Source organism: Amblyraja radiata, chromosome 1, assembly GCF_010909765.2.
Source record: "Amblyraja radiata isolate CabotCenter1 chromosome 1, sAmbRad1.1.pri, whole genome shotgun sequence".
Taxonomy (NCBI): Eukaryota; Metazoa; Chordata; class Chondrichthyes; order Rajiformes; family Rajidae; genus Amblyraja; species Amblyraja radiata.
The window spans coordinates 155,983,430-156,127,608 of record NC_045956.1 but is presented as its reverse complement, the minus strand read 5'-3'; the positions used below and the strand labels follow the sequence as shown (position 1 = coordinate 156,127,608).

General features: G+C 44.4%; 1 protein-coding gene across 2 annotated transcripts; it reads left to right on the top strand.

The window, feature by feature from the left end:
- The first annotated feature begins 75,539 nt into the window (after positions 1–75,539).
- Positions 75,540–139,269, top strand: rab27b (RAB27B, member RAS oncogene family). 2 transcript variants are annotated; one of them, XM_033033351.1, is made up of 6 exons: positions 75,540–75,648; positions 109,031–109,202; positions 120,108–120,193; positions 125,714–125,817; positions 134,245–134,368; positions 138,394–139,269. In XM_033033351.1, exons 2-6 carry the CDS (start codon positions 109,050–109,052, stop codon positions 138,581–138,583), a joined length of 657 nt encoding a protein of 218 aa, XP_032889242.1. In that variant the 5' UTR covers positions 75,540–75,648; positions 109,031–109,049; the 3' UTR covers positions 138,584–139,269. The 2 variants fall into 2 exon arrangements, with proteins under 2 accessions (XP_032889242.1, XP_032889251.1); XM_033033360.1 differs by having other exon boundaries at positions 75,548–75,652.
- Positions 139,270–144,179: the final 4,910 nt, after the last annotated feature.

Genomic DNA, 144,179 nt, shown 5'->3' with positions numbered 1-144,179 from the left:
CAGTGGGTGAGTCCCAACAGAGTAACGCTCTGTCCCCTGCCATAGGTAAGTCGATAGGGCACTTCTGGCGCAGTTGATGGCACTGTAACTGAGCCCCTCATCATAGTGGAGGCCTGCCAGATATTGCAGAACAGACGGGATGTTCATGTCTCTGTAGGTGATGTTGTTTTTATGGCAGTACATCTCCCACTTCCTGATATAGACCAGATACTGTTTTTTGGTTGACTGTCTTTGGGCCGCCGAGATCATGTTCACTGTTCGGTCCGTCAGTCCCAGTTGTAGTAGAGGTGTTTTTAAACTCTACAAATTAATAAGTTCAAATGTACATACGGGATGTAGCAATAAATCTGGTCTATGTGGGATGGTAATACATGGTTCTAATACCATGTTTAATACCACGGAACCATGGTTGAGTAGGCCAATCGGGTGCTACCAAAATACCAAACGCAGAGTCTTGTTGTATTTTCCTTAATACCCGACTGATGAGGCAGAAAGGAGGGAATGCGTAAATAAACAATTTCCCCCAATGCAGCGAAAATGCATCAGTCGCCGCTGCCCCAGGGTCTGGTTCCCATGAAACATAATTTGATAACTGGTGGTTAAGTCTGGATGCGAATAGATCGATATCTGGTGTTCCATATTTTGCTGTAATATCAGCAAATACTTTTTTATTCAACATCCATTCGGTGTTTTCATTAAATTTGCGTGACCTGGTGTCTGCACTAAATTTAGTCTTCCTGGTAGGTAAGTGGCTGATATCCAAATATCTCTCTGGATACACCATTGCCAAATTGTATTAGCCAGATTGTCACATGATGTCGATTTGTTTCCACCCATGTGGTTAATGTATGCTACCACGGTGGTATTGTCTATCTGTAGTCTAACATGCTGGTGATATGACCCAGTATAATATGACTTTAGGCCATGGAATGCACCCAACATTTCCAGGTAGTTTATGCCCAGTGTGAGTAATAATGATGGCTCCTGAGCAGTCCATCTACCTCCACGGCTGGTGATGGTATTGGTGGCTCCCCACCCAAGTGCGCTGGCATCAGTTTGTAGTACCATGGAAGGGTTACTGACAATGATTGGATTGGAACAAAGCCAGATGTTATCTATCCACCATTTTAGTTCCATTTTAGCTTTGATTGGTAGTTTCATAGGTCTGTCAAAGTGACCTGCATTAATTTAGAGTGCTTGTATTTTTGCTCTCTGTAAGTTTTGGTAATGTAGAGGTCCAAATTGTGGGGCTGGAAAGGCAGCCACCATTTGCCAATTACTTTTGCTACCAATCTGATGGATGGTTTGCTGATGTCAATGAGGTTATTGCAAGCCTCTATTAAATCACCAGCATGCCTTTCCCTTAGGAAGAGTCACCGACATGTGAACTGAGTCAATGGTGAACCCCAAATAGTCCATAGTAGTGGAAGGCGTTAGTTTAGATTTAACTGGATGGATAATAAATCCCAGTTTTTCAAATAACTGTTTTGTGGCTGTTACAGTTTGTTTGGCCAATTCCAAAGTTTTGCCCACAATGAGTAGGTCATCTAAATATGCCATGACCATGTGTTTACGTTTCCGTAGAAACGCTAGGGCTTGTTTCAAAATTTTTGTGAACAGCCTGGGGCTGATGATAAACCATTTGGCAGTGCTTTATACTGCCAAAGTTGCCCATCTAGTTGAATTTTAAGTAACATCTGTGGTCACCTCGTATAGGCACTGAATAGTAAGCATCTTTTAAATCGATGCTGGCCATGAAGTAACCTTTGGAAATTAATTGTTTAGCAGTAACAAAGGTTTCCATTTTGAAGTGAATATATTGTACAAATGTATTCAATTTTGTCAGATCTATGATGATGCGACAACCACCATCTTTTTTGTTTTTTTTAAAATATATTGGACACGAATTCTAATGGTTCGTGTTGAGTTGTCTCAATTACACCTTTTACGTAAAGCCGCTCCAGTTCAGCTTGCGCTTTTGATTTTTCTTTATCAGAAAGCACGAACATTCGGTTCGGTATATGTTGAACTGGAGGGCTGTTCTTGTGTATAAACTCTATTGTATATCCCTGGATACTGCTTAAGATGTAAGTATCGGTTGTTAACATGCTCCATGCATTCAGAAAAGAGTGTAATCTCCCCCCAACCTCCATGCTCCCTGTATTTTGTAGGGAACCAGACCCACCTACCTCCATAGTTACCGGTGGCAGGTTTACTTCTTTTTGTAGGTTCTTCGCTGCTGTTGTTGCGCTGGTGTCTGGATTTTTGGTTTGGTTGGTGTTGGAGGTCCCCGCATCTTCCAAGAAGGCCGGCCTGGGCCATGGCCTAAAAAAGACTCATGTTTTGAGTACCGGCCTTCGAGGTTTCACCAGTTCTGCTGGTGGGTGCGTAGGGGTGCTGTCTTTGGCTGTAGTGGGTTTTTGTTGGAGTCCCTTTTATTAGTCCAGTAGGTTCTCTCGTTCCTGCACCCCTTGCACACTTGTATTTCCTTTTGCGGACCCCTCTTCCAGGTCAGCCCAGAACTGGCCCGCAGTGCTCCCCTCTGATGAGGTAGAAGCACTGTGCAGCCCTTCAAGAGGTACTGCTGTGGATTTATCATAGGGCCCACAGCGACCCGACTCCATCTCCCGGAGTCTGTCACGTTGGAGCAAATGCTCCACACACCGCTCCATCCGGCTCCAGTGCTCTCGGTCGCTGGCCGCCCGCGGTTGTTCAAAGTCGGACTCCTCTGAGTCCATGACCTTGTTTGTTTTTGTGTCTAGCCTTACCGACCTGCCGCGTGGATCTGGCCGGTGCGGAGGCGACATCGGGCACAGCTGATCCCACTATCGGTGATCCGAGTGCCGCTGGCTGCTGCTGGCTGCCCGCTGCTCCGCGGTCCTCCCTCACCAGCTTTGTCGCAGACCTTGTCTTCTTTGTTTCCCGTTGGTTTCTCCACCTGTAATCAGCATGGGAAAACACAAAAAGACCGCAGTTCTTACCTGCAGGTCCTGGTTTAAATTGTCGCTACGGGGGAACGTCATTCCACCCCGCCTCTTGCCGTTATCGACTTGTCAAAAGTCGACGGCCCCATTCTGAATAGTCTCCCGCCCGGCCGTGGTGTTCTGGCCGGCGCGGGATCAGAAATCGGCACAGCTGATCCCTTACAGGGCTTGTGCCTTCAGCTGCTGCTGGCTCCCGCAACTTCGCGGACCTCCCCAGCCAGCTTCACTCGCAGCACTTGTGGACACTATTTTGTCCAGCTTCCCCCCCCTGTGTAAAAACTGCGCGGGGACAAAAACTACCGCAGAGTAAATCACTTACCTGCAGGTCGCGGTTTCAAACTTACCGCTGCGGGGGAACGCTCCACCCCGCCTGTCGTTTCGCAAGCGTGAAAGCGATATGACACGCATGCGTCGTGTCGGGCTTCTTCACGTAGTCACTCACGTGACTCCGAAGTAAAATCCAGGTTAGTCGGGAAGTGGTGTTGGGTAAATTGAATGGATTAAAGGCCGATAAATCCCCAGGGCCAGATAGGCTGCATCCCAGAGTATTTAAGGAAGAAGCTCCAGAAATAGTGGATGCATTAGTAATAATCTTTCAAAACTCTTTAGATTCTGGAGTAGTTCCTTAGGATTGGCGGGTAGCAAATGTAACCCCACTTTTTAAGAAGGGAGGGTGAGAGAAAACGGCGAATTACAGACCAGTTAATCTAACATCGGTAGTGGGGAAACTGCTAGAGTCAGTTATTAAAGATGGGATAGCAGCACATTTGGAAAGTGGTGAAATCATTGGACAAAGTCAGCATGGATTTACGAAAGGTAAATCATGTCTGACGAATCTTATAGAATTTTTCGAGGATGTAACTAGTAGCGTGGATAGGGGAGAACCAGTGGATGTGGTGTATCTAGACTTCCAGGTGGCTTTCGACAAGGTCCCACATAAGAGATTAGTATACAAACTTAAAGCACACGGCATTGGGGGTTCAGTATTGATGTGGATAGAGAACTGGCTGGCAAACAGGGAGCAAAGAGTAGGAGTAAACGGGTCCTTTTCACAATGGCGGGCAGTGACTAGTGGGGTACCGCAAGGCTCAGTGCTGGGACCCCAGCTATTTACAATATATATTAATGATCTGGATGAGGGAATTGAAGGCAATATCTCCAAGTTTGCGGATGACACTAAGCTGGGGGGGCAGTGTTAGCTGTGAGGAGGATGCTAGGAGACTGCAAGGTGACTTGGATAGGCTGGGTGAGTGGGCAAATGTTTGTCAGATGCAGTATAATGTGGATAAATGTGAGGTTATCCATTTTGGTGGCAAAAACAGGAAAGCAGATTATTATCTAAATGGTGGCCGATTAGGAAAAGGGGGGATGCAGCGAGACCTGGGTGTCATGGTACACCAGTCATTGAAAGTAGACATGCAGGTGCAGCAGGCAGTGAAGAAAGCGAATGGTATGTTAGCTTTCATAGCAAAAGGATTTGAGTATAGGAGCAGGGAGGTTCTACTGCAGTTGTACAGGGTCTTGGTGAGACCACACCTGGAGTATTGCGTACAGTTTTGGTCTCCAAATCTGAGGAAGGACATTATTGTCATAGAGGGAGTGCAGAGAAGGTTCACCAGACTGATTCCTGGGTTGTCAGGACTGTCTTATGAAGAAAGACTGGATAGACTTGGTTTATACTCTCTAGAATTTAGGAGATTGAGAGGGGATCTTATAGAAACTTATAAAATTCTTAAGGGGTTGGACAGGCTAGATGCAGGAAGATTGCTCCCGATGTTGGGGAAGTCCAGGACAAGGGGTCACAGCTTAAGGATAAGGGGGAAATCCTTTAAAACCGAGATGAGAATAACATTTTTCACACAAAGAGTGGTGAATCCCTGGAACTCTCTGCCACAGAGGGTAGTCGAGGCCAGTTCATTGGCTATATTTAAGAGGGAGTTAGATGTGGCCCTTGTGGCTAAGGGGATCAGAGGGTATGGAGAGAAGGCAGGTACGGGATACTGAGTTGGATGATCAGCCATGATCATATTGAATGGCGGTGCAGGCTCGAAGGACCGAATGGCCTACTCCTGCACCTAATTTCTATGTTTCTATGTTTCTATAGGAGCAGAATTAGGCCATTCGGCCCATCGTCTACTCCGCCATTCAATCATGGCTGATGTTTCTATATATTTGGCCTTTGATTCGTTACTCCGCCAAAACCACACTCAAAAACGCCGAGATTTTTACCAGTTCGCTAGCCATTTCACTTTTACATTCGCTCATCCACCCCTCATTAAATTTAGTCTTTTTTCAGTACACATTTTTAATAAAATCCTTCCCCCCCTCACTCACTCATTTTTTCGCCTCCTGCTGGCCAGCGACCATAACGGCTGCTGCTGCCCGGCTCTCCTCCAAAAACACTGGCATTTTTCCCATTTCACTAGCGATTTTACTTCCTCCACTTCCATGATGCCCTATGAATCGTATGTGCAGCTATTGTTAAGAATTATTGTGCAAAATGTATATTTCAAATAGATTATCAAAAGTTATTAATAAAACAGGTTTTCAGTTTTTGTATTAAACATTTATCTTTACAAAAACACTTAAATCTTTGCAAAAGCTAAATGCATCTGAAATTTGACTGGAGATGTCACATTAGTGAGAATCTCTGAATGTACCATTGAATCTCCAGGGAGTTCTTGATAGGAATATAAATCTGATTCTACTTTAATATTAACTCTCCAGCGTATCTGCATCCACTCCAAATACTCTTCTTTCTTTCTCTATTTTTATGATATTGGTCTATTCACTGAAGACTTCAATCTCCAGCCTCATATTTAATGAAGTGCAGTCTATGCCAGTGTGGAGTTTGCCTGCCCTTTATCTAACACTCAAAGCTATTTGTAACTACTTTTTCAGTGGGCGGCATGAAGGTACAGCAGTAGTGTTGCTGCCTTACAGCACCAAAGGTCCTGGTTCGATCCTGACCATGGGTGCTGTCTGTACAGTGTCCGTATGTTCTTCCCATGATCTGCGTGCGTTTACCCCAGGAGCTCCGGTTTCCACCCACGCTCCAACGACTTGATTTGGTATTGACTTGGTATTATTATGGATTGTTCCTAATGTGTGTCGGATAGTGTTAATGTGCGGAGATCACTGATTGGCGTGGAGCCAGTGGGCGGAAGGGCCTGTTTCCGCGCTGTATTGCAAAAACTAAACTAAACTAAAACTCAAGGCCCTATTAAACTACTTGACTCTTAATTATATTAACTGAGAGCACCAGGCTACTCTACTTAGACACAAGAAACTGCAGATTTGGGTTTTAAAAACAGACACAGAGTGCTGGAGTAATTCAGTAGGTCGGGCAGCATCTTTGGAGAGTATGCATAGGCAACGTTTTGGATCGGGATCCTTCCTTAGACTGTTTCTACTTTCTCCATGTAGGCACTTCCTCCCCTTCTGCAAATTTCTCCCTTTTAGAATTGTGGTGTTGATCACCTGACAAATACTTTATGGAAGAGCTGGCCTATGGGGAATAGTCTGACTCATAGAGAATTGTCAGACTTCCATTGACAACAGAAAAGTGCAAATTTGAAATTAATCGATTTCTGTTTAAATAATCCATGTGCAATCTGCGGCTTGCAATTGAAAAACCATTTGCAAAATCAACACTCTTCAGGTTTTATGAACCTTTTATGTATATCCTCGGAGTCATCAGGTTTCTGTTGCTGCTTTGCAATGTGCATTTAAAGATGCTGTACACGCTCAAAAGCCCGTTGTCATGGCGACGAGCTGGTTTGGGTAGTGTGCGCCTCACAAGTCAAAAAGAGCAACAGCCACTAGTGGTTTGTGAATTACTTCATCTTTTTTTAAACATCAGCATCCTGCGACGTGCGCCATAACCTTGCCTGTATTTATTTTAGTTCCCTCATGACGTTAAAAGCATTTTGCTGTATGTAATACCGGAAATACTCAGCCAGTCAGGCAGCATCTATGGAAGGCGATAGAGAGTCAACATTTTACGTTGATGATTTTTCACCAGAACTAGAAAAGGTTTTAAGTTGCAGAGGATGGGAAGAAATCCGTGATAGAGTTGGGATGAATTAACAATCGAATGCAACAGCCACATAAATACCATAGGTGCCAGCACAGCTTGGGGACTAAGTGTCCTATGCTGACACTTTTAGACTTTTAGAAACAGACACATAGTAACAAAAACCTTTGGCCCGCTGAAACTGCGCCGACCAGCCATCACTCCGTATACTAGCACTATCGTGCACACCAGCGCCAATTTACAATTTTTACTGAATTCAAATAACCTACGCACTTGTACGGCTTTAGATCATGGGAGAATACAACATGGAAACAGGCCCATCGACCCACCGAGCCCATGCCGACCATCGATCACCTGTTCACACTATTTTAAAGGTCTCGACCCGAAACGTCGCCAATTCCTTCTCTCCATCGATGCTGCCTCACCCGCTGAGCTACTCCAGCATTTTGTGTCTACCTGTTCACACTACTTCTATGTTAACCCACTTTTGCATCCACTCCTACACACTAGGGACAATTTACAATGGCCAATTGAAGCCAATTGAAGACACTGTATAAGAAGGGACAGAACCGTCAGTACTTTCAACAATGGGAGTAAGATGCTGCAGATGTTCTACTAATGCCAGTGCCACCTTCTTCGCTGTCGTGTGCTGGGGTTGCAGGGCAAAAGCCGCGGACGCCAACAGAATTAACAAGCTCATCAGAAAGGTTGGCTCCATCCTGGGGGTGGAGTTGGATTCACTCGAAATGGTCTTGGAGGGGAGGATGCTCCTCAAACTGTGGAGCTTCTTGGACAATACAGCTCTATCGTATCGTATGAATTAAATTTTATAAAACGAAAATCAGAATCAGATAACAGTCCAGGGAAAGGAATTACATACAGAGGGAATGAAGTTGCATTGTCTTATATCTTATAATTATAATGACACCATAGGGATGCAATTTGGGGTAATTTTGGCCCTTTGAGGAGCAATCCCATCAGTATTGTTTCCCCTCTCCCTCCTTGCCTGTACCCCAACATTTTATTTTTTCACCCTTGAATTTTTTTGTTGTCATTAGCTGACACAAATGGTGTAATTTCCCATAGGTAATTAACCTGCCATCCATGTTTTTGGGTTGTAGGAAGAGGTTGACCTATTAAGACAGGAAGTTTTCAAATCTTTGCTATCTTTCCATAGTTTTGTGCCACATAATAAACAAGGGACTGGGGTGGGAGATTGCAACCTTCACGGGGTCCGCCCTGTTTCAACGAATGCAATCAACCTGGCGTGCACAATCAAATAAGACCAAATAGAACAAGTTGTCCTACAACTTTAGGCTGTGCACGACATACGCCAGAAGAAGAAGAATAAGGGATTTAGGAATCAAGATAAGCTGTATGTTCCAGCCAGTAAATTGAATGGACAGAGAATCCCACAATGGCCATTAAGCTTCCTGCCAAATTCCTAAAATAAATCTCAACATGTGACACTCCAGGCTAGGATCGTGAGGTTGTGAGAAACGTGGCTGGAAATATTTGACCCAAAAAGGCAACTAACATAAATAGTGCAGTCCAAAGGTTAAAGACGTGCGAGTCTGGTGAACAGAGAGGAGAGATGGGGGTGGGTTGGCAGCAAAGCATTATTAAGAAGGAAATACATTTGTTGCTCACTTTCTAGAAACATTGGCATGTAGACTGTGGACTTTATCATTGTATGAGATGGACACATGATATAGCAATGCACACTTCAAAATTATCTTCAGGACTTGAATGCAAAGATTTCAAAAAATTCAATGGTCTTTAAGGTACAGTGATATGCGAATTAGCATGCAGCCAACATGTGGGTCTGAACATAGACTCCTGCAAATAGCAATGTGATATTAATCAAATAATTTTGGTTGCATCAATTTTATCACAAGCGATAAATATTAGCCAAAGTATCCTGCATATCTTTGAAAAGAGCCAAGTAAAGTATGGCCTTATCCAAAGGATGAGGCCTCCCTCAGGACTACTGCACATTGCAGAACTGGTTGTTTCATATTCACCTTTGCTGTTGGACTTGATCCCAAGTGCTAGCAACAGAACCACAGCTGGCACTGGCAATAAAAAAGTAAATCCAAGAAAATTATTATTAAAAGGAAGTTTGTGCAAATTCTTTGCCACAAGGAAATCGATCAGGAGCAGCCCACGAAGACTTCAGCCAGCTCCACCATTCAATATGATCATGGCTTGATCTATGCTGGCCTAAAATCTTTTGTGCCAGCTCTCCATAACCTTCAATTCCTTGTTCATTCAAATATTTAGCTATATCTACGTTAATCACATCTAATGTATCCTCATGAGAGGAATAGATAGTAAATGCACAGAGTATTTTACTTAGAGGAGGAGAATAAAAAACCCGAGGACATAGGTTTAAGATGAGGAGGGAAAAGATTGAATAGGAATGTGAGGGGCAACTTATTTTACACTAAGAGTGGTAGGTATACGGAATGAGCTGCCAGAGGAGGTAGGTACTATTACAACGTTCAAAAAACATTTGGACAGGTACAGATAGGATAGGTTCAGTGGGAAATGGGCCAAACGCAGGCAGATGGGACTAGTATAGACGGGACATGTTGGGCAGCATGGGCAGGTTGGACCGAAAGGCCTGTTACCGTGCTGTATGACTCCATGACTCTCATGATCTGCTTCTACCAACCACAGGGACAGAGAATTCTAGAGATTCGCCACGCTCTGAGAGAAGAAATGTCTATGTACTTCAGTTTTAAATGACTGACCCTTTATTTTGCTCTGGCCAACCATCGATATTTTTCCCTCCCAGGCACTTATCCAGCTCTTTTTGCATGCTGAAATTAAAGGGGCTGTCCCACTGCTGCGACCTAATTCGCGAGTTTAGAACAGTTTAGGAGAGTTTGAAAAAAATGTCATGTTGAAGACCTCCTTCGACTATGTAGAAGACCTCCTTCGACCTCATTCGACTATGTTGAAGACTTGCTTCGACTAGCTTCGGGAAAATTGGACTCCGAATAGTGGAGAGTGAAGACGACCTCCTTCGATCTCCTTCGACCTCCCTTCGACTTTATTGAAGACTATCTACGATCACCTTCGACTACCTTCGATTATCTTCGACTACCCTCGATTACTTACGAATAACATGCCGACCTACTACGACCTACTTCGACTGAACCTACGAGTAAAAAAAGAATCGATTTTTTTCCATGGCGACCTTTTTTTACTCGCGGGCATTTTTCAGCATGTTGAAACATAAGCTGCGACCTAGCTGAGGCCTCGAGTACACGGGGACAACCCTCGAGCATGAAGGAGAGTTACAAAGACCTTCTAGGACCTCGAGTCAACCATGCTGCGAGCATGAGTCGAGGGCAAACTCGCCAGAACTCGCGGATTAGGTCGCCGCAGTGGGACAGCCCCTTAAACCTGCCTCCACTACCCATGCATTTCTGACACTAACCACTCTATCCTCTTGACTCTTAAAGTTCTAGTTATGCTACAATGTTTGCAAATATGTTGCAAAATAAATGATTAATTTTATATACAGCACAGTGGCGCAGTGGTAGAGTTGCTGCCTTACAGGGCCAGAAACCCGGGTTCAATACTGACTACGGATGCTGTCTGCACGGAGTTTCTCCCCGTGACCTGCGTGGGTTTTCTCCAAGATCTTCGGTTTCCTCCCACACTCCAAAGACGTACAGGTTTGTAGGTTAATTGGCTTGGTATAAATGTAAATTGTACCTAGTCTGAAGAAGGGTTTCGATCCGAAACTTTGCCTATTTCCTCCGTTCCATAGATGTTGCCTAACCCGCTGAGTTTCTCCAGCATTTTTGTCTACCTTCGATTTTCCAGCATTTGCAGTTGCTTCTTAAACATAAATAAATTGTACCCAGTGTGTGTAGGGTGTGTTAATGTGCGGGATCGCTGGTCAGTGGGCCGAAGGGCCTGTTTCCGCACTGTATCTCTAAACTAAACCATACTAAATATACACAGTTCGTGCAAGTTAAATATCCCGCCTATATATATGGAATAGGAAAGGATAGGTATCCCATATAATAACATATATATAATGCAAGTTAATTGGGAATATATATATATATATATATATATATATATATATATATATATATATATATATATATTGGAACTTGCACCACAGAGCTATGGTGCAAGTTAAATGGGAAGATACATATAAATATATTCACATGGGATTCCTAACCTATCTCTCATATATATATATATATATATATATATATATATATATATATATATATATATATAGATATATATATATATATATATATAGATATATATATATAGAGCTAACCTATCTCTCATATATATATATATATATATATATCTCATATATATATATATATATGAGAGATAGGTTAGGAATCCCATGTGAATATAATTATATGTATCTTCCCATTTAACTTGCACCATAGCTCTATGGTTGTGGAAAGATATTGGGAGTGCAAGCTGGGAAGACTGTTTCCTTGCCGTTGCAACAGCGTGAGCGTTAGGACGAGGGGTTCGCGGGGGTGTCCAGGGTGGAGGAGCTTGTCTGAAGCGCCGGGCTCTAGGACATCACCGTGAGGAGGAGCCGTGAGGCAACCGCAACAGCAGGAAGGACGCCCTCTTCCCCCCAGTGTGCTGCGCGTTTTCTCTGTTGCTGAGCCGACTTGACCGGACGAGGAGCCTGTGAGTCTCTCTCTCTCTCTCTCTCAGATACAAAAGCTGGATGTAACCCCGTGCACTGTGTTAGTTCATATTACCGCTGAAGCACGGGAATGTGCGTTATTTGTTAATTGAGGAAGGCTGTGCTGTGCATATCGGTGGGTTTTTTTAAATTATCTTTCTTCATAGGGGTTTGTTTACGATAGTTAAAACGTTATATTGTAAGCTGTTTTCAGGATGAGGCGTTTCGCATTTCTCTGTAAATAGATAGTATAACAAGTTGTAATGTATTTGCTTACAAGGTACATTGGAATTTGTTCTAAGACCCAAGGTCTATCCAGTTAGGTTTTATAGGTTGATCTGTTGGGGGGTTTTTCTTGCACGTTCTACTGTACTGGAGGTGGTTTGCGTCCACTTGTTAGACTCCAATTCAATCCCAAAGCCAATCTATCCAAAGTTAGTGTTCCATTGCCCTGGTATCTCGCAAGCTTGCCTTGAAGCTTAAAGTCACTGCATACCACTTGTTCAACGTTGCATGTAATTTGCTCATGAACGAGGTCTTTTATCGGATTATATATAGTTTACACAGAAACATTTCACGTCCTCTGTGGCCCTCTCGGCATTTGCTATAACTGTGTAAGCGGGAACAAGTTTTGTCATAACAGGTACACAGGGTAGTCAAGAAGGCTATAGGTACATTGCCCTTGATCAGTCCGGGTATTGAGTATAGAAGTTGGGATGTTATGTTACAGCTGTACAAGACGCTGGTAAGACTGCTTTTGGAGGATTGTATTCAGCTTTTGTATCGTGGCTATAGGAAGGATGTTGTCAAGCTAGAAAGAGTACAGAGAAGATTCACAAGGATGTCGCTAGGATCAAAGGCCTGAGCTATAGGGAGAGGTTGAGCAGGCTAGAACTTTTTTTTTGGCGTGCAGGAGGCGGAGGGGTGATCTTGTAGAAGTGTATAAGATCACGAGAGGAATAGATAGGGTGAATGCAGTCTTTTACCCAGAGTAGAGAAATCGAGAACCAAAGGACATGGGTTTAAGATGAGAGGAGTAAGATTTAATAGGAACCTGAGGGACAACTGTTTCACACAGAGGGTGGTGGGTATATGGTAGTTAAGGCAGGTATTATAACAACATTTAAAAGATATTTGGATAGGAAAGGTTTGGAGGGATTGTGTAGGGAGAAACTGTAGATCCTGGTTTATACTGAAGATGGACACAAAATGCTGGAGAAACTGTGCGGATCAGGTAGCCTCTGGAGAAAAGGACTAGGTGACGTCTCAGGTCGGAGCCCTTCTTCAGTCTAAAGAAAGGTTCTGATCTCAAATGTCACCTATTTCATTTCACCAGAGATGCTGCTTGACCTGCTGAGTTACTCCAGCATTATTTGTGTCTATCTGAGGTTTGGAGGGATATGGGGCATCTTGGTTGATATGGGCAAGTTGGGCCAAAGAGCCTTTTTCCATGCTGTATGACCCTATGACTCTAATAGCCAAGGCTGGGAGATTCCTGTGGAAGGTTAATGGATGATGCCAGCAGCCATCAGCCTAAGCATTAGACAACTCCAGCTGTCCAGGCTGTTGCCATGCATGTTGAGAGTAGAATCCCAGTGGACTAAGTATTCACAAATTGAACATTGATTTCTGTCTTCCATTGGCAGATTTATCATTCAGACTCTTTTGAGTCCTTTTTAAATGGCATGTAACATGAATAATATTTCCTGTCCCCTGTCCCATCTCACCACCAGGTCAAAATATGCTTGGCTTTGGATTTGGCACCTGAATCCTTGTACATGTGGAGGGGTACAGTGGTGTTGACTTGTGTGGAATTCGCACGTTCACCCTTTGTCCATGTGGGTTTCCTCCCGCATCCCAAAGACGTACAGGTTTGTAGGTTAATTGGGTTCTGTAAGTTGCCCCTAAGGTGGGATAGCGTAGAACCTGTGTGAACGGGTGGGCCAATGGCCGGTGGGGACTCAGTGGGCCGAAGGACCTGTTTCCGTGTTGTATATCTAAACTATGATGAACAAGATATTGTGGGGTTTTTTCTTGCAAAAATATAGCGTTGTATTCACTTTACAACTTTGGAGATGCAGTTCAGCCAGCAAGTGTTTTACTGAGTTTGCATCTGCAACAGAGAAGAAGACTCAAGCAAGACATCCCCCGAGCACTGCCACTCACTTGCTCATCTGTGATTTGGCAAAAGATCATAATTTCACTCCCAACTCCTCTTATCTCCAAGCTCTTCTGAATAATATGCAATCTGCTACAACACCCTACAACAGAAACTCCACCTTTTAAAAAAAATATATCCAATTCCACAGTAAATCTTAAAACTCAACAAACAAACAAAGCATCCATGATGGATGCCAGATTCAGGTAACTCAACAGAGGGTTTGTGTGAAATCAAAAATCTATTGTTGGGTCTACAATATCCTCTCAATGTATAAAGAACTGATTGAGGTCATTATTGAAATTGACCACTGTTTATTGCAGTGCAGCAGAATTGGTCCAACAGTGCCCTTTACACATTAGCCTTCTCCCATTATAGGTCATCAGTTTGATTTGGTAGATATTCCTCTTGTTATTGACCTAGGAGGCTGTAAAATCAGATCTTATTCGATAACAGGATTTAAATTGGATTGAGTCCTTTTAATCATCGTTCTGCTCAGTGCCTTTTCTACTTACAGAGTTAAAGGATATTTTAAATAAAAAGAGAATTCCCTTATTTCCACTCTGCTCCTGCCTGTGAAGCAAGTAAGACAATGGCTGTTTTGGGACAAGAGCTAAATGTGCACACTTGGCTTCTCGTGAACCATAACACTGAACAGCATGGTGAAAAAAGAGAATGCTCATCATATGAATTCACCTGAGGGACAACTGTATGGAACAAGCTGATGGAGGAGGTAGTTGAGGCAGCAACTACAACCACATTTAAAACATTTACCCAGGTACATGGGTAGCAAAGGTTTGGAGAGATATGTAGGAAGGAACTGCAGATGCTGATTTCAACCGAAGATGGACACAAAAAGCTGGAGTAATTTTTCAGTCTGAAGAAGGATCTCAACCCGAAACATCACCCATTTCTTCTCTCCAGAGATGCTGCCTGTCCCACTGAGTAACTCCAGTTTTTTGTGTCTTTCAAAGGTTTAGAGAGATATGGGCCTAACACAAGCAGGTAGGCCAAGTGTAAATGGGGCATCTTGGTCAGCAGGGCTCGAAATTAATGCTTGCCCGGGTGCCACAGACCACTCAAAGCGCCGCCGGGCAACCTAAGCACCGAGTCATTTTGCCCGGCTTGGCAACCAGATACTGGTTTGTACCGAAGATAGACACAAAAAACTGGAGTAACTCCGCGGGTCATGCAGCATCTCTGGAGAAAAGGAACGTGACGTTTCGTGTCGGCGGTGACTGCTGTATTGCATGGGAAAGATACTAGGTTTTTTTTTTAAAGTGCCATTAGCGGGTTTGCAAGCAGCGGCCCTTATTAGGGCGGGCGGGGGGCGGCTGCTTGCAAACCCGCTAACGGCGCTTTAAAAAAAAAAAACATCCCGCACGCCGAGGCCGGGAGGAGGGAGGGAGGGGGAGGCCTCGGCGTGCGGGATCCACCTGAATCACACACACCCCCCTCCTTCCTGGAAATGTCTTCAGAGCGAACATTGACTATGTTTGATAACGGAATGCAATCAAATGTGTTTTAATTCCCAATGTTATTATTTGTTTTAATCCATAAAGATGGATTAATTAAATTGTGTACACGTGAAACATTAAAACCGCAGTGTTCGATTGTCACTGCTACCGTCACTGCAACCTAGTATCTTTCCCATGCAATACAGCAGTCACCGCCAACACGAAACGTTGACACGTTATTACAGAATTCATTTTAACGGCAAATCAATGCTCTTAATATGTAGTATCAGTACTGTAGTTATTTAATGAGCAACATTCATAACTATACGTACGCATATATGTTACCATGGTCCAGGATTTATTGACACAGGTTGATCATACGCTGAATAATCCAACCACATTTTTGTATGGAAGTGGAAAGAACTAATAGAAATTGCATTAATTGCAATGTGTAAAAATAGTTGAGATACTGTCTTATAATTTTGCTGCATGTCATTGTGGGATATATCATGTCTTGATTGGTGAATGTTTAGTTTGTGACTTTATTTGAAGCAGAAATAATATGTGAATGCTTCGTTGAATATAATTCCGACTGGTAACTACGCACTTCGTCCGAGCACATTATCGCACGCGTCATGCAAGCCATCTTAAATGACCACCTAAACTGTCATTTGGCAACCTAAAAAGCTGCCAAGGTTGCCCGGCTGGCAACAGGGAAAAAAGTTAAGCGAGAGCCCTGGTCAGCCTGTGCAAATTCATGACAATGACTATGAATCTCATATCCCACATATTTTCCTGAAACTCGTTCTCACAAATGCCCATTAAGAATTCCTGATTCTTTTCCCTGGACCAGGAGTAATTTATAGCTCATAACTAATCCAACAGCACTATATTCTATTCCTAAAGTGAAGTCCTGAAGATGCTGGAAATTTGAAATAACACTAGAAAATCCTGGAAGTACTTTTTTATTAGTGATAGTTATTATTTATTATTTATTATTTCAACATAATTGTATAAGGGGTAAGAGTGTTGTAAAAACAAGCCTGAAGGCTTTGTGTCTCAATGCAAGGAGCATTCGTAATAAGGTGGATGAGTTGAATGTGCAGATAGCTATTAATGACTATGATATAGTTGGGATCACGGAGACATGGCTCCAGGGTGACCAAGGCTGGGAGCTGAATATCCAGGGATATTCAATATTCAGGAGGGATAGAGAGAAAGGAAAAGGAGGTGGGGTAGCGTTGCTGATTAGAGAGGAGATTAACGCAATGGAAAGGAAGGACATTAGTTTGGGTAGAGCTGCGAAACATTAAGAGGCAGAAAACGCTGGTGGGTGTTGTGTACAGGCCACCAAACAGTAGTAGTGAAGTTGGAGATGGTATCAAACAGGAAATTAGAAATGCGTGCGACAAAGGCAAAACCGTTATAATGGGTGACTTCAATCTACATATAGATCGGGTGAATCAAATTGGCAGGGGTGCTGAGGAAGAGGATTTCTTGGAATGTATGCGGGATAGTTTTCTAAATCAACATGTAGAGGAACCAACGAGAGAGCAGGCTATTTTAGACTGGGTATTGAGTAATGAGGAAGGGTTAGTTAGCAGTCTTGCTGTACGTGCCCCCTTGGGCAAGAGTGACCATAATATGGTTGAGTTCTTCATTAGGATGGAGAGTGACATTGTTAATTCAGAAACAATGGTTCTGAACTTAAAGAAAGGTAACTTTGAGGGTATGAGACGTGAATTGGCCAAGATTGACTGGCAATTAATTCTAAAAGGGTTGACGGTGGATATGCAATGGAAGACATTTAAAGACTGCATGGATGAACTACAAAAATTGTTCATCCCAGTTTGGCAAAAGAATAAATCAGGGAAGGTAGTACATCCGTGGATAACAAGGGAAATCAGGGATAGTATCAAAGCGAAGGATGATGCGTACAAATTAGCCAGAAAAAGCAGCATACCGGAGGACTGGGAGAAATTCAGAGACCAGCAGAGGAGGACAAAGGGCTTAATTAGGAAAGGAAAAATAGATTATGAAAGAAAACTGGCAGGGAACATAAAAACTGACTGCAAAAGTTTTTATAGATATGTGAAAAGAAAGAGATTAGTTAAAACAAATGTAGGTCCCTTGCAGTCAGAAACAGGTGAGTTGATCATGGGGAACAAGGATATGGCGGACCAATTGAATAACTACTTTGGTTCTGTCTTCACTAAGGAAGACATAAATAATCTGCCTGAAATAGCAGGGGACCGCGGGTCAAAGGAGTTGGAGGAATTGAGTGAAATCCAGGTTAGCCGGGAAGTGGTGTTGGGTAAATTGAATGGATTAAAGGCCGATAAATCCCCAGGGCCAGATAGGCTGCATCCCAGAGTACCTAAGGAAGTAGCTCCAGAAATAGTGGATGCATTAGTAATAATCTTTCAAAACTCTTTAGTTTCTGGAGTAGTTCCTGAGGATTGGCGGGTAGCAAACGTAACCCCACTTTTTAAGAAGGGAGGGAGAGAGAAAACGGGGAATTACAGACCAGTTAGTCTAACATCGGTAGTGGGGAAACTGCTAGAGTCAGTTATTAAAGATGGGATAGCAGCACATTTGGAAAGTGGTGAAATCATTGGACAAAGTCAGCATGGATTTACAAAAGGTAAATCATGTCTGACGAATCTTATAGAATTTTTCGAGGATGTAACTAGTAGCGTGGATAGGGGAGAACCAGTGGATGTGGTGTATCTGGACTTCCAGAAGGCTTTCGACAAGGTCCCACATAAGAGATTAGTATACAAACTTAAAGCACATGGCATTGGGGGTTCAGTATTGATGTGGATAGAGAACTGGCTGGCAAACAGGAAGCAAAGAGTAGGAGTAAACGGGTCCTTTTCACAATGGCAGGCAGTGACTAGTGGGGTACCGCAAGGCTCAGTGCTGGGACCCCAGCTATTTACAATATATATTAATGATCTGGATGAGGGAATTGAAGGCAATATCTCCAAGTTTGCGGATGACACTAAGCTGGGGGGCAGTGTTAGCTGTGAGAAGGATGCTAGGAGACTGCAAGGTGACTTGGATAGGCTGGGTGAGTGGGCAAATGTTTGGCAGATGCAGTATAATGTGGATATATGTGAGGTTATCCATTTTGGTGGCAAAAACAGGAAAGCAGACTATTATCTAAATGGTGGCCGACTAGGAAAAGGGGAGATGCAGCGAGACCTGGGTGTCATGGCACACCAGTCATTGAAAGTAGGCATGCAGGTGCAGCAGGCAGTGAAGAAAGCGAATGGTATGTTAGCTTTCATAGCAAAAGGATTTGAGTATAGGAGCAGGGAGGTTCTACTGCAGTTGTACAGGGTCTTGGTCAGACCACACCTGGAGTATTGCGTACAGTTTTGGTCTCCAAATCTGAGGAAGGACATTATTGCCATAGAGGGAGTGCAGAGAAGGTTCAACAAACTGATTCCTGGGATGTCAGGACTGTCTTATGAAGAAAGACTGGATAGACTTGGTTTATACTCTCTAGAATTTAGGAGATTGAGAGGGGATCTTATAGAAACATAAAATTCTTAAGGGATTGGACAGGCTAGATGCAGGAAGATTGCTCCCGATGTTGGGGAAGTCCAGAACAAGGGGTCACAGCTTAAGGATAAGGGGGAAATCCTTTAAAACCGAGATGAGAAGAACTTTTTTCACACAAAGAATGGTGAATCTCTGGAACTCTCTGCCACAGAGGGTAGTCGAGGCCAGTTCATTGGCTATATTTAAGAGGGAGTTAGATGTGGCCCTTGTGGCTAAGGGGATCAGAGGGTATGGAGAGAAGGCAGGTACGGGATACTGAGTTGGATGATCAGCCATGATCATATTGAATGGCGGTGCAGGCTCGAAGGGCCGAATGGCCTACTCCTGCACCTAATTTCTATATTTCTATGTTTCTATAGGAGCAGAATTAGGCCATTCGGCCCATCGTCTACTCCGCCATTCAATCATGGCTGATCTGTCTCTCCCTCTTAACCCCATTCTCCTGCCTTCTTCCCATAACCCCTCACACGCGTACTAATCAAGAATCTATCTATCTATCTGTGCCTTGAAAATATGCATTGACCTGGCCTGCACAGTCTTCTGTGGCAATGAGTTCCACAGATTCACCACCCACTGACAAAAGAAATTCCTCCGCAGACTCTCCCACAAGTAGAAATATCCTCTCCACATCCACTCTATCCAGGCATTTCACTGTTTGGTAATTTTCAATGAGGTACCCTCTCATCCTTCTAAACTCCAGCGAGCAGAGGCCCAGTGCTGTCAAACGCTCAGCTGGCCTGGCAGAATCTGGGAATGAGAAATGGTATTAATGTTGGCTAAAGACCTTTCATTAGAAGTGGGCATGAGCCACTCCCTTTTCACAATAATCCTTGCATGGTCTTAGTTGTTGAAAGGATCTAGTGAAGTAGCAGAGGACAAGATAACCACCGGCATTATTGGCAAACATTGGCAGATGAATGGCAGTGATGTCTGAAAATGTGAAACACAAAAAGAAAAGGTAGGGAATATAGGTTAAAGGGCCAGTACCACGAGCACCTAACATGGTCGCTTGAGCCGCACAGCCTCATGGGGCCGGTCCCACTTCGATCGCCGGAGCCGTATGGAGTTGTGCGGAGCTGGTCCCAACATCGCGCGGGGCTCCGAAAAACTTACCGTGTTCAAAAATTCCAAGCGGCAACGGCCTACCGGCCCGCAGCCGCCTCGCGCCGTACGCACCACCTCGACGGGCATTCGCAGCGTCTCGACGCCGGACGCAGCTTCTTGATGCCGTACGTCACGAGTGAACTTCCCGCGGACTTCGCTCGAACTTCATGTTACTCACTCGACCTCCGCGCGGCCCCCGCTTCCGGTTTGGTCGCGCTCGCCGCATGCAGGCGCATGCTGTTGGGACCGGCCCTGTACGGGGATCACTCGACCTCCGCGCGGCCCCCGCTTCCGGTTTAGTCGCGCTCGTGGGACAGGCCCTTTACATTCTCAGCGAAGCCTCTCTCCTCCCACTTGTCAGGCTGCCTATTCTCCACATTAAATTTAAATGGAATGGTTTCCATTGACGTGAGAGTTTATACTTTTAATATGTACCAAGTACTCCTAAGAGTCTGTTTATGTACACCACATTGAAAAATAGTGGAATTACATGGTGCATCTTGGAATGCAAGTGTGCTGAGAGGAACAAAAATCATAGAATTTATTCTAAAGTTGGTCATAGTTATTTATATATAACAGCGTGTCTTGTCCAGGTTATTGGGGCATGGAATTAAGATGTTTACTATATTGTACATTCTGGGCTCAGTGGGGGTGAGAAGAATGAGATCTCAGTGAGATATGTAGGATCATATGGGAATTATTCGGGTCGACATTGGGAATAATAAGATTCAGGATGAACCAAGATCCTATTAAAAGGTGAATAGTTCAATGGTATTTTATTGTCACATATACCTAGGTGCAGTGAGATTATTTTTGCATACAATTCAGTAAAATCTTACTATACTAATCAGAATCACAGTTAAGTAAAAGCGTATAGGAACAGTAGATTAAATAGACAGCGCACTAAATAGTCACAGTCCTGGTGCCAACTTGTATCCTTCAAGTTTTATAGTTGTTAAAAACAAATGTGTGTTTGCATGCATGGAAGTGTGCGTATGGATATTATCCATTATCATAAGTAATTCACTCATTGATTAAATAATTTGACCAAATAAACAGTGAAATGATCCACATTAAAATAAAACTTTATATCATCATTGTTTTCCACAATTTATTTCTTTTGTGTACTTTGAACCTTTACAAATGATGCAATGCGCTGGTAGGACATGCCTATGGTCAGTGTGTTCGCCAGTTGTTGTTTGTTGACTATGACTTATCATGGATCGAAGCAGTCTCTTTGGGGCCGGCTCATCTGCTTCACCATCAGGAACTGCCTCTTGAGGTGATTCACCTGCTTCAGGCTTTTCAGCGTCTTGAACTCAATTGAAAGAGGAAAAAGAAAACAGAAAAGGAATGAAAAATAAAATAAATCAACATCCTCAAATATATCTTATCATTTTTCAAAGTAACATCATATGACCATAAGTAAAAAGATTTGTTGTTTGAGTCCTATCATTACCTTTCTTCCTTCTAGACTTTGCTATCGCTCGATTTATTGTTGTTATGTTGCAGAAGTGACGATAGCACTCTGCATGATAACGCAGGATACACTGCTGCCTCCTAATAATAGAAGATAATATGTGTCAGGGTGTCAACTTCAGACTTTAGATCTTACTTTCAGTTAGAGTTGATTCCTGGCTGTCTTCTTTGTGTCCAGCACCTCAGCAGCGACTTTGCTTTCAAGGCTTTCTTCCACTTCCATCCACTTAGCAGCACATTCTTCAGCCTTTTTAATGCTTTTCTCACTAAATTCAATTACCCTGCTGCAAGTTTCCACAACATGTATTCCACAGAACAGCAAATCGGAATCTCCAGTAAAACAGGCATCTGTAGAGGCACCCTCAGCAATTTTGTGTGCTAGCCTGAAGCAAAGCACGAAACTGTAGAATAAAGCTCCTCGGCCCACAGCCTATTCCACCCAAACTCCTCCATCTAGCTTCAAAATTCACAACTCTCTATTTATTTTGTCTCACACCCTCTGTCTTTTCTTTTCTGGCTTTTGTCCAACCATCCTTGCCTGTGTTGGCTTATTACCTGCTAGGATTTGGCCCACGCCATCTCTCTTCCAGCTTTATCTTGCCCCCCTCCCCCTTCCCCTAACCTCACCCCCACAATCTGTCTGAAGAAGTGTCCCAACTTGAAACACCGTTTATCCATGTTCTCCTGAGATGCTGCCTGACCCACTGAGCTGCTCCAGCATTCTGTGTCTTCTTATTGTTTCTAAAGTATGTGACCTTAATTGAAGCCATTGAACTTGAATTCAGTTCAAACAATGTGTCAAGACATGGATAATGGTAAAACGACCATGAAGCTGTTAGATTTTTGCAAAAGCCCAACAGCCTGATATATTTTAGGAAGAGTACATAGACTAACCTGTACGTGACCATGGTTGTTTTTCCAAAACAGTGCAATCACAATTAGCTTCTGTGGTGACCTAGCCAAACACTGACTGATCTTAAAGAATGTCAGAATCCAGAAACTCCTAGTTAGCGGTACCAAGTCAGGGCTCGAAATTAACGGTTGCCCGGGTGCCAATGGCCTCCTAAAGTCCCGCCGGGCAATCTAAAAGCCGAGTCATTTTGCCCGAAGGAAAGCTTGGCTGATGTGGACAGCGGACGGCCTGATGCAAACTGTGCCGGCTTTTCTCAGAGCGCTCCTGTCTTATCATTGTTCCCTGCCTTGCCCTGTGGAGTTGCTGCTTGTTTGTGAACCAGCAGCTCAGGCAGCGGATTGGGGCTCGACACCACTGCATATTGTTCTCTTGCTGTTGTTCCCTTAAAGGGCCTGCCCCACTTTGCAATTTTTTCCCCCGGCTACTGCGGAGCGTCAATGACGGTTTTAAAGGGCGTCAGTCACTGACGCTCCACAGTCACCGAAAAAAATCGCAAAGTGGGACAGGCCCTTTAAGGGAACAACAGCAACAGAACAATTTGCACTGTGTCGAGCACCTGAGCCGCTTCTTCCCTTCTTCATTCTTCCCTTTCCCTTTCCCCCTCTTCCTCCCTTCTCCCCGCTCCACTCTTCTTCCCCTTCTTCACTCCCCCCCCCCTCCACTCCCCTCACATCCCCTTCTCCCCGTCTCCCTCCCTTCTCCAACCCCCCCACCCCCCTTTACCGGACGACCACATTTGTGGACCCAGCCTGTGACCAGCGATTCCCCCGCCCACTATCCCCCACAGGCTAAGGACAATTTATACAAACCTTTGGAGCGCGGGAGGTAACCCTAACCCTAACTCTAGGTTGATAGGCTTGGTATTTATAAATTGTCTCCAGCGTGTGTGCGATAGTGTGCGGGGGGTCGCTGATTGGTGCGGACTCGGTGGACCGAAGGGCACTGTACCTCTGAACTAAATGTGACACGGGCCCCAGGGGTTGGACTCGAACCCCCAATATTCTGCATGGGAACTAAACTGTTGGCCACGAGTTGTCCCAGAGGCAGATCTCTCTTACAATGGTCTGTCCAAACCTCCAGAGGCAGCTGGCTTTTCAACTGGGTACAGGCAATGTTGTCAATGTAGCAGTGCCACCCACCTGCTCCAGTCACTGAGTGTAAATACCCACCTCCCATAAGTCTGCATTTATCCCATTGACTATGTTACTAAAACATATGATGTGGAGTAGACATTGTGCAGTACTATTAGTGGGATCTAGCTGTCACAGGTTGGGTCCACAAATGGGGGGCGTCAGGAAAGGTGGGGTGGGGGTGGGGGGGGGGGGGGTGGGTGGAAAATGGGAGAAAGGAGGGAGAGGGTGAGGAGGGGATGTGAGGGGATGGGGTGGGGAGGAGTGGAAAAGGGGGAGAAGAGTGGAGCGGGGAGGAGGAAGAAGGGGAAAGGAAAGAAGGGGAGAGAGGGGAAGGGGGGAGTGGAGAAGAAGGGATGGAGGCTGGTGGGGGGAAGAGGGGGGTGGAAGGGAGAGAGGAGTTCAGTCTACACTCACCGAATCCATCCCTGTGAAAAGTTGGAGACGGTTATTTGGATCTGGAACAGGGCCAATACAAAATAAAACTGAACAATTCAGACATATTTTCATTTGCACAATTGATTTTATTGTATTAATTTTAATATATTAATGTTCAAAATCCATGCATTGAAGGAAGAATAATTTCCAGCCCATCTGTGGACCTTAACCCCAACCCTAACCCTAACCGGCGTCAACCACAGGACAGCAGACGTCAGGGTGTGACAGGGCGCAGGACATGATGAGACACCCAAATGTCGCCCCTGGATTTTGAACATTCCAAAATCCTGGGGCGACAGGGAGACTCCACGCGTCACGACCCGACTACGACGCCACAACCACTTTTCAGGCTGTCGCCGAAAATGTCGCCCAAGTGGGAAAGGCCCTTAAATCTCTCACCCCACGGGAGGGGGCGAGAAACTGCAAAGCCACCTGCCTACATTTGGTCCATATCCCTCCAAACCTGATCTATCCATGTACCTGTCTCTGTCCCTGTCTTTCTATCTGTCAGAGACAGAGAGAGACAGAAAGAGCAGAGGCAGAGACAGAGATAGACAGAAATGGGGACAGAGACAGATAGAAAGAGAGACTCTCTCTCTCTCGGTTACCAGTTCTCCCCTACTTTTTCATCAGAAACCCACCCCGAAATCTGGGCATTGAAGCTCCCCCTAATGCTCCAGTGTAGTGCCAAGTAACAGCCAAGTTGCTGAAAGGGTTGTTGTGACACAGCATGGTGTTCCTGAAGTCCAACACCAGAAGAGCTACCCAACATCTGCACTCACCTTGACCTCGTCCTTACCATACCCGGTAAGATCAGCTGAGGCTGAGCGAGGCTTCAGCCGGCTGAAGCCAACCATCAGAAGTTCCCTCCAGTTCAACCAGGTGACGGACCAGCTCCTCATCATACTGCATGCCAGTAACATCAAGGACTCTGATCCCCGGCCAGCCATCAGCTTGTAGCATGCAGGAGGGATGAGGGCAAGGAGGCCTGACAGACCCAGCTACAGCATCTTCCTTGGGACCTCACCCTGACAGTGACAAGTCTGATGAGAAGGATGGTCTGCTCGAGATCAACTCAGATGACAATGAAAGTGACTTTACATGTATTTGAACAGCTCTGTCTTTACTTTGCTTTTGAGGAGATGGTTTAAATATCAAGCAGTTAAGGTGCACAAGTTCTCACAAATATAATATTTTGGTTCATTTAAAGTTGATATCCCCCCTCCGCAAATAAAAACCTCTTCGGCCATTTTTATTGCCCTTCTGGGCAATCTCACTTGCCAGGTTCGATGATTGATTCGATTCACTCCAGCATTTTGTGTCAAAATATCCGGAAGTGTCGGTGCTGCCTGGCAGCTGCGGCACGCCTGCAGTCCGTCTGATTTTTATTTTTTTTATTTGTTTTCTTTTGTCTGTTTTAGTTAAAGTTAGTTACATTTAATTTATTAGGTTGTGTATGTGTTGGGGGGTGGGAGAGACATGGTTTTAGTCTCTTCCTTCGGGGGGGGGGGGGTGACTTTTTCTTGTTGTGTCCCCCGTCTCCGTCTCCGTCTGCGCTGAGGCATAATGGCAGAGCTGGCGGCCTCGGGGCTGTGGCAGCGTTCCGTTGTTCTGGCGTTCCTGCGGCGGACCCGACTCGGAGCTGTGGCAGCGTACTGGTGTTCCGGCGGCGTGCACCGGACTTCGGAGGCTCGGCCGTGGGCCCAGTGAACGACATAGTCGGGAGCTCACAGGTCACAGGTTGGTGACCTGTTTTTCTGGAGCTCCCGCAACAACAGCTTCGTCTGCTGGACTGGAGGGTGGCAGCTTCGGCCACCCCGGGCCGCGGAGTTTGAACCGGCCCGTTCGCGGAGCTCATTTGAGCCGCGGGACTTACTTACCATCACCTGGTGGGGTCAGAACAGGCGGCCTGGATCGCCTCAGCACAGAGGGAGAACAAGGAGGGAAGAGACAGAGACTTTAAGACTTTTGCCTTCCATCACAGTGAGGAGGTGCCTGGTGAACTCACTGTGGTGGATGTTAAATTTGTGTTTATTGTGTGTTTTTGTTATTTTTATTATATGTGACTGCAAGGCAACGGAATTTCATTCAGACCGGAAGGCCTGAATGATAATAAAGGATACTTTGACTTTTGACTTTGACTTTATAGTCACCTACTTCCATGACTCGTCTTCTTAGTGGCACAGAGTAAGAGGTACTATGTACATTCAAAAGTATGGTATAGGTCTGGTCAAGTAATAATAATAATAATAATAATAATACAGTAACACGTATTTTACAAGAAAAAGGAAATCAAAGTACACTTCCATTCTCTTTATTTTTTTTAAATTTCAAAATCCTAGAGCAGTAGGGATATATCTATATTACTAAATCTCTGATCTTGACCGCTTTAGGATGACTGTGCTGCGATTTCCGAGAGAACACCGCCACCTTCGGTCGTCATTTTTGGCCACCTCGCTCAGAGCCCCCCTCCGCCATATGAGTGCGGAGGATTTTTTTCCATCTATGAAAAATGAGAGAGACATTAATGTTTTTACAAAATTCCCCATTCTCTCTGCTGCTCCCGCTGGCGGCAGGGGGAGGGACTATAAAACCAGGAAGTGTCGTGCCTCACTCAGTCTCTGCCAGACCCAGGAAGCGAGAGGGTCACGGCTCTCTGAGCTGTGAATAACACTGAACGCACGTCTACTCCACGGTGAGTCCCCTTGTTGCAGATGTAAAGTGGCTGCAGCCCTTTTTAAAAAGTTTGTGTTCACAAAATGAATTTTGGTTGTCGGGTGTCTGCAACCCAATTGTTTGCCTCGTCTTTTTTAACAAGTTTGTGTTCACAAAATGAATTTTGGTTGTCGGATGTCTGCAGCCCAATTGTTTGCCTCTCCTTTTTTTTAACAAGTTTGTGTTCACAAAATGAATTTTGGTTGTCGGGTGTCTACAGCCCAATTGTTTGCCTCGCCTTTTTTAACAAGTTTGTGTTCACCGAATGAATTTTGGTTGTCGGGTGTCTGCAGCCCAATTGTTTGCCTTGGCTTGCCTTTTAAAATCGTTGCAACAGTTGGATGCCTGCCCAAGCATCCATACGGCCTACAATGTTTATACTAGCCCTCTGGAAACCAGTACCTTCGGCCCGCAACACCCATACTAGCGCAACAGTCAGCCCCACCCCCCCCCCCCCACCCCCACTGGCGAGCAGTATTGGAATTGGTGGAGAGGTGGAATATTGCGTTGGTGACCAGCCCTCCCGTGTGATGCTGGGACCCAACGGGTCCCACTTAGTCTAGTTATGTATATATTTTCGCCTCTTGATGTTGTTACTGTGTCTACCTTCAAAGGTGTCAAACAGATCGATTCAATTCTTTATCAACTTACCTTGTTGTGACTGGGCACAACAGAGATTGATGACTGAAGTTTCAAGAGGAAAAGACCCATGCTATGGCCATGTCATGATAATTTTCGGTCCTTCACAGAAAACATGCTTGCATCAATCTGTTGTGTGCATGGCTAAGCATATATGTTACCATGGTCCAGGATTTATTGACAAAGGTTGATCATACGCTGAATAATCCAACCACATTTTTGTTTGGAAGTGGGAAGAAATAATAGAAATTGCTTCCATTTCTCTTTGACGAATTGAGTCAGGAATAAAAAATGTTTAATTGTCATTTGTACTGACGACAGAACAATGAAATTCTTAGTCGCATCAGCTGGGCAGGCCTGTAAATGCAATATGCGCAGATAAATATAACAACTTAAAAAATCAATAATTTAATAACTAATACTTGTCCAAAAACAAAAGTCCGCAGAGCAACCAAAGACATGCAGAAGTTCATAGTTGCTGAGATTCGTGTTGTGTAGTGTTCAAGAGCCTGATGGTTACTGTTGCAAAACTATGTTTGAGATTTTCCAGTATTTTTACTTCTTTCAGATATCTGGTATCTGCAATATTTTTACTAAAGAGAGAAAACTTGCTGACAATACCCATTCATGGGCGAGCGGAAGAAATATAAACTAATCTAGCTGTCTTGTCCAGTAATTAATTGACACCTTTTTTTCCACCACTGAGTATGATGGAGACTCCGATTCAGATGAGACGATTATCACATTCACCAGGGTGCAATGAAATTCCTTCTTCGCTTGAAGCTCACAGAGTAAACAATTTACAGTACATGATAATGATAGATATAATAGTAAATATAATGATAGATGCAAAACAGCAGAATGGTGCAAAGATTGTAGTGCAGCCTGAGCAACAGCGATTGATGGTGCCTTCCTGCAATTAAGTTGTGATTTAAGCCTCACTAAATCACTGGGTTTGACGGCTTTATTGGCTGCACTCTCACTCTGGAGCAGAAAGGTTCTGAGTTGAAATCCCATTTCATAAACTTGAGCACTTAATCCAGCTTGACATTAAAGTGCAGTACTTTGTGTTCTGCACTCTTGAAGATGTCGTCTGTCAAATGTGGTATTAAATTGTCTTCTCAGGTGATTATGAAAGATTTATTCTGACTGCAGCATATTTAAATAAAATGTGATGTAGATTTACATGATATGTTATTTCTACCACACTTCCAGCAGTGTGGATCAAGATGCCGGAGGGAATCCCAAGACGTACAGGTTTGTAGGTTAATTGGCTTCAGTTGAATTGTAAATTGTCCCTCATGTGATTAGGATAGTGCTTGTGTGTGGGGATCGCCAGTCGGCGTGGGCTCGGTGGGCCAAAGGGCCTGTTTCCTCACTGTATCTCTAAACTAACTAAACTAAACTAAATTCCTAACCAAAGGACTTTATGAAAGACTATTTAACTCGCCATTGAAGTCAATGAATGCAGCATTTAATTTGGTGAAAAGAGTTAGAAACTCCACAATCAAATAACAAGTTACCCTTCACTTTTCACTCTTGCTTCAGAACAACCATGTGATAAAGGAATCTGCAAGAACCAAAACAGTCCAAACCTCAGAAAACTTGAACTGACTCCTTTCTGCAATTTCAGTGATCATCAAAGCTGATATTTAAACGGTTATTATGCAATGTTCTAATTCACCCTTGGGGAGAAAAATAAAACGATCTTTCTTCAGAGTTTGACGAAAATGCTCGAGAAACTCAGCGGGTGAGGCAGCATCTATGGGGCGAAAGAATAGGTGACGTTTCGGGTCGTGACGAGTCTGAAGAAGGGTCTCGGCACGAAACGTCACCTATTCCTTCGCTCCATAGATGCTGCCTCACCCGCTGAGTTTCGCCAGCATTTTTGCCCACCTTCGATTTTTCCAGCATCTGCAGTTCTTTCTTAAACATTTCTTCAGAGTTTGGTACAGTTGGCTGGTATTGTTTTACACTTTTACCTAATGCAGCCACAAGCAATGTCACTTACTGGGAAGCAGAAGCATAAAACATGGGAGTACAAAAAGCAGATTGAGAACCTCGTAACCTGGTGCCAAGACAACAACCTCTCCGTTAATGTCAGCAAGACAAAAGAGGTAGTGATTGACTTCAGGAAGCTAAACAGTACATACACTGATGGTGCCGAAGTAGGGGTGCTCGTAAACTGCAAGTTCCAAGCCGTAAATCTCACCAGTAATTTGTCCTGAACCAACTACGTCGAAGCTATGGCCAAGAAAGCTCACCAAAGCCTCCACTTCCTTCGAAGGCTTAGGAAGTGCGGCATGTCCCCAACAACTCTCACCAATTTCTGCAGATGTGCCGTAAAAAGCATTTTATTGGGACAGCCCTGTTTGGGAATAGCTCCATCCAAGACCTCAAGAAATCGCAACAAATTGTGGACGCAGTCCAGACCATCACTCAAACCGTCCTCCCTTCCATTGACTCCATTTAAACCTCGTGTTGCCTTGGCAAGGCCACCAGCATAATCAAGGACCATTCTCACCCCAGACACTCCCTTTTCTACCCTTTCCTATCGGACAAGAGGTACAGAAGTTTGAAAACGCATACCTCCAGATTCAGGGACAGTTTCTTCCCAGCTGAACTGTCCTCTCAGCAGCTAGAGTGCAGTCCTGACCACCCATCTGTAAATAGCTCGTTCTAAGCTTCCCCCCAGTCTAGTTTCAGTCAATAAAATACTGAATCAAGCACTTGAGCAACTAAACTTTATTTTGGATAACACAACAATAAATTCCCCTATATGATACCGAACCACCACGGGTTCAATCCTTGTATCTGCTTGGCCAAGCCCTTCTAGCCTCGTGTAAGCAGAGACACTCCAAAAGATCACGCAGTCCCACGCGCTCTTCCAGAAGATCGGCAAAGGACCTCGTGGGGGCTGCCTTTTATAGGTCCCACGAATCTTGAGGGGCCGAATCACATGGAGGTGGTCTCTGTACAATCCAATAACACATATCGATTACAACAGTGCATGATTGACAGTTCCCCAACCCAATAACATAATCTTAAATACATTCATCTGGTAAGGCTTCGCGATGGAAGCCTTACCAGATGAATAAAGCAACATGTGCCTTGGGAGTCAAACAACCCAGTCAAGGCTTCACATTTGAACCAATCAACAACTAACAGAGTAACTGCCTCGCAACATTATTTACAATATGTACACTTAGTTTGCATTGATCCAATTAACTCCATGCATTTCACACTTCATGTAAGAACTCTGCAGATGTCCCATTCTTTCTCTGCAGCACTGACCTGGACCACAGACTTGTTGGCACCATCCAGCAGCTTGTCTCAGTTCTGCAGAGGCACATTAACTTGACCAAAATGGCCTAGCAGTACGTAAGCCCTTACTAAATGTTGATGCCATGGCTGCTCCAATATAGCCAGGATTAACACATCTACCCTATTGGAGACCTTTTGAACTATCTTTAATCAGACATTGCATGAGATGTTATGTCTTTTATCTTTTATCTGTGCACTGTGGATGGCTTGTATAGTCTTTTCTTTGACTGGATAGCACAAAAAACAAAAGCTTTTCACTTTACCTCGGTACGGGTGACAACAATAACTAACCCTGCTCACGTTATTTTTAATTGCATTTCCTTTCATTACCTCTGCACATTACATCCCATCAGTGTCATTCTGGTCAAACTCCCCATCTGCATGTTACATCTCACTATACTCATTCTGCTCCTACTTTCTCTCTTCGACATTATATCTCTCTGTGCCAAGTACACATTATATGTGGGCGATCTCGCCTCTTTTAGTTTGGTGAGACCGTGTGGAGACCATTTTGTCTGCTAAGGCCTACTGGATCTCCCGGTTGCTAACCTTCCCATACTGATCTCTCTGTCCTGATCTTCCTCCACTGCTGGACTACAAGCAAACTGGAGATAAAGCACCTTGTATTCCGCTTAGGCAACTTACGGCCCAATGGTATGAACATTGAATTCTTCAACTTCAGCTATCCCTCTTTCTTTCTCATCCCCATTTCTCTCACCAATTCCCAACCCCATCAGTCACCTTGCTCCTTTCCCGTCCTTCATACGCTATCTCCCATCCCTCCAATTTACATTTTTCCTCCCTCAGCCCTCACTCCAGCTTTACATTTCACTCCCCCTCTCCTTTCCTTATCTGACATCCTTTTGCTCCTTTTTTATCTGTAGCCTTTATCACTTACCCCAACCACCTGCAACTCAACATCCCCCCCCACACCCCCCCCCCGGCCCCTTAATTGTATCCACCCATCACTCGCCAGGCTTTGTCCCACCCTCATCTCTCTCTTCCAGCTATCTTCCCTCTATATCATTTTGATCTGAAGAAGGGACCAGATCCAGAACCTCACCTGCCTATTTTCTCCTCAGATGCTGCCTGACCCACTGAGTTCCTCCAGCACTTGGTGTTTTCCTCAAGATTCCAGCATCTGCAGTCTCTTGTGTCTGCACATCTCATTGGTGTCCCTCAGCTCCTTCACCTGCACATCATTTTCTGCTGCTCTCAATCGATTTGCACTCTTGCATTCGCTAGAATGGAAACTAATATAATTTTGGCTGTGAACAGACCATCAATGGATAGTAGATAGACAGAAATGCTGGAGAAACTCAGCGGGTAAGGCAGCATCTATGAAGAGAAGGAATAGGCGACGTTTCAGTGTCTACCTTTGATTTTTCCAGCATCTGCAGTTCTTTCTTAAACAGCAATGGATAGTAGCTCATTAAATTCGCATTACATTCCAGAAGAATTTCACCCCAAAAATAGTTAAAATATTTCCGTCTCAAAGTTATCACAGTATTGCTTAGCCCCCAAAAGCACAGATAAATATTTTAAAGTGACTTAATACAATACAGATAATGGAATCAATATGTAGGGTTAAAATAATATGGATAATTTAAAATGAATTGTTACAGGGTTATGTGCCATGCAGTTTTGGCTGTTGTGAATGCATGAAGAATTTAAGCAGTTGAAATTAATTACCAATATAAATTATACTTCTAGTGCCTGATGGATAATCCAGATGATAAGTATGCTGAGATACAATCATCTGTAACTGCTTCTTCAGTGACCTACCTACCGTCATTAACTCACAAGTAAAGATGCTCATTAAAAATTGCATCGCGTTCCATTCCATTCACAATTCCGCAGCAAATGAAGCAGCTCGAGCCTGGAAGACCTGGACAACATTCACACACAGGCTGATAACAGGCAAATTACATCTGCTCCATAAAATATCCAGATGATGGCTCTAATAGGAGAGACTCTAACCATGTGTCCTCGATAGTAACAAGGAACTGCAAATGCTGGTTTATAAAAGAAGACATAGTGCTGAGGCATATCAACAGGTCAGGCAAATTCCCTCAAGATAACATGGATAGATCAAAGGTTATAGGAGCAGAATTAGGCCATTTGGCCCAACAAGTCCTCTCCACCATTCCAATCATGGCTGCCCTATCTTTGCCTCTCAACCCCATTGTCTGGCCTTCTCCCCACAAACCCTTGACACCCTTTCTAATCAAGAATCTATCAATCTCCACCTTAAAGATATCCATTGACTTGGTCTCCACAGCTGACTGGCAATGAATTCCACAGATTCATCATCCTCTGACTAAAGTAATTCCACCTCAGCTCCTTTCCAAGGGTTCTAATGGTTAGGTGACATTTTGGGTCAGGACCCTTCTTCTCCCTCCACCCTTATTGTGGAGGGTGAAGAAATGCATCCTTGCTATTCAAGGGCATGGTTTTCCAACTCCTTTAAGCCTCTTCCCAATGGCAGGAGTGACATGAGAGCATGGCCCGGTGGTGTGAGTCCTTGATGCTCATTTAATTACCTGAATGAAACCTTTGCTGCTGGCTGCAGTACTGCAAACCAGAGGGCTGTTACACTCTTCAGGCTCTTTAGAAGTTTGTCATGATTGCTTGCTAAGTACAGTTTATTATCAGTGAGGAGTGGCGTTCTCTTACAGAGAGATAGCACATCTTGTGACAGTACCACCAGTTGAGGTAAAGAAAAGGGAACTGATGTTATATTTGTACGAGTACTAATGACTGCCATACAAATAAACCTGCAAAGAATAACCAGTACTTTCCGTTAATTGCTCTGTGATTAGAAGCGCAAGTGATTAGAAGAGATAAAATATGCTTGTGTAAACAGGGCTGATCAAATTTGGGTAATGGCAATGCCATTTCTTATTATTGTTTTTTGAATAATTAAACAATGAAATTGTTACAAAGATACAGGCATGGAAATTCTGGTGCATTGAGACTGGATGGGAGCAGCAGCAGACACTAAGCACCAGTTCGATTGTTAGTCCTGCTCGATATAGAATTCTGTGACCAGGCTTTTCAGTGGTCACACCTGGTAGCTGTGGAGAGAATGTTTGCTCCATTAGAGTAATATAAAAGGAAGGATCATTGTTGCATGTCCGAGACAGAACAATGAAATTCTTTCTTGCAGCAGCACAGGTGCCATGGATGCGCAGCGGCAGAGGCACGGGTTCAATCCTGACTACGGGTCCTGTCTGTACGGAGTTTGTACGTTCTCCCCGTGACTTGTGTGGGTTTTCTCTAAGATTTTCAGTTTCCTCCCACACTCCAAAGATGTGCAGGTTTGTAGGTTAATTGGCTCAGTATAAATGTAAAATTGTCCCTAGTGTGTGTGGGGTAGTGTTAATGTGCGGGGATCGCTGGACGGCATGAAACCGTTGGGCCAAAGGGCCTGTTTCTGCTCTGTATCTCTAAACTAAACAAAGCAGCAGCACAACAACTTTGTAATCACAGTACTCAATATATAGCACCACAAACCCAAAGTCCCTTGTGCAAACCAGGCAGCTCGTAAGTCGGAGTTTAGTTGGAGTTCGTAGTTTTCAGACAGTAGATAGTCGTTGGGAAGAAGTTGTTCCTGAACCTGTTACAGTTTTCATACTTCTAAACCTTTTTCCATTTGGCAGGGGTGAAATGAGGGTGTGGCCAGTATGGTGTGAGTCCTTGATGATGATGGCTGCCATTTTGAAGCGGCGACTCCTATAGATCCCTTTGTTTGTGGGGAGGTCAGTCTCAGTGATGTACCTGGCAGTATTCACCACTTTTGATAATCTCCTTTGTTCTTGGGTTTTCGAGTTGCTGAACCAAGCCGTGATGCAAACACTCTTTAAAAGTAAGGGTTGTCTATTTGCAATGAACAGATTCATTTATCTCCGAGAGTCTTAGAGCGATACAGTGTGGAAACAGGCCCTTCGGCCCATCTTGCCCACACCAGCCAACATCCCAGCTACACTAGTCCCACTTGCCTGCACTTGGTCCATATCCCTCCAAACCTGTCCTATCCATGTACCTGTCTAACTGTTTCTTAAATGTTGGGATAGTCTCAGCCTCAACTACCTCCTCTGGCAGCTTGTTTCATACACCCACCACCCTTTGTGTGAAAAAATGACCCCTCAGATTCCTATTAAATCTTTTCTCCTTTACCTTGAACCTATGTCCTCTGATCCTCGATTCCCCTACTCTGGGCAAACGACTCTTTGACCGCCTTCAAGGAACCATGCACCTGCACTCTTAGATCCCTCTGCTCTACAACACTACCCAGAGGCCTACCACTTACTGTGTAGGTCCTGCCCTTGTCAGAGATCTGTAAAAATTTAGATCTCTGTTCCTCAAACAGTGGTGGACCGAGAGTCTTTGAATATTTTAAAGGGCAGAGTTAGTTAGGTTTCTTGAAATCAAGAGGATGAAATGTTACCAGGAAGTAAATGGGGGGTTACAATCAGATTAGCCATGACCTACTGAATGGCAGAGAAGGCTCAATGGCTGCTTTGTCAACTACTGTTCCTTGTTCTATTTTTGTAACTGAACAAGCATTTCTTATTTTTGGAAATAAATCTGCACAGCCCGAGGCTAAGACTTGATGCAGGAGTGGGAAGACAAAGTGCTCAAAATAGCTGTCAAAGATCAAGGGGACGAGGGGGATGAAACTGGAGCAGCTGGGGGGAAATCCACTCACTCATGCGGAGAATGTGCAGATTGCACACAGCACAGGGGGTCCGATTCAAACCAGCATTACTGGAGCTGTGAGAGCTGCATGACCTGCAGCACCATTGCATTTTTCGCTGGGATTAGTTTAGTTTAGAGATACAGCGCGGAAACATCTCCGGTTTCCTCCTGCACTCCAAAGACATATAGGATTATACGCTAATTGGCTTGGTGTAATTGTAAATTGTCCCTAGTGTGTGTAGGATAGTATGCGGGGATTGCTGGTCAGTGTGGACTTGGAGGGCCGATGGGCCTGTTTCCACGCTGTATTTCTTAAACTAAACTAAACTAAATAACATTGAGATGGATGATCAGCCAAGGTTTTAATGAATATTGGTGCAGGCTTCAAGTGAATGGTGACCTTGTTGGAGTATTGCAGGATATTGTTGGGTAGATGGAAGTTTGTATGGCTGACAGGTCGGGTCTGATATTGAGGAATTGGCAGTGACATTGGGAATTGGTGAGGGAGTGTTAGTTTAATCATGTGGGCAGGTGCAGAACACTGTATGGTAGTGAAGATTGATTTAAAGTAGTTGGTACAAGTATTTGAGGGGAGCTAAGAAAAGGCTTTCCGGCCAGAGAATGTTGAAGGTCTGGAGATCCCTGCCTGAAAGAGTGGGAGAGGTGATAACCTCCAACACATTTAAGAAGTATGTGGATGTACCCTTGGAGAACTCTGACCTGCTTTAGATCTAGAGTAGGAATGTAGGTTTAGGCAGCATGTTGACTGACACAGACGTGTTTGGTTAAATGTCCTCTTGTCCAGTAAATTTTCAGTCACTAATTGAGGGGATCACTAGACCAGGATCTGAGTACATGTCTGTGTGTCTGATAGCCTCTGGTTCGTCCGAGTGTCTGAACGCCTGTTGATTCCAGGAGTATGGACCAGCGGACAACTTTATCCCTCAACACTCCATACTGCACATTGCACAGGCAATTATGTTATTCCAACCATCAGTTCAGTTCAGTTTAGTTTATGTCACGTGTACCGAGGTATAGTAAAAAGCTTTTGTTACGTGCTAACCAGTCAGCGCAATTGCAATACATAATTAAAATCGAGCCATTCACAGTGTACAGATATATGATAAGGGAATAGCGTTTAGTGCAAGATAAAGCCAGTAAAGTCCGATCAAATGTGTAAGAAGGAATAGCAGGTGCTGGTTTAAACCGAAGATAGACACAAAAAGCTGGAGTAACTGTCTGAAGAAGAGTTTCGACCCGAAATATCACCCTTTCCTTCTCTCCAGGGATGCTGTGTGTCCCGCTGAGTTACTCCAGCTTTTTGTGTCTAAAATCTGACCAAAGATAGTCTAAGGGTCCCCAATAAGGTAGTCACGGTAGGCAGCGCAACTGAAGTTGTAGCGGCCTCTGCAGTCCGTCTGTCTTTTTTTAATTTTTTGTCCCGTTTTGAGTATAGTTTGTAGAGGTGTTTTTATTGTATTTAACTGTGCATATGTAGGGGGCGGTGGGGGGGGGCGGGGGAGAAACTTTTAGATCTCTTCCCTATACGGGGGACCCAACCTTTTCCCTGTCAGGTCTCCGTTGTCGTTGGGGCCTAGCACCATGCAGCGGCCTCCAGCCGGAACGACCTGGGGGCACCTGTCGCGGAGCCTGCGGATTGGCCATCGTGGAGCTGGACGGCTTCGGAGCTTGGAGAGCTGGAGTGGCGTGCTGCTGTGGCCCGACTCCGGAGCTCGGAGGCTCCAGCCGCAGACCCGGTGGACGGGACATCGGGAGCTCGCGGGTCCCTGGTGGGAGACCGCTTTTCGGAGCTCCTGCAACGGCAACTTCTCCCGCCCGAGTTGCGGGACTGAGGCGACCCGGAGCGGGGTCTTGCATCGCCCGGTACGGGACTTGCCATTGCCCGCCGGGGGCTCCAACATCAAGACCCGGAGCGGGGCCTTACATCGCCCCGCGCGGCTTTAAACGGCCGCGGGACTTGCCGTCGCCCGCTGGGGGCTCCAACATCGGGAGAAGAATAAGGAACAGGGGAGAGACAAGACTTTGCCTCCATCACAGTGAGGAGGTGTTTGGAGATTCACTGTGATGGATGTTTCTGTAAATTGTGTTAATTGTGTCTTGGTTTTTTTTTCTTGTTTGTATGACTGCAGAAACGTAATCTTGTTTGAAGTTAGGTTCAAATGACAGGTATTAGGTATTATCTAAATGGTGGCCGATTAGGAAAAGGGGAGATACAACAAGACCTGGGTGTAATGGTACACCAGTCATTGAAAGTAAGCATGCAGGTGCAGCAGGCAGTGAAGAAAGCGAATGGTATGTTAGCATTCATAGCAAAAGGATTTGAGTATAGGAGCAGGGAGGTTCAACTGCAGTTGTACAGGGTCTTGGTAAGACCACACCTTGAGTATTACGTAGAGTTTTGGTCTCCAAATCTGAGGAAAGACATTCTTGCCATAGAGAGAGTGCAGAGAAGGTTCACCAGACTGATTCCTGGGATGTCAGGACTTTCGTATGAAGAAAGACTGTATAGACTCGGATTGTACTCGCTAGAATTTAGAAAATTGAGGGGGGATCTTATAGAAACGTACAAAATTCTTAAGGGGTTGGACAGGCTAGATGCAGGAAGATTGTTCCCGATGTTGGGGAAGTCCAGGACAAGGGGTCACAGTTTAAGGATAAAGGGGAAATCCTTTAGGACCGAGATGAGGAAAACATTTTTCACACAGAGAGTGGTGAATCTCTGGAACTCTCTGCCACAGAAGGTAGTTGAGGCCAGTTCATTGGCTATATTTAAGAGGGAGTTAGATGTGGCCCTTGTGGCTAAAGGGATCAGGGGGTATGGAGAGAAGGCAGGTACGGGATACTGAGTTGGATGATCAGCCATGATCATATTGAATGGCGGTGCAGCCAGGGAAAACCCACACGGTCAAGGGGAGAACGCACAAACTCCATATAGTCAGCAGCTATAGTCGGGATCGAAGCCATGTCTCTGGCTCTGTGAGGCTGATTGTGTCCCAACGGCTGCTGCTTCGGTTCTCTCTTGAAAGCTGCTAAAGGCAAGGACGGAACACTTCTGACTTGATTTCAACTCAATCCACACAAGGCATGGTGTTGGACATTGTTGCATAAGTGAGCACTTCTCTGTGGTCATGTATGACTGGGAAAATGAGCAAGGCCACTCATGGCAGTATTGCAGTACGTACTGGCCATGAGAAGGGAAGCAGAAGGAAGGCCTTCAGCCAACCTTCTCGGGCCTTTCACCTGCATGAACCTCACTGAGGAACAACGTGTGATATCTTTGTTTTACCAGGTAATTTCCTCACTGATCCTGTCACCTGTTGCAGCCGCAAATTCGGCACCAGCGCAGAGTGAAGGTGGCAGTAATAGTGACGGTAGCTGTGAACTTTTATCCTTCTGACATCCTTCAGGCTTCAGTTGGAGCTCTGTGCAATATATTGAACTGTGCATTCTGCTATTGTATAAGGGAAGATAGACACAAAAAGCTGGAGTAACTCAGCAGGACAAGCAGCATCTCTGGAGAGAAGGAATGGGTGACATTTCGGGTCGAAACCCTTCTTCAGTCACTCGAAGGCCACGGAAGATGTTTTATTAGAGGCCGGCAGACAGAGTGAGGATTGCAGGCAAGGAGATATTGGCCACATTAAGAGTGCCACACTTCAATTAATGGAGGCACAAGCAGGGGTGGTATTTGCAGTGTACCATTGCCAACAAATCCTATCATGGACGACCGGTGTCCCATCAGCTGTGCTGATACCTTCATTCTCTGACACTCCATTTAGCCCATGTATTCATCACAAATAACTACTGACATCTTTTAGTTGGTGCCACACTTCCTGCGTCTATTCCTCCTTCATCCCCTCATGGATCATTTATTTTCCTCTGTTACTCACCTTGTATCGAGAGTAAACAATACGGTGGCGGGATCATCGAGGATGTGCCACCTGGATGTGGCAGATTCACAGAGTTGTGAATCTGTGGAATTATCTAACACAGAAGGCAGTGGAGGCCAATTCACTGGATGTTTTCAAGAGAGAGTTAGATTTAGCTCTTAGGGCTAGCTTAATCAAGGGATATGGGGAGAGAGCAGGAACCAGGTATTGATTTTGGATGAACAGTCATAATCATATTGAATGGCACTGCTGGCTCAAATGGGCAGAATGGCCTAATCCTGCGCCTATTTTCTATGTTTTTATGTTTCTGCCGATCTGCCGAGTCCTGTGGGTTTCCTCCAGTGTGGCCCAGGTAGGGGAAGTTTGCTTTGATCTGACTGTTTTGTTCTGTATTTCTTGTGCCCCCTGATGGTTTTCACTGCCCCTGTGTGCTAGGGCTGTGCACCAAGATCTCATTGCCCTTACCGTCCAGTGATCACTGTTTGATTTACCATGGTGACCCAGAGTTGACCCGCTGTGTTACTCCAGCAATCTGTCTTTCTTTTAAACCAGCATCTGCAGTTCCTTGTTTCTACTCTTCTCTAATTTGTAGCTTTGCTGCAGGTCATGAACTTATTGTCATCACTTATAGTGTATGCTATGCAATGTCTATGTGCAATGTCACCGTCTTGCTTAAATGGCTGGCATGGGAGGCTGTGGACAAGATACGGTGCAAGGCTTATATCAGGGAATGGATCGTAAGGCTGTGACAACATTGGGTGTGACACTAGTTCTATCCGACACACTAGGGGCAATTTACAGAAGCTACAAATTTGCATCTCTTTGAAGTGTGGGAGGAAACTAGAGCACCTGGAATAAACCCACACGGTCACAGGGAGAATGTACAAACTCCGTACAGACAGCACCTGTAGTCGTGATTGCACCCGGGTCTCTGGCGCTGCAAGGCAGCAACTCTACCCCTCTACTGCTGTGCCACCCATTCTTTTGTCTGTTTGCGCTCTCTAATTTTATGAAGTGTAAAAGCCCTAATGGGAACTAGTGGGCAGATTGCAGGGCTGCAGAGGAGAAGTGGAATGGAACTGATGGACTTGTGCTGCTCAGAACCAGCGGGGATCTAATGGGCTGAAAAGCCCCCTTCTAATATGTAAGTTTTCTCCTCATTTTGAATTGGGCCTTCAGTTCTATATGATTTGCCCCCTAGCTGAAAGAGTAGAGACCCTCACCCCAGTGCTCAGTCACCCTCGCATGAATGTAAGGTAGTTATTTTCAAATGCAAGTACAAGTTTTACCCAAACTACTGGACCAAGGATTCAGCACGTCCCCTCTGCAACTGGATCCTCAACTTTTTGATACACAGGCCGCAATCAGTAAGGTTCGGCGACAAAACCTTCTACATAATAATTATCAACACCTGTATCCCTCAAGGATGGGTTCTCCGCCCCTTGTTATACTCACTATACACTCATGACTCTGACCAGTGGGATGAACATTGACCTCTAATTTCAGGTGTTCTCGCTTTCTCCTCCCCTTCTCAGCTCTCCCTCAGCCCACTGTCTCCGCCTCTTCCTTTCTTCTTCCCGCCCCCCTCCCTCACATCAGTCTGAAGAAGGGTCGCGGCCCATAGAACCATAGAGCCATAGAAAATAGGTGCAGGAGTAGGCCATTCGGCCCTTCGAGCCTGCACCGCCATTCAATATGATCATGGCTGATCATCCAACTTAGTATCCTGTACCTGCCTTCTCTCCATACCCTCTGATCCCTTTAGCCACAAGGGCCACATCTAACTCCCTCTTAAATATAGCCAATGAACTGGCCCGGAACGTTGCCTATTTCCTTCGCTCCATAGATGCTGCCTCACCCGCATTTTCTCCAGCATTTTTATCTACCTACTATCTACCTGTGGTGGGGGGGAAGAAAACTGGTAGAGAGGTGGGAGCGGAATAAAGTCTGGCAAGTGATAAGTGAATACTGGTGAAGGGGCTTTTTTGGTGGCAAATGGTTGGACAAAGGTCAGAGATGAAAAGGCAAAGAGTGTGAGATAGGAGGTCAGGATAGAAGAGAAGCAAATTGCGAAACCAGAGGAAGGAATAAAGGTGGAAGGGGAAAGGGCAAAATGGATGCAAATCCATGTGGAGCACAGGGAAGTGGGGGTGGTGGGGGGAGGTGGTATTTGTAGATAACTCCCTAAATTGGAGAAAACAACACTCGTACTTAGTTTGCAAGCTACCCAAGTGGAATATGAGAGCTCTTCCTCCAGTTTGCATGTGGCCTCCCTGTGGCATTGGAGGAGGCCTAGGACGGAAAGGTCATATCATTTAATAAATTAAAAATAGTGCAAAATCTGAAGTCTGTACTGCAGTCCTTAAATCCTATCTACCCAGTCCTTAAAAATCCATAGTTGCTGAGGTTAGCATTGTACAGTGTTCAAGAGCTTGATAACTGTTGGGAACAAGCTGCTCCTGAACTTGGTGGCCATGGTTTCCTGACTCGTTTATCATCTTCCTAATGGAAAGAGTGAAATAAGTGGGAAGGGTGGGTGTGAGTCTTTGATAATATGAATGAATGAATGACTGAATGAATGAATGAATGAATGAATGAATGAATGAATAAATGAATGAATGAATGAATGAATGAATGAATTAATTAACCAATTAATTAATTAATTAATTAATTAATTAATTCATTCGTTCATTTATTCATTCATTCATTCATTCATTCATTCATTCAGTCATTAATTAATTGATTAATTAATTAATTAATTGATTAATGAATGAATGAATGTATAAGTTTATTGGCTGCCTTTTTGAGGTGGGAAGGTTAGTAACTGTAATGGACAGGGTAGTGTCTACCACTCTCTGTCAACTTTGTTCCTGTGCGTTTGAGCTGCCAAAACCAGGCCATGATGCCACCAGTCAACGTGCCTCTAAGAATTAGAGCACATGGGGTTGGGGGTAGGGTACTGACATGGACAGGAAACAAAGAGTAGGAATTAACAAGTCCCTTTCAGAATGGCAGGCAGTGACTAGTGCGGTACCGCAAGGCTCGGTGCTGGGACCGCAGCTGTTTATAATACACATTAATGATTTAGATGAAGGGATTAAAAGTAACATTAGCAAATTTGCAGATGACACAAAACTGGGTGGCAGTGTGAAGCCAAGTCAACAGGTTCATAGAAGATTTACGAGGATGTAGCCAGGACTAGAGGGTGTGAGCTATAAGGAGAAGTTGAATAGGCTGGGTCTCTATTCCTTGGAGCGCAGAAGGATGAGAGGTGATCTTATAGAGAAGAATAGATGAGAACATTTAATACTCACTTAGACAAGTACATGGATAGGAAAGAGAAGGATATGGGCCAAATGCAGGAATATAGGACCAACTTGGTCAGGGCATCTTGATCAGTGTGGGCAAAGGGCCTATTTCCATGCTATATGACTGACTCTAATCGATGAGAAAAGCTCAGTTGAAGCTTAATCCAAATTTTAAAAAACTGCAGAAGCTGACTGACTGAAATGAAAGCAAAATAGGTGGAAACATTCAGCATGTGTGAAAATGGAAAATAATTCAGTGTCAGGGATCTGATGCCAATTCTTCAACCTGAAACTTGTTTCTCTTTAGGTTTGGTGCCTGTCCCCGGCGAGTGTTTCCAATGCTTTCTTTTGTTTAGGTCTCAGCTTGACGCTGTTCACAAGTCCGGTCAAAGAGATAAACCGAGAAGACTGACTGATGCCAGGAAATTGAAGGCACAGTGGGGAATTTTGTTTTGCAACCTTTGCCAATGGTGAGCCACAGGAGGACCTCAGCAGTGAAGCACAGCAGATGTCAGCAGCAAATTGACACCCCCAAATGAAGAGAGCTGATTAAAAGTCATGACTCCAAGACCGTGCGCCTTTAAAGGTCAAGTGTTCCCAGTTATGTCAGTCGAACCAAAACCTGGAGCTCACTGTGATCAGATGGAAAGCTGCTGAAGTGATTTTAACCTGAGATTTTAACTGGAGATAAAGGGCCTGTCCCATGAGCATGCGACTGCATGCGGCAAGCGTGACCACACCGGAAGCGGGGGCCGCGTGGAGGTCGAGTGATCCCCGTACAGGGCCTGTCCCACGAGCATGCGATTGCATGCGGTGAGTGCGACCACACCGGAAGCGGGGGCCGCGTGGAGGTCGAGTGATCCCGTACGAGCTGACGTGAAGTTCGAGCGAAGTCCGCGGGAAGTTCGCGTTAGGCGTACGCCGTCAAGACGGTGCGTACGGCGTCAAGACGCTGCATACGGCGTCGAGACACTGCGCACGCCTGTCGAGGCGGTGCGTACGGCTACAATGCGGCTGTGGGCCGGCAGGCCATTGCCGCGCGGAATTTTTGGACAGTGTCAGTTTTTCGGAGCCACGCGCGATGTCGGGACCAGCTCCGCACAACTCCATACGGCTCCGGCGATCGAAGTGGGACCGGCCCCGCGAGGCCGTACGGCTCAAGCGACCACGTTAGGTCGTGCTTGCCGCATGCAGTCGCATGCTCGTGGGACAGGCCCTTAAGGCTGATCTATCACTGTTTGCTCATTCAGACAAATTGTTTTCCTTTGAGGTACAACAATTGATTTAACAATCAGGGGGTCAATATTCAATAACTACCTATTTTTATGTCATTAGTAAATACAGTTATTTATTTATGTGTATGAGGGAACTGCAGATGCTGATTTAAACTGAAGATAGACACAAAAAGCTGGAGTAACTCAGCGGGCCAGACAGCATCTCTGGATGCTTTTTGTGTCTATCTTCAGATAGTTATTTAGTTTAGTTTAACAGGCTCTTCAGCTCACTAAGTCCACGCTGACCTCGATCACCCGTTCACACTGGTTGGTTGTCTCACTTTGTCTACCACTTCCTACACGTCAGGGACAATTTTACAGATGCCAATTAAGCTACAAACCTGCACGTCTTTGGAATGTGGGAGGAAACCGGAGCACTCGGACGGGAAACCGAAGGGAGCATGTGAAAACTCCAAAACCAAAGCCATGATTGAACCCAGGTCTCTGGCGCTGTGAGTTTAAATAATAAGTAGTAGATGTGAAGAAATATTATATTAATCATTGGCAAATATTTCTAAACATTTCTAAACTCAATTCAGAAAACAGCAGGCTTCCGCGTAATTATCACTTTGCTGTTGGTGCAATCTTGATGTGCGTAAATTGGCATTGTGACAGGAAGCGTGAAATGCATGAGATCCTGGGAGGACTTGACAGGGTGGATGTGGAGGATGATTTTTCCGGTGAGAAAATCTAGAACTAGGAATTACTGTATAAAATTAAAAAGTCAGGAATGAGGCATATATTCTTCTCACAGCAGGTCATCTGCCTTTGGCACAGCTTAAAGGGCAGTGGAATTAGCATATTTGAATGTTTATAAAAAAAAACAGAGAGATAGATGTAGACACAAAAAACTGTAGATGATGGTTTACAGAAAAAGACACAAACCAGAGAGCAGTGCTGAACTACTATCTACCTCTTCGATGACCCTCAGACATCCTTGATCGGACTTTGCTGGCTTTACCTTGCACTAAACGTTATTCTCTTATCATGTATCTGTACATTGTGAATTATGTGTTGTCTTTCCGCTGACTGGTTAGCACGTAACAAAAGCTTTTCACTTTACCTCGGTACACGTGACAATAAACTAAACTGAACTGAACAAAGTGCTAGAGTAACTCAGCAGGTCGGGCCGCATCGCTGGAGAACATGGATAGGTAACATTTTGGATTGGGAACTTTCTGCAGGGGGAGGGGGAAGAAAACTGGTAGAGAGATGGGAGCGGAATAAAGTCTGGCAAGTGATAAGTGAATACTGGTGAAGGGGCTTTTTTTGTGGCAAATGGTTGGACGAAGGTCAGAGATGAAAAGACAGAGTGTGAGATAAAGAGGTCAGGAGAGAAGAGGAGCAAATTGCGAAACCAGAGGAAGGAATAAAGGTGGAATGGGAAAGGGTAAAATGGATGCAAATCCATGTGTTATATGTAGATAACTCCCTAAATTGGAGAATATAATGGTCATACGTTAGCTACCCAAGTGGAATATGAGAGCTCTTCCTCCAGTTTGCATGTGGCCTACCTGTGGCATTAGAGGCCCAGGACAGAGAGGTCAATATGGGACGGGAAGTTGAAATCATTAGCAACTGGGAGATACAGCAGACTTTGACAAACCAATGTTCAAATGTTTGTTAACTACATTTTAAAGAGGGCTCAGTTCTGGGCCATTTCCATTTTCTAATATATATTAATAATTTGGGTATATGTAGGGACCATAAGAAGTTTACTAATGAAATGATAAATAGCTGTATCGTTCACAGTGAAGAGAAGAATTTTAGACTGAATAAAGGTATGAATGGTCTGGTCAATTGGGCAGGAAAGTGGTAGCTGGAATTTATTCAAGAAAAGTGTCAAGAAATGTATTCAAGGATGTACTCCAAACTAATGGAATACAAAATGAATGAGGGAATATCAAGTGGTGTGTATCAATCAGGTGGTTTTAAAAAAAAAGCATGTGAGATGTAGGGATTTCTGGTCCTCTGGGTCACTGGAAAGATATGATTGCAGTGGAAAGGCTGCAAGGGAGATTTACAAGGATGATGTTGGAATGAAAAATTCTAGTGAAGATATTATACAGGTTAAATGAAGCAGAGAAATGAGGGGCAATCTAAATTAAAATGTACACAATTATGCCAGGGTTAGATGGAGTAAGAACACATTTCCTTTTTGGAGATGTGTTAAATCAGGATGTATAAATTCAATGTAATTTCTAGAGGTCTAGAACTGGCTGTGTAACTTGCCCACAGATGTGTATGACTGTCATGACTTGATGCACTAGATGACAAGGTTAGTTCTCGGGATGGTGGGACTGTCATATGCTGGGAGAATGGAGCGGCTGGGCTTGTACACTCTGGAGTTTAGGATGAGAGGGTATCTTATTGAAACATATAAGATTGTTTAGGGTTTGGACACGCTAGAGGCAGGAAACATGTTCTCGATGTTGGGGGAGTCCAGAACCAGGGGCCACAGTTTAAGAATAAGGGGTAAGCCATTTAGAATGGAGATGAGGAAACACTTTTTCTCACAGAGAGTTGTGAGTCTGTGGAATTCTCTGCCTCAAAGGGCAGAATGGAGGCCAGTTCTCTGGATACTTTCAAGAGAGAGCTAGATAGGGCTCTTAAAGATAGTGGAGTCAGGCGATATGGGGAGAAGGCAGGAACGGGGTACTGATTGGGGATGATGAGCCATGAATGGCGGTGCTGGCTCGAAAGGCCGAATGGCCTACGCCTGCACCTATTGTCTATTGTCTAATGACCAAGTGTTGTAAAGCTGGGATGAAGTCATTTCTTAGTTTTATGGTAATGAAGGTACGTTTTTGTCTTCTTGTTTTTTTGCTTATGCGATGTTGTAAAATTAAGCAAGTACGAATGATAAAATGTCATACTTGTACATAGATTAAATTTTGCTGCATAGAAACAGAACTAGAAGGTGATAAAATCTCATGCTGCAAACTGGAGTTTCCTGTGTGTAGCTGTTGATTTGAAGAAGTGGCTGCAGTTGATTGGAATCTACTGGGGGGAGAGAGAGCGCATTGAGGGAAGACATCTTTGCACTATATCGTTCTCATCTTATTTATCCAATTGAATACTCAAATATCACGTTGATCTGTTCACTGTAAACAATATTTGGATGTTGACAATCAATCATACATTTGTGACAGTAAGTCTTTTAAATGTTTCTTATACATTATTCACCATTGCAGATAACAGTTGATCTGTGGAATTCTCTGCCACAGAAGGTAGTTGAGGCCAGTTCATTGGCTATATTTAAGAGGGAGTTAGATGTGGCCCTTGTGGCGAAAGAGATCAGGGGGTATGGAGAGAAGGCAGGTACAGGATACTGAGTTGGATGATCAGCCATGATCATATTGAATGATCAGGCTTGAAGGGACGAATGGCATACTCCTGCACCTAGTTTCTATGTTTCTATGTTTCTATTTAAAATGGTCCCAGTCTCAAATGAAGTACACTGCCAGGTTTAGCAGGCTTCCTTTTACTTAGGAGGTAAAATAAATATGATTGTGTCCAGACGATTTGAGTATTTTTTTGATAGAAGAGGGGGTTCCAGGATTAGTACCCAAAGTCATAGAAAATCATAATATCTTTCCAATACTGAATGTTGTATAGCTTGGAGGAGAACTTAGAGTGGATCAAGATCCTGCATTATTTTAGGCTGTGGTCGTCATGAGTTTGGACGATACTGTTAAGGGATCATCCAGCATTCCAGGCAGGAAGCACCATTTAATTATGGGCCAGAGCATATTAGCTGGCAGAGGGATATGTTTGGTCTTGGTGGTAAGTGCCTGAATTGCTCAAGTAGCAGAATTTACATGTAGAAATTAGCTGCACTGTGTGCATCCAAGTTGCAAAACCAAAACCTGCTCAGAGGATGTTGAGTTCTGGCTTAGACCTTTGAGGAAAAACTGAGCTGAAACATTGAAGGAAGTATACAGTACAAAAGACAATTAGAAGGCCAGAAGTTGTTTAACTTTATTTTGAACTTTTTACTGAATATTGGAAAGTTGCTGCACAAATTTGGTGGTCTTTGAACAATTTCAGAGACCATTTCTTTAGCGTTTAAGAAGGAACAGCAGATGCTGGAAAATCGAAGGTACACAGTCTGAAGAAGGGTTTCGGCCTGAAACGTTGCCTATTTCCTTCGCTCCATAGATGCTGCTGCACCCGCTGAGTTTCTCCAGCATTTTTGTGTACCTTCGATTTCTTTAGCGATGTACTTCCAGACAATGCCACCTGGAGTGTGAACAGGAACTGCAGATGCCAGTGATATAATTGAAAGAGTTTTGAGTGAGATTTATGCATGATGAACTAAGGTGAGTGTGCAGGAGGCAGGATCCCTCTGCAACTTACCACACTTACAGAACTTCTCTAGATATGTGGCTGAGCAAGATAACTCTCTGCAGCCACATTGCAGTCAAAGGCTTTTAAATTGTTTTCAGATGCCTTGTATCAGAGGGCTGTGGAGGCTCAGGCATTCAAGATAGAGATTAATACTCTTTTAGATATTAAAGAAATTGAGAGATGTGGGGCCTTGCAGGAAAATGGCACGCACTGACATTATAAATCAGCCATCGCATTGTTGATTGGGAGCTATCCTACTATTTGTTATGTAATTTTAAAACTTTAAAATAAGTGAAATTGATCTCCAATGTTCATTTTACATTCATAGTTATACAGTAGCGAAACAGGCCCTTCAGCCCAACCTGTCCTTGCTGACCAAGATGCCCATCAGGGTAAATCCCATTTGCCTGCATTTGGCCACATCTCTCAACCTTTCCTATCCATGTACTTGTTCAATTTTCTTTTGAAAGTTGTAAAAGTTTTTCCCCGACATCTTCCTTTGGCAGAACGTTTCAAATGTCCACCAGTCCCTGTGAAAAAGGTTCCTCCGCAGGTCCCCTATAAATTTTCTCCCTTGAATCAATGCCCTCGAGTGTTAGACTCCACTTCCCTGAGACGATGACTGTGACTATGTACCTCCGCTATGTCCCTCAAAAATTAATGAACCTCCATAAAGTCTCCCATAAGCCTCCTTCGCTCCAGGGAAGACAGATCCAGTCTCTCCTTGCCAGTTTTTTAGCATGCATTGCATAATTTAAACAGTTTGTTTAATTTATTGCCAATTTCCTTTGGTAAACAGCTTGTGGGTAACTCAGTCGTTCAACATAAGTCAGATCTTGATGGAGCTTGTATCTTATATCTTGTAGTAATTTAGTTTTGTTCTAATCAGTTTGAACATTTTTTTTTCTTTGCAACAGGTTGGGAAGTGTAAACACGGTGGAATGGTGTAAACAGAGTAGAAGAGTATTTTGGCAAATGGTACTAACTTTCACAAACCTGAAATTTCATTCAGGAACACAGCGGTAGAGTTGCCACCTTACAATGCCAGAGACCCGGGTTCGATCCTGGCTTCGGGTGCTTGTCTGCACGGAGTTTGTATGTGCTCCTCGTGACCGCATGGGTTTCGCCCCCGAATAATTTGGTTTCCTGCCACACTCTAAAGACGTACAGGTTTGTAGGTTAATTGGCTTGCTATAAATGTAAAACATGTCTCTCTAATGTGTGGTAGATAGTGTTATATGTTTGTATGTTCGGGGATCATTGGTCGATACGGACTCAGTGGGCCAAAGGGCCTGCTTCCGCACTGTATCTCTAAACTAAGTGAAGAAAGCGAATGGCATGTTGGCCTTTATAACAAGAGGAGTATAGGAGCAATGAGGTCCTTCTGCAGTTGTACAGAGCCCTAGTGAGACCACACCTGGAGTATTGTGTGCAGTTTTGGTCCCCTAATTTGAGGAAGGACATTTCTGCTATTGAGGGGGTGCAGCGTAGGTTTACAAGGTTAATTCCCGGGATGGCGGGACTGTCATATGCTGAGAGAATGGAGCAGCTGGGCATGCACACTCTGGAGTTTAAAAGAATGAGAGGGGATCTTATTGAAACATATAAGATTGTTAAGGGTTTGGACACGCTAGAGGCAGGAAACATGTTCCTGATGTTGGGGGAGTCCAGAACCAGGGGCCACAGTTTTAATATAAGGGGTAAGCCATTTAGAACGGAGACAAGGCAACACTTTTTCTCACAGAGAGTTGTGAGTCTGTGGAATTCTCTGCCTCAGAGGGCGGTGGAGGCCGGTTCCCTGGATACTTTCAAGAGAGAACTAGATAGGGCTCTTAAAAATAGCGGAGTCAGGGGATATGGGGAGAAGGCAGGAACGGGGTACTGATTGTGGATGATCAGCCATGATCACATTGAATGGCGGTGCTGGCTCGAAGGGCTGAATGGCCTACTCCTGCACCTATTGTCTATTGTCTATTGTCTAAGCTAAACTAATGTTAGTACCATTTGCTAAATTACTCTACTCTCAGACTACACTAACCTAACATGTTCACACTTCACAAACCCAAAATATTGTTGCTTAAAGGAACATTGATGTGATGGAGAAGATGAATTAGATCAGGAATTGAAAGAGAAATACATGAGGAGCAATGGTTTGGAACTTTCTAATGACGCATGTGCTCTCAGTCATCTGTGCCAACGTTCAGCAGTGAGTTAAGTCATAAGGAATAGGAGTAGAATTAGGCCATTCGGCCCATCCGCCATTCATTCATGGCTGATTTATCTCTCCTAACCCCATTCTCCTGCCTTCTCCCCATAACCTCTGACCTCAGCATTGTGTTCAGCAAACAAGGTAATATTTAAAGGAAAGGTTACACCAGGGATTTGCAACTTGCAGAAAATCTCATAATTGCCTGAATTTACTGGAGACACAGGTGGGTGAAATGTTAACCGACCAATGTCTTTTCTGGCAGATAAGATGGGCTCTATGAGTTCAAGCCTTACTTATTTGGATAATAATCAACAAAGGCAAACTAAATGGTTATGTTAACGAACATGGACTAACAAAACAATATCCTCTAATTACTCAGTATTTTGCACTCGCATCCATGAGTTAGGCTGTTACTGCTCTATGATTGCTCTGAGCCTTTACTTTGAGGCTGGTAGGAGGTGATTACACTTACACTTTACCTTGGCTTGATAATGACAGTGCCTGGGGGATGATTCATTTCACTTAAATTCCCCAATTGGAAAAGCCTAATGTTCTTCGAAACAGTTCAGGGAATTCTACTCAGAGTCAAACCAGGGCCGGCCTTAAGCCGATTGGACCGATTGCTCCCAATTGGGCCCTGCGCTAATTTTCCATATTTCATATGGCTATACGAATTCATGTTGTTAAATACAGAGTTTAAAAAAAAAAAAACATTCGCCTTGTTAGGAATTGTTACGGATTTGCCTTGTTACAGGTTTTTTTTAAAACGAAAATAGATAAAAACCATTGCATCGGCCATCAGACAAAAACGATTTGTTAACTACTACTGTTAGCACGTGTTAACATCCAGTAGTTAACAAGTAGTTATCCAATGTGTCATCAATGCATCGATCCACATTCCTTAGTAAATCTAATTGTGTTTTGACCAAGTATTAATGACGCTGCATTCCTTTGGATAAAATTCACGGGTTTATCAATCATAGAAACAGAAACATAGAAAATAGGTGCAGGAGTAGGCCATTTGGCCCATCGAGCCAGCACTGCCATTCAATATGATCATGGCTGATCATCTAAAAATAGTATCCCCGTTCCTGCTTTCTCCCCATATCCCTTGATTCTGTTGGTCCTAAGAGCTAAATCTAACTCTCTCTTGAACACATTCAGTGAATTGGCCTCCACTGCCTTCTGTGGCAGAGAATTGCACAGATTCACAACTCTCTGGGTGAAAAGGTTTCTCCTCATCTCAGTCTTAAATGGCCTACCCCCTTATTCTTAAACTGTGGCCCCTGGTTCTGGACTCCCCAGTCACTCCGGGTGAAGGCCAGGTGGAGCTGACAATGTTTACGTCTTCCACTTTAAATCTGCGCTGAGGCCTATCGCGGAGCTGGCGGCCTCCAACTGCGACCGACGTGGAGGCTGTGGAGCAGAGCCAGGACTTACCAACGCGAGCCTGGCCGACTTCGGGGCTGTGGTTGCGGTGCGGCACAACTTCCGACCCGACTTTGGAGCCTCGGAGGCTCGGCCGCGGGCCAGTGGGCCAGTGGACGACATCATCGGGAGCTCGAGTTCTGTTTTCCGGAGCTCCCGCAACTACAGCTGCGTCCGCTGGACTGGAGGACGGCAGCTTCGGCAGCTTCGACCGCCCCGGGCCGCGGAGTTTGAACCGGCCCGTTTGCGGAGCTCGGATTCAGCCGCGGGACTTACCTACCATCACCCGGCGGGGTCACAACATCGGAGGCTTGGACTGCCTCAGCGCAGAGGGAAAGCAAGGAGGGAAGAAACAATGACTTTGGGACTTAAACTGTGTTGAGTGTTTGTTATTTATTCTATGTTATGACTGCAGGCTAAACCATATTGTTTGTTTTGTTTTTGTTTTTGTCTTTTGTTTTTACCTTGTTTGGGATGTGTTTACCTTGTGTGGGACTAAAGATGGAAATTAGCTACTGGCTACAATCTTGCATATTGCATTCAAATGTTTTATTAATATGCACTGTCCCTAATAAAATCAATTCAATTCAATTCAAAGGGGCTTCAGATTGTGAAAGCCTCGTGTTAGTTTGCTGGGGGTCATGTTGTTCCCACATGTCTCTGACATTGACAAATGTTCAACAACTGTTGAACGCAAAGCAGACTATTTAAAAAAACCTCAATACACTAAAGTCTGAGACACTATAAAACATTCATGGCACGGTGGCGCAGCGGTAGAGTTGCTGCCTTACAGCGCTCGCAGCGCCAGAGACCAGGGTTCGATCCCGACTACGGGTACTGTTTGTATGTTCTCCCCGTGACCTGCGTGGGTTTTCCCGAGATCTTCGGTTTCCTCCCACATTCCAAAGACGTACAGGGTTGTAGGTTAATTGACTTGGTATAAAGTGTAAATTGTTCCTAGCGCATGTGGGTTAACATGCAGGGATCGTTGGTCGTTGGTGGACTGTTTCTGCGCTGTATCTCTAAACTAAAAACTAAACCAAATCTAAAATATATAACCAAAAGGACACTGAGAGCCGAAGTAACTCATTGGGTCAGGCAGCATCACTGGAGAACGTGGATAGCTGACGATTCGAGTCGAGACCCTTCTTCAGACTCATTTTTGATTAAATCAATCCGACGAAGGGTCTCAACATGAAACGTCACCTATCCATGTATACAGGGATGCTCCTTGACTGTTGAGTTACTCTAGCACTTAGTGTCCTTTTGTGTATTAATCAGAGAGTGTCCAGCTTTAAGTTTCTTTAAGTTTCTGGGCACTCACATTTCAGAAGACCTCACATGGTCCACAAACACCGCCGCGCTGGTCAAGAAGGCACAGCAACGACTGTTCTTCCTGAGGACATTAAAAAAGACTGGTCTGCCCCAACAGCTGCTGACAACGTTCTACCGCTGCACCACAGAGAGCATACTAACGTATGGCATCTCTGTGTGGTATCTCAGCTGCACGGAGGCGGAGAGGAGAGCTCTTCAGCGCGTCGTCAACAGAGCGCAGAGGATCATCGGGACAGAGCTACCAGCCTTGGAGGGCATCTACCACACGCAGTGCCTCAGGAAGGCCCTCAGCATCCATAAGGACTCATCACACCCCTGCCACGGTCTGTTTCAACTACTTCCCTCCGGCAGACGTTACAAGGCCTTCTACGCCCGAACCTCCAGACTCAGGAACAGTTTCATCCCAAGAGCTATAGCAGCTCTGAACCGGCCCTAATGAGTGCCCCCCCACCCACCCCCTTTGGACAGTCTCCCTCAGATGATCACGTCAATCAATTCAGCTTGTTTATTTATGTATTGTATTTATTTACCTTTCTTGTACATCAGTGGAGCTGCACACTAAATCTCGTTGCACTGACGTGCAATGACAATAAAAGATATATTATTATTATTATTATTATTATCTGCAGTCCTTTGTTTCTGCTCTACATAAAATATATAAAATACGTTAACTCAAACAACTAGAAAATGTGTTATCCGCAGTATAGAGTAATGGATTATTTCTGATTGGAGTGACTTGCCCCAAATATAAACTTGTAACTGAAGTATATATAACAGTACTGGAACAGGCCCTTTGGCCCACAATATCTCTGCCAATATCAATTCTTATCTGCCCTGTACGTAATCCATATCCCTCTATTCCCTGCATGTCCCTTGATTCCAGGGAGTTCTCCAGGGAGATGCTAACTGTCTCTGTATTGTACACTGACAAAGACAATTAAAGTTGAATCTGAATCTGAATCTGATTCTGTTAGCCCTAAGAGCTAAATCTAACTCTCTCTTGAAAACATCCAATGAATTGGCCTCCACTGCCTTCTGTGGCAGAGAATTCCACAGATTCTCAACTCTCTGGGTGAAAAGGTTTTTCTTCATCTCAGTCCTAAATGACCTACCCCTTATTCTTAAACTGTGACCCTTGGTTCTGGACTCCCCCAGCATTAGGATTTTTTTTTCCTGCATCTAGCCTGTCCAATCCTCTAAGAATTTTTAATGTTTCTATAAGATCTTATATAACATCCTTCTAAATTCCAGCGAATACAAGCCCAGTCGACCCATTCTTTCATCTTACTGTACGTCAGTCTCACCATCCCGGAATTAACCTGGTGAACCTACACTGCACTCCCTCAATAGCAATAATGCCCTTCCACAAATTAGGAAATGAAAATTGTAAATGACAGTCCAGGTACGGTCTCACCAGGGCCCTGCACAACTGCAGTAGGACCTCCTTGCTCCTAAACTCAAATATTTTTGCAATGAAGGTCAACATGCATTGGCTTTCCTCACTGCCTGCTGTACCTGCATGCTCAGTTTCAGTGATTGATGTACAAGAACACCCAGGTCTCATTGCACCTCTTCTTCTCTTAATCTGACACCATTCAGATAATAATCTGCCTTCCTGTTCTTGCCTCTTATACTGCATATGCAATGATTCTGCCCACTCGCTCAACCTATCCGTCACCCTGCAGCCTCATAGCATCCTCCTCGCAGCTCACAGTGCCACCCAGGTTTGTGTCATCCATAAACGTAGAGATGTTACATTTAATACCCTTGTCTAAATCATTAATATATGTTGTAAACAACTGGGGTCCCAGCACCGAGCCTTGTGGCACCCCACTAGTCACTGCAAACGTTTCTTAAATCATACTATCATATCGGCCCATAACACCACCCCTGACACCATGTTCCACGCACTTGCCAGCCTTTGTGTGCAAAAAAAAAAAACCCTTTAAAACTCCTTCCGCTTATCTCCTTTAAATTTTGACTTTCTCACCTTAAAACTTTGCCCTCTAGAATTTCATAATTCCATCCTGTGGAAATAGATCTGACTGACCACTCTATCTATACCCCCATCATTTTATATACTTCTATCATGTCTCCCCTCAACCTCATCCAGTCAGTGGAAAGACAATACATCATAAGATCATGTGACAGGAGTAGAATTAGGCCATTCGGCCCATCAAGTTTACTCCGCCATTCAATCCCCAGGGATATTGGGAGAAGGCAGGCAATGGTTATTGATTGGGGACGATCAGCCATGATCACAATGAATGGCGGTGCTGGCTCGAAGGGCCGAATGGCCTCCTCCTGCACCTATTTTCTATGTTTCTATGTTTCTAATCATGGCTGATCTATCTCTCCATCCTAACCCCATTCTCCTGCCTTCTCCACATAACCTCTGACATATAAATCAAAAATCTATCTCCGCCTTAAATATATCCACTGAATTTGCCTCCACAGCCATCTGTGGAAAAAAATCCACAGATTTACCACCCTCTGACAAAAGAAATTCCGCCTCATCACCATCCTCACCCTTTAATTCTGAGGTTATGACCACTAGCCCTAGACTCTCCCACTGGTGGAAACATCCACTCTATCCAAGCCTTTCACTATTCCGTATGGTTCAATGAGGTCTCCCCTCATTCTTCTAAACTCCTGCAAATAAGGCCCAGTGCGGACAAACATGATTACGTGATTATAATCGAACCATTTACAGTGTATAGATACATGATAAGGGAATAGCGTTTAATGATCACAGTTACAGTAAGAAATGTTGCTGTAGGAATTAGAGATATAAGAGTGCGGAATGTTGTAATAAGTGATTGTAGATCTGCTTCTGTGGATAGCACGCAAATAGTCGCCTGGGTTGGGCACCATCTTGGAAGCAAAATTATATTACGTAGAAGAACCAAGGTTATTGTGCTCACTACATATGTGTTTAAGGTGCATACTCTCCCAGTTGACTGTACCTGAACCCCTCGGCCAATGGATCACCAACTTCTTGGCAGACAAGAAGCAGCATGTGAGTCTTGGAAAGTACATCTCTGGCCCGCTAACCCTCAGCATAAGAGCTGCATACTCTCCCCTATCCTTTACCCTCTCTACACCAATGACTGCACCTCCACAGACTCCTCTGTCAAGCTTCTCAAGTTTGCGAACGACACCACCCTGATTGGACTGATCCAGGATGGGGAAGAATCTGCCTACAGACAGATTGGTATCCTGGTGTTGTGGTTCAATGTTCTTAAACAGACAAAAACGCAAATAAAATCAGTGATCAAGCAGTACAATCTTTATTTCACCAGGCAGAATCATGATGGAGAAGGTGAGGACAGAAAAGGGGAAGTACAACGGGATCTGGGGGTCCTTGTACATCTGTCTATAAAAGTAAGCATGCAGGTACAGCAGGCAGTGAAGAAAGCGAATGGCATGCTGGTCTTTATAAAAAGAGGAATCGAATATAGGAGCAAAGAGGTCCTTCTGCAGTTGTACAAAGTCCTAGTGAGACCACACCTGGAGTATTGTGTGCAGTTTTGGTCCCCTAATTTGAGGAAGGACATTCTTGCTATTGAGGGAGTGCAGCGTAGGTTAATTCCCGGGATGGTGGGACTGTCATATGCTGAGAGAATGGAGCAGCTGGGCATGCACACTCTGGAGTTTAGAAGGATGAGAGGGTATATCATTGAAACATATATGATTGTTAAGGGTTTGGACACATTAGAGGCAGGAAACATGTTCCCAATGTTGGGGGAGTCCAGAACCAGGGGCCACAGTTTAAGAATAAGAAGTAAGCCATTTAGAACGGAGACGAAGAAACACTTTTTCTCATGGAGATTGGTGAGTCTGTGGAATTCTCTGCCTCGGAGGGCGGCGGAGGCGGGTTCTCTGGATGCTTTCAAGAAAGAGCTAGATAGGGCTCTTAAAAATAGCAGAGTCAGGGGAAATGGGGAGAAAGCAGGAACGGGGTACCGATTGGGGATGATCAGCCATGATCACATTGAATGGCGGTGCTGGCTCAAATGGCCGAATGGCCTACTCCTGAACCTATTGTCTATTGTCTATTGTCTACAGTATGTAGATTACAGACTATACAGAGTTCTCATCCCCAGACAAAGGGACAATGACCTCAGTACATATATATATACCCCAATAATCGATGATTCAGCAATACCTTATCTACAAAGCATAGTACAGCCTCTTGCTTCTTAAGAATGACAGATCCTTAATATTGACAGCTTCTTAAGATTGACAGGTTCTTCTGACAGAGGAAGGATTAGCCATATATGGTTATATGAGAAGGTTATATTTCTGCAGAACAAGCATTTTGTTTTGTTTCTACTCATGACATACATTATAATCATACAGAACAAGGGTTAGTGCCAAGAGTGAATTCTCACTCAATGTTTATTTTATAAAGGAGACATTCATGAAGCTGTGCTTGTTATCTCGCTTCTGTTATTGTAAAAGGGAACATCAACAGTTTGCAGGCCTTGTTAATGTATTGAAAGCAAGGGTTAGTGCTTTTTGCTGGCTTTGCAATTTAATAAAAGAAGGTGAAAGTTTGTCTTAGTTTCAGTTGAATCCATTTTGTAAATTGAAATCTTTTTTTAACTTCCACACTGGTGCAGTCGCGAAAACCTGGAGCTCAATGCTCTTAATACAGTGGAATAGATTGTAGATTTTAGGAGAGCTTCCCCTCCCCTCCCCTCCCCCCCCCCCCCCTCCCCCCCCCCCCCCCCCCCCACTCACCATCAACAACACCACAGTGACATCTGTGGAGTCATTTAAGTTCCTTGGAACCATCATCTCCAGGGACCTAAAATGGCAGGCCACTATTGACTCTACAGTCAAAAAGGCCCACCAGAGGATGTACTTCCTGCAACAGCTGAGGAAGCACAATCTGCCACAGGCAATGATGGTCCAAATCTATACGGTCATCATAGAGTCTGTCCTCGCCTTCTCCATCATGATCTGGTTCAACTTAGCCACCAAGCCATGCATCCGGAGGCTGCAGCAAATCGTTCAATCAGCCGAGAAGTTTGTTGGCTGCAACCTTCCCTCCATTGATAACTATACACTGCAAGGGCCAGGAAGCGAGCGGGTAAGATCACATCTCACCCTGGCCACAAACTCTTTGAAGTACTTCTTCGCCTCTGGGAGGCGACACCGGGCTTTCAAAACCGCCACAACCAGACATAAAAACAGCTTTTTTCCCCCATGAGCAGTAGCTCTACTTAACAATCAAAAGTCTGTAGCCTCCTTTTGCTCTGGTATTTTATTTCATTCTTCACATGTTTAAATTATAATGTTTTATCTTTAATTGTCTACTGTATTTGGTGTTATTATCCAAAGCGCCAATGTAAATTCCTTGTCTGTATACATACTTGGCTAATAATATTCAATTCAATTCAATCAAAGCCATGGCTTAATTCAGTCTGCCACTAAAGAATGAGTGAAGGTGGGAAGATCACAACAAGGAGGGTCAGAATACCTTACAGTCAAGATGAAAGTGACCAGGAATGGGTGGGTGAGGAGTGTCAAAGGGGCTGATGGTAATGGCGAAGTTTTACTTAATAGTGCATTGTTTACATTTGCTGAACTCTGTACCTTATAATCTTTATGCAAATTTGGGCCTGTTTCACAAGAACCAAAGCAACATATTTTTAAAAAACATTCCAGCAATTAACCTGACTGTGGAATCCCAGATATTTTGGAAAATATTAAAGGCACTTTCAAAGAATACCACAGTAAAGAAATTACAATGATTTAGAGAAAAGATTATTTAAGAAGCCAGCAATTGCCCATCGAATGACTAAGAACATATAAAATGGAATAATACAGCCCAAGAACAGGCCCTTCGGCCCACAATATCTGTACTGAACATGATGCCAAGGCCAACTCTTATCTGCCTGCACACAGTCCATATTAGATTAGATTAGATATAATTTATTGCCACACAGCCAGGCTGGTGGAAATTTGGGTTGTCTGCAGCGATACAATAATAAAGAACACACAACCACAATAAAACTGTAACACAAACATCCACCACAGCATCCATCACTGTGGTGGAAGGCACAAAATTTGACCAGTCCTCCTCCATTTCCCCCCCGTGGTCAGGACCAGAGTCGAGAGTCAGTCCAGGATCGGCTCTTCCTCACTGGAGACCGCGGCTTTAAGTTGTTGTAGGCCGCAGACCGGCAGTCAAGATTTAAGTCCCCGCCGCAGCCAGAAGCACCGTAGACTGCAGGGCCGGCGGTCGAAGCTCCCCTCCAGAGGTGATGGTAAGTCCATGCCGGACCTGCGGTAGAAGTTGGCCGCGGGCCGGCAGTGATGGCTTCTTCTTCCCCCGGGTCCCCAACGTGAGATCCCAGGCTGTAGACGCCGCACCAGCTGGAGCTCTGCAGACCGCGACTTCAGGCTGCGACTTCAGGCTGCCGGCTGCCCCGGGCCAGCGAAACGGAGCGCTCCCCTCCAGCGAGGGCTCACCCGCTCCACGCCGAGAGTCCACGCTGCGCCCGCCGCTGAAGCCCCGGGCGCGTCTCCGGGAAAGGCCGTGTCGATCCTTGATTTTAGGCCACGGGGGAGGCGACCTGGAAAAACTCGCCTCTCCGTGGAGGAGGCGACCGAAGCGGTTCCCCCTTACCCCCCCCCCCCCACACCACCCCCCACACAAAACACACAAAGAAACATTAAATACAGACTTTAAAACATACAAAAAAAAAAAAAAAAGTTGAAAAACTGACGAGCTGCATGACATGGCTGCTGCCAGAGCAGCGCCCCCTCCAGTCCCTGCATATCCATGTGCTTATCCAAAAAATTATTAGATGCCATTATCGTATCTGCCTCAAACATCACTCCCGGGCATTCACTGCCCTCTGTGTGGAAAAAAAAATGCCCCACACATCTCCTTTAAATTTTTGTCCCACTGACCTTAAAGCTATGCCCACTGGGATTTGACTTTTTCATCCTGTTAATTCTCATCAATTTATGTACTTCTATCGGGTCTCCCCACAACCTCTGGTTTTGCAGCCAAAGCAATCCAAGTTTAGTTTAGAGATACAGCATGGAAACAGGCATTTTGGCCACTGACACTATGCCGGCCAAAGATCACATGTACACTAGTTCCATCTTACACACTACCCATCTAACCTTTAAGCCTGCATGTCTTTGGGATGAGGGAGGAAGCATTCGCAGGAAGAATATACAAACTCCATACAGACAGCAGTGTTCAAAAGGGAACTGCAGATGCTGGAATATCGAAGGTACACAAAATTGCTGGGGAAACTCAGCGGGTGCAGCAGCATCTATGGAGCGAAGGAAATAGGCGACGTTTCGGGCCGAAACCCTTCTTCAGACTGATGGGGGGTGGGGAAAGAAAGAAGGAAAAGGGGAGGAGGAGGAGGAGCCCGAGGGCGGGCGGATGGGAGGGTGGGAGGAGACAGCTAGAGGGTTAAGGAAGGGGAGGAGACAGCACGGGCTAGCCAAATTGGGAGAATTCAATGTTAATGCCACATAGATGCTGCTGCACCCGCTGAGTTTCCCCAGCAATTTTGTGTACCTTCCATACAGACAGCAGTCAGGATTGAACCGGAGTCTCTGGCGCTGCAAGGCAGGAACTCTACTATTGTGCCAATGTACCACCTTAAAGTTTTTTTAAAGTCTGTTTAACCAACCCTGTAGCTAATACTCCCCTAATCCAGTCATCATTCCAGTAAACCACCTCTACACCCTTAACTAGGCTCCACATCCTTCCCATAATGGGGAACGGTACTGTGGGAAAGTACTATGTAGGTACTAAGTTGGTTCAGATGGGCAATTACTGTCTTCTTAAATAACGTTTTCTCTAAATTCTGCTTCCTACTAAGAAGCAGAATTCGAAAGTTGTGGATTTTAGCCTTAAATTCCATAACTGCTAAGGTATGAAAGAAAGATGCAAGAAACATTAGATGTTGTAATCTGGAGCAAAAAAAGTCTTGCAGACTCCCGACCCAAAACGTGCCTGCCCATTCTCTTTACAGATGCTGACATCCACTGTGATACCACAGGACTTTTATTTTTCGCTCAAGATTCCAGCATCTGCAGTTCTTTGTGTCTCCTACCACAGATGCTGCCTAACCGACTGAGTTGCTCTAGCAGTTTTGTTTGGTTTGGTTTTCTGTTCAAGACATGAAATACTCTTTAATCTAAGCACTGATCAGGCATTATAGATATCAACATAGTTATTTTGTATCTCCTCCCTGGATTTAAATAAAACTCCCACTTGCCATATATGGGATTGAATATATAGTTTGTTACTTTAATGTAATGTGTTACAGGTCCACCATCGATATTCCGGCAACTGGTGGTCTGCCCCCCCCCCCCCCCCCCTAATCCAGACACAAACCCTCCCCCCCCCCCCCCCCGAGGAAGTCCTTCGGAAAATGTGGCATCTGGGACGGGTGTTATGGCCGATCTCAACCTCATCAGGACTTTCGCGCCGATCGGTGGGTTTAATCCCCCCCCCCCCCCACCAGTCAGTGGAATGACAATACATCATAAGATCATGTGACAGGAGTAGAATTAGGCCATTCGGCCCATCAAGTCTACTCCGCCATTCAATCCCCAGGGATATGGGGAGAAGGCAGGCACGGGTTATTGATTGGTGTCGATCAGCCATGATCACAATGAATGGCGGTGCTGGCTCGAAGGGCCGAATGGCCTCCTCCTGCACCTATTTTCTATGTTTCTAATCATGGCTGATCTATCTCTCCATTCTAACCCCATTCTCCTGCCTTCTCAACATAACCTCTGACACTCGTATAAATCAAAAATCTACCTCTGCCTTAAATATATCCTCTGAATTTGCCTCCACAGCCATGGCCAGAGCTGCCAGATCCGTTCCCATAGCCGACATCCGCAGCTGATTTTACGGGCCGGTATCCCCCTCCTCCTCTTCCTCCTCCTCCTCCTCCTGCCCCAGGCTGTGACCTCTGAGGGTCTGGCAAAACGGATCATCCAGAAAGGCTGTGGAACCAAGGATGCCGGAAAATCAGTGGTAGGCCTGGATTTTAATTGCAGTAACAAATGCTAATTGATTTCTATGACAACAAATTGGTTGATGTGTCAGTTCTGCCTCCACTGATAGCACTTTCACTTCTGCATCATAAGCTTGATGTTGTGTCTCTACTGCAGAGGCTTGGGTCACCAACAATACTTTGCAAGTATCAGGTTAATTTTGGTCGCACAAGAGCTCTCATTTGGAAACCAAGTTTGAATGGAACAGGTGTTAGTGTTTTAAAACTCTTTATATTTCTGCCAATATTAGTTTTAAGCATAGTTTATGTTAGATGCGTGGTCATGTAATCTCCTTTATCCTCCCACCCCTTCCCCTTTACTCTAGTTGGAAACTGAGCAATGTTTTATGACCCACCCATCTCATTCGTTGTGCTGCCTCCTGGGTTGACCAGTTTACCTAGATATTACTAATGCTAAATCAACTTGGACATTTTATTGCTTCATGCCTTTCCGGTTGCAGTATAAAGGCATTGATTGAAACTGTCAGTTGGTCTAATTGTTACAGTCACATTTTCTCTCCGGATTTGTTCTTATTTTCTGCTGTACAGTGGAAAATGGTCCAACCCTTTTGGAAAAAGGATAAACATAAACATTCTGGAGTTTCTTCCAAATTCCTAGTAATTAAATACTGAGAGATCATCAGAATCCCTGCAGGAATGCCATCTCGTGATGTTTTGTCAACTGCAATAAGTCAAGGGTTGAACAGGACTTGCATTATTTACAGATAACTGTAAATTAGTTGAAATTGGGAGGCGCATGTGACGAGTTTGGTTTTTGATGTGTAAGTTAGTGGAAAATTGCAGCGATGAGTGGAAAAACGCTGGGTTCTGTTGCAGCTGTGATGACGAAGTTAGTCACTCATTTTGAGGAACCTGATCATTGGTGATAATGTGCAACTCTATTGTTTGAGTCATTTAATCTGATCATTGGTGATAATGATTAAGAAAAAAACTGCAGATGCTGGAAAAATCGAAGGTAGACAAAAAAGCTGGAGAAACTCAGCGGGTGAGGCAGCATCTATGGAGCATAGGAATAGGCGACGTTTTGGGTCAAGACCCTTCTTCAGACTGATGTATGTGGGGGGGGCGGGGAAAAGAAAGGAAGAGGCGGAGACAATAGGCTGTGGGAGATCTGGAAAGGGGAGGGGAAGGAGGGAGAAAGCAAGGACTACCTGAAATTGGAGATGTCAATGTTCATACCACTGGGGTGTAAACTCTCCAAGCGAAATATGAGGTGCTGCTCCTCTAATTTGAGGTGGGACTCACTCTAGCCATGGAGGAGGCCCAGGCCAGAAAGGTCGGATTTGGAATGGGAGGGGGAGTTGAAGTGCTGAGCCACTGGGAGATCAGGTTGGTTATTGCAAACTGAGCGGAGTGGTTGGGCGAAGCGATCGCCAAGCCTGCGTTTGGTCTCACCGATGTAGAGCAGCTGACACCTGGAACAGCAGATGCAATAGATGAGGTTGAAGGAGGTGCAGGTGAACCTCTGCCTCACCTGGAAAGACTGCTTGGGTCCTTGGATGGAGTCGAGGGGGGAGGTAAAGAGACAAGTGTAGCATTTCCTGCTGTTGCAAGGGAAAGTACCAGGGGAGGGGGTGGTTTGGGTGGGAAGGGACGAATTGACCTGGGATCAATGAGATCATGCGCTTGCGAGCCAATTGTCTTGAAGAACCTGACCTTTGCCTTCACACACATAGCGTGTCATGATATGGTTGGAGGACCATGAAAGCGCGTCAAATTGCTTCTGCTTGCGACTATTTATACACTTGTACTATGTCTATTGTAAATCACTTGCTCTGAGGAACAATTGGAACTCCAGAGTTCCAAGAGTAAGTCCTCCGGGGTGACGAATAAACTTGTTGAAGCAAGAACGGTGTGTTGGTTCAGTATATTTACTGAGGAAAGATCGAGGGGAAAATAATCCAGTTTAACACGTGCACTGACAGAATTGAAAAACTTCACATAACCGATCCAATTTAGTTTACTTGGAGTTATCCTTGAAAAATTAGATTGTATCTTAAACTTGATCTCTCAGTTGAATCACGTTGTTATAAGTAAGCTGCTTGTTTAAAACCAAATACTTTGAGAACTCCCAATTCCTTTGACAGTGAGTCACATGCACCACCCAGGCTGTACAGTGTAATCATGTTTTGCATGCTGTTCTTGTGACGCACTCTGTAACTTGCTGAGGCATGGCTGCAAGAGGCTGCAAGCTCACAGAGACATGGCTGCAAGAGGCTGCAAGCTCACAGAGACATGGCTGTAAGAGGGCCAGGGCTGGGAACTGAATATTCAGGGGTACACCTCCTATCGAAAAGACAGACTGGTGGGCAGAGGGGCCGGGGTAGCTCTGTTGGTAAGGAATAAAATTCAGTCCCTTGCTAGTGACCATAATATGAGTTTTAATCTACAATTTCAGAAGGAGAAGGGAAAATCGGAGGTGTCATTAATACAGTTGAGCAAAGGGGACTATGGAGCCATGAGTGAGGAGCTGGCCAAAGTTGACTCGAAAGAGACCCTAGCAGGGATGACAGTGAAACAACAATGGCAGGTATTGCTGGAAATAATACAGAAGGTGCAGGATCAGTTCATTCCAAAGAGGAAGAAAGATTCTAAGGGGAGTAAGAGGTGACTGTGGCGGACAAGGGAAGTCAAGACCAGTATAAAAATAAAAGAGAAGTATAACATAGCAAAGATGAGCCGGAAGCCAGAGGATTGGGAAACTTTTAAAGAGCAACTGAAGATAACTAAAAAGGCAATACGGGGAGAAAAGCTGAGGTATGAAGGTAATCTAGCTAAGAATATAAGGGAGGATAGTAAAAGCTTCTTTAGGTATGTGAAGAGGAAAAAATTAGTTAAGACCAAAGTTGGACCCTTGAAGACAGAAACAGGTGAATTTAGTCAAGTCAAGATTATTCGTCACATACACATACGAGATGTGCAGTGAAATGAAAAGTGGCAATGCTCGTGGACTTTGTGCAAAAAGACAAACAAACAAACAACCAAACAAACTACAAACAGAATGGAACAGAATCACATATTCTTTTACATATTAAATATTGTGGGCGGAAGGAAAAAGGGAAAAAAACTGCAATTTAAAAAAAAAGCAGTCAAATGGTTCAGTAAAGTTAGTCCCTGGTGAGATAGGAGTTTACAGTCCGAATGGCCTCTGGGAAGAAACTCCTTCTCAACCTCTCTGTTCTCACAGCATGGCAACGAAGGCATTTGCCTGAACGTAGCAGCTGGAACAGTCCGTTGCAGGGGTGGAAGGGGTCTTCCATGATCTTATTGGCTCTGGTGTTGCACCTCCTGATGTATAGTTCCTGCAGAGGGGTGAGTGAAGTTCCCATAGTGCGTTCGGCCGAACGCACTACTCTCTGCAGAGCCTTCTTGTCCTGGGCAGACCAATTCCCAAACCAGATTGTAATATTTCCGGACAAGATGCTTTCCACAGCGGCTGAGTAGAAGCACTGGAGGATCCTCGGAGACACTCTGAATTTCCTCAATTGCCTGAGGTGGTAAAGGCGCTGCCTTGCCTGACTCACGACTGCTGCGGCGTGTGATGTCCATGTCATATCCTCAAAGATGTGGACTCCCAGGTATTTAAAACAGCTCACCCTATCCACAGTACTTACGATGGAGAACAAGGAAATGGCAGACAAGTTGAACAGGTATTTTGTTTCAGTCTGCCTTAGTGAAGACAGAACCAATCTCCCAGATGTACTTGTGACCAGAGGACATAGGGTGATGGAGGAACTAAAGGAAATTCACATTCGTCAGGAAATGGTATTGGGTAAACCAATGGGACTAAAGGCTGATAAATCCCCAGGGCCTGATGGTCTGCATCCCAGGGTACTTAAGGAAGTGGCTCTAAAAATCGTGGATGCATTGATGATCATTTTCCAATGTTCTATAGACTCAGGATCAGTTCCTGTAGATTGCAGGTTAGCTAATGTTATCCCACTTTTTAAGAAAGGCTGGAGAGAGAAAACAGGGAATTATAGACCAGTTAGCCTGACATCAGTGGTGGGGAAGATGCTGGAGTCAATTATAAAAGATGAAATAGTGGCACATTTGGATAGCAGTAACAGGATCGGTCCGAGTCAGCATGGATTTCCGCTGGGAAAATCATGCTTCACTAATCTTCTGGATTTTTTTGAGGATGTAATTAGGAAAATGGACAAGGGGGAGCCAGTGGATGTAATGTACCTGGAATTTCAGAAAGCCTATGATAACGTTCCACATAGGAGATTAGTGGGCAAAATTAGGGCACATGGTATTGGGGGTAGAGTGCTGACATGGATAGAAAATTGGTTGGCAGATAGGAACAAAGAGTAGGGATTAACGGGCCCCTTTCAGAATGGCAGGCAGTGACTAGTGGGGTACCGCAAGACTCGGTGTTGGGACGCAGCTATTTACAATATACATTGATTTGGATGAAGGGATTAAAAATAACATTAGCAAATTTGCAGATGACACAAAGCTGCGTGGCAGTGTTAACTGTGAGGAGGATGTTCTGAAGAAGGGTCTCCACCTGAAATGTCACCCATTCCTTCTCTCCAGAGATGCTGCCTGTCCTGCTGAGTTACTCCAGCATTTTGTGTCTATCTTCGGTTTAAACCAGCATCTGCAGTTCCTTCCAACAACAATTTAGTCTGTCTATACTCAAAGGGACGAAATATGACTGACAGCACTATCAAGTGGCTATATTGACCAAACACAGGTAAAAGACTAGCTCAGGAAGGTAGCTTGGTTGACACAGACCTGGTTCTGAGCTGCAAAAATGAATCCATGAATAAACATCATCCAAAACAAAGAAACCCATGGGATTGTTTTTAATTGGCCTTTCTTCCACCAAATAGAGTTAGCACACTTTCTCCTGTCAGGCTTTTGTAAACCAACATCTGCAGCTCTTTGTTTCTACAAAGAATTCCACTTGATTGGCATCCCATCAATTGGCACTAACATTCGATCCCTCCTCCACCATTTTATATTGGCCACGATGTGTACCAAAATGCACTGCAGCTAGTTGCCTAGGCTACCCACACAGCACATCTCAAACCCACAACCTCCATGAACAAGAAGTCCACTTGCAGCAGACACAAGGGGACTCCACTACCTGCAGGTTTCCCTCCAACTTGCAGACCGACCTGACTTGGAAATATACCACCGTCCTTCATCATGGCTGCCTCTAGGTCATGGCTCCCCCTCCCAATAGCACTATGAAAGCTCCTTCACAAGAACTACTGCAGCTGATCAAGGTGGCAGCTAACCACTGGCAGGTAAAGAAGGGCAGTCAATGCTGACCTTGACTGCTTGGGTCATAACAAGTGAATAAAAAGAGTTAAGAGTTATTGCCACAGTAACTTCCTTTGTCTGATCTTTCCTCTGGCCAATCTACATCTTTTTATCAGACAGTTGTCACCATTACATTCCATTTTCCATTTTACCACTCCCTGTTGACACACATCAACCCACTCTGTCATTCTTTCCACACCTAGATTGCTCTTGTCAATGTTACAAAGCATTCCTTATGATACACTCTTTCATCACTCACAATATTCCTCCATTCCTTTTATAGTTAGCTATCAGATTTCACCCTAACTCTGGAGTTTCTCCTCTGCGCTATCTCCATATTATTGTTTTTAATTGCCCTTCTTTCCACCAAATAGAGTCAGCATGAATGGGTAGGATAGGTTTGAGTTTGGAGGGTTCTGGGCCAAGTGCAGGCAGGTGGGACTAGTGTAGTATTGGTGGTACACAAAATTGCTGGAGGAACTCAGCGGGTGCAGCAGCATCTATGGAGCGAAGGAAATAGGCGACGTTTCGGGCCGAAACCCTTCTTCAGACTGGGTATTGGTGGGCGAGTTGGGCTGAAGGGCCTGTTTCCATGCTCTATGACTCTATGATACACTTTCCCCCAGTGTGCTTAGTTATCTTGAGCATTGACATTCATGAGCAGGAGGTCAGTTTTATTTATAACGTCACATTTCATCTTCACTGTCGTTATTGTGGATCCATACACATTTATTTTCTAGCTCTTTAACTACTTATTTGACATTCTGTTTAATTTAGAGATACAGCACGGAAACAGGCCCTTCGGCCCACCAACTCCATGCCGACCAGTAATCCCCGTATACTAGTACTATCCTAAACACCAGGGACAATTTATGATTTTGTCAAAGCCAATTAACCTGTACATCTTTGGAATGTGGGAGGAAACTGGAGCACCCGGAGAAAACCCATGTAGTCACCTGGAGAACGGCCAAACTCCGTACAGACCGCACCTGTGGTCAGGATCGAACCCGGGTCACTACCGCAACACCACAGTGCCGTCACTGATGAGAAGGTTCTTCCGTCAAATTAATATGGACAAGCGTTTCCACCCTGGATGCCTCTTGCCAAAACCTTGTGCCAATGACCTGAATCTCTCCCTCTCTGGCAGCCTGTGAGGAATAAACATGCAGATTCATCATTTCAGCTGCCCTTTGGTCTGACGAGTTTGAATCGCCAAATACCTCCAAGACTTTCCACTTTAAGTAATTCAAGTAATTCATCATTCACCTTCGTTTCAGTCATAACCATAACTAAGCACCATCCACCTTCGCACCTGTCATACCACCCCTTCGACAAAAATTATCTTTTCCGTGTTTGTCATCTTCGTACATAATTATCCTAACACTCTTCTTACTGGCACCCAGCCACTGCCGTGCATAAATGGCGACTTGCAAATGTCTATTGTCTTACAGAATGATCTGGGATCAAAGTGATCTTCGTCAACTTCCATGCATTATTTTCCATGAATCGCTCCTTCCTTATGCCTTAAACCTTCTACTTGCCCTTTACTCCTACAGAAAAGTGCAGATTTTGTTTAAAGTGCAAGGGTAACAATGAAATAGGTTGGGAGATTGGGACTGCACCATGGGCTGGGGAAGAAGCTGGTCCTGAATCTGGTGGTGCGTGCTTCCGAGCTTTTGTACAATCTGCCCAGTGGGAGAGGGGAGAATAGGGAGTGATCAGGGTGCAAATGGTCCTTGCTAATTTGGCTGCTTCCCGAGGCAGCATGAAGTCGATGGTGGTGGAGATTGGTTAGATTGATGTACTGGGCTACATCAACAACTCTCTGCAATTGCTGGCAATCATGGGCAGAGCTGTGGCCAAACCAAGTTGTGAAGCTCTGTGCAATCTCCACTTTGGCATCATTGGAGTTGACTAGGGCGTGCATACCACACGTTTCCTGACGTCAATAACTGGCTTTTCCATCTTGCGGACATATAGGAAGAATTGCTGTCTTGACGCCATGTTAGTAAGCTCTCAATCTCCTCCCTGTACTCTGTTTTGTCATTGCTTGAGATCTGGTTAGTTTAGATATGTTTATTAGTTTAAGGACGAAAAATAAACAGTGAGATTGCCAATTAAGTCCACATCCTCTGCAACAACAAAACAAATGAGATCTGCATCCGGTTTTCCCAATGTGGCCTCCAGTACATCGAGTGAGACCAAGCATAACCTCCCGATAATTTGATTGAACACCTGCGCTTGGCCCGCCAAGACCAGCTGGCCCCCCGGTTGCTAAACATTTCATAATTCCCATTCCCATTCCCATTTGCACGCTGACGTTTCTATCCTAGGCTGCCTCACTTGCCAGAGGGAGAGCATGCGCAAACTGGAGGAACAGCACTTCATATATTCCGCTTGGGTAGCTTACAACCCAGATGTATGAACATTGAATGCTCCAATTTTAAATAACCTCTCAAACCCCACCCTTGCTCTTTTCCATCCTACCTCCTCCCCCCCCCCCCCCCCCCCCCCCCCCATCCCTTCACTGTGCCCCAACTGGACTCTCACCTATTCCTCCCCTCACTTCCCACCCCTATTCGGCCCATCGTCTACTCCGCCATTCAATCATGGCTGATCTATCTTTCCCACTCAACCCCATTCTTCTGCCTTCTCCCCATAACCACTGGCACCCGCACTAATCAAGAATCTATCTATCTCTGCCTTAAAAATATCCATTGATTTGACCCTCCACAGCCTTCTGTGGCAAAGAATTCCACAGATTCACCAACCTCTGACTAATGAAATCCCTCTACTCCATCCTGAAGGAACGTCCTTAAGTTCTGAGACTATCACCTCTAATCCTAGACTCTCCCACCAGTGGAAACATCCTGTCCACATCCACTCTATCCTGGCCTTTCACTGCAGTTCCTTTGTTTCTACATAAATGAGATCCGATGCAGTTTGAGGGTCGACTGTCTCTTTGCCTCCACAAATCCTGGTTGATCCACCGAGTTCCTCAAGCAGTATTTTTTTGTTGCAACAAAATATTAGTTTTTCTCCCCCCTCCCTTCACCCCCCCCCCCCCTCCCCCACTCTCTCCCTCACCAGCCCCTGTGCTGCAGAGAGATTTGACCCATGTCTTTGAATCAGTATTCCAAGCCCCAGGATCACAAATTAATTCAAACAAGTGGAACGTGCAGCTGAAAACCACAGGCATGAAGGCCTGAATAAAGAAATCTAATAATTAAATTCACTCATGAGAGGGAAGAGAGTCTCCAACACTCTGAAGAAGGGTCTCGACCCAAAACTTCGCCCATTCCTTCTCTCCAGAGATGCTGCCTCACCCGCTGAGTAACTCCAGCATTTAGTGTCTCCCACGCTCATCATCTCCTTATATAATCTATGGCAGCGTGAACACGTCAATGTCAGAACATCCTGCTGTGATTCATTGAGAAGATTTAAACTTATTATTAAGCCAAGAGCGGCAAAGTGCTCTGAAGAAGTACTCCGAGGGCTTCAAAAAAAGATAAGGTGCTGTTTTTTTATATCTTCATTAGGCCTCATTAAAACAAGGCTTATGGCGGAGTGGCCAGATTTGAATAGTGAACTGAAGAACTCAATAATGTTGGAGTAACTCAGCGGGTCAGACAGCGTATTTGGAGAGCATGGATAGGTGACATTTCGAGTCGGGACTCATTTGGGAGTGGGGAGAGAGAAAGTTTCAGCACTTTAAGTCTTTTTTTGTAAAACAGGATTGGCTGTTCCTTGTTTCTACATTTTACTGCTCCACTGCAAAATCTCCTCAAGGTAGACCTGTTTTGATGAAGTTCTCCTCTGACGAGATTTCCGTGAGACCCTCTCACGCTGCTCTGTGATTCCTGCGCTCTCCTGATCTACGGCCAAGTTCTGACCTGGACCCGCTAGTGCAACCACATGTGTTTCCTCAGCTCTTGCCTGCGTTACCATGGGGTTCGAATAGCGGAGTAGACCTGATGGGCCGAATGGCCTAATTCTGCTCCTATATCTTATGAACATTATTATGAACCATCTTGTGCCATGTGGCTTCCAGCTCCGTTTCCAGACCTCCCACTTCAGACCAAACCAGGATTTCAGGTACCTACACCCAGTTCACTGATTTCTGCAAATGTTCTCCCTCCGTGTCCTACATTGTACACTTTTTATGCCATGAGCCAACAGGCCCTCGTTCTGATTCTCCTGCAGCTCCAGGTCTCACTCACCCAGACCTGCAATGGACCCCAACTTTAATTTATTTTCTGTCAAATCCATTTTCCAGTTTTCTTCTCCCTCCCCCCAATCCCCCCCCACCCCCCCCCCCCCCTCCCACTCACAAACAGGTCTGACAAAGTGTCCCCACCTGAAACATCACCTGATGTCAGAGATGCTGCCTGACCTGCTGAGTTACTTCAGTACTTTGTTTTATTTTTTTATAAACTAGAAGTTGCAGTTCCTTGTTTCTACAACTTGGTAATTTTAAATTCAGTTTGCCTAACTCTGATATATTTGAAGAACAATATGCTGCTCAAATTGAACAGCTGACAGTAAGTGCAGACTGTGAGATGTTGGAGTGAAACTTTGAGTAATGTGACAATACTGAATTATACAACTCTTGGGTCCCAGTTCTGATTGACAAAATTGTTGAGGGGTGTGAGATGAAAGTATGATGCACTATGTGACTGACTGAGGCATTCTTGTTATGGGAACTGATGCAGCTGTTGATCTTAACTGCACATGTAAGATCATTTCATTTTTCTGTCTTTACATCAAAGGTTTTGGGCCTGAATCTATTGTTCTCACCTCCACACTATCTCTTCCAATTATTGCCTTTTCAGACTTTCCTGAAATCTCGAATTCTTCCCATTGTGTGCAAGGTTTAAGTTGGAAGCATGATGGAACTGCAGTCCATTTGCCTGGATTAGTACAACCCCAACAACATTTAGGGCACTCAAAATCATTTAAGTTAAAACAACCTGCTTGATCTGCCATACATCCACTTTAAACATCGTTTGGATTCATTCCTCCACTGCCACCGAGTCTCGATCATGGAACTGCCTACCAAATAGCATAATGGAATAAACATCACTACTACATCTGTTAGGAGGGGGCATCAAATGGCGTAAAATGATTTAATTAAAATGTTTGAATGATCTCCTAGCTCAAAGAGGATGAAGACATTTTTCTGTTCCTCAACAATGATCCCTTGTGCTGCTCTGCAGAAACAGAGACCGATCTCTAACGCGTTGTGTCACCTCCAGTAGCAGACTACATTCACCTCTAGTATGGCCCCAAATGTGAAATTCTCTGCGTCAGAGGGCGGTGGAAGCCGGTTCTCTGGATGCTTTCAAGATAGGGCTCTTAAAAATAGCAGAGTCAGGGGATATGGGGAGCAGGCAGGAACGGGGTACTGATTGGGGATGATCAGCCATGATCACATTGAATGGCGGTGCTGGTTCGAAGGGCCGAATGGCCTACTCCTGCACCTATTGTCTACTGTCTATTGTCTAAATGTATGCCGATCTGAAATCCTCCATCTGTTAGCTGATATGCTAGGGTGAGGGTTTCCAACCTGGGGTAAATTTAACCCCAGGGGGTAAATTTGTTGATTCTGGATTTTTGTACATATCTTTTCTCATTGACTGACTGTGTTTGGTTCTGGTATTCGGTATCTGTTCATCATTAGTTGTTCATAAATAAGTGAAATAACATTGTTATGTGCTATTACAGTTGCCAGGGGTAAATGGGATGAAATAGGTTGGGAACCCCTGCGCTAGGGCAATCAACAGAATAGCTGGATGTTGAAGTGAATAAAATGAGTTCAATCAACAGTTCAGGAGAGCATGCATGGAGCAGCATCAAACATTCTTCTTCATTCCAGTCCCATCCTGGTAATTCCTTCTCCCTGCTCCCGTCATGCACAAGGTGTAAAAGCTTGAATGTGTGCACCACCAGACCCAGGAATAGCTCCTTCCCCTCTGTTATCAGGCTTCTGAACAGTCCCTCCACAAACCTGGGTACTGTCTGATTCACCCCTACCCCATTACGGACATTGGACTTTGATGAGGATTATATTCTACGCTCTGTCACTCCCCTTTTGCTCTACCTATTGTACTTGAGTATGACTTGATTATATTTATGTATAGCATTATCTGATCTGTTTATATAGCAACGCTTTTCTCTGTACCTTGGTACACGTGACAATAATAAGCCTCAACCTAAACCAATACAGATGGTCTCATCAGTTGCACAGAAAGGCGGGAATTTAATTTAATTGACAGTAGTGGCGGTAATCCACTTGTGGAGGTTCAACAAGGCAAGTGAATATGGCAAATGGAAGGAAATAGAGTAGTGTAGAGGAATAAAACACCTAGAAATGACCAACTGGCACAGACACTGTAGCCTGAAGGTCTTCCTTCCATGTCATAATGCTTTAATGAATTTCTCTCCAACTTCTCGGTCTATTAACTAATTCACTGATTCTTTTGAAATATGTTCAATATTATTAATTTAAATAGACATCCAGTGTAATTTGCTAGTAACTACAAATGCTGAATTTTGAGTATCTGTAAAGTACTTTTGCATAACGTGAGAGCTGCAAGTAAAGTTGAGCTTATTGTCATACGCACAAGTCCAGTGAGTTACAGGTAGAATGAAAATCTTGCATGCAGTAACGTTGCAGGCACATACACAAGAGTTAAGAGTGCTTATTGTAATATGTACAGACAACAGATCAATAACACTCCTACTTACAGCAGCTTAACAAGCCCAAGAATGCAAAACACACAGGTAAAAATGTAATAAATAAAATCTATAAATAAATAACCATATTATGTTGCCATAATATTGCAAACCCCTCCCCTCCTCAAATGAAAAAGTGCAACGAAAGGCAGAGTCCACGGAAGCTCACATTTGTTTAAGTTAGTGTTGTGTAGGGTTCAAGAGCGTTGCTGGGAAGAAGCTATTCTTGAACCTGGTCGTCATGGTTTTCAAACTCTTGTACCTTCCTGATGAAAGGAGTGAAATTAGACGGGGAGAAGGGGTGAAGAAGGGTTCATAAGTGATATGAGTAGAATTAGGCCATTCGGCCCATCAAGTCTAATCCGCCATTCAGTCATGGCTGATCTATCCCTCCCTCCAAACCCCATTCTCCTGCCAACTCCCCATCACCTCTGACACCCGAACGAAACAAGAATCTATCTATCTCTGCCTTAAAAATATCAATTGACTTGGCCTCCACAGCCTTCTGTGGCAAAGAATTCCACAGGTTTACCGGTTCACTGGTTCACCTTGTGAGCTGGGGTGGCGTCGGCAGGTCCGTTCAATTTAACCAGAATCCTTTACAAAGGATAGACACAAAATGCTGGAGTAACTCAGCAGGACAGGCAGCATTTCTGGAGAGAAGGAATGGGTGACGTTTTGGGTCGAGACCCTTCTGAAAAAGGTTTTCGGCCAGAAAAGTCACCCATTCCCTCTCTCCAGAGATGCTGCCTGTCCCGCTGAGTTACCCCAGCATTTTATGTCTATGTTTGGTGTAAACCAGCATCAGCAGTTGCTTCCCAAGCATCCTTTATAAAGGGGTCTATTAAAATGAGGGCTTACTGTATGTGCAAAAAAAGACGTGCAAAATACAAGAAAATGGTAGTGCAAAAGGTGATCCATGGACTCCCACCTCCCATCCAGCTATAAATAGTCCCTTTGGTCAAACAAATATCTCAGTGAGAAGAAGAAAGAGAGAACAGCAAAATACTGAAAAGTGGTATCTCCCCTTTGTGATGGCAATACTTCGAGTGCTCCTGATTTTTATCAAAGGTGTGTAATTTTTTTGTTCTGTGCTCCAAATGATAAGAGTTGTAATCACTCATTCTAAGTATTTGGTTTCTCAATTTATTTTTAGAGCTTTGTTGAGGTCAGGAAGAGTTACATTACCTAAATATTTGTAGAAGTATTCAGCTAAGACTTGGCTTTCTCCACCCAGGTAGGTTCAAGATTGTTTAAAAAAAAAGTTGGCCGTGGGTGAATTTCTCAAATTGCTGTAGCAAGCCACGCCTCCCGCTGTGCAGTTGGATAATGTTCTCTGTCTGAGGTGGAGCCTTTTAAATTCTCTCATTTACAGAGTGACAGGAAAAAGAGCTAGAGTGTTCCTAGACGCAGTAAGTAAGTCTTTATCTAATATATCCTCGAAGATGTGGATAATTTTGGTGGAATGGCCAATTTGTTTTGTGCTAGCACTCACTGGGGTATTAAACTGAATTTGTTTTCTGTAAAACATGTTTCTACCAATATACAGTAGCAGTGTTATATATGAGTGACTGAGTTGTTTGCTATTCTGAGCTATTAATTCAGGAATGCTTGCACTCCTGTTTACAATATTTATTGATCACTGTGTATAATGTTAGTGCCTGTGTGACTCTTCCATGCCTGAAGTGGTGATCTGCCAGGATTAGTTGAAAGCCGTGTAATTTAGCGTTGAAAGGCTGGAGAGTATCTGAACCTAAATCAAAGGACTGAAATTTGACAGGCCTTAACTTGTATATGGCTTACTTAACTATGCAAAAAGCACAGTATTCACTCAGGAAGTGTTGACTCAACCATGTTATTAAAATTAAGCATTTTCTAAGTTGCCATTTTCCCTTTTTTCTTGTTATAACTTTCATTCCTGTAATCCCCTTTTTTCCTATTGAGAATATATAAATGCTTCATATACTCTGTTTGTACTTAGGGAACTTTCTCCCCATGGGAAGGTAGATTTTAGATCCAGTAAAAGACCTGGGGGAGGAATCCACCTTTAATTATTTGTTTTAGAAGAGTGTTGATTGTTATTGAGGTCAGGCTAGGGGTACTGTCAGATTCACCTCTGTGTCATTGCGGACATTGGACTTTGCAGTCTCTAGAACTGATGCGCTACAATGCTGAGAACTATATTCTGCACTCTGTATCTTCCCCCTTGGTCTTTCAATTGTACTTGAGTTTGTCTTGATTGTATTTAAGTATAGTATTATCTGATATGATTGGATGGCATGCAAAACAAAACTTTTTGCTATATCTTATTACATGTGACAATAATAAACCTATATCTAAAACTAATACCAAGTTCAACACAGTCACTATGGGCCAAAGGGCCTGTTCCTGTACTACACTGTTCTATGTTCTAACAAATCATCTCCTCGAGCAATTAAGGCTGGGCCACAAATGTTGTATTTACCAGCAATGCGCATATCCTATTAATTATTTTTTTTAAATATAACGTTTAAGAAACATTTACACAGGTACCTAAATAGGATAGATTTCGATGGATATGAGCCAAATGCAGGCAGACAGGACTAGTGTAGATGGGACATGTTGGTCGATGTGGGCAAGTTGGGCCGATGGGCCTGTTTCCACACTGTATGACTCAATGACACTATAACATTATTTTATTTATTTTTTTGTTGATTGATGTATTTTAAAGTATTGGGCAGAACCCTTCCCCTGGGCAAAAGCTCTATTTTATATTCTGTTTAGTGTAGTTTAGAGATACAGCGCAGAAACAGGCCCTTCGGCCCACCGAGTCCGTGCTGACCAGCGATACCCGCACACTAACACTATCCTACTTACACTAGGGATAATTTACAATTTTACCAAACCAATTAGCTGGCAAACCTGTACATCTTTGGAGTGTGGGAGAAAACCAATGTAGGTCATGAGGAGAACATACAAATTCCATGCAGACAGCACCCATAGTCAGGATCGAACCTGGGTCTCTGGTGCTGTGCCGCCCTAATGAAATATAATGAAGTTCTATTCAAGGAAGCTTCTCTAAGAGTAAACTTCTTGAGAAGCTTTCTAGTTTCCCTCCTTGCCTTATATTTTACAGTGGGGTATTACCATTTATCAAATTACATCTGGGCTCTTCTGATGTTAATTGATAGTGTGATGCAGATCATCTGGAAATGACTGGATGTAAACTCTTGTCATGAGTGAATCTCAATTACAGAGAAACATGTATTTTTCTTTCAGTGTATATGTGATAATGAGCTGAGTATTTTTTTCTTTTCTTGCTGTTCTCTGGTTAAGTAATAGAAGGAATGTTTATGTAGGGAGGGTGGAACATTTTTAAAGAGCAAGTATGTAAAGTTGCCAAACCAGATTTAGCCTAGTTCAATGCTTCTTTATTCTATGCCAAAAATGCATTAATATTCAAAAGAGCACTGGGTACAAGCAGCACATAGTTCTGCAGAAATCCCCATGTAACTGAAGCACCAGGAGGTTGCATACACCAACATGAAAAGCAAAATCCAATACTGAAAATAAAAAATAGAAACAGAAAATGCCAGAAACCGTCGATAAACACAAAAGGCTGGGGTAACTCAGCAGGTCAGATAGCATCTCTGGAGAAAAGGTATAGGTGACATTTCGGGTCGAGACTCTTCCTCAGACGGAGAGTCAGGAGAAAGGGAAATGAGAGATATAGACAGTGATATAGAGAGATATAATACAAATGAATTAAAGATATGCAAAAAAGTTAAAATGATAAAGGAAACTGGCCCTTATTAGCTAGGGGTAGGTAAAAACAAGTTACAGACAACGAGACTCAACAAGACGACTTTGAAGGTAATACGACTTGGGTGGGGGAGGGATGGAAAGAGGGGATTGCAAGGGTTACTTAAAGTTAGAGAAATCAATTATTCGTACTACTAGATTGTAAGCAGCCCAAGCGAAATATGAGGTGCTGTTCCTACAAATTGCGTTTGGCCTCACTCTGACAATGCAGGAGGCCCAGGACAGAAAGGTCAATGTGGGAATGGGAAGGAGAATTAAAGTGTTTGGCAACCGGGAGATTATGTAGGTCCAGGCAAGAGCGGAACTCGCTGTCAAAACATGGAGGAGACGGGGGACACAATTTTTTGGCGGCCGCGCACGCATGCGCACACTGACATACACATGCGCGAGGCTTCGGAGGCTCAATCCAGCGCTAAATGCAGCTCAACTCTGCCTGTCTCACCAGGTTAACTACAGCCCTGTCTGGACTGACGGGATACCAGCACTACTTCTCCGCGATGGCCATATTTCCCGCAAGTCCATCCAGGGTCATACGTTCACTTGGCGGGTCAGGCAGAGTTTAGCTGGGTTTAGTGCTGTTTCTCTGCGTTGGCTGCTGGATCGCGTCTGACTCCCGACCTCTCTGGCCACCCGTGGGGGAGGGGGGCACTCGGGACAGCGCCAGAGAGCAGGCCGGGATCGATCCTGCCTGCGGATGAGGCGCAGGTCTGTGCCACGTCTCCCTCCTCCAATCGCCGCGCTCTATCCTCAGTCCCCCACTCCTCCCTCCTCCAATCATCGCGCCCTCGATCATCAGTCCCACCCCCATTGTCTCGTGGAAAGCGGAGATTTTAAAATCGGGATCACAAAAACTTGGGGGGGATGTCCCCCACCTCTCAAAACATGGGGGGGGACATGTTCCCTCTGGCCCCATCGGGTTTTCCGCCCCTGGTTCCAGGCAGACTGAGCGAAGGTGTTCAACGAAATGATTGCTGAGTCTATGTTTGGTCTCGCCGATGCATAAGAGTTCACAACTTGAACAACAAATACAGTAGATGAGGTTGGAGGAAGTCAAAAACTGTCAGCAAGTTAAAAAGGTATGCCATATTCAGGACCCTGCATCAGAACAGAGTACCAGTACATTTTATGTTCTGATTTATCCAACACATTGCCTGCTTTATTAGTTAATTTCTATTTTTTGCAGTCCTTTATCTCTGAGACCTCGGGGTCCCTTGAACTTTCAGCATGTTTTTTTGTGGGTTGTCAAAGTAATTTTATACATCTTTAATTTAGCTTATTGTAACGTATACCGAGATACAGTGAAAAGCTTTGGTTGCATGTTAACCAGTCAGCAGAAAAATGATACATTATACAAATTATACTTTTGTGTGAAAAGGATTCCTATTAACTCTTTTCCTCTTCACCTTGAACCTATGTCGTCTGGCCCTCGATTCCCCTACTCTGGACAAAAGACTGTGCATCTACCCAATCTATTCCTCTCATGATTTTGTACACCTCATCCTCCTGCACTCCATGGAATAGAGACCCAGCCTACTCAACCTCTCCCTATAGCTCACATCCTCTAGTTCTGGCAACATCCTCGTAAATCTTTTCTGAACCCTTTCAAGATTGACAATATCTTTCCTATAACATGATGCCCAGAACTGAACACAATATTCTAAATGCAGTCTCAACAACTTCTTACACAACTTCAACATGACCTTCCAGCTTCCTGAAGTCTCCTTTGTCTTGCTGACACTGAGAGAAAGGTTGTTGTCTTTACACCAGGTCACGAGGTTCTCAATCTCCTTCCGGCACTGCGTCTCGTCATTATTTGCCATCTGGCTGCACAGTCGTGGGTGTACAAGGAGTAGAGAAGGAGCCTGAGAAGGCATCCTTGCAGAGCACCTCTGTTGAGGATTATCGTAGAGGATGATTTGTACCCTCTCCTCACTAATTGTGTATAGGGACCACGTGATCCACCCTGTTTCGACTAATGCAATCAACCCGACGTGCAAAAAACAAATAGATGTAGTGTTATTGTGTCTACAACTTTAGGCGAAGAAGAAGAAGAAGAAGAAGAAGAAGAAGAAGAAGAAGAAGAAGAAGAAGAAGAAGAAGAAGAAGAAGAAGAAGAAGAAGAAGAAGAAGAAGAAGAAGAAGAAGAAGAAGAAGAAGACTGATTGTGGTCTGTTTCAAAGTCATTTTCAAAGTCTGTACTTTTCTTGAAACAGAGCTAAAAAAATTAGTCTAACACTGTGCAACTATATTTGCTCTCTGGTACTAGAACTGCAATTTAAGCACTGACCCAAGAACTCAGAAAGGGAAAATGTTTTAACATCAGGATGAGATTCCAGGTGAAGTTGAAACCACATCAGCATTCTTAGATACTCACTATTGTGATGTGATCGAAGTCACTTGGAGACTGAAACTAGTTGATATGAAAGGTCTCTATTCACCTGAAGAAGCAAACATTCAATTGGACATCCTCTCAGCAGAATCTCCCAAACTCAAAGCACGTCATTTATTTATAACCTTAAACTCAAAAATAACACCAGAGAATTCAATACAATTTCATACACTGCAATATTACTGCAGTTCTTTGTTTCTACTATTTGTCTTCTTTCATATTTTGAGTCTGATAAATAGTTCCATTGGATTGCACATTCACAACATGAGCACACTATAAATATGAAGAATATCCAAAAACATTTGCTGGGGCAAAATAATTCACATGGTTGGTCGAAAGGCCTGAAGTCAAAGAGTATTTATTTCAAGAGGGCTAGAATACAAAAAAAAAACAGGGATGTAATGCTGAGGCTCTATAAGGCACTGGTCAAGCCGCATTTGGAGTATTGTGAGAAATGTTATGCACCATATCTGAGGAAGGATGTGCTGACTCTGGAGAGGGTCCAGAGGAGGTTTACAGGAATGAACCCGCGAATGAGTGGGTTAACATATGATGAGCGTTTGACAGCACTGGGCCTGTACTTGCTGGAGTTTAGAAGGAACCTGGAGGGACCTCATTGAAACTTACTGAATAGAAAATAGTTTCCACTAGTGGGAGAGTCTAGGACCAGAGGTCATAGCTTCAGAATTAAAGGACGTTCCTTTAGGAAGGAGATGAGGAGGAATTTCTTTAGTCAGAGGGTAGTGAATCTGTGGAATTCTTTGCCACAAAGACTGTGGAGGCTGTCACTTGATATATTTAAGGCAGAGATAGATAGATTCTTGATTAGTGCGGTTGTCAAGGGTTATATGGAGAAGGCAGGAGAATGGGATTAGGAGGGAGAGATAGATCAGCCATGATTGAATGACAGAGTAGACTTGATGGGCCGAATGGCTTAGTTATGATCCTATCATTTATGACCTTATGACCTAACCCACATACCCAAAGTTGGTCTTGTGAGGGCTGATTCTCATGTACACAAATACCCATTTTATTGGTCGACGGACAAATATGTGCATGATCATGTTTTGTGTGCCTAATGACAAAATAAGTGGTGTGAAAGATTCCTTCATCTCCATCACAATGCTGTGAAATAATTTAAGATGCACGCATCTGGTTTGATGTAGGTCATTGCCACACATTCAGCTGATGCATAGAGCCATAGATTCATAGAAGCATAGAGCTTGTTGTAAACTTAGATATCCTTCCTTACTGTCCACTATACCACAAATGTTGGTGTCATCCAACAAACAGTGGACCCAGCACCATTCCCTGTAGCACACCACAAATCACAGTGCTCTAGTCATAAAAAACAACCCTCCACAACTACCCTTCTATTCATTCCTCCAGGACAATTTTGAATCCAACTGGCTAGCTCACCCATGATTTCATGCAATCTAACCTTCCAGATAGGCCTACCCTGCTGACCCTTGCCAAAGGCCGTGCTAAAGTCAATGTTGAATCTTCTTGATGACCTCTTCAAAAAAAAACAATCAGATTTGTGAGTCAGGATTTCCTACACATAAAGCCATGCTGACTATCACTAATTAATCCGTGCCCACCCAAATACTGTTAGATCCTGTCCCTAAGAATCCTGCCCACCACAGTTGACGGGCTCGCCCATCTGTACTACTGACAAGTCCTTGCTGCTTGTCCTAAATAGAAATACATTGGCTGCCCTACTGTCTTCCAGAACATAATCTGTCATTAATGATTATGGAAGTATATCTGCAAGGACCTCTGCAATTTTCTCCTAGCTTCCCACAAAGTCCAAGGATATACTTGGTCAAGCCTTGGGGATTTATCCACCTCAGTGTACTTATAAACTGGCCACACCTCCTCTTTGTTGATTTGTATGTGATCTGAGAGGTCACAACTCCTATGTCTCAATTTCTTATCTTCCACAATCTTCTCCTCGGTAAAAATGGATGGGAAGTATTGATTAATATCTCCCCATCTCTTGTCCTGCTACCTAAAATGACCAACATGGTTTTTTAGGGGTCCTATTATCTCCTGAGTCACCCTTTCACACAATATATTAGTAGAATATCTTGGGATTTTCCGTTACCTTGTATGCCAACATTTCATGTCCACTTTTTACCCTCCTGATTGCTTTCTTAAGTGAACACCTTATGCTTCTTGTACTCATGATAACTTGATCCCTGACTGCCTAGTCTGATGTGTGCCTCCGCCTTTTTCCAACCAGAACCTCAACATCTCTCATCAACCGGAGAGCCCTAGCCAACCTTGCCCTTCACCCTAACAGGAACATGTTGCCTCTATACTCTGGCTATCTCACTTTACAAAGCCTCCCACTTGCCAGCCACCCACTTTCTTGCAAACAGACTTTTGGGCAACCTCTGTGTTTCCCCCTTATCCCCCCAGTTTAGGAGTTTAACTTGAGGGCTAGACCCATCCTTCTCCTTTAAACCTAATAGACACAAAGTGCTGGGGTAACTCAGCGGGTCAGGCAGCATCTATGGAGAAAAAGTCTGAAGAAGGGTCCTGACCCGAAACGTCACCCAATCCTTTTTCTCCATATATGCTGCCTGACCCACTGAGTAACTCCAGCACTCTGTGTCTATCTTCCAGCATCTGCAGTTCCTTTCTACATATTCTAAACCTAATGGTATTATAGTCCCTGGTCCCAAAGTGCTCCACCATTAACATTGCAGTCACTTGCCCTACCTCGTTCCCCAAGAGGAGTCCAGTGTTGTACCCACTCTAGTTGGGTGAATTATGTATCGATTAAGGAAACTTTTTTGGACACATTTAACAAATTCTCCCCCATCCAAGCCCTTTTCGCCATTGGTGGTTCAGTGAATATCAGGGAAGTGGAAATCTCTCACTAATACTACCCTATTACTTTTACAGCTATCTATAATCTCCCAACACAACTGCTCCCATAATTCATGTTAATTATTGGGAGGTCTTTAATACAGTCCCATCAAAGTGATCATTCCCTTCCTATTTCTTCGTCACATCTTTATAGCCTTATTGGACAAGTTCCCCAAGAACATCCTCTTCAAGCACTGCAGTTTTGCCCTCCCTGATCAAAAATGCAATCTCCCTCTCCATCTGCATCTCTATCACACCAGTAGGATCTATTCCATGGAATATTGAGCTGCCATTCCTGCCCTTCTCTCAGCCATGTTTCTGATATGGCTATAATATCCCATTCCCCTAAGCCAATCCACACCCTGAGTTTGCCTGCGTTACATATTAAAGCTCCAGAATTGAAATCTATAATACTAAAAGTCTGATCTTGACCACTTCCTGTTGTTCTGTATATTGAATTTAGAAAATAACGCTGCCACTTACGGCTGTGATTTTTGGCCATCTTACTCAGAGTCCCCCTCCGTTGTGCAGGACAAGAGGACTTTTTCCCATCAATGAAAAATAAAAGAGTTATTAGTGTTTAAATACTGTTGAGATTCTCTCTCCTGAATGCCATGCCCCTTCCGGAGGGACTATAAAACCCGGAAGTGTTGAGTGCCTCAGTCAGTCTCAGCAAGATGGGGGAAATGACAGGGTCACGCCTCTCAGTCTGAGCTGTGAATAACACTGAACACATGTCTACTAAACTGTGAGTGTGGTTTTACTGACCTTGAGTGCCTTTAATGTGGTTTGAAAATGAAAATGTGGTTGATTTGAAATGAAGCACAGCAAATGGTTGATGGTGGTCGGTTTGAAATGAAGCACTGCAAATGGTTGGTGGTGGCTGGTTTGAAATGAAGAACAGCAAATGGTTGGTGGTGGTTGGTTTGAAATAGCAAATTATTAAAAGTCTAAACTTGACAACTTCCTGTTTGCACTGTATATTGATTTTAGATGAAATGCTACCACTTACGGATGTGATTTTCGGCCATCTTACTCAGTCCCCCTCCGCTCATCAGGTGTAGAGGATTCTTCCCATCAATGAAAAATAAAAGTGTTATTAGTGTTTAGAAAATGTTGCGAATCTCTCTCTTGGCAATCGCCATGAAGGCTACGCCCCTTCCGGTGGCAGGGGGGAGGGATTTTAAAATCCGGAAGTGTGGGTTTAGCTCAGTCTCTGCAAGATGGGGAGGGAGAGGTCATGACTCTGTCTGAGCTGTGAATCAACTGAACACACTGAATGTCTACTGAACTGTGAGTGTGGTGTTTCTGTGGTGTTTTGTGTGGTTTTATGGTGGTTTCCCCCTGCTTGAAATGGTATGAAACTGCATTTGAATGTGGTGGTCTTGTATCCTGCATGAAATGGTATGAAACTGCACTTGAATTTGGTGGCCTTGCACCCTGCTTGAAGTGGCATGAAACTGCACTTGAATTTGGTGGCCTTGCACCCTGCTTGAACTGGCATGTACTGCACTTGAATTTGATGGCCTTGCATCCTGCTTGAAGTGGCATGAAACTGCACTTGAATTCGGTGGCCGTGCACCTTGCTTGAAGTGGTAGGAAACTGCAGTTGAATTTGGTGGCCTTGCACCCTGCTTGAAGTGGTGGGAAACTACACCTGAATTTGGTGGCCTTGCACCCTGCTTGAAGTGGTATGAAACTGCATTTGAATTCGGTGGCCTTGCACCCTGCTTGAAATGGTAGGAAAATGGATTTGAATTTGGAGACCTTGCACCCTGCTTGAAATGGAATTTCAAGGAATAGCCGTGAGTCAACTGCCAGCCCACCAGCCATGAGAGAGCTGCCAGCACATTAGGCCTGAGTGACTGAGCTGCCACCCCAAGAATCCATTTGGCCCACAATGTCCATACTAGCCCTCTGGAAACCAGTCCCATCAGCCCAAAACACCCATACTAGTGCTCCAGAAAGCCCCTCCCCCCACTGGCCACCAATATTGGTGGAATTGGTGGAGAGGTGGGATATTGTGTTGGGGGACCAGCCCTCCCGCGTGAACATGGGACCCAACGGTTAAAAATCACCAGTCTTTCGTCTCTCTTTACCATGTGGCTGCCTGTCTTGTCTGCTAATCTTGCATTCTTTGCCTATACTGTTTGCCCTCAACATATCTTCTTCCTCATTTGTGCTCTGCGATCTCCCACCCTATCACCCTGCCAACAAGTGCTCCTGATCATCTTTAGGTAGCTTTATTTTAAATAAAGAAATCCCAATGCAATCCATGTCAGTATTTTTTTTTCTTTTGGTAGTGATGTGTTAAATACATTTAGTTGGAAAAAAAGACAACAAAGCTGGGGTAAGTCAGTCTGTCAGACAGCATCTCTGGAGAAAAGGAGTAGGTGATGTTTCAGGTTGAGACCGTTCTTCAGACTGAGATGCCATGGTCATGCCAGTAAACAGCACTGTTTGTTTACAAAGCTGTCCTTTTAATTTCTAACAAATTACATCTTGCAACATACACCAAAGTAGGTATTCTGAACACGGGTTCTTGTATGAATGAATGCATGCTATATCCACATAACTTTAGAACTCTGAATAATCCCTATCATTGGGGTGGGAGATTGCAACCTTCACGTGGTCCACCCTGTTGCGACTAATGCAATCAATCCGATGTGCACAAACAAGATCAAATAAAACAAGTTGACCTACAACTTTAGGCTGTGCACACCATACGCAAGAGGAAGAAGGAGATCCCTATCATTCATTCATGGCACAGTTTTCTTGTTAGTCAAACTGATGTGTTATGTATGCATGTGTATGTGTCGGTGATTATTTGTGTGTGGGTGAGAGTAAGAGATTAAATTGTGTAGCATTATCAGTACTTTTCATTTTTCATATATGCTTTACTTCCAAATTTCATTAAGATTTTCAAATATTTAGGGCAGTACTGAATAATCTGATAATGGAATTGCTCATTAGTCATACTGTAGTGTTGCAATATTAAAAGCCTTACTGCATTTTTGTTAATCTTGTGCCCTAGTGCTTTGTTGGGGCATATACTTTGTTAGTTGCATTAGATCAAGAAAAGATAAAGTGCTCATGATCATCTTTTAGGTAGATTTTATTTTAAACTAGACTAAGTGGGACCCGTTGGGTCCCATGTTCACACGGGAGGGCTGGTCCCCCGACACAATATTCCACCTCTCCACCAATTCCAATATTGGTGTCCAGAGGGGGGGCTTTCTGGAGCGCTGGTATGGGTTCTTGGGGTGGCAGCTCAGTCCCTCAAGCCTGATCTGCTGGCAGCTCACTCACGGCTGGTGGGCTGGCAGTTGACTCATGGCTATTCCTTGAAATTCCATTTCAAGCAGGGTGCAAGGCCACCAAATTCAAATCCATTTACCTACCATTTCAAGCAGGGTGCAAGGCCACCAAATTCAAGTGCAGTTTCTTACCACTTTGAGCAGGGTGCAAGGCCACCAAATTCAAGTGCCGTTTCCTACCACTTCAAGCAGGGTGCTAGGCCATCGAATTCAAGTGCAGTTTCCAACCACTTCTAGCAGGGTGCAAGGCCACCGAATTCAAGTGCAGTCTCATTCCATTTCAAACAGGGTGCAAGGCCACCAAATTCAAATGCAGCTTCATACCATTTCATGCAGGATGAAACCGCCATAAAACCACACAAAACACCAAACTCAGTTCAGTAGACATTCAGTGTGTTCAGTTGATTCACAGCTCAGACAGAGTCATGACCTCTCCCTCCCCCATCGTGCAGAGACTGAGCCATACCCACACTTCCGAGTTTTATAACTCCTCCCCCTCCCACCGGAATAGGTGTGCCCTTCGTGGCGTGATTGACAGGAGAGAGATTCTCAACATTATTTAAACACTAATAACACATTTAATTTTCATTGATGGGAAGAATTCTCTGCACCTGCTGAGCAGAGGGGGACTGAGTAAGATGGTCAAAAATCACAGCCGTAAGTAGTAGCGTTTTATCTAAAATCAAATGCAAACAGGAAGTAAGTGCATTTGCAGTAGTGCCTCCTTCAAGCCAAAGCACCCAAACCGCCATTTGCAGTAAGTAGTGCCTTTTAACTTCAAGCCAAAGCACCCAAGCCACCATTTGCAGTAAGTAGTGCCATTCAACGTCAAGCCAATGCACCCAAGCCATCATTTGCAGTAAGTAGTGCCTTTTAACTTCAAGCCAAAGCACCCAAGCTACCATTTGCAGTAAGTAGTGCTTTTTAACTTCAAGCCAAAGCACCCAAGCCACCATTTGCAGTAAGTAGTGCCTTTTAACTTCAAGCCATAGCACCCAAGCCACCATTTGCAATAAGTAGTGCATTTCAACTTCACGCCAAAGCACCCAAGCCACCATTTGCAGTAGGTAGTGCCTTTTAACTTCGCCAAAGCACCCAAATAGCCATTTGCAGGCAGTGCCTTTTTACTTCAAACAAACCATATTTTCATTTTCAAACCACATTAAGGGGACTCACAGTTGAGTAGACATTTGATCAGTGTTATTCAGAGCTCAGAGAGACGTGGCCTTTCCTGCCGGGATCGACCAGAGCTCCAGCAGCGGCGGGACAGCGCTGATACATCGCGGGGCTGGCGATGCCTTACCGGGGATCGCCGTCTGGAGCCCGGAGTGCTGGACCTGTGGCACCGACATCATGGAGCTGCGGTTTGCGGAGCTCCCAACGCGGGCGGCGCTGATGGACAGCGTGGGGTCCTGCGACTCTGCCCGGCTCGGCCTGCGGACACGGGAGCTGCGGACACGGGAGCTGCGGACACGGGAGCTGCGGACTCCGGCTGCGGGAGGCGGCTGATCGGGAGGTCCGGGCCGCTGAGGAGGATGTTCACCGTCAGGGTTCGGCGTCGGCGTTCCACCAGCCCGGCGTGAGGGCCTGAACATCGGGGCACCCAGGGCGGCGACTGCGGGTGCTAGGAAGGCCTCGACCATGAGTGAACATCTGGGAAGAACGGAGTGGAGGCTGGCTGGACTATGGTGCCGTCCTCACCTTGGTGCCACTGTATTATGTTGTGTCGTGGACTTTCACATGTTTGTGCTTTTTTTTTATTTTTTTTATTCTATTTTATTTTTAATATGTTTTATTATTTATTATTATTTATTTATTTTATTTTTATGATACTGCCTGTAAGGGAAATTCATTTCGTTGTCTCTAACTGAGACAATGACAATAAATTTCAATACAATACAATACAATACTAAAAAGTGATAACAATCGATGTGACTACCAAATAATTGAAGATAACTACCTTGCACTGGGGAAACATTTTTAAGAGCAAAATACGAGAAGACAAATTGACTAGAATTTATAGTTATTGCACAAACCTTTACTTTTAATAGCTACTATAACCTTTGCTTTGTCTTTGATGCTGTCAAACCTCTTGTAAGCTATTGGTACTCAAGAAGGCAAAAGATATATTTCTTAATGCCAAAACGATGAAGGAATCTGGGGCGATGGTGGGTTCAGGGACCTGAAGTGAATGACCAGTCATGATGATGTTGAATGGCAGAGCAGACTCAAGCGACCTATTCCAACTATTTTCCAAGTCTCTATAATTGTATATAGCGGGGCATGAATCATTGCTGCCTGTTAGATCATGTGTTTTGTGCTAGGTTTGAAATCTTGATGATGTTCGATTACACTACTACCAATAGTACTCTTTTTAGTGCTCGTAATTCTGGAATTGGAACACTCTCATTAGAGACGACACAGTGGAGTAACAGTGGAGTTGCTGTCTTATAGCGGCAGAGACCCGGGTTCAATCCTGACCACAGATGCTGTCTGTACGAAGTTTACACATTCACTCTGTGACCGGGTGGGTTTCCTCCAGGTGCTCGGGTTTCCTCCCATATTCCTAAGCAGGTTTTTAGCTAAATTGGCTTCTGTAAATTGTCCCTAGTATCTAGGATAGAACAAGTGTATGGGTGATCGCTGGTCAGCGAGGACTCGGTGTGCCGAAGGGCATAGGTTTCCACATTGTATTTCTAAACAAAATTAAACTAAACTAAACTCTTGTGTACTTCAAAAAAGGACAGCATCTTGATCTTTGCACCATTGTTTCTCTATCCAGGTGTGAACTCCTGCATCTCCACAAAGCATTCACCGCACAACTCATTCAGGAGTGAACTGCAGAGGCGGAGTGGTTGCCTTTGTGAGCAGGAGTGAGCTCCCCGCCTCACCCCCCCCCCCCCCCCCCCCCCCCCCAGCAAGCACAGTCAGTATCGGCATTGCTGGGGTCTGGCAGCACCAGAGTGCCCAGGTCCACTGTTGTTTGTCATGTACATCAATGATCTGGACGATGGTGTGGTAAATTGGATTAGTAAGTATGCAGATGATACTAAGATAGGTGGGGTTGCGGGTAATGAAGTAGAGTTTCAAAGTCTACAGAGAGATTTATGCCAGTTGGAAGAGTGGGCTGAAAGATGGCAGATGGAGTTTAATGCTGATAAGTGTGAGGTGCTACATCTTGGCAGGACAAATCAAAATAGGACGTACATGGTAAATGGTAGGGAATTGAAGAATGTAGGTGAACAGAGGGATCTGGGAATAACTGTGCACAGTTCCCTGAAAGTGGAATCTCATGTAGATAGGGTGGTAAAGAAAGCTTTTGGTGTGCTGGCCTTTATAAATCAGAGCATTGAGTATAGAAGTTGGGATGTAATGTTAAAATTGTACAAGGCATTGGTGAGGCCAATTCTGGAGTATGGTGTACAATTTTGGTCGCCTAATTATAGGAAGGATGTCAACAAAATAGAGAGAGTACAGAGGAGATTTACTAGAATGTTGCCTGGGTTTCAGCAACTAAGTTACAGAGAAAGGTTGAACAAGTTAGGGCTTTATTCTTTGGAGCGCAGAAGGTTAAGGGGGGACTTGATAGAGGTTTTTAAAATGATGAGAGGGATAGACAGAGTTGACGTGGAAAAGCTTTTCCCACTGAGAGTAGGGAAGATTCAAACAAGGGGACATGACTTGAGAATTAAGGGACTGAAGTTTAGGGGTAACATGAGGGGGAACTTCTTTACTCAGAGAGTGGTAGCTGTGTGGAATGAGCTTCCAGTGAAGGTGGCGGAGGCAGGTTCGTTTTTATCATTTAAAAATAAATTGGATAGTTATATGGATGGGAAAGGAATGGAGGGTTATGGTCTGAGCGCAGGTATATGGGATTAGGGGAGATTATGTGTTCGGCACGGACTAGAAGGGTCGAGATGGCCTGTTTCCGTGCTGTAATTGTTATATGGTTATTATATGGTTATATGGTTATATGGTCCTATGGTCAGTTTATTCACCCCACTGTTGGTTGCAGCAGAACCTGTTGTACCTCCCCGATACCTTGTTTGGCTTCTAAGGACTTTCATAGAGTCATACATCGTGGAAACAGGCCCTTCGGCCCAACTTGCCCACACTGACCATCATGCCCCATCTACACTAACCCCACCTGCCTGTGTTTGGCCTATTTTCCTCGAAACCTATCCAATTCATGTACCTGTCTAAATGTTTCTTAAAAGTTGCGATCGTACCACGAAGGCTTTCACTATGGGTGTAGGTTTCAGTGGCTGGCAGCCACCATTGTTGTCCATGCTGACAGAGTAAAAATAGCACAGTGGCACAGATAAAAGAGCCCCAGTTCCAGGGACCTGGGTTCAATCCGAACCTCTGGTGCTGTCTGTGCAGAGTAGCATGTTCTCCCTGCGACTGTGTGGGTTTCTGTGTGTCCTCTAGTTTCCTCTCGTATCCCAAAGGTGTGTGGTTTGGTGGGTTGACTGGCCACAGCAAATTGCCCTTGTGGAGGGTGAGTGATAGAACCTGGAGTGAGAGGGAGGAATTGATAGAACATAGAACATTGCAGCACAAGAACATGCTCTTCGGCCCACTATGTCTGTACCGAACACGGTGCCAAGATCATCTCTTATCTACCAGCTCATAATCCATATCCCTCCATTCCCTGCATATCCATGTGCCTATCCGAAAGTCTTTTAAATACCACTGTCATATCCACCTCCACTGACACCCCTGTCAGCATGTTCCAGGCACCCACCATTCTCTGTGTGCAAAAAAAGGTTTCCCCACACATCTCCTTTAAATTTTTTCCCTCTCACCTCAATACTCTGTGCACAGTATTTGATTTTTCCCATCCTGGATAGAAGTGAGGGTAAAATGGTGTTTGTGTATATGGGTGGCGAATGTCAGTGGGGACTCGGTGGGTTGAAGGACCTGCATCTGTGCAGTGTAATTCTATGATTCAGTACGTCCATGGGTCTGTGATCTGTGCAGCGAGGCTAAGGAATCAGGAGATGACGGCTCCCATCATATTCAAGAGGAAGTGATAAGAGCGACTATCAGATCTGTGGTGGCCGCCAACACCCAAAGCAGATGCTGCCATCCATGCAAGGGTGCTGCCCTGAGGCATGCATCCCAGCGCTGAATCTTTGCACCACTCGCCCACGCCTGGTCAACATTTGGCTTTAGGTTTATCATTATCACATGTGCCAAAGTACAATGTACACTTGTGGGAGAGTGGAGGACCAGAGGTCATGGCCTCAGAATTAAAGGAAAGTAAGGAAATGAGAAGGAATTTATTTAGCCAGATGGTGGTGAAGTTGTGGAATTCTTTGCCACAGAAGGCTGTGGAGGCCAAGTCAATGGACATTTTTAAGGCAGAGATAGATAGATTCTTGATTGGTACGGATGTCAGGGGTTATGGGGAGAAGGCAGGAGAATGGGGTTAAGAGGGAAAGAAAGATCAGCCATGATTGAATGGCGGAGTAGTCTTAAGGTCATAAGGAATAGGAGTAGAATTAGATCATTTGGCCCATCAAGTCTACTCCACCATTCAATCATGGCTATTCTATCTCTCCCTCCTAGCCCAATACTCCTGCCTTCTCCCCATAACCTCTGACACTTGTACTAATCCAGAGGGGCCAACTGGCCTAATTCTGCTCCTATCCTTTATGTACATGAAAAGCTTTGTTTTGCATGCTTTCCAAACAGATATACCATGTTCAGTTTTGTTCACCCTGTTAATGGAAAGATGTTGTTAAGCTGGAAAGGGTGCAGAGAATAATTACCAGGATGTTGCCACGACTTGAGGGTCTGAGCTATAGGGAGAAGTTGGGCAGGCTAAGACTTTATTCCTTGGAGTGAATGAGGCTGAGAGGTGATCTTATAGAGGTGCATAAGCTCACGAGGGGAATAGATATGATAGAAGCACAGTCTTTTACCTAAGGGAATCAAGACTTACAGTAGGTTTAAGGTGAAAGGGGAATGATTTAATAGGAATCTGAGGGGCAATTTTTTCACACAGAGGTTAGTGGGCATATGGAATGTGCTGCCGGAGGAGATGGTTGAGGCAGAAAAGGCAGCTGGAGTGTCCCGGGGAGCCGCGCGCACCCGATCCACCTGCCGAACAACCACGCCGCCGCTGACCAGAACGATGACCAAAGACCGGGACGCGCCCCAGTAGGTCTGACTCTCTCCACAAGCGTCCAGGGGACTGCGGAGAAGCCAGGCCGCGAGGTCTGTCTGGGCCGAAGGAGCCTCAGCGGTGTTTCGGTGATGGGAGCCTCAGTGGCGGCAATCAGCATGAGGTGGGGAGGGGAAGACAATGGGGACCTGGCGTGGGGGAACTGCCATGAGGGATGGTTGGAGAACAAAGGGGGACCCGGTGTGGGGAATGGGGGGGGAGGGGGCACTCTAGTTTAGATTCCTCTGCCCAGGGGATAAGTCTGTGTTTGTTTGTTTGTTTGTTCGTTCGTTCGTTCCAGTGAAGGTGCTGTGCACACGGCAGCCAGATAACAGTCGCTTGTCTTTATCTTTTTGTTTTCTTTTCACTTTTAATTTTAGGTTTTTGTGTACCTTGTGTGTGTGAGTCTGTCAGCAGACCAATTTTCCTCCAGGGATGAATAAAGTTTTATCGTATAGTAACATTTAAAAGGCATTTGACCAGGTACATGGATAGGAAAGTTTATAGGATACTGGACCAAGTGGGATCTGCTCCCCCAACGTAAGATTCCACCACTCCCTGTTCCCCCAACGCTAGCCATTCCCCCAACGCAATATTGCACCACTCACGCATAGCCCCCAACTGCACAGGCGCGGCTCATTTCTCCTCATCCCCCAGCACTCCCTCCTCCTCCTCTTCACCCTCCCTCTTCAATCCCTAGAGAGGGAGGGGTGGTGGAGAGGGAGAGGTGGTAGAGAGGGAGGGGGGGGGGGATAGAGAGGGAGGGGGGACAGAGTGGGAGGGCGGTAGAGAGGGAGGGGGAGGGGGGTAGAGAGGGAGAGGAAGGGGTAGAGAGGGAGGGGGAGGGGGTAGAGGGAGAGGGACGGGGTAGAGTGGGGGGAGGGAGGGTAGAGAGGGAGAGGGAGGGAGGTAGAGAGGGAGGGCGGTAGAGAGGGTGTGCGTGAGGGTAGATAGCGAGGGGGCATCTCCCTCCTCCACCCCTCCCCATCTCCCTCCTCCACCCCATTTCCCTCCTCCTCATTTCCCTCACCCTCCTCCCCTCACTCCCATTCACTGCCCCAAGACCTACCCAGGTCGTAGAGCAGTGCCAGGGCCTGGAATTCGGCCTGGTTCTCGTACTCGGCCTGACCCTGGCGATAGACTGCAGCCGACAGCTAGGCCACTGCCTGGGCTCCAGTGCAGGCCCCGACTCCATCTCCAGGCTCGTCCCTGACCCCGGACACAGGCTCGTCCTTGGTTCCAGTGGCTTCTTCTTTCTCGGCACCGGTCAGGGTCCCATCTCAAGCTCCGGGCTCGGCCCTCACTCCAGCTCCAGCAACAGGCTCGGTTCCAGCCCAGGCCCAGTCCCCAGGCTGGGCCCACGGCATCGCCCTCCCCACCAGGTACCCGGCGTTGGTTGCCGGCAGTCGCTGCCACTTCTCCTTCACCGCGAGCGCTGGAGTGCACCATCCCTCCTGAAGTGCCCCGTCCTGCCTTGCGAGTGCATTGTGACGTCACTTGGCATTTCTTTTCCGAAATGGGTGAGTTTTTGGGGCTGTTTTTAAAATGTCAAGGATTAATAGCTTCAGAAATGTAGGTGGGAATGCGATGGGAAGATGTTTATTGCCACGACGGGAAGAATGTGAGAAGGATATGTGAAATGGGAAGGCTGTGGCCTAGCATTTGGAAGAAGATAGGAAAAGCAGATTGACACATCGTGGGCACACCATGGGAACAAACAAGCCGAAGACTTTTAGTTATATAGAGATGGGCCAAACACGAGGAAAAACTAGTGTTGATGAGGCACCTTAGTTGGCATGGCATGCTGGTCTGAAGGGCCTGTTTCTTTATTGTATGACAATGACCATACATTGCTCATATCCGTTCAAACTCAAGAACAATAAATAGAGTAAATGAAAGACACAGAGTGCACAATATAGGTCTCCACATTGTAGCACATCAGTCTGTTAGACAAAGTCCAATCTCCCCAATGGGGTAGAGGTGAATTAGACCATACCCTAGCTCATGGAAGGACCCTTCAGAAGCCTGATAAAGGAGGCGAAGGAGCTGTTCCAGAGTCTGCTGGTGTGCACTATCAAGATTCTGTACCTTGTGCCAGACGGGAGCAGGGAGAAGAAGGGAATGACCTGATCGGGACAGGTCTTTGATTGCGTTGGCTGGTTTGCCGAGGCTGCAAGTTGCATAGACGGCCCAGCCCTCGCTGCAGTCACGGCACTCTGCCTCGGGCTCAGTCCGTATTGATCTATGTGGTGATGAGATCACTGTAACCAATTCATTTCCAAGGGCAATCCAGTGAAGTCTGAGCCGACACCCAGGTTCCCTACAGGGAAATACAGTGATGCTCACAAAGTGCTGGAGTAACTCGGTGAGTCGGGCCGCATCACTGGTGAAAAAGGATAGGTGACGTTTTGGGGCAAGGACCATTCTTCATACTGGTCCAGGGACCTGACCTGAAACGTCACCTATCCTTTTTCTCCAGAGAAACTGCATGACCCACTGAGTTACTCCAGCACTTTGTGTCTACCTTTGGTATTTAAACCAGCATCAGCAGTTCCTTCCCACACATAGATTTTGTGCAGTCATACTGGCAAGGTCTCAGCCTCTTACTGACTCACTCAGTAAGCACCTTCCCTGCCATTCCGAATTCAAATTCCAGGCTGTTAAGATTAGTGTAATTAGGCAATAAAACAAGCCTGACTGGAATATGATGCCGTGGATGTTTAAACCCAGTGGTGCTTGCAAAGGAACGGCTAAATTAAGTAGTAACAAGCAGGCAGTTGCTGGAACTGGGTGTGGTTTGAAAACAGTTGAATGATCGTTGAATATTAACAGTGTGTGTGGTTATACGACTCATAATAACACCTTCTTGAAATTCCAAACGAAACAATAGGGATGATTTCACTTACAAGGATAAACCTTCAGCCTACCACCTTTTTTGACCCTTTACATACCCGTCCCATTTGTCTGCATTAGAACTCTTGTATGGAACATTATCTGAATGGTGGCCGATTAGGAAAAGGGGAGATGCAACGAGACCTGGGTGTCATGTTACACCAGTTATTGAAAGTAGGCATGCAGGTGCAGCAGGCAGTGAAGAAAGCGAATGGTTTGTTAGCATTCATAGCAAAAGGATTTGAGTATAAGAGCAGGGAGGTTCTACTGCAGTTGTACAGGGTCTTGGTGAGACCACACCTGGAGTATTGCGTACAGTTTTTGTCTCCTAATCTGAGGAAAGACATTCTTGCCATAGAGGGAGTACAGAGAAGGTTCACCAGACTGATTCCTGGGATGGCAGGACTTTCATATGAAGAAAGACTGGATAGACTTGGCTTGTACACGCTAGAATTTAAAAGATTGAGGGGGGATCTTATAGAAACTTACAAAATTCTTAAGGGGTTTGACAGGCTAGATGCAGGAAGATTATTCCCGATGTTGGGGAAGTCAGAACAGGGGTCACAGTTTAAGGATAAGAGGGAAGTCTTTTAGGACCGAGATGAGAAAAACATTTTTCACACAGAGAGTGGTGAATCTGTGGAATTCTCTGCCACAGAAGGTAGTTGAGGCCAGTTCATTGGCTATATTTAAGAGGGAGTTAGATGTGGCCCTTGTGGCTAAAGGGATCAGGGGGTATGGAGAGAAGGCAGGTATGGGATACTGAGTTGGATGATCAGCTATGATCATATTGAATGGCGGTGCAGGCTCGAAGGGCCGAATGGCCTACTCCTGCACCTAATTTCTATGTTTCTATGTTTCTAACATTAGAGTCATATCTTTCAACACAGAAACAGGTCCTTGAGCCCAACTCCTTCTTGCCGTCCCAGATGGTCATATCTTAATGCCAAGCTAATGCAAGCCAAATATTCTTGTCTATAAGCTCTGCGTTCACAGCTGCTGGCTTTGAATCAAGTCTTAATTTAAGTTTAGAGGGATATGGGCCAAATGTGGGCAAATGGGACTAGCTTAGATGAGACATCTTGGTCGGCATGGATGAGTTGGGCCAAAGGATCTGTTTCTGTGTTGTATGACTTGTGTGTTGTGTGAATATATGGCTCTAATGCGACAAATGGAATTGGTATGTAGAAGGACAAAAATGTGGTCCTTTTCTGTGCTTTAGGAATCTTGCTCTAAGAGGAGTTTAACTTTAAAAAGTACTAAGCACAACCTCAAACATACTCTGTCTGCAGGTACTGTAGTGTGAGTCGTGAGGTTCTTAGCTTCCTGAAAGTGTCCACACAAGTAGATAAAGAAGGCATATGGTATGCTTGCCTTCATTGGTTGGGGTATTGAGTAATTGATCAGTCTTTCAGTCTTAAGAAGGGTCCAGACCCGAAATGTGAAACATCCTTTTTCTCCAGAGATGCTGCTTGACCCGCTAAATTACTCCAGCACTTTGTGTCTATCTCGGGAAGTCATGATGTAGCTCTATAAGCCTTTGGCTTGGCTGCATTTGAAGACCAGATAGAAAACTAACTGTTGAGTTTTCCCAAGGTGTCGTGTTCCTAACTCAACGAAACACCAGTGAAGGGAGGTGCCCACTTGAAAAATCCCAATGATATACTGGCATCTATATGCTTAGTTTTCATGTTCTTGTTAACATGTAGCTAGCTTATTACTGAATATGGAATTAGTTATTGTCTTATACCATAAGTGTGTATAGATAGTACTAAGAGTACTGTGGATGAGGGGTACTGATTGTAGATGATCAGCCATGATCATATTGAATGGTGGTGCTGGCTCAAAGGGCCGAATGGCCTACTCCTGCACCTATTGTCTATTGTCTACTTTGGCATTGGGTATGGATTTATTGGTTGAGTGCTTATAGCACAAGTACTTTGAGTTTTAATAGTAAAAATATGAGAAGCACAGATAAGGGAGACAATCGCAATACTCCAAATGTGGCCTCTAATGGAAATGCATCATGATTTCTCGATCTCTTACAGCCCTCAGGGATCAAAGGAAAACAAGCCCAACCTATTTGATCTCTCCCCTTAACTGCGATGATCCATCTCAGGCAACATCTTGGTGAATGGCAGAGCACTTCGTTATTGCACTTGCACCAGGCTCCCCGAGTATTCTGAATGCCATTTTGAATTGAACAGGTGCCATATAGAGGCACCTTCTGTCTCATCTTCCTCACCAAAGGCTCTCCTCCCAAAGTTCTGTTCTGCAATCTTTAACACGATTCCACCACCAGCCACATCTTCCTCTCTGCAACCCCTTCGGCTTTCTGCAGAGACCACTCTCTCCATCGCTTCCTGGTTTGCTGAGCTCTCCCCACCACCACCCCCACACACACCAAAGCGCACTTAAACCCTGCAAACACAGGAGGTGCATCACCTGCTGTTCATCGCTATTCAGCAACCCTAGCAGCCCTTCAAGGTGAGAGAAAGAGTTACATATATCTCCACCTACCTCCTCTCCTGCATTTGGTACTCTCGATATGGCTTCTACATTGGTGAGACCAAATGTAGACGGCAACTGCTGAAGCTCCCGGCTGCAAATGACTTCAATTCCCCTTCCAATTTCGATACCAACCAGTTTATACTTGACCTCCTCCACTGCCAGAATGAGGCCAAATGCAATAGCATCTCACACTAAGCTTGGCACACAACCCAACAGTGTGAACATTGAATTTCAAGTAAGGAAGGCCCTTGGTAGCAAAAACAAAAAACAAACTGCTGGAGGAACTCATAAATGCAAGTGTAATTTAATGGGGCTGATGTCTCAATTTGTTGTATGCATGAAAATCTAAAGACAAGCACAGATTAATTTAGTTTAGAGATACAGCGCGGAAACAGGCCCTTCAGCCCACCAATCACCCCATACATTAGCACTATGGCAACACACTAGGGATAATTTACAATTTTACCAACGGCAATTAATCTACAAACCTGTACACCTTTGGATTGTGGGGAGAAAACCCACACGGTCATGGGGAGAACGTACAAACTCCATACAGAGAGCATCCTTGGTCAGAATCGAACCCAGGTCTCTGGAGCTGTAAGGCAGCAACACTACCGCTGTGCTACTGAGCCGCCTAATTTGGCCCGTTCAACTGACTGGCCAAAAGAGCATAACTAAAAATAAGTAACAATTAATGTTATATTTTGCTATTATTTTATTGAAATAATGTACTGAATAAATTATAAAGGCCTGTAACATTTTGCCAATAAACTAAGTCAAGTGAGATTTGATTGGGTATGTCACATTTTAGAGTTTCTCTGTACACCATTGACAGTGATCAACATGGGTGCAATCCATTCAAGCTCCTGGTTTCATTACATAGATCTTAAGATCATTAACTGATAGGAGCAGAATTAGGCCATTCGGCCATCAAGTCTACTCCGCCATTCAATCATGGCTGATCTATCTCTCCCTCCTAACCCCCTTCTCCTGCCTTCTCCCCATAACCCCCGACACCTGTACTAATCAAGAATACATCTATCGCTGCCTTAAAAATATCCATTGAACCTTCTGTGGCAATGAATTCCACAGATTCACCACCCTCTGACTAAAGAAATTCCTCCTCATCTCCTTCCTAAAGGAACATCCATTAATTCAGAGGCTAGGACCTCTAGTCCTAGACTCTCCCACTGGTGGAAGTATCCTCTCCACGCCTCTCCATGCCTTTTACTTTCGGTAAGTTTCAATGAGGTGTCCCATCATCCTTCTAAACTCCAGCGAGTTGAAACCCAGTGCCACTCAAATCTTTGATTCGCCTGCAGTAAGTTTCTTTGATCTGGTTAGCAATGTTGTTTCTTAGATCCTGTGGAACTAGTTTTGTTGTGGGGTGAGAATTTGCATGATGCAAAGCTGCAAATATTCCTTTTCAGTCTGGTTAATCAGCGGTGTTATGTGACACTTCCGGTGTTCTGTGGCATGTTTCAGGTTAAAAAGTTACCAAAAAAATGTGGTCATGACATTAAAGGAGTGAAAAACTTAACCTTCAATACAACGCGGGGACTCCTTTGTAAACTGGTGCTTGATCAGAGACAAGCTCTCTAGCGTTTTGGAAATTATGAGAGGGCGAACAGGAAATTAAGGTCCGATATTTATTTAAACTTTTTACAACTATAGTGGAGCAAAGCACTCCTCCTCAGGACATACAAAAAATAATAATTCATTGACTTGGTTTAAACTATTTTTGTTATACCTTTGATACCTTGATTAGCAATCAGGATATGTTCCCAGGAGTCCTTTTGGAATTAGTTCCAAAACAGTCAGTTGTACTTCCCCTCACCAAATTGGTCAAGGCCTGAAGGACATCACTGACAGACTCCGCCTGTAGCAAGTGGTAAGAACCAACACAAAGGAAACAATTAACTGACTTTCTCCTTGACAATCTAACATTGCATTTGCAACTGGCCACAGCTAGAACATTTTACTGCTAAATCCTGAGGAAATAATTTGTCCCACGTTGGGACTGAGAAAACCCTCCATCAAAGTGTGGTGCAAACACATTAATAAATGGGAGAGACTCAGAGCGTATCTGAATGTTGGATGATGAACACTCACGGAAGGCTGCAGCCTTCAACATTCCACCACATCTCATGGCCCAACATAGTGCTGGTTCTAGCGAAGGTGGACACAAAGTGCTGGAGTAACTCATCGGGTCAGTCAGCAACTTTGGAGAAAAGGAATAAGTGACGTTTTGTGTCGGAACCTTTCTTCAGACTGAAAATAGAGGGTAGGGGGATCTGGAGGTAGGAAAAGGCCAGAACAAAACAGGGCCAGCAACAGATGACCAAGGAAGGGCGGAGCCTGTAATGGCCAATTGTTGGCTGGGAAAGGGGTGATAACGAAGGGATACGGGGATGCGAACAGTGGAACTGGTAGGGTGGGGGTGGGGTGCCCGGTCCCGTTTTTAGCAGTGTGTCCAAGCCAAGGCATCCACCTTGGTTCAGAGAGGAGTGCAGAATATCATGCAAGAGGCAGCCCAAAGCTTGCCTAAAAATCAAGTGCTTGAACAGTGAAACAAAAATATGTGTGCCAAAAAGTGAAAACAGCAAACTATCTGCGGAGTAGAATGATCACACAACCCAAAAGTGTGACTGTGAACCAAAGTATTTTGGATTGATAGCATTAGGTTTATAAACCTTCATATATTATGGCAGATCAGATAGATATATGTTTAACGAATGATTTCTTATTTTCTTTCTTATTTTATTATTAATGTTTAATGTTTTATGTGTCATTCCTAACTGTCACTGTATGTCATGTTGTCACTTGTGGGCGGAGCACCGAGGCAAACTCCTTGTATGGGAATACTTGGCCAATAAACCTAATCGTTCATTCATTCATTTATATACTGAGTATTACTACATTTTGGATGATAGTTGTTTTTGAATGTGTTTGTAATAATAAGTTAATATTTGTGTGCCTCCATATTGTGAGTTTCCAGGGTTGGAGATTGTTCAGTGTTTGTTTTTTTTTTGTTTTTTTAATATTATTATTAGAAGCAAACATATTATAAAGTATAGTTACATATTCTAGTAAAAAAAACTTTTCATATACATCAATCATACATTATTAAAATTTTCAATTGTCGATGAATTCTGCTTCTAATGTTTTTTTTATATAGATAGAAAGAGAGATAAAGAGAGAAAAAAGAATTACAAATATCAAAAAAGAGAAAAGGTGGATTGAATTACTTATAATACGTCATTGGAGATAGGTTCGTAGATTATAAAGTATAACTTTTCATCTAATCCTGAGTTCAAGTTTCAGTTGGGTTTTCGTGCTGGGCCAATCTATCCCTTCAAATAGTTAATGAATGGAGCCCATATTTTAACAAAAAGTTCTTGTTTGTCCATTAAGACAAGTCTAATTGTTTGTTTTTGCTACATATTTAAACTTTGCACAAATAATCTCAAAGTGATACCAATTTATCTAAATGATATGCTTGAGAAAGCACATGGTAAATAACTACTGCTTTATCTAATGCAATGAGTAAATCGTGTCTCAGGCAATTTTGTAATTAATGTAAGCTCATAGAAATTAGATGCAGGAGTAGGCCTTTGCTTGCTTAATTGCTGAGCAACTATGTGATCATTGTCAGCATGGTGGTGCAGCGAAGAGTTGCTGTCTTCCAGATCCGGGTTCAATCCTGACTACGGGTGCTGCCTGCATGGAATTAGTGCATTCTCCCCATGACCTGTGTTGGTTTTTGTTAAGAACTCCGGTTTCCTCCCACACTCCAAAGTCATGGAAACATAGAAACATAGAAATTAGGTGCAGGAGTAGGCCATTCAGTCCTTTGAGCCAGCACCGCCATTCAATATGATCATGGCTGATCATCCAAAATCAGTACGCCGTTCCTGCTTTCTCCCCATATCCCTTGATTCTGTTAGCCCTAAGAGCTATATTGCAGAGGGTGGTGAAAATTGCCCAACGCATCACCGGTTCCTCGCTCCCCTCCATTGAGTCTGTCCAAAGCAAGCGTTGTCTGCGGAGGGCGCTCAGCATCGCCAAGGACTGCTCTCACCCCAACCATGGACTGTTTACCCTCCTACCATCCGGGAGGCGCTACAGGTCTCTCCGTTGCCGAACCAGCAGGTCCAGGAACAGCTTCTTCCCGGCGGCTGTCACTCTACTCAACAACGTACCTCGGTGACTGCCAATCACCCCCCCCCCCCCCCCCAGACACTTATTATTATTTATTCAAATCATTTGCTATGTCGCTCTTCCAGGGAGATGCTAAATGCATTTCGTTGTCTCTGTATTGTACACTGACAATGACAATTAAAATTGAATCTGAATCTGAATCTGAATCTATATATCTATATATTTATTTAACTTTTTTTCCCTCTTCCCCCATTATGTACTATGTTTGTATATTCACATAATCTGTTGAGCTGCAGCAAGTAAGAATTTCATTGTCCCATCCGGGACATATGACAATAAAACACTCGACTCTTGAACTCTCCCTTGACAACATCCAGTGAATTGGCCTCCACTGCCTTCTGTGTCGGAGAATTTCACAGATTCACAACTCTCTGGCTGAAAACGTTTTTTCTCATCCCAGTCCTAAATGGCTTACCCCTTATTTTTAAACTGTGACCTCTGGTTCTGGACTCTCCCAATATGGGGAACATTTTTCCTGCATCTAGCCTGTCTAATCCCTTAAGAATGTTATATGTTTCTATAAGATTCCCTCTCATCTTCTAAATTCCTAATGTGGCATTAGACACAGACTGAGATTGTTTTAGCTCCTTCACTGATTGCATGCACTCCATTACCTCTGTTCAATCTCAAATTATTATTGTCCCTTACATTAATACAATTTTCCAGATGGTTTGCAGGAGCATTATGATAATAATTATATGATGATATGATAATAAAGTAAATAATATTTGATCCAGCCAGGTTAGGGAGTGTTTAGGACAGGCCTGATTGATCAGTAAGATGGTGGATGGATATTGTGTTCAAAAAGTAGGTCCATCAGTCACTGCTTCACTTTTGTAGCTGCACATTGATATGTCTATTTTTTGCTTGGTGATATCCATGGGAATATTCATGAAGAGAGGTTCTTTGATGAAGACAACATGGTGTGGCCATGTCTATCTCGTTCGGGCTTAATTGATGTAAATGTTACCCACTAATGAATGAGCCTTTAGTAGGATCATTATTAATGTTATTACTATGAGAGCTCCCAGTCTCCATATTATATGATGGATACCGATGCATTGAAAAAAGTGAAAACAAAAGCATTTATTAGAATGACACATCAGAAAAAAATGAATGAACTGGGTTTTCTACCTCGAAGAGAGAGAACATTACATGATAAGTTAATAGAGGACTTTAAGGTTCTGAAAGAACTTGATAGGGTGGTTGCAGTGAGATGTTTCCTTTCAAAGATGTGATCAAATCTAGGCCTCAGTAATAGAAGATAGACACAACAAGCTGGAGTAACTCAGCGGGACAGGCAGCATCTCTGGAGAGAAGGGATGTGTGACGTTTCGGGTCGAGACCCTTCTTCAGTATTGAAGTCTATCCTTAACCAAACCAATGCAAAATTAAAAGAAAGCTTTTCAACTAGAAAAAAGATACATTTTAGAAGAGGCTGAGAAAGCAAAATTGGGGAAGAAAGCAAGTGGAAGGATTAAATTACATAAAAGTGGGAGAAATATGACAAGCAAGAATGTCAGAATGGAGCTGTTAGAATGAAAGGCCTGTTGCCGTGCTATAAATACTGCTGAAACATACTCCCATTGAATAAATATTTATCCTGACATCACCATACAACTATTCTGCTTCTACATACAATAGAACACATCGTCACACATGTATTGCTCCTGTATGTGTCATGGTTTAGTTAAGAGATTAGTTTAGGGATATAGTGCAGAAACAGGCCCTTTGGCCCATCAAGTCCATGCCAACCAGTGATCCGTGTACACCAGTACTATCCTACACACTACGGACAATTTACAGTTTTTACCAAAACCCATTAACCTACAAACTGATGGCCTGAAAAAGGGTCTCGACCTGAAACGGCACCCATTCCTTCTCCATAGAGATGCTGCCTGTCCGGCTGAGTTACTCCAGCATTTTGTGTCTATCTTCAGTTTAAACTGTTACAAGGGAACAGGTTCAACGATCTGTCAGAAAAAGACTGACTCATCTGTTTAGATGCAAATCAGTTTTATTGGCAAGAGAGGCCAAAAACAAAACTTGTCTCGGTGCATGGGATCCAGTTTACAGCAGCGCAGCGCAGCACACCACACCTCTCTCTCTACCTCTCTCTCTCTCTCTCTCTCTCTCTCCCCCTGTCTCCCCCTCTCTCCCCCCCTCCCCCTCTCTCCCCCCTCCCTCTCCCCCCCTCCCCCCCCTCTCTCCCCATCTCCCCCTCTCACCCCCTCTCTCCCCCCCTCTCTCCCCCTCTCTCTGCCTCCGTCCACTGTGCTAATCATGACTTAGCCCATCGGTGAACCTCTCTCATACATGAACTTGATTAACTTCTGGCTTCCTGGCACCTGCCTTTATACAGGTGAGAAATCAGGTGTTGAAATAACCTCCGGTAAGCCCTGGCCAATAGCGCTGCTCCCAAATTCAAACTATAACCAATGGCAGGGGACAGCACCCGAGCGAGGCCCTCCCCCCCCCCTTTGGGAACAAAGCGCTACGAGCCGCAGACTGTCGCGTAAAGCAATACACAGCGCTACAGAGTTGGCGCGTAAAGGTAATACACACAGCGCTGCTGGTTTAGTGCATGGAAACAAAGAGTTGTCGGCTGCAGCGCTGTGGGTTCTAAATATTGCGCTACCGGCCACAGTGCTATGGGCTTTAAGCATAGCGCTATGGCCACGGCGCTATTGGTTCACAGACTGTTCGGGAGATTTTTCGTGCAACAGTCAGGGGCAACATAAAAACAAATTGCACATATAATAAAGAATTGTTGCATAGATACTGTGAGAAATCCAAAGTATGAAATCAGTTGGTTTCTGAGCTTTGCTTGACCTCAAGTACACTCAGCCTTGTAGAAAAATGCACACTGTTTGCTAGTGAAATGTAGATCAGATAATTGCAAATGTGTGGCTTGCTTCAGAATGGCGGAGGTGAAGAGGAAAGTTGATGGCTGTGAAAGGTCCTTAATCTCACCTCCCTCTCCCTTCGAAAGTGCCCTTAGATTCCCTGATCGTCTTGGGAAGAGGAGCAAGGTGGCCCCGACTTATGGAAGTTGCCAGGTTTGCTACTGGAGGCAACTGCTGGCATTGTTACTGTGGCCGTGGGTGGTGGGGTTGGTGGAGGTGGCCTTTGGAGGCCAATAGGTGAGATCGAATGCAGTCTGTGGCAGCTGTATGGAGCATTCTTTCTAGCCAGGCTGGTCCCTACTTCATCAATCCAGTGCCGTCAGGACACTGGGCCTTAAAATGAGAACGTTTGCACAGCTTCTTTGATCAAGATCAGTCTTTTTATAGACGGGAGTTGCAAGATGCGGCCAGACCATGGTGACTCTCTGCCCTGTGTTCCAGAGGAGGATCTATTGTGCTCATGCATAGTGAGATTTGACAGGAGAGCATGCAGAACACCACAGGATATTTGCCACCTAATGTACAGCGTAATTGAGGTGCAGACAGAGAATCTGACAATTCTTCCATTGACACTAAGGTCATCAGGCCATTCGGCCCATCAAGTCTACTCTGCCATTCAATCATGGCTGATCTATCTCTCCCTCCTAACTCCATGCTCCTGCCTTCTTCCCATAACCTCTTCTTCTTCTTCTTGCATATGGCGTGCACAGCCTAAAGTTGTAGGACAACTTGTTCGATTTGATCTTATTGTGCATGACGGGTTGATTGCATTCGTCGAAACATGGTAGACCATGTGAAGGTTGCAAACGTCTACCCCCCCCCCCCAAAACCTCTGACACCTGTACACTGACAACTATGACAACCTCTGTCACTGTCTCCTTTCTGTCTTTCTCACTCTTATTCTCATAATATTAGAATTTAAATGCATCTTTGAAATTCGTCAGCTTTGCTGGCTTAAAGGACATGTGACAAGGTGGAGATTGTAATTGAATCAAGGAAAAGAAATACATTCATTTCCTTTTACTCTTTTTACTTTCAGTGTATGACATTCTTAACTTCACAGGGCCAAATTTTAGCAGAGTAATTTTCTGCCTACCATCGCATTTTTTCTGTAAATAAATATCAAGATTCACATGCTGTGAATCAGAAAAAAAATATTCTGATGAAAGGTCTTTGAGCTGAAAAGTGGAGGTTATCTGCAATGTGTCTGTGGTTTCCTCATAAAATGGATTCCCATTGCCGCTTTTTAATCCCCTAGTCTTGGCATCTGGCACCATCAAGTTCTTGAAGAGTCTTTGCTGTTGGGCAAATGGACATCAATTCTCTTCCATTAATTGACTCAGGTAGTCATACATCATGTAAACAGGCCCTTCGGCCCAACAGGCTAATGTCAACCAAGATGTCTACGCTAGTCTCGCCTGCTTTTGGCCCATATCCCTCTAAACCTTTCCTATCCATGTACCTGCCCATATGTCTTCTAAATGTTGTTATAGTACTTGCCTCAACTACTTGCTCTGGCAGCTCGTTCCATATACCTAGCACCTGGAAAAGTTGCCCCTCAGATTCCTAATAAATAATTCGCCTCTTGTTTAAACCTATGTTCCCTGATTCTTGGTTCCGCTTCTCCAGATAAAAGACTCTGTGCATTCACCCTATCTATTCCTCTCATGATCTTATATACTTCTATAAGAACTCCCCTCATCTGCCTGTGTTCCATTGAATAAAGTCCTAGCCTGCTCAACCTCACCCTATACCTCAGGCCTCAAGTCCTGGCAACATCCTCGTAAATCTTCTCTGTCCTAAAGATTTTTGAAGGCCATTCCTTTTTGCTTCTCCTAATATGTGCATTGATTAAAGAGTAAACAGGGAGTAAAGAATAATACATTGGTTTTAAACCCATATATTTGGGGAGAACAGAACTTGTTTGGTCACGGTACCCATTTTTTTGCCACACTGTTTGCTCCTTTCAGCTGAGTGCAAAGTAATATGAGTTCTGTTCAGGCCTCAGTCCTTGGAGTGCTCAGGTCTCACGGATAAGAAATCCATCTCTAGTATGGAAATATGTCCTGAAGTGTCACTTACACTCACAGCTCTGCTTCCCTACTTTCTACGTTCTGTTCTGTCAAAGAAATGGATTGAAACATTAGTGTACAGCATGTTCAAAATTACCGAGCAGAACTAAATTTCTGTATCAAGCAGTGAAATGTGTTCCACAGGTCAAGTGGCCAGACCGCAGAAGGAAACTGAAGAACATTGAGCTGATCACAATCAGTCCTAGTGTTCAATGTTCTATTTAGTTGAATGAGTGTACCTTTTATGACAAAGTGGTGTCAAAATATTTGGGTATTTTGGAAGACCTTGCATTTAGCAAGGATAGGCACAAAGATGCTGGAGTAACTCAGTGGGTCAGGCAGTATCTCTGAAGGAAAAGAACCCATCGTTTTTCTTCAGAGATGCTGCCTGACCAGTTGAGTTACTTTAGCACTTGTGTCTATCTTTGGTATAAACCAGCATCTGCAGTTCCTTGTGTAGGAAGAAACTGCTGAAGCTGGTTTTAAACTGAAGATAGACACAAAAAGCTAGAGTAACTCAGCAGGTCAGGCAGCATCTCTGGAGAAAATGAATGGGTGACGTTTTGGGTCTAGACGGTCTGAATAATGGGCCTGTCCCACTTAAGCGATTTTTCAGCGGACTGCCGGTGACTGTCAAGTTGCCGGCAGTCGCCTGAAAAACCGGCAACTGGAACGGCGACTGTCAGAATGGAACACACACACACAACACACATTGCTTCCTTCACCAGCCCATTATGCAGGTGGGGGACAGGGCAAGCGGGGGGAACGCTGTCTAAAAAATTCACACAAGCAAAGCCAAGGTGATACAGACACACACCGCGATGAACAGGAAGGTTGGTGCTGTAATTAAGACGGCTAAAGCACAGTGAACGGTAAGTCCTTTAAAAGAGGGGGGGAGAGGGGGAGAAGGAGTGGAGACAACTTTTAAGAAGCCATAGATACACGGCTGTGAAGTTCGATGGACATTTAACATTACCGGTCGGTCATCCTCGGTTCTGAAAGGGTCTCGAACTGAAACATCGCCTATTCCTTTTCTGCCAAGATGCTGCCTGACCCACTGAGTTACTCCAGCTTTTTGTGTCTATCTGCAGTTCCTTGTTGCTACATTTTGCAGGGATGCCTGGAAGCTAAGTGAACATAAGGCAGCACCGTTGACTGATGAATGAGTAGAATAAGAATGCACAGCTTTACTCATGAAACTGCTGTTACTAAAGGGAACATAGAATTTGTAATGAAAAACATGAGAGCAAATGTAATATTGGATGTAATACTGTCAAGAAAATAATTAAAAGGTAGTGTTGATCTTAACAAAGAGCTGTAAAATTTTAGAGTGGACTTTCCACTCGTCACCTTAATATCATGTTTTTTGTATCTCGTTGTCTTTCATGACAGATTGGCAGACTAATTTCCCCCCTGGGATAAATAGTTCTATCGTATTGTATCGTATCGTATCATCATAAAAAAAATAACTGCTAAGGTTAAAAATATTTGGTAACCTCATATCTTTGTGACAAATTGAAGTTTGTAATTAATTATTGATGAATATTTGGATAGAAGCTGAAAAATGAAAAAAAAATGTCTTGCATTGAAATAGTCTGTTTCTCAAGTCCTGTACTTTCTGACTTGGTTTTTACAGGGTTAGCGTGACTAGCACTATGACTGATGGGGACTATGATTACCTGATCAAGCTTCTGGCTCTCGGGGACAGTGGCGTTGGTAAGACCACCTTTCTCTATCAATACACAGAGAATAAATTCAACCCCAAGTTTGTCACCACAGTGGGAATTGACTTCCGGGAAAAGAGACTGGTGAGTGCTTGCTTTTTTTTCTTATCACTCCAGCTCTATTGTAATGTCATTATTAATGGGGTGCATTTGCACGAGGGGTGATCTTATAGAGGTGTATAAAATCATGAGAGGAATAGATTGGGTAGATGCACAGAGTATCTTTCCCAAAGTAGGTGAATCGAGGAACGGAGGACATAGGTTTAAGGTGAAGGGAAAAAGGTTTAATAGGAATCTGAGGGGTACCTTTTTCACACAAAGGATGGTGGGTGTATGGAACAAGCTGTCAGAGGAGGTAGTTGTGGCAGGGAACATCCCAACATTTAAGAAACAGTTAGACAGGTACATGGATAGGACAAGTTTGGAGGGATATGGGCCAAACGCAGGAAGGTGGGACTAGTATAGCTGGGACATTTTGGCCGGTATGGGCAGATTGGGCCGAAGAGCCTGTTTCCACGTGGTATCACTCTATGATTCTGTGACTATGACAAAGTCTGGACCGAGGAAGGACAATGCGGCTGAATATACTGTAAAGTTATATCTTAATGTTACTTATAAAGTTATTGTCTGAATAGACAACTTCAATTAATTATTAATTATCAGAGAGGTCTTCTTATCAAGTCCACATTACAAGATTCGAAATTGTTCACCAAGAGCTGAACACACTTCTCGGCATCTGCAGCCAATGGCGTCTTGTGCGTAGTGGTGGAAAGATTGGTAGAAACAGGGCCGCGACGTGAACGCTCTTTCCTTGACCCCATCAGCAAGGTAAAAGATGGTCTAGGATTCACTGCTTGGTAGAAATGGAGGAAGCAGGATTAATCATGCCTTTCAATCGTGATTCCATTATATTCTGACTTCCACCTTGTGGATGGTGTCTGTTTATTTAGATCAGTGTAGTTTATTGTCATGTGTACCAAGGTACAAGAAAAGCTTTTGTTGCGTGCTATCCAGTCAACGGATTGACAGTAGATGATTACAATCGAACCATTTACAGTAGATACATGGTAATGGAATTACATTTAGTGCAAGGTAAAGCCAGTAAAGTCTGAACAAAGATAGTCCAAGGGTCACCAATGAGGTAGATAGTAGTTCAGGACTGCTCTCTAGTTGTGGTTGGATGATTCAGTTGCTTGATAACAGCCTGGAAGAAATTGTCTCTGAATCTGTAGGTGCGCGTTTTAACACTTTTATACCTTTTGTCCGATGGGAGAGGGGAGAAGAGGGAGTGGCCAGGGTGTGACTCATCCTTGATTGTGCTGCAGGCAGCTTGAGGTATAAATGGGGTCAATGGAAGGGAGGTTGGTTTGTGTGATGGTCTGGGCTGCGTACACAAGTCGCTGCAATTTCTCACGTCCATGTTACTTGATGTAGGATTTCCAGCTTGTGAACTTCTCTAGTAGCCACATTAATTTTGTGGCTGGTTTTGTTGAGTCTCTGCTCAGTGTGAGCCTCAGGATGTTAATGTTATTAAATAGCAAGAGTTGGTAGTTAAAGACTTGTTGGATAACAGACAGTCATTACCAGGCATTTTTGTGATATGAACATTTCTCATCCTTTAGCAGCTTAGGGCTGAGCGTTGGCTCTGATGTCACTATATGCAGGCATGGGCTGCTTTATTGCTGAGGAATTATGCAATCATCATGTAATCATTGGCAGCATGGTGATGTAGCAGTAGACTTGCTGCATAGCACCAGAGACATAGAAACATAGAAATATAGAAATTAGGTGCAGGAGTAGGCCATTCGGCCCTTCGAGCCTGCACCGCCATTCAATATGCTCATGGCTGATCATCCAACTCAGTATCCCGTACCTGCCTTCTCTCCATACCCTCTGATCCCCTTAGCCACAAGGGCCACATCTAACTCCCTCCTAAATATAGCCAATGAACTGGCCTCAACTACCCTCTGTGGCAGAGAGTTCCAGAGATTCACCACTCTCTGTGTGAAAAAAGTTCTTCTCATCTCGGTTTTAAAGGATTTCCCCCTTATCCTTAAGCTGTGACCCCTTGTCCTGGACTTCCCCAACATCGGGAGCAATCTTCCTGCATCTAGCCTGTCCAACCCCTTAAGAATTTTATAAGTTTCTATAAGATCCCCTCTCAATCTCCTAAATTCTAGAGAGTATAAACCAAGTCTATCCAGTCTTTCTTCATAAGACAGTCCTGACATCCCAGGAATCAGTCTGGTGAACCTTCTCTGCACTCCCTCTATGGCAATAATGTCCTTCCTCAGATTTGGAGACCAAAACTGTATGCAATACTCCAGGTGTGGTCTCACCAAGACCCTGTACAACTGCAGTAGAACCTCCATGCTCCTATACTCAAATCCTTTTGCTATGAAAGCTAACATACCATTCGCTTTCTTCACTGCCTGCTGCACCTGCATGCCTACTTTCAATGACTGGTGTACCATGACACCCAGGTCTCGCTGCATCTCCCCTTTTCCTAGTCGGCCACCATTTAGATAATAGTCTGCTTTCCTGTTTTTGCCACCAAAATGGATAACCTCACATTTATCCACATTATACTGCATCTGCCAAACATTTGCCCACTCACCCAGCCTATCCAAGTCACCTTGCAGTCTCCTAGCATCCTCCTCACAGCTAACACTGCCCCCCAGCTTAGTGTCATCCGCAAACTTGGAGATATTGCCTTCAATTCCCTCATCCAGATCATTAATATATATTGTAAATAGCTGGGGTCCCAGCACTGAGCCTTGCGGTACCCCACTAGTCACTGCCTGCCATTGTGAAAAGGACCCGTTTACTCCTACTCTTTGCTTCCTGTTTGCCAGCCAGTTCTCTATCCACATCAATACTGAACCCCCAATGCCGTGTGCTTTAAATTTGTATACTAATCTCTTATGTGGGACTTTGTCGAAAGCTTTCTGGAAGTCCAGATACACCACATCCACTGGTTCTCCCCTATCCACGCTACTAGTTACATCCTCGAAAAATTCTATAAGATTCATCAGACATGATTTACCTTTTGTAAATCCATGCTGACTTTGTCCAATGATTTCACCACTTTCCAAATGTGCTGCTATCCCATCTTTAATAACTGACTCTAGCAGTTTCCCCACTACCGATGTTAGACTAACTGGTCTGTAATTCCCCGTTTTCTCTCTCCCTCCCTTCTTAAAAAGTGGGGTTACGTTTGCTACCCGCCAATCCTCAGGAACTACTCCAGAATCTAAAGAGTTTTGAAAGATTATTTACTAATGCATCCACTATTTCTGGAGCTACTTCCTTAAGTACTCTGGGATGCAGCCTATCTGGCCCTGGGGATTTATCGGCCTTTAATCCATTCAATTTACCCAACACCACTTCCCGGCTAACCTGGATTTCACTCAATTCCTCCAACTCCTTTGACCCGCGGTCCCCTGCTATTTCCAGCAGATTATTTATGTCTTCCTTAGTGAAGACGGAACCAAAGTAGTTATTCAATTGGTCCGCCATATCCTTGTTCCCCATGATCAACTCACCTGTTTCTGACTGCACGGGACCTACATTTGTTTTAACTAATCTCTTTCTTTTCACATATCTATAAAAACTTTTGCAGTCAGTTTTTATGTTCCCTACCAGTTTTCTTTCATAATCTATTTTTCCTTTCCTAATTAAGCCCTTTGTCCTCCTCGGCTGGTCTCTGAATTTCTCCCAGTCCTCCGGTATGCTGCTTTTTCTGGCTAATTTGTACGCATCATCCTTCGCTTTGATACTATCCCTGATTTCCCTTGTTATCCACGGATGTACTACCTTCCCTGATTTATTCTTTTGCCAAACTGGGATGAACAATTTTTGTAGTTCATCCATGCAGTCTTTAAATGTCTTCCATTGCATATCCACCGTCAATCCTTTTAGAATTAATTGCCAGTCAATCTTGGCCAATTCACGTCTCATACCCTCAAAGTTACCTTTCTTTAAGTACAGAACCATTATTTCTGAATTAACAATGTCACTCTCCATCCTAATGAAGAACTTAACCATATTATGGTCACTCTTGCCCAAGGGGGCACGTACAACAAGACTGCTAACTAACCCTTCCTCATTACTCAATACCCAGTCTAAAATAGCCTGCTCTCTCGTTGGTTCCTCTACATGTTGATTTAGATAACTATCCCGCATACATTCCAAGAAATCCTCTTCCTCAGCACCCCTGCCAATTTGATTCACCCAATCTATATGTAGATTGAAGTCACCCATTATAACGGTTTTGCCTTTGTCGCACGCATTTCTAATTTCCTGTTTGATACCATCTCCAACTTCACTACTACTGTTAGGTGGCCTGTACACAACACCCACCAGCGTTTTCTGCCCCTTAGTGTTTCGCAGCTCTACCCATACCGATTCCACATCCTCCAAACTAATGTCCTTCCTTTCCATTGCGTTAATCTCCTCTCTAACCAGCAACGCTACCCCACCTCCTTTTCCTTTCTCTCTATCCCTCTTGAATATTGAATATCCCTGGATGTTCAGCTACCAGCCTTGGTCACCCTGGAGCCATGTCTCCGTGATCCCAACTATATCATAGTCATTAATAGCTATCTGCACATTCAACTCATCCACCTTATTACGAATGCTCCTTGCATTGAGACACAAAGCCTTCAGGCTTGTTTTTACAACACTCTTACCCCTTATACAATTATGTTGAAAAGTGGCCCTTTTTGATTTTTGCCCTGGTTTTGTCTGCCTGCCACTTTTACTTTTCACCTTGCTACCTATTGCTTCTACCCTCATTTTACACCCCTCTGTCTCTACGCTCACACATTTAAGAAACCCTTTCCCTTTAACTCCACCCTCCACTATCCCATTCGACACCCCACCCCCCTTATTCAGTTTAAAATCACCCGTGTAGCAGTGGCAAAACTGCCTGCCAGAATGCTGGTCCCACACCTGTTAAGATGCAATCCGTCCCTTTTGTACAGTTCCCCCTTACCCCAAAACAGATCCCAGTGATCTAAGAATCTAAATCCCTGCCCCGTGCACCAGTTCCTCAGCCACACGTTCAGGTCCCGTATCTCCCTGTTCCTGCTCTCGCCAGCACGAGGAACTGGAAGCAAACCGGAGATAACAACCCTGGAGGTCCTGCTTTTCAGCATTTTTCCGAGCTCTCTAAAGTCACGCTGCAGAATATTCATCCCCTTCTTTCCGACATCGTTTGTGCCGACATGCACTACCACTTCCAGATGTTCACCTTCGCCCTTCAGGATTTTCTGCACTCTGTCCGTGACATCCTGGATCCTGGCACCAGGAAAGCAGCACACCATCCTCGCATCCCGTCTGCTGCCGCAGAAACCCCTGTCCATACCTCTCACAATGGAGTCTCCCACTACAATGGCGTTGCCTGCCTTAGGCCTTTTTGGTTTTGGCTCAACAGCCCTATTCGCATCACAAGCCAGTCCGCCGCCCAGTGTAAACACCTCTTCTGTCCCGACAGCTTCTAAGTGGGTGAACCTGTTCACAAGAGGTACAACACCCGGGGACGTTGGCATTCCATGCTTCCCTCCCGTTCTCACTGTCTCCCACCTTCTCTCTTCCAGTACCTTAGGTGTAACAATCGTACTGTAGGACTTGTCGAGGAACGACTCCGTTTCTCGGACGAACCGGAGGTCATCCACTTGCTTCTCAAGTTCCCCAACACGGCCCTTCAGGAGCTCTACCTGGATGCACTTCTCGCATTTGTAGCAGCCAGAGGCACCAGTGGTGTCCTTGACCTCCCACATACTGCAAGCATCGCACTGAATCAGCTTGCCTGACATCTTCTTTCGTCTCTACCTCTCAAGCGTATTGCGTGGTCTCCTCGCCAAAGACTCACACTTTTCTCACAGGGCACTTCCCTCACAAGGCCGCTCACTCACTGCCGCTCGCTAAGAGCCGTCTTGCTTAAATTGACTGATAAATTGCCTGATTTACCAATTTACAAACCAAATTCCTCAGTTTTCAACTGTTTTCCCAGCACTGACTCACTTCTTTCCTCCCACTTGGGCTAGAGCCAATCAGTCGTATCTCTTGCTAATCTCATGTTGCTGTTGCTCCCAAACCTACAGCCGTTCTGAGTAAAGTCTGCCTGTCCTTGGCCTCTACTTTAACTGTTTTCACTTCTCTCCTCCCACTTGGGCTAGAGCCAATCAGTCGTATCTCTGGCTAATCTCCTGTTGCTGTTGCTCCCAAAAGCTACAGCAGTTCTGAGTAAAGTCTGCCTGTCCTTGGCCTCTACTTTAACTGTTTTCACTTCTCTCCTCCCACTTGGGCTAGAGCCAATCAGTCGTATCTCTTGCTAATCTCCTGTTGCTGTTGCTCCCAAAACTACAGCATTTTGTTGCGTGCTAACCAGTCAGCGGTAAGACAATATATGATTAGAATCGAGCCGTGCACAGTGTACAGATACATGATAAAGGGAATAATGTTTAGTGCAAGATAAAGTCCAGTAAAGTCCGATCAAAGATAGTCTGAGGGTCTCCAATGAGGTAGATGGTAGCTCAAGACTGCTCTCTGGTTGTTGGTAGGATGGTTCAGTTGCCTGATAACAGCTGGGAAGTAACTGTCATTAAATACAGAACCAAATGCACATGCCATAAAACAGAGTATAACTTTAAAAGGGTTCAGAGTGTTTGAAACACTGAGCACTATCATAAACTTGTTTTAACCATATCCTGATATCATAAGCTATTGCAATTAAAAATTCTGCCAGGGTGTTAACATTTTCTGTGGTGTTTTCCCCGCAAGGTACAGAGAATGTAGTGCGAGCTGCAGGTTTGGGTGGGGAGACTGTTCCTGATGTTGATTGTAACAACTGTGGAAAAACCTAATGAAAAGTCTATTGGTACATATGATTAACAGCTTCAACAGCAGTAAAACACGCTGGCAATTCATTATACTGTTTTTTACATGGCCACACAAAGTCTACACACCAACCCATTACCCCTACTGTTATGGAATCGAACGTTATTTACCACAGTACCAACCTTATGAAAGAAATGTCATAATATTGATTTTCACAATCAGAAAATCAATGAAGCAGGAAAGAGGTGGACTGACTCGGTTTCCTGCGGTACATGTTAGTATTCAAAAGGTAAATCAGGACCTTACACTTAATAAAAATGAAAGCAGGTACACTGGTAACTCCGAACCTCATCTACTGCATCCGCTGCTCTAGATGTCAGCTGATTTACATCGGTGAGACCAAGCGTAGGTTGGGCGATCGTTTCGCCGAACACCTACGCTCAGTCCGCAATAACCTACCTGACCTCCCGGTGGCTCAGCACTTCAACTCCCCCTCCCATTCCCAATCCGACCTCTCTGTCCTGGGTCTCCTCCATTGCCAGAGTGAGCAACAGCGGAAATTGGAGGAACAGCACCTCATATTCCGTCTGGGGTCCTTGCGTCCTTATGGCATTAACATTGAATTCTCCCAATTTGGCTAGCCCGTGCTGTCTCCTCCCCTTCCTCAACCCTCTAGCTGTCTCCTCCCATCCGCCCGCCCTCGGGCTCCTCCTCCTCCTCCCTTTTTCCTTCTTTCTTTCCCCACCCCCCATCAGTCTGAAGAAGGGTTTCGGCCCGAAACGTCGCCTATTTCCTTCGCTCCATAGATGCTGCTGCACCCGCTGAGTTTCCCCAGCAATTTTGTGTACCCACACTGGTAACAACAGATGTGTTTAATTTCCTAATTGGATCATGGAGGCAAAAATCTTATGTTGTTCAAAAATTTGTCGCGTGCTGCAATGGATTCTCTCTGGTAGATACACTCGGATGGTATTTCTCATCTGTGTCTACTATTCTGTCAGATGCTGAGGTTCTTTTGTTTATCCATGTATGGAGCATGCATTATATAACTCACAAACGATTTGCCTAATTATCCACAAGAAAGGGTAATGGGCCAACTTCCTTCCATTGCTCACTGATATTTCAGTGTAGTTATGTTAAAATAATCATGTGAAGTGAGGTGTTTCCCTGCTTTGTTTAAAAAACAGCTCCCCCGAGAGAAAGTGACATAGTGTAGATGATTCAGTCTAAACCTAGTGGACCAAGAGTTGTCTTGTGACAATTTTCACCATAATATTACCAAAGTAAAACAGGCTTCAGGAAGTGCTGTTCATGACCACAAGTCCATCGGGCAGTGGTGAGCACGGAATATCCCACAGTCATCACAGAACAAGGACTCGACGGATCCTGTGGGATGGTTCCCTGAGCAGACTGCCCAGTTTCTCTCGCATTAATGCCTAAAAATCTGAACTCATCACCAAACACCAAGACCTCGTTTGAGAGGGTCCCTATCAGTCATATCCTTCCTGCACCGTCGCAGTCTTATTAACAATGCAGGCAGCCCTCGGCATGGCTACAACGGAGAGGAGATAGTTGCTTATCTCAATGCAGAATGTGGATTTGCAAAGAGGATCTGGAGAAGGATGAAAGGAAGCTTGTCATGGTTCATCCTGAACAGCTTCTTAAAAGACGACTGATTTCAGGATATGCCCAAGGACACACATGGATATGGACAGCTGGAAGACCATCAACTCGGCGAAAGTCTCTCTTTGGTTTGCCCAAAACCCGTTGGTTTTCCAGCACAGTGAGCTGTCCGCCATGGAATGTTGCCAATCAGCCCGCTTCATGCTGCAGGAGTATGCGCTGAGGGATGCATTGAAGTTTGGTGCTGCCAAAGAAAATACTCTATGGGGACCACAGTTTAGGGTTTTTCCACTGCTGGATATTGAGGGGAGTGTCCGGTGGGGCCACCCCACAAACAAGGGAAGGGATATCACCCCAGGAGGCAACATGAGTGGCAAGGGTGTTTTGTTTAAAGACAGTTGCAAATACTATTGAGCATGATCTCACCTGTACTCATCTGTTGTTTACCATTCCTTGTCCTGCCGCCACTTCTCTTCAAGCTTTCTTCCCCCCACTACAATCAGTCTGAAGAAGAGTCCCAACCTGCAACATTGCCAATCCATGTTCTACAGAGGTGTTGCTTGACATACTGATTTGCTTTGGCACTTAGTGCCTTTCTTTGTAAACCATCATCTGTAGTTCATTGTGTCCAAAGTGAGGTCAGTACCAGCCACATGAGGCATCTGTGGGTGTGTTATTAACAAGCTGCACCAGGTCAAGTGAACATTCAGCTTGTCCTGCCCTTGCATAACATATGTGGGAAAGAACTGCAGATGCTGGTTTAAATTGAAGACACTAAATGCTGGAATACCTTCAGGCTGCAGAAGGGTCTCGACCCCGAAACGTCACCCATTCCTTCTCTCCAGAGATGCCGCCTGTCCTGCTGAGTTACTCCAACATTTTGTGTCTGTATTACATAACTTGCGTTCTCTTTGAACTACAGCCAGACAAATTCCAAACAGCTCTTTATTTGATAGTTCACGGATCTCCATTATTAACTTTCTGCTGGCTGGTTAGCACGCAACAAAAGCTTTACGCTGTACCTCGGTACATGTGACAATAAACTAAACTAAACTGAAACTGACTAGTGGAGAGACAAAATGGTAGGTCTCACAGACCTTCAAAAAAAGCAAAAAGTGCTCCTTATCAAATATAATATTACTATTTATCATTGAAGGGTCGAGAGAATAGAGGTCTTTGGATTGAAATCTCTCAATTCCAAAACTACTGTGATAAATTGGTGTGGTGCTTGTTTATGGGAAAACGATAATTCTCTTTAAAAAAGCACAGACCACCAGACTCGGCTTCTTCCCCTCCATTATCAGGCTTCTGAATTGACCTTGCAAGAGCCAGGATCCTGTTTGATTCACCCTACACCCCCATTGAGGACATTGGACTTTGTCTAAGGAACTGATGGCTACAACGCTGAGAACTATATTCTGCACTCTGAATCTTCCCCATTATTCTAGCTACTGTACTTGTGTTTGAACTGACTGTATCTATGTATGGTATATCTCAACTGTTTGGATAGCATGCAAAGCTTTTCACTGTACCTCGGTACATGTGACACCAATAAACCAAAACCTAGAAGGTTTGCATGACTCAGACACGGGGTGGACGGGTTGTTGACATATGATGAAAGAATGGATCGACTGGGCTTATATTCACTGGAATTTAGAAGGATGAGAGGGGATCTTAAAGAAACATATAAAATTCTTAAGGGATTGGACAGGCTAGATGCAGGGAAAATGTTGCTGATGTTGGGGGAGTTCAGAACCAGGGGTCACAGTTTACGAATAAGGGGTAGGCCATTTAGGACTGAGATGAGGAAAACTTTTTCATCCAGAGAGTTGTGAATCTGTGGAATTTTCTGCCACAGAAGGCAGTGGAGGCCATTTCACTGGATGTTTTCTAGAGAGAGTTAGATTTAGCTCTTGGGGCTAAAGGAATCAAGGGATAAGGGGAGAAAGCCGGAACTTGGTACTGATTTTGGATGATCAGCCATGATCATATTGAATGGCAGTGCTAGCTCGAAGGGCTGAATGACCTACTCCTGCACCTAATTTCTATCTTTCTATGTTTGATTTCACAAACTGTCAGCGCTGCAATGATTACATCCAATTAGAACTATTAGAACCATCCTGGCGGTTGCATGTTATTAGCGCATGGCTGGACCTTCAGCTGCATAGGGGGTAAGCTTGCCATTTGGGAATGACAGCAAAGAGATCAGGCTGGTGGGTGGAGAGAGAGTGGGCAAGTAATGAGTGGTAATAATGCTGCAGTTGGTAGTGGGGATGAGAGAGATGGGCAGGAGCCGGCAATGGGCCAGAGTTTTGGTGCGCCTCCAGGAGTGGCCCGTCCTGTATTCCTGGTGAAATGGAGAGGACCCAAATGCAGATAATGTTCCCTGGTTGTCACTGCATTTTTCATGCAATATCTGCAGATATTTGTGTTTAATTATTTACTTCAATGGGTAATGCCACCTGCAGCAAACAATCTATGACATTCTACTAAACCCACTAAAAGATTTTATTTACATTCTAGGTGCACCATGTTGGAAGCTCGAATGGAAAAACAGGGAACCCCTTTAGAATCCATCTACAGCTCTGGGACACAGCTGGACAGGAAAGGTAATGGTTCAGAACTGTTTTCACCATTACTCTTATATTTGTTACAATTATTTAATTTTCCCACACCGTAGATCTTCCTGATGCCATCAGACCTATTGACATATGATGGCTGGTTATGTTATCCAGAGAAAGTCACAAAGAGCTGGAGTAATGCATCGGGTCAAACAGCATCTCTGGAGAACATGGATAGGTGACGTATGGAGGTTGGGTCCCAGTTGCCTATCCATGTTCTCCAGAGATTCTGCCTGGCCTGCTGAGTTATTCCAGCACTTTGTGTCTTTTTTTCTAAGCCAGAATCTGCAGCTCCTTGTGTCTCCATGTTATCTAGAGACGTGAAATGTTGATCCAGTGAAATGAGGTCAAATTAGACTATGGCAGCTGAGGGATCTAAACTTAAATAATTAAATTAATTAAAAATTATAACCCGGTGAGTATGAAGCCAATGGATTATCTAATTATTCAATGCCTTCAGCAGAAGAGGTCAGCCAATCTTAACTGGTGTGGCTTGTACATCTGGCTGCCTTTTAACTGCCTGCCTTGAAAGTCATACAACTCAAGGGGCAACACGGAGATCGAAACATTGCTGGCCTTTCTGATAATTTCCATATCCTGTGAATGAAAAGGCAAAGGCAAATATTTGTCTGAGAACAAATAGACCCATTTTCTTAAACCATAATGGAGATGCTAAACTGCCAAAGACTTCCTGATGTGATCTTTGGTTTCGGTTTCCATCAGAATTGTCTGATCTCAAAGTGAATTTAACCCCTTAATGGCAGAACTTGTATAATCTTACAAATCCAGATCTTAAAATCAGTAGCATCTAAGAAAGTATAGGGTAGATATATTTGTATCAGTGTCTTATTGTCACATATACCGAGATACAGTAAAGAGCTTTGTTTTGTGCCCAGTCCAGACAAATCATACTGTACATAAGCACAATCAAACCACTCATGAGTAAAACAGGTACTGCAAAGAGAAAGAAAACAGAGTGCAATACAATACAACAATAAAATTCAATACGGTTTATTTGTCACATTGCACATAAGTGCAAGTGAAATGAATATGACAGCAGCGGTACAATTATAAAGAACACACACAAAAACACAATAAAAGTTTAACATAAACATCCACCACAGTATTCATCACTGTGGTGGAAGGCACACAATTTGGCCAGTCCTCCTCCATTTTCCCCCGTGGTCGGGACCTCAACCCTCCGCAGCCGTTGCTGCGGGCGTCCAGATGGTAAAAGGACAAGGTACAAGTCCAGGTAAGTCCAGAGTCGGCTCTTCCCCACCGGAGACCGCGGCTTTAAGTTGGTGTAGGCCGCAGGCCGGCGGCCAAAGATTTAAAGTCCCCGCCGCGCCGCAGACAGAAGCACCGCAGACCGCAGGGCCGGCGGTCGAAGCTCCCCTCCGGGGTGATGGTAAGTTCACGCCGGGCCCACGGTAGAAGTTGGCCGCGGGCCGGCAGTGATGGCTTCTTCTTCCCCCGGGTCCCCCACGAGGGATCCCGGGCTGTAGACGCCGCGCCAGCTGGAGCTCTGCAGACCGCGCCCGGCTTCAGGCTGCCGGCTGCCGTGGGCCAGCGAAACGGAGCACTCCCCTCCAGCGAGCCCCAGCGAGGGCTCGCCCGCTCCGCGCCGAGAGTTCACGCTGCGCCCGCCGCTGAAGCCCCGAGCGCGTCTCCGGGAAAGGCCGCGTCGATCCTTGCTGTTAGGCCACGGGGAGGCGACCTGGAAAAAGTCCATGTTACAGCTGTACAGGGAAAGTACAGATTTTATCGTAAATAATCCTTGGCATATGAGAGGTCTGTTCAAGAGTCTGATAACAGCAGGGAGAAGTTGCTCTTACACCTGGTGGAATGTGCTGTCAAGCTTTAGTATCTTCTGCCTGATGGGAGAGGGAGAATAGAGAATGACTGGGGTATGAGTTGTTCATGATTATGTTAGCTGCTTTCTTGAGGCAGCATGAAATGGAGATCGAGGTAATGATGGGGATGGGGATGGGGATGGGGAGGGGGAAGGTTGGTTTGTGTGATGGACCAGGCAGCATCCACAACTTGCTGCAATTTCTTGTAATCTTGGGCTGAGCAATTGTGAAACTAAACTCCAATGCATGCTGATATGATGCTTTTTTTGGTGCATAAGAGTTGGTCTGGGCATCATGTTCAGCACAGAAATTGTGGGCCAAAGGCTTGTACCTGTGCTGTGCTGTTCTATGTTCAATGCTCTATCTATAGAAATTGGTGAGAAGCATTGGATTCATGTTGAATTTTCTTAGATGTCTGAGGATGTTACGGCATTAAACCTGGCTCGGACAAAACTCTGATTATTAACAACCACTTTCTGTTATTTGCACTTTACCAGTTTATTTATTCATGTGTGTATATATTCATATCATGGTATATGGACATATTATCTGTTTTGTAGTAAATGCCTACTATTTTCTGTGTGCTTAAGCAAAGCAAGAATTTCATTGTCCTATACAAGGGACACATGACGATAAACTCACTTGAACTTGAACATTAGTGTACTTTTTTGGCAGTAGTGGATGTGCTTGGCCGGAGGACTTTGGGCAACGATTGAATGGCTGCATATCAGAGGTCCAAGGGAGAATCACAGAGAAGAGCAAGGTTTTATATTAAAGGGCACTTGACCGATATAAATTCCCAGCATAACCCCAAATCAGATCTAATGTTTGCAGTATAACCCAGTTTTATATACATGAACACGCAGCCTGGCCTAGTTCTGCTTGCATGGCTGAACAGTCTGACCTACATAAATGAGGAAATGAACTTTGCCGAAGAGATGTCTAACACTATAAGCTGTTGTGTTAGAAGGAACTGCAGATGCTGTTTTACACCGAAGATAGACACTAAATGCTGGGGTAACTCAGTGAGACAGGTAGCATCTCTGGGGAGAAGGAATGCGTGATGTTTCGGGTCGAGACCCTCCTTCAGACTGTCGGGGAGTCTAGAGATATAGAAGGGTAAATACAACAGATCAAAGCAGATGGTGATGAAGAAATGTAGAATGGTTCATTGTTAATTGAGAGGAAGGTGGCATATAATCACTGGGTGGCGCCGTCAGCAGTGGCAGCCTCGCCAACGGTCTGTCTGTCTTTTCGTCTTTTTTGTTATTTTTAGTGTGTTTTAAAAGTATGTGTTAATGTTCTCTGGTTTGTTCTATGTGGGGGATGGGGGAGGGGGTCACAAGTTTTCCAGAGGAAACTTTTTTCAATCTCTTACCTTGCCGGAGATGTGATTATTTTTCTGGATCGTATCTCCGGTCACTCTGCGGCCTAACATCATGGAGCTGGCGGCCTTGCTCGAGACTGACTTTGAGCCCCAACGCAGGGCCATGGACTTACCATTGGAGCCTGGGATCAACGCTCCAACCGCGGCCTGCCGATTTCAGCATCGAAGAGCTCGCAGTCTTGGGTAGAGACTGATTATGGGAAGCTCCAAAGCAGAAGGTTTGACCAGCCCCGACCTGGGGTCAGTCGCCCGGTGCGGGGGAGCTGAGATACCCCCGATGCGGGAGCTTGATCACCCTGACGCGGAGGACTCGACCGCCAGCTGCAGGAGCTAAGATCGTCCCGTCAACGGAAGACTCGAGGCCCCCGACCGCGGGAAGACAAAGTAGGGAAGAGATTGAACTTTTTTTTCGCCTTCCTTCACAGTGAGGAATGTGGAGGAGTCACTGTGGTGGATGTTTATGTTAAAATGTATTTTGTGTGTTCTGTTGCTTTTGATTGGTATGACTGTATGGCAAATCAAATTCCTCGTATGTTGCAAAACATACTTGACTAATAAAGTGTGATAATGATTATGATCAGTAAAATTTAATCAGGACAGTATAAGCTGTTGGCTGGCACAGAGTATATCCGGCATCCCAGTGTACACAAGAATAACTTCGTTCAAAGATCTTGGATTTAAAAAAAAATTGCTTACGTCAGAAATCCGAAATGCAAACAGATAGTGATAGAAATATTCACCAGGCCAGCTAACAACTAGCAGTAGAGAGGGAAACAGTGTTAAAACATTTCAGGTTGATGGTTTTTAAGTTGCATGTAGAACATAGACCAGTTCAGTGCAAAAACAGGTCCTTCAGCCCACAATGTCTTGCTGAATATGATGCCAAGACCAACCTTGCACATAATCCATTTACCTCCATTTACATTCACGTGCCTATCCAAAAGTCTCCTAAATATCACTATAGTCTCTGCCTCTACTAATACCCCACAACTCTTTCCAGACACCCACCACACAGTGTAAAAAAAAAACCTTCTCCGCACATATCCTTTAAACTTTGTCTCTCTCATAGCTATGTCCTCTAGTATTTGTTATTTCCATCCTGGGAAAAATATTCTGTCTGCCTACCCTATCTATGACTCTCATATACATATACATATACTTCTATCCAGTCTCCCTTGGTTGGCTTGGACTTCTGGAGAGAGGAAAATGGGTTCACAGTCATAGGAAAAGGGTTTAGACTGGGTGACACATTTGCAGAATCTCCACCTAATTATGTCTTTCTGTAACCTTCATTCTGTAATCAATACCTAGTTTTACTGTTAATCAAGTTTCCATGTAATTTTGTCAGCTGAGAATGTAAAAGCTGCACCAAAGTCTCGCTCAGCAGATCAGCTTTGACCCGGTCTCCTGGTACGCTCCAGTTTGAATAAATCACCTGTTACTTCAAACACCAACTCAGTATGGCCTTTGCATTTGCTCCTGCACCCTTATCCTAATTGCCGGAAGGCATTTAAGGTCATAAGGTCATTAGGAGTAAAATTAGGGCATTCGGCCCATCAAGTCATCTCTGCCATTCAATCATGGCTGATCTATCTCTTCCACCTAACCCCATTCTCCTGCCTTCTTCCCATAACCTATAGCACCTGTACTTATCAAGAATCTATCTTTCTCTGCCTTAAAAATATCCACTGACTTGGCCTCCACAGCCTTCTGTGGCAAATAATTCCACAGATTCACCACCCTCTGACTAAATTCATTTTTCCTCAACTCCTTCCGAAAATAACTTCCTTTAATTCTGAGGCTATGTCCTCTAGTTCTAGACTCTCCCACTGGTGGAAACATCCTCTCCACATCCACTCTATCCAAGCCTTTCACAATTCTGTATGTTTCAATGAGGTCCCCCCTCATTCTTCTAAACTCCAGCGAGTACAGGCCCAGTGCCGACAATCATTCTTGTAAACGTCCTCTGGACCCTCTCCAGAGCCAGCACATCCTTCCTCAGATATGGTGCCCAAAATTGCTCACAATATTCCAACTGCGGCCTTACCAGCACCTTATAAAGCCTCAACTGTAACTGGAAGAGGGAAATGGTACTTAAAATATCATATTGTATAAATTTAAATGATTAACTTGAAAAATAGGACCTATCGCATGAGACATTGCCCCATGACAAATTACAGCAATGGATGAAAGAGACTGATTATCTGACTTGGGTATGTGTTTTTAAAATGGTTTCAATGAACTGCGTTTATTTTGTTCCTGTAGATTTCGAAGCCTCACCACAGCCTTCTTCAGAGACGCCATGGGATTTTTATTGGTCTTTGACCTAACGAGTCAGCAGAGTTTCCTCAATGTGAGAAACTGGATAAGTAAGTTACAGTGATAATTTAATTCCATTTGAAGGGTGGAGTTTATCGAAACTCAAATTTCCTGTTTCTCTACATTGAGAATGCAAGCGTGCGGAGAAACTATCATTTTGTGTCAGTGCATCGGGTAATTGTTAGTTGTAATCACCTTGTCTTTGGGAGCCTCATAGGTTTATTTATTTGAGTATCATCAGATAATTTGTTTGCACATATTGGAGTAGAGTTAGCCAGAGCACTAAACATTTTGCCTGTCACCCCCAAGGAAACTGATATTGAATCAGGGATAAATACTCATCAAAGTTTACATAAGCAAAGGACAGTAATTTAGTTTAGTTTAGTGATATAGAACATGCCCTGTGGCCCATCAAACCCACATTGGCTATCAATCACGCAATCACACGAGCTCCATGTTATCCCACTTTCCTACCACATCTGAACATTTACACCTATTGATTTGCTGGAACATGCACGTCTAGTTTAGGACTATTTGTAACTGTAAGGTTGATTGGACTTTGGAGGTACAGCATGGAAAAAGGGCCCTCAGGCCCACTGAGTCCGTGCCGACCAGTGCTCAGCCCATACACTAGCACTATCCTACACACTAAAGGCAATTTACAAGGCCAATTAACCTACAAACCTATACACCTTTGTGGTGGAGGGGGAAACCGGAGCACCCGCAGGAAACCCACGAGGTCACAGAGAGAACGTGCGATTTCCATGTAGACAGCACCTAAAGTCATGTTTGAAACCAGGTTTCTGGCGCAGTGAGACAGCAGCTCTACCCGCTGTGCCACTGTGCTGCCCAATGAAGAAAATAATGAGTAATAAACCTGGAGTACCAGGTGATATTCATCCTGGAGTTAAGGTGAGTAAGTGAGAACATTGCAGATGACCAGCTTGGAAAATGCTTGGATACCACTCCACTATTTATGGGGAGAGCAAACCAACAAATTATAAAGTAGATATGGGTTTATAAAGAGTATGTGTTCCCTGACAATCATCAAATTTTTTTTTGAAGAGATGACTATAAAAACAGGGGAAAATCTTTGCATATTTTGCCCAAGTGTGCTTCCATACATGGCAGGACAGGTTTAGAGGGATATGGACCAAATGCGGGCAGCCCAAACATAGCCCAAACGCATAATGGTGATTAGAAGCGCTGAGGACAGGGAATCAACTTTTCCGACCTTTTATTTGTCAGACAGTCCTCTTGCTGTGTGTGAGGAAATTAAATACTTAGGTCATGTCATATCTGATGACTGGAAGGATGACAAAGACCTCTACCGACAGCGCTGTAAAATTTATCTTCAAGCCAACATGCTTATAAGGAAGTTTTATATGTGCTCTGATTCTGTGAAGTGTTCCCTGGTCAGAACCTACATCACACCGTTATATACTGCTCAATTGTGGTCTAATTATAAGAAAAAGAGTATGCAGAGGCTTAAGGTTGCATACAATGATGCAATGAGGTTGCTGCTTCGTGTCCCTAGGTGGCATAGTGCCAGTCAATTGTTTGTGTCCACTAGAGTGCCAACCTGTGAGGCACTCTTAAGACAGCTGATGTTTAGTTTTATGTGTCGCCTGGACAAATCAGAGAACCACATAATTGAAGCCCTAGTCAGCCCTCTGAAAAGCTGCTATAGATTCACTTCTAGGCTAAGACGGCATTGGTGCAATAGCTTATATATATTTTAGGCTAATATGCAATTTTTTAATGTAACTTTGTAATTCTTTGTACTGTTTGATGTGTTATATGGTCCTGTGTCTGAAATAAAGCTTTAATAATAATAATAATAATAGACAGGTGGACTAGTGTAGCTGGGACATCTTGGCCGGTGTGGGCAAGTTGGGCCGAAGGGCCCGACTCTATGACATGTACTTCAATGAAAGCTTCCTTCTTAAGAAACTTTTAGTTAAAGTTGATACTGATGAAATTGAAGCAAATTATGACCTGGATTACAAAACTATAGGATGGCAGGTAATAGAGGAGAAATTTAAATTAGGATTTCAATTAATATGATGTGTTAATTCTAATTACTATAATGTGGAATTCTCTGACTCAGAGGGCAGTGGATGCAGGTTCTCTGGATGCTTTCAAGGGAGAGCTAGATAGGGCTCTTAAAAATAGTGGAGTCAGGGGATATGGGGAGAAGGCAGGAACGGGGTACTGATTGGGGATGATCAGCCATGATCACATTGAATGGCGGTGTTGGCTCAAAGGTCCAAATGGCTTGCTCCTGCACCTATTGTCTATTGTCTATTGTATCTTATGTTTTCATGCAGGAACAATTTGCCATATTAATAAATGACAAAAATAAACCAGTCTAACAACTTAAGCAAATTGCTATAACGAGACAAACAAATTTAAGAATAGAGATATGTGAGAACATTCATTTTGGTGTATAAAGGTTAGTACACTGTCTTTCTTAAATGATAAAAAGCTAGAACCAATGGAGTTCCAAGGAGACTTGGTGGATTGTCAAGGACCAGTGTAAAACAAAGCAATGCTTAGATCCAGAGGATTAAAATATCAGAGAGCAGATGTTATTTTACAGCAAACTAACGCTCTGGTAAGAGCAAAGCTGGAATACCGTGAAGAGTTCACACAACACAATACACAATACAATTTATTTGTCACTTGAACCTCATAGAGGCTCAAATGAAATGTTGTTTCTGCAGTCATACACACATGAAAATAGACCCAAGACACAACACAATTTACACAGACATCCATCACAGCGCATCTCCTCCTCGCTGTGATGGAAGGCAAAAAAAATTATCTCTCCCCTGCACTCCCCATTCCCCTCCCGATGTCAGAGTCAAAGCCCCCAGCGGGCGATGGCAATTGTCCCGCGGCCATTAAAGCCACGCCGGGCGATGCAAGGCCACGCTCCGGGTCTTGTTGTTGGAGCCCCCAGCGGGCTATAGCAAAGTCCCGCAGCCATTGAAGCCGCGCCGGGCGGTGATGTAAGGCCCCGCTCCAGGTCATCCTCGACTCCGCGACTCAGGCGGGTGAAGTCGCCGTTGCAGAAGCCTCGAAAAGCGGTCTCCCACCAGGGACCCGCGGGCTCCCGATATTACTGTCTGCCAGACCTGCGGTAAGCCTCCGAATCTCCGGGGGTCGGGTCACAGCAGCGCGCCACCACAGCTCCACCCGCTCCGGACTTGGCCAGCTCCATGATGGTGAGTAGCTCCGCAGCTCCGTGACTGGAGCCCCAGGATGTTCCTGCTGGAGGGCGCTCCACGTTGCAGCCCCAACGACAACGGAGACCCGACAGGGAAAAGGTCGGCTTCTCCGTGCAGGGGAAAGATTTTAAAAGTTCCCCCCCCTCCCCCCCCCCCACACACACACACACACACACACACACACACACACACACACACACCATCAAAAAAATAATAAAAACAACATTAAAACGGGACAAAAAGTAACAAAAAGACAAACGGACTGCAGAGGCCGCTGCGACGTGAGTCCTTTCTGTGCATGATCTTCCTTTAGAAAGATATTTTGGTTTGGTATGAGTATAAAATGAACTGAGAATAGTACATATGAGAATAATACATGAGAGGAATGATGACACAAAGGGGAATAATCTCCCCTGCAGTATAGGGTAATTTGATGGACGATTCCAAACTATTAATGGGACTTAGATTACATGGGAGCCAGGGAGAGTTAGCCGACTGGATAGATAATCGACTTCATGGAAGGAAGCAGAGCGTGGAAGGTTGTTTTTCAGACTGGAGGCCTGTGACTAGTGGTGTGCCTTGGGGATCGATGCTTGGCCCAATACTGTTTGGGGTTAATATCAACGATTTGGGTGGGAATGTGCAAGGCGTGATTAGTATGTTTGTAGATGACGCTGAAATGGGATGTGTCGTAGATGGTGATGATGGTTATCAAAAATGTACAGCAAGGATCTTTATTAGCTGGGCAAGTGAGCTGAGGAATGTTTATTGAAGTTAAATGCAGATAAAGCCAAAGGACATTTATTGTCACATACACCAACTGGTGCAGTGAAATTTGAGTTGCCATTGCAGCACACAAATAAAATAAACACATCATTATAAAATTTAACATTAAACATAAAAAACATCGCCCCCCCAGCGGGATCAATGTTTGTGAGGGAAGGCAGCAAAATTCAGTCCACTTCCTCCATGTTCACCCGTAGTCGAGGCCTATTGAGGCCTCCGCAGTCGCCGCTACGGCAGCCCGATGCTTCAGGCCCTCTCGCCGGAATGATGGAACTCTGGGTTGGAAGAACGCTCTCAGCGGCTTAGAGTTCCGAAACGGCTGCTTCCTACCGGAGTCGACGGCTCCTGAAGTCCACAGGCCACGCTGGTCGGAGCTCCAACACTGGCGATCTCGGCGAAAGATCGCAGGCTCCGCGGTGTTTAAAGTCAGCGCCACTGCAGCTGGACGTTCCACAGACCACAGCTGCACGATGTTGAAGTCGGCAGGCCCAGCACTCCGGAGCTCCAACACGGCAACACGGGTAAGGCATCGCCCCGCTCCGCGATGGTAACTCAGTGCTATGCCGCCGCTGAAGCTGCAGCTCGAAGCTCTGGCCAGTCTCCGGCAAGAAAGGCTGCGCCAATCCAGGTGGTAGGCCACGAGGAGGGGGCGAAGATACAGCTTGGAGGAAGGACGCATCCTCGCCCACGTAGCGACTTGGAAACAATGGTTCCCCCTTCTCCCCCCCATCACCCACAAAAAAGACTTTAATGCCTCCAGGACAAAACTTTTTAACAAACTAAAAATTAGAAAAATGGTGAAAAATGAACAGCTGCAGGCGAGGCTGCCGCACTCTCTGGCGCCACCACTCGAACTCTCATACGAATAAGTACGAGGTGGTGAATTTTGAGGTCAAGCTAGGGCAGGGCCTTCACAGTGAATGGTAGGGCGTTGGGCAGTTCTATTAGAGCAGAGGGATCTAGGAGAGCAGGTACATCATTCCCTGAGCGTAGATAGGATAGTCAAGAAAGATTTTGGTAAATTGGCGTTCATTTCTCATTGAATTGTGTGTAAACGTCGGGGCGTTATGATGCAGTTGTACAAGACATGGTGAGGCCATATTTGGAGTTTTGGTCCCTCTGCTATAGGAAAGATGCCATTAAGCTGGAAAGAGTGCAGAGAAGATTTACGAGGAACTGACAAAGGGAATTTTAGCAAGAGTCCATCAGTGCAGTTAGAAGGAGATCCAAGGATGAAGAAAAATAACCAGATGTGGTTGGAATAGAGTTGATGAGCTTAGTGGTTTGACAGTATTACCTTTTCTGATGTTTTTAACAAAATCCATATTCTACCTATCTCAGATCAATTAATCTCTTTGCCATTGTACAACATCAACCTGACTTTTATTATAATGAGTAGAAACGAACTGCAGATGTTGGTTTAAATCGAAGGTAGGCACAAAATGCGGGACTGGCAACATCTGACAAGTTGTTGATGTGCTGAAAGCTTTTGGTGTGCTGGCCTTTATAAATCAGAGCATTGAGTATAGAAGTTGGGATGTAATGTTAAAATTGTACAAGGCATTGGTGAGGCCAATTCTGGAGTATGGTGTACAATTTTGGTCGCCTAATTATAGGAAGGATGTCAACAAAATAGAGAGAGTACAGAGGAGATTTACTAGAATGTTGCCTGGGTTTCAGCAACTAAGTTACAGAGAAAGGTTGAACAAGTTAGGGCTTTATTCTTTGGAGCGCAGAAGGTTAAGGGGGGACTTGATAGAGGTTTTTAAAATGATGAGAGTGATAGACAGAGTTGACGTGGAAAAGCTTTTCCCACTGAGAGTAGGGAAGATTCAAACAAGGGGACATGACTTGAGAATTAAGGGACTGAAGTTTAGGGGTAACATGAGGGGGAACTTCTTTACTCAGAGAGTGGTAGCTGTGTGGAATGAGCTTCCAGTGAAGGTGGTGGAGGCAGGTTCGTTTTTATCATTTAAAAATAAATTGGATAGTTATATGGATGGGAAAGGAATGGAGGGTTATGGTCTGAGCGCAGGTATATGGGACTAGGGGAGATTATGTGTTCGGCACGGACTAGAGGGGTCGAGATGGCCTGTTTCCGTGCTGTAATTGTTATATGGTTATATGGTTATATGGTTATCTCTGGAGAGAAGGAACAGGTGATGTTTTGGGTCGAGACCCTTCTTCAGTCTGAAGAAGGGGCTCGACCCGAAATGTCAGCCATTCCTTTTAATAAAATGAGAATGCTCTGGTTTTCTTTTGTTTGCTATCACCTGGTCATTGCGCATCATAGCGGTATTCTTAAAAATGGGGTAGACTTTAATCAGTCAGAGTACGTCAATAAAAAAAGTTCAATGGGTAATCTCAATGATTGCTTCCATATCAGCCAGCAACTATTGCTTCCTTATATATAGAGAAATGTTTCAAAGCAGCTGTGATAACCTTGTATTGAGGGAGAATACTGGTATTATTTGTACTCTGGAAAAAGCTAGATAAATAACTGACATAGTTTCTATTTAGTTGTTGGAATGTGGGCAACCCTGTCAGGGCAGTGGTTATTGCCAACTTGTGGTCTCCTCAAGAACTTTGAGTCAACCGTGTAAAATTGCACAAGATCCAAAGCGGACCAGATATTAGGGACACCTGCCTCCCCTGAAGGAGAACCAGATGAGCTTTTGCAATCTTTTAAAAATATTTCTCCATTCCTGGGTCCTTGTCAAGACTTGTCTGAGAACAGCCCAAGTTTGAGGAAGCCTGAGTGGACGGCTTGCAGAAGCGCAGCAAAACATTTTTTTAGAATAATCTAGAAACTGTGGAGAGAAGTGGCAAAGAAGACAAAGTGAAGCCCAGAGCAAAGCAGCCACTTCACAACGAAGGGCAAGGGTGGATTTTGGGCCTGCGCGGCCTATTCCCGCTCCTAATTTCTTCTGATTTTGTACTCTTATGTTCTTGCATTGTACAGAGTTATCCAACTAACTGTGCTCTTTGCAATGGTAAAAAATAAACTAATATACTGACACACAATCATAGCATCCCATACATCCTTTATCCATGTCACCCTGGGTGGGAGAACTGCTAAGAAGCATGAGCTGAGTTTAGTTTAGTTTAGAGATACAGTGAGGAAACAGGCCCTTCATCCACTGAGTCGGCACCGGCCAGCGATCCCCGCACACTAACGCTATCATACACACACTATGACAATTTACAATTATACCAAAGCCAAATAACCTACAAACCTCTACGTCTTTGGAGTGTGGGAGGAAACCGGAGCACTCGGAGAAAACCCACGCAGGTCATGGGGAGAATGTACAAACTCCATACAGTCAGCACCCATGGTCAGGATCGAACCTGGGTCTCTGGCGCTGCAAGGCAGCAACTCTGCCGCTGTGCCACTGTGCCAACCAAAATAGCAAAATGTTGTTGGTAGTATCTTCTATTGAAAAGACACACTGTGGACAAGGCACACTGGCAGTAGAGGAAATCATGTTAAAAGTGGTAGAGGAGGTGCTAATTAAGAAAACTTAAGGGCCTGCCCCACTTATGTGTCCTTGGCATGCAAATTACGCGACCTCGTGGTCGCGTTGAGCCGAGACGGTCGAGCAAAGGTCGGGCGCGATTTCATGCGTACGCACAGACGTCTGGAGCGTGTGACGTCATTTAAAGATGGACACAAATCTGGAGTAACTCAGCGGGACAGGCAGCATCTCTGGAGAGAAGCAATGGGTGATGTTTCAGGTCGAGACACTTCTTCAGTCTGAAAAGAAGGGTCTTGACCCGAAACGTCACCCATTGCTTTTCTCCAGAGATGCTGCCGGTCCCGCTGAGTTACTCCAGCATTTTGTGTCTATCTTCAATTTTCTTGGCCCCGCTCTGGGAGTAGAAGTGGGGGCGGATCCGGACCGCATCGGCCGTGAGCCCCAGGCCGAGCTCGGCGATCGTTTGCCTGCTTCTGCTGCTGTTGAAGGTGAGACGTTGCATCGCGCCAGGGTCTTGGGCCTGTCCCACTTTGGCCGTCAGTTCCGTGGCAGGCCGTTGTTTTGTTCACTGCAAGAATTTCGGAGCCCCGCGCAATGTCGCGCACAACTCCATACCCCTCCCCGTTTCTAACTGGGACCGGCCCCGCGCAGCCATATGGCGCCCGTACGCCTCAAGCGACCACAAGGTCGCGTAATTTGCGAGCCAAGGACGCGTAAGTGGGACAGGCCCTTTAGTCTTGGATGCCTTTTAAGTTCCTTAATTGATAAACAGCTTTTAACTCTTGAACTTTTGAAGGGTTTCGGCCCGAAACGTCGCCTATTTCCTTCGCTCCATAGATGCTGCTGCACCCGCTGAGTTTCTCCAGCATTTTTGTGTACCTTTTAACTCTTGAACTTCCTGGTTTGAAGTATCTCAGACTCTACACTGCCACCTCCAGTTTGTTTTGGGTATTTAATTTGTTTAACTCTTTCTTTCATTCAGGCCAGCTTCAAGCAAATGCATATTGTGAGAATCCAGATGTAGTTTTAATTGGGAACAAAGCTGATTTATCAGATCAGAGGGAAGTGGAGGAGAAGGAAGCAAAAGAGCTTGCAGATACATTTGGGTGAGTGAAATTCATCCTTTATTTACTCTTCATGGGAAATTGGTCTTTACTCATCCAGCATCACCCCTTCCCCATCAAATGAAACTCAAATATGTAAGTGTATATCCTGACCAGTTTGAAGAGGTTCTGAAAGTTGGTTGGTTAAAATGGGTATCATTTTTAACATCCCGAGGGAACCAGAGGGCATAGGTTTAAGATGAAGGGGGAAAGACTTTACAGGAATCTGTGGGGCCACTTATCCACGCAAAGGGTAGTGGGTGTATGGAACGAGATGCCGGAGGAGGTAGCTGTGCCAGGGACTATTGCAATGTTTAAGAAGCAATTAGACAGGTACATGTATAGCACTAGTTTGGAGGGATATGGGCCAAACCCAGGCATGTGGGACTGGTGTAGATGGGACATGTTGGTCGGTGTGGGCAACTTAGGTTGATGGGCCTGTTTCCACACTGTATCACTCTATGACTTTATCTGGCACTATTAGAAACTTGCCATCTATTCATAAGTAAATTGTACACAGTTTTATCACTGGTGCTGCCTTCTTCAGTTTAGTTTAGTTTAGAGATACAGTGTGTAAACAGGCCCTTCGAGTCTGTGCCGACCAGCGATCCACGCAGATTAACACTATTCTACACACACTAGGGTCAATTTTTACATTTACCAAGCCAATTTAGCTACATACCTGTACATCTTTGGAGTGCGGGAGGAAATCGAAGATCTCGGAGAAAACCCACGCAGGTCATGGGGAGAATATACAAACTCCGTACAGACACCACCCGTAGTAGGGATCGTACCCGGGTCTCTGGCGCTGCAAGCACTGTAAGGCTGCAACTCTACTGTTGCGCCACCGTGCCACCCTTCTTTGTTGTAGGCAGGAAGCATTGTAAGGTAACCTGGGATGTACTGTAATCCCAGATAGTGGTTTCTGCTCCATCTCTATCCCATGATGGTCTTAGCTTGGGAAGAAAGGGAATGGGAAAGGATTATACAGCTAATGAACCTAACTAGGAAATGGTGGAATTATTCTGGTGCTCCTGAAAGCATAAAGAAAGTTGAACAATCCCTAACGTTGTGTCCTTGCCAGAGACACGATAAAAGGAAATGTGGCTTCAAAATTGGAAATGGTGCATGGAATTTTAAAGAGGATGTTGCAAGGATTTGAGGGCCTGATCTGAAGGGAAAGGTTGGGCAGGCTATTCCTTGGAACGTAAGAGGTTATGGGGTGATCTTGTAGCGGTGTATAAAATCATGAGGGGATAGATAGGTTTAATGTATTTATAGTCTTTTACCCAGAGTACAGGAATCAAAAACCAGAGGACATAGGTTGAAGAAAGATTGAAAACCAGAGGACATAGGTTGAAGAAAGATTGAATAGAAACATGTGGGGTAACTCAGCTGCTAGAGGAGGTAGTTAAGGCAGGTCCTGTAACACAGTTTAAAATACATTAGGACAGATACATATACAGGAAAGGTTTAGACCAGTGGTTCCCAACCTTTTTTTGGCCATGCCCCACCTAATCACCTCTAAAATCCTGATGCCCCCCCCCCCCCCATATTTTGGCACGAGCAGACAAAGAAATAACTCTCAGAAAATTGAATTTACTCAAAATAACATCTGAAACATAAACTACATATGTTTACCTGATGCCCCCCTTAAAAATCAAATTGCCCCCCTGTGGGGCGTACGCCCCACGTTGGGAACCACTGGTTTAGATGGATATTGGATAAATGCAAGCAGGAGGGACTAGCTTAATTATTGAAACAAATAGATGAAGATGAAGAAACTGGGAAGAAGTAATGGTGTCCTTACAGGAAGACAGGAGGCTTGACTATCTCCCGAGATGGAGACAGAGTGATCCAGAAAGGGATTAGGTTTAGGTTTATTGTTGTCATATGCACTGAGGTACAGTGAAAATGTTTGTGTTGTGTGCTGTCCAAACAGACTAGACAATATTATACATAAATAAAATCAAGTCAAACTCAAGTGCAATAGGTAGAGCAAAGGGAATAAACAGTGCGCAGAATATAATTCTCGGTGCTGTAGCGCTTGATAGACCAAGTTCAATGTCCGCAATGGGCTAGAGGTGAATTGGGCAGCGCCCCAGCTTATGGAAGGACCATTCAGAAGCACGATAAAAGTAGGGAAGAGTCTGGAAGTGTGCGCTTTCAAGCTTTTGTACATTTGCCAGATGAGAGCTGAGAGAAGAATGAATGACTGGGGTGGGACAAATCTTTGATTCTGTTAGCTGGTTTTCTGAGGCAGGGTGGAGTGTAAAGGAGTCGATGGTCCACAACTCTCTGCAATTTCTTGCAGTCTTAGACAATAGACAATAGGTGCAGGAGTAGGTGATTCGGCCCTTCGAGCCAGCACTGCCATTCACTGTGATCATGACTAATCATCCATTCCTGCCTTCTCACCATATCCCCTGACTCCGTTATCTGTAAGAGCTCTATCTATATCTCTCTTGAAAGCATCCAGAGAATTGGCCTCCACTACCTTCTGAGGCAGAGAATTCCACAGATTCACAACTCTCTGTGTGAAAAAGTGTTTCCTCATCTCCGTTCTCAATGGCCTACCTCTTATTCTTAAACTGTGACCCCTGGTTCTGGACTCTCCCAGCATTGGAAACATGTTTCCTGCCTCCAGCATGTCCAAATCCTTAATAATCTTATATGTTTCAATAAATGGCCTCCTACAGCTAAAACAATCTTTACAAAATATATGTTACCTGAAATGTCTCTTTGCCTAGCACTGAGATGAGAAAAAACGTTTTCACCCAGAGTTGAGAATTTGTGGAATTCTCTGCCACAGAAGGCAGTGGTCTTGTCTCCTTCAGCAGCACCCGGTCTCCCTTCCTGAGCTCAGACACCCACTTCTCCTCACCTCACCTACGCTCACTTCCCCTCACCTACACACCTACACCTCGACTAAACCCCTCGCCTCACTAAACCCCTCGCCTCGACGATACCTCACTACCAAACTTCTCCTCACACCTGAAACTCGCCTCAACTAAACCGTACCTCACTAAACCTCACCCCTCAAATAAACCTCGCCCCTCAAATAAACCTCACACCTCACCTCCCACCTTAACCCCACCTCAACTTAACTGAACCTCTCACCTCACACCTCATCCGTGCCTCGACTAATCACCGCCTCTCTCCCGCTCCCACTATTTATAGTCCCCCCGGTCGTTGGCGGCACCTCATGTGAGCAGAACGGCTCCAACCAGGGGGGCGGGGCCGAGCATGGAGAGCGCCGCAGGTGCATTGCCCGAGAGAGCCGGTGGGAGGGGAGGGGCACACGAGCACTGACGTTGACGTCGAGCCCGAGCCCCGCCCCTGCGCCCTCGGCGGCCGCAGCCACTCCCCACGGGAGCGGGAGAGAGGCAGCGATTAGTCGAGGTGGGGATTATGTGTGAGGAGGAAGGTTTAGTCGAGGTGAGGTTTAGTGAGTTGAGGTTTAAGTGTGAGGTGAAGTTTAGTCGAGGCGAGGGGTTTAGAAATCAGATTAATTTCTAAGAAAACAAAAAAATCGGAATTCCCATTTAAATCGGAAGAATATCTGAACTAAAGTCGCTTTTGGGCCCCCTCCGGGATTAGTTTCATAGTAGATCCGCCCCTGTCCACGCCAACTAACGACCATCCCGTAAATTAGCACTATCCTACACACTAGGGACAATTTACAATTTTATGAAAGCCAATTAACCTACAAACCTGTGCGTCTTTGAAGTGTGGGTGGAAACCAGAGCACCCAGAGAAAACCCACACATTCACAGGGGGAACATACAAACTCTGTGCAGCCAGCACCCGTAGTCAGGATCGAACCCGGGGCTCTGGCGCTGTAAGGCAAGGTCTCTACCACTGCACCATTGTGCTGCCCCTTGAGGGAGTTGGAAAACAGTTTGGGCCTCCATTTAATAAAATAAGATAATGAATAAATCTCTGCTTTGTTATTTGTTTTTCCTGGTACACATGGATTCCTCACAAAACAAAATGTAAGCTCAGCTAATCTTCTCTTCATTCCGCAGAATTCCATACTTTGAAACTAGTGCTGCCACTGGAGACGGGATTGATAACTCTGTACTGGCGTTGCTGGACTTAATAATGAAACGCATGGAGGAGAGTGTTGACAAGAGTCAAATACCCGATTCAGTCAATGGGAATGCTGGCCAAAAACTTGATGTTGCCGATCCAAATGAGAAGAAGTGTGCCTGCTAGAGACCAGCGTCGTCCCACCTAAAGATGTTTTGCATGCGTGAATGGTTCTACAGAAAGTTTATTTTCCTATCTCATCGGGTTTTTTTTACACTTATGCTGCCCATCTTCACTGTAACTAGGAGAAATAGTTGTAGATACCACTGTTTAGGTATTGTAGAAGTTGTCTCCAAGGTATTTTAGTGGGAAGATTTCATCCGTGAATGTATACCTCAGCACACAAAATTATCCAACACAGTCATATATGAATGCCACTAAAAATGCTTCCTGCCAAAATGCTGATGTTGCCAAATAAATCATATAAGTTGATTCCTCTGATAGAGCAAAGGTGATGAGAAGGCTGTCAAGTTGCAAAACGCCACAGCAAACTCCCCTGCAAAATAAATTACACTTCAATCAAAAGTCAGAGGATATATCCATGAATGCAATCTTAACTGAACAATGAGCTCTCCTTATATAGATTTGTCTTGTTACTTTCAGGTATATCAGGTTCTTTTGAGGTGTAATCAATGTTTTTGTTCCCCAAATTTCCAACTAATAAAAAGCTTTGAGCTCCATCCAACCCTTCATAGAAACATAGAAAACAGGTGCAGGAGTAGGTCATTCGGCCCTTCGAGCCAGCACCGCCATTCAATATGATCATAGCTGATCATCCAACTCAGTATCCTGTACCTGCCTTCTCTCCATACCCCCTGATATCTTTAGCCACAAGGGCCACATCTAACTCCCTCTTTAATATAACCAATGAACTGGCCTCAACTACCTTCTGTGGCAGAGAATTCCACAGATTCACCACTCTCTGTGTTGAGGAGGTTGGAACTTTGATTGGAGCCTGCTCTACATCTTTCCACTCCAGTGATCAGATGATACTTATTACAATGGTGATAAAAAATGACCATTCCACGTGGTATTAATTAGCGGTGAGACATCCAAACAAATAAAACTCGAACATTCAGTGATAGATGTTGCATTCTCAATTATACATCTGGCTGCTTGCCTGCATTGAGTATTGACCACTTTTTAGAAATTGAAAATCATGTGGCTGCTCATGTAATGTAATTTGGATCTTCTGAGTAATTCTTACAGATAACTGTTGTTACCCATATGAAAAACAAGAAATGCTGGAAATGCTCAGTGAGTCAGGCAGTATCTATGAAGAGAAATAGGTTAATATTTCATTTTGAGGATTCATCATTAACTATTTATTTTCAATAGATCCTGCCTGACCTGCAGGGTGTTTTCAGTATTTTCAGCTTTTTCTATTTCAGATTTCTATCATCTGCTTTGTTTTCATTGATTGCCATTCATACAGGAGAGAGTAATTTAGGATTTCTGTCCTTTCAGTTAGTTTATTGGGTAAAACATAGAAAACAGGTGCAGGAGTAGGCCATTTGACCCTTTGAGCCAACAACCTCATTCGACATGATCATGATTGATCATCCAAAATGAGTGCCCCGTTCCTGCTTTCTTCCCATATCCCTTGATTCTGTTAGCCCTAAGAGCTATATCTAACTCTCTCTTGAAAACATCCAATGAATTGGCCTCCACCGCCTTCTGTGGCAGAGAATTCCGCAGATTCACAACTCTCTGGGTGAAAATACATCACTGTTCTGGACAGTCAAAGACACTTAGCTAGAAATATCAAACTTTGTAGAGACATCCACATTATCTGAAGCCACTCGTTTAATAAATTATATGAGCAATCCTGTATAACCCTAATAAATTCAGCCAAATAATGACAAATTTTCAATACCTCGCATGAGCCTATATAAATATTCTGAAGAATGGCCCTTTGAGTAATGATTTGCTTACATGGATATCGATCATGGATGTGAACAAGGAGAGTGTAAATTTGGCACAAAATGCCTAAGTAGCTCAGCGGGTAAGGCAGCATCTGTGAAGAAAAGGAATAGGTGACGTCACCTACTAGTTTTCTCCAGAGATACTGCCTGAATGGCTGAGTTACTTCAGCATTTTGTGTCTATCTTTGGTTTAAACAAGCATCTGCAGTTCCTTCCTACACACGAGAGTGTAATTTACTCAGTTACAAATCCCTTTTCAGCAGATCAGCAACAGAGTTTATCCTGATTCATCAGTATTGATTCCATCTTCCTACGCCTGAAATCCTGCTCCACCGTGTCTGCCTCGCCGTTAACTGAACTTTGTTCCCAAGACAAATGATGACCATGTAGTGGAAAAGCAATGACTGCAGATGCTGGAAATCTGAAATTTAAAAAAACAGGAAACCTTGGAGATTCTCAGCAGGCTATGCAGTATTTCTGAAGATCGAGGATTCCGCAGATGGAGACAAAAATAGGAATTATCCTTTTAGAATTTAGCTGATCAAGTAATCTTATCTGTGGATCCATTTGTCAATTTGGACATCAGTGGCTTGCCAACAGGGACTATGATAATGATTTTACTTTACTGCCGCTTGTACCTAGGTGCAGTTAAATTCTTTGTTTTTGCATACAAAGTTCATAAAGACGACTGAATTTCAGCATTTTCAGAAATTGTCTCAACTCTCTCAATTATTCTGATAACTCCCATGAACTTGACAAATGACCAGGATTAGTGAATGAAGCACTTAAGTAGGATAGGCACCAAGTGCACAAATGTGAAGAGACACATTTTGTTAGTTCTGCTCCAAGTTTTTATTTTTTTGATAGAAAAACTCTCAATTTCAAATTCTGCGATCATTTTTATTTTCTGTCTTCCCTTTGAGATTTGGGTTTCGGAGTTGTGTGCATATCATGTTTACAATTGAGGTTTACATAGTCACACAATGAGATGAGAGTGTAAGGTGAGCTCAACTTTTATTCATGGCTGTTGGTTTTCAACTGAACAGCAAGAATGAAAGAAAATATAACAATGTGATGGAGACACTTTATGGAATAAGGTACCGCTTTCCTTGGTAATGAATGTGTATTGCGGAAACTCATGTATGTATGGGACCTATTGCAAGCAGCAAGGTGGAGGAAGCTGAATGAATGTATCTTTATTGAACCAGCCTGGTAATCGAAGCATTTTGACCCAGGGACTCTATTTTTCCATACACCCACCTGCCTGTACTGCTGGGCTCAATTTCTCTTTCAACGAGTTGTCTTTTTTCAATATTTTCCATATTCATTATTAAATGCAAATATTCAGATGGATGAAAAGAAATAAAATTAATTTTATCTTAATCCTTGTAGCTACTTATTACAGTCTGAGTATATTATATTACAGTTTTTATAAATCGGCAAGCATGCTTTTATTCTAATTTGAATGTCACCAGGAACTGCAGATGCTGGATTACAGTGCTGGAGTAACTCAGCGAGGCAGGCAGCATCTCTGGAGAATGTGGATAGGTGATGTTTCAGGTCAGGACCGTTCTTCAGAAGGATGGTGGTGGGGGGGGGGGGGGGAAGAAAACTGGAAGAGAAGTGGGTGCTGAACAAAGCCTAGCGTGTGATAGGGTGTTTTTTGATTGAGAGATTCAAAGAGGTCCTTTATTGATGAGGGCTCTACACTTTTGGACAGATTAATTGTTTAAACATACACAACTTAAAAATCACTTTGATTTAAAATCCAGTTTTACATTTGAAATACAGATAGAAATTTTAATCATGTTGAAAAATTAACGCCGACTGGAATGAAGCCGCCGTGGAGAGTTGCGAGAATTCTCGAGCCATAGGTGGGTCGCCAGGAGATCCTAATGGATTGCCAGGTGGTCGAAGGTTCTCGTAGGTTGTAGCCAGTGCTGACCGGTGAATTTCATTGGTTCAATTGGTTCATTGGGAAAAAAAAGGTAAGCAGTAGTTTTCAGAACCAAGGATGACCGACCGGTAATGTTAAATGTCCGCCGAGCTTCACAGCCGTGTATCTCTGGCTTGTTAAAAGTTGTCTCCATTCCTTCTCCCCCCCCCTCTTTTAAAGGACTTACCGTACACTGTGCTTTAGCCGTCTTTTTCCAGCGCCAACCTTCCTGTTCATCGCGGTGTGTGTCTGTTTCACCTTGGCTTTGAACTGTGTGAATTTTTTAGACAGTGCTCCCCCCGCTTGCCCTGTCCCCCGCCTGCATAATGGGCTGGTGAAGAAAGCGATGTGTTTGTGTGTGTGTGTTCCACTCTGACAGTCGCCGTACCAGTTGCCGGTTTTTCAGGCGACTGCCGGCAATTTGACAGTCGCCGGCAGTCTGCTGAAAAATCGCCTATGTGGGACAGGCCCATTAGTATTTGTACAATAAAAATATGTTCAGAAACTTGAATATTCAATAAACCTTATATTGACCTTGTGGGACAAAAATAAGACAAATATTATCTGCATGGTCAGTTGTGCATTACTTGGTTCTGCCATTCCTTTTTATTAAAAATAATAAATCTGCTCAGGAGGTTGTGATGCTGGAACGTTCAGATTTATCACTGGGATTTTATGTTTTTTTCTTTATAAATCTAATTACTGCCTAGAAATGGGATTTTATCCATTTCTGATGCATCAAATAAGTTTTGTCCTAATACTGTATATTTGCAAAACGGGACGTATTTGCTTTATGATAGAATCAAAATTAGTTATCACACATTGTGTCTATGCTGTTCTGTACCATGACAACTCACAAATTCAACCCCTTAGCCCTCTCTTCGTAGTTTTACAAATTGTTTTTTCACCACTTGGGATTTAAATGGGGTGCAATTCCTCAAAAGTGTTCAAGAGAGTTTTCTTAAGCAATATTTAGAGGCCCCCACATGTGAGAGGGCAACACTTGATCTAGTATTGGGAAATTGGGAAGGGCAAGTCAATTAAGTGTGTATTGGGGAGCCTTTTTGGACCAGTGATTACAATTCGATAAGGTTTAAGATAGTAATGGATAGGGACGGAGAGGGTCCATGTGTAAAATGCTCAACTGGATGGAGCAGGTTATTTGAGGGGAACGGAACATCGGCTAAGTGGAATGTTTTTAAAAGTGTGCTGACAAAAGCTCAGGATATGAACATAAACGGCAAAGCAGGCAAATGTAAGGAAGCTTGGCTGATGAGGGAAATTGAGGCATTGGTCAAAACAAGAAGGATGCATGGGACAGGTATAGGCAGCTGGGATCAAGTGCATCCCTGGAGGAGTTTCGGGAACTAAGGATTATACTGAAAAAGGAGATCAGAAGGGCAAAAAGGTGCCAGCAGATAGCTCTGACGGGTAGCATTAAGGACAATCCCAAAAGATTTTATAAATACATAAGGCGGCAAAGGGTAACTAGAGAGAGAGTGGGACCTCTCAGGAATCAAAGCGGTCACCTCTGTGTGGAGCCACAGGAGATGGACAAGGTCCTAAATGAGTATTTCTCCTCTGTATTTACCAAGGAGAAAGACAGTAGGACAGAAGAACTTGGGGCAGTCAATGGAAGCGTCTTGAGAGCAGTCAGTTTTACCGTCAAAGAAGTACTGAAGGTACTGTCGTTTTTGAAGGTAAACAAATCTCCAGGGCCTGATCAGATATATCCGAGGACATTGCTGGAGCCCTGGTTGAAATTTACGAGTCGTCCTTAAATACAGGAGAAGTGCCAGAAGACTGGAGGGTGGCAAATGTTATGCCTCTTTTAAAGAAGGGCTGCAGGGAAAATGCTGGG

Coding starts and splice junctions, on each gene's coding strand:
- rab27b (XM_033033351.1), top strand. CDS start 109,050: ATGACTGATGGGGACTATGATTACCTGATCAAGCTTCTGGCTCTCGGG. Junction 120,194..125,713: donor GACACAGCTGGACAGGAAAG/GTAATGGTTCAG, acceptor TTGTTCCTGTAG/ATTTCGAAGCCTCACCACAG. Junction 125,818..134,244: donor CAATGTGAGAAACTGGATAA/GTAAGTTACAGT, acceptor TCTTTCATTCAG/GCCAGCTTCAAGCAAATGCA.